The following is a 137117-nucleotide window of genomic DNA, read 5'->3' on the forward strand; positions in this document are numbered from 1 at the left end:
ATATATAAAACTGTTTCAAATAAGATAATTTTGACGGTATTCTACCCCGCCATCCTCCATGGAATGGCTATTAATATCATTATCCCGCGTTGACGTTAAAGTTGCATTACATGTATCTGCTCATTCCCTATCAGTTATCCACCTCACCATTAGAAAGGCCGAATCATCTGCGTCACACATTACAACGGCCCCACTGAAACCATCCAGAGGCCGCCACGTGATTCACACATGGTTTGAAGTCAAAATTATTATTTATTTTTTTTTTGAAAAAGGAAGTCAAAATTATTATTAGTATTTTTCATAGGCAAAATTGCTTTCGTATCTCATATGCATATTCTGCTGCGTCTCTCTCTGGGAATGATAAAACTGAAACCCTGAGATCCAAAACTTTCAATTTCCATCATCATCTAGCTTCTACAACTATAAGATGCATCTGATTAATGCGGTGATGGCCACCAGGATGGTGACGATGCTTGGCCACTCCAACGGAGTCGGAGAAGGGATTCATTTTGGATCCATTTGGTGGTTCATTTACGCTGGCATCTCCTGCATACTCGTCCTCTTCGCCGGTATCATGTCCGGTCTTACTCTTGGTCTCATGTCTCTCGGCCTCGTCGAGCTTGAAATTCTCCAACGCAGTGGCACCTCCTCCGAGAAGAAACAAGCAGGTCCCCCATTTCACTTCTTTTCAGCCTGATCTTCCCCTTTTATTTGCTAATTGGATTTCGCTTCGCGGCGTTGAATTTTAAACGTTATTGTTTGAATCTTATTAATATTCAGCTACTATTCTTCCCGTGGTTCAAAAGCAGCACCAACTTCTAGTGACTTTGCTTCTATGTAATGCTGCTGCCATGGAGGTAATTTCTTGAACTTCCTTTGATTGTGTGGTTATTATAGTCATGTAAATGGCAATTTTGAACATTTTTCAGTATTATAATGAATTCAATAATTTTTCTTTTGAAAGAAAAAAGGAATTGTGAGTTTGAAATGTGAATGGCTAACAATTGATGCGTGAAGCAAAAGATTGAAGAAATGCAACGCGAGTGAGAGGTTATGGTGTTTGGCATTCAAACCAGAAAGCGTAAAACTAATGAGCTTAATGATAATGGAAAACTCCACAACAACCTGCCATTGTCGTGTTTCATTCATTGTCACCACTAGTATTGCCATATACGCTAGGGCTGTTTGTCTCTCCTGCTCAGTAATGTAATTTCTGTTGATGTGGTTATGTTAGCCCACAAATTGGGGTGTCAAGAAGCAGAAATTTGGTGAAATTTCATATGAACTTATTTGGTGGTAGCTTTCTCCTCCAAGAAGTTTATCTACAAGGTTGGATGAGTAAGCATTTCAAGTACTATTATTCATAATTTGTTATTTGTTTACTTAAATATGCAGATGGGTTGAAGAAATAGCTTTAGTACTAAGTTTGAGTGTCCAACCCAAAACCTTGTGCTTATAGCTTCAACAATGGACTAAGTGAAGGAATATAGCCTGAGTGCAGTGAAAAGAAAAGAAAAGATGAAATCTGAAATTAAGATTATCCAATTATTTAAGCAAGAATTTACTAAAAACATATTTATGGAACTGTGGCGCATAAATATTAGTAAGAAAATTATACTACAAATATGAGTGTTTCTACATTCTGTTACAAGATTGCACACAATTTACTTAACTTTTAATCACATTTGTTGACTTTGTTATTTCAATTTACAGGCACTTCCCTTATACCTGGATAAACTTTTCAATCAGTATGTTGCTATAATACTTTCGGTGACGTTTGTTCTGTTCTTTGGGGAGGTATGTATGCTACAAATTTCCAAGCTTAAACTGTTTGAGGGGTAGAGGAAGGAGACCGTGATTGAAAGTTGACATTCCTTGTATCTCAGGTTATTCCACAAGCAATATGCTCCAGATATGGACTAGCAGTAGGTGCTAACCTTGTCTGGCTTGTGCGAATTTTGATGATAATTTGCTATCCAATAGCGTACCCAATCGGGAAGGTAAATACAAACAAAGATTAAACTTAAACACAGTTACAGCAAGTGATATCTCCAATTGTTTGATAAAATTTTAGTTAATTATATATGAAATTACAGAAAATCAGGCCTAAGACCCGTACATTTGTGTATGCATACATGCATGTATATATGTATATATTGGATTATTTACTAGTTCATATGATTTCGTTAAATTAAAATTTGGTTATTTACTTGAGGAAATTTAACTTATTGAGATGCTTACTTTTATAACATTACATTATGTGTGATATTTAATGTACTTGGTAGCTAAGTCAGGCTGAATGTGAATCAAAATGCTGGTCCTATCCAAAAGTGACGTGTGTAGCATAGTAAATATGCCTTTTGCTTGAACTGAGCTCTGCTAGCTCCTAGTTTTGTTTCAGTCACTATCTTTTGGTCAATGATATGCCCAACAACTGTCGTATTCTTACATGCTTACATTCTTTTATTGCTAACTTGACTATGTGTGGCTAAAAGTGGTTAAAACTTCTAATTTAGCATCTATTTTCCTTTTGATTTCCTTGAGCTTCTTCCTTCTCTGATCTATAGAGGTTGGCATTATTTCATGGATGATGTCCATGAGGTATATATAACCCTTCTTGTATTCAGACTTTCTTTTGCCTCATTGTTTGGTTGATTTTGAAAGTGTTTTTTTTTTCTTTTCACTATCGTTATCGCCATTTCAAAATGAGTTGTTGGAAATGAAGATTTGTTTTTAATTTTAGCTTCCATTGGCTAAAAACAATAAAATAAAAATACGATGTCATTCATTCTGCTCCCCATTTCTAAATGATGAATCGGTGATTTCATGTGTTTCCATTTGCATAAATCTTTTCCATTTAACTCTATGAAATGTTTTGTTACAGATTCTGGACTGGGTTCTGGGACATAATGAAGCATTATTTAGGCGAGCTCAGTTAAAAGCTCTTGTTTCCATCCATAGCCAGGAGGTAAATTAGAAAGTTGCAGAAGTTATACATACAATCTGAAAGTTACCGAACCACATAAAAGTATAACCTGTTAAAATATTCTAGTAATTTACCGTGCTTCTTATAATATGGTGTGATTTTCTTCATATTTTAGGCTGGCAAGGGAGGTGAACTCACGCATGATGAGACAACAATTATTAGTGGAGCACTAGATTTAACTGAAAAGGTATGAAAATGACATGTTTGAAATAGCACATATTGTACCTTAGTTTGTTATCTTAACACCCCACACCCCCCCCCCCCCAAGGAAAAAAAATGCAGCCATCTTATTTTGCAACAATTAAAATAGGTTAGCGGATGATTTTTTTCAATCATCCATGTTGTTTGCGCATTTTAAAAAGCATCCTAATATTTCTGTTATAACTTTATTTTATGAGTTAATCGCTAAAAAAATTTTATATTTTTTATTTTGTTATAATTATATTTTATATATATATATATTTTTTATTAATTAAACTCTGACTTTTTAAAGTTGTTTTAAATGTACTCAACCATTATTTGTGCCATTAGATACTAATGGAATTGCCACGTTACTCACTACATCAATGCCATGTTACCACGTCATATCAGCAAAATTTAGAATTAATCGCCAAAAAAACCTTCTACTTTACTTTTTGGAATTTCACCTTATATTTTAATTAAAATCTATTCTTTTAATTCTTGATAAATGCATCTACCCTACCGTTACCGGTATAGTTGGAGACTTACAAAATTATCAAATTATTCTTTTTCAATATTAAGTGTATTTAAACATTATTATTTATATTATTATTATTGTTTTATTTTTATTAATAATTTTATAATAACAATTTGTCTTGATAAAAATCATTATTGACTGATTTTTTTAATCTATTTAATACGCTTTGGTTAAGAAAATAACCTTATTAAATATATTAATTATAAAATATTAAAAAATAATTTAAAATAATATTTAACGTGATTCAATTTAAAAAATTAAAAATAATAAAATAATTTTTTTAGAATGCTTTTTTTAAAAATTATTCTTTTAACTCTTAAATATAATACTAATTCGCCATTTTTTTAAAATTATACTAATATTTAAAGTGAATTTAAAAAAATTAATAATATATAAATTAAATATTTGATTGTCTAATGTGACTTAGTTAAGTGGTTAAAAGAATATGTAACTGAAGTTATAGATTTGAGTCCCCATTCCTTCTTCTACTAAAAGAAAAAAATATTAATAGAATAGATATTTGTCAAAAAATCCTTTACTTCTAGTTTTGTTGCAATTCTATTATTAATTTACTTTAAAATTCGCTGACATGGCATAATGACGTGACGAGTGATATGACAATTCCATTAATTTTTAACGATACAAGTAATGGCAGGATCTAATTGGCAGGGTATAGTTAGAGTAATTTTAAAAGATTATGGTTTAATTGCTAAAAAATGTATTGGCTGTAATTGCAATAAAATTAAAATTATAGAATTTTTTTGCTATTAACTCTGATTTTATATGTATTTCTATGCTAGATTTTGTGATTTGAAGACTGCTTTGCCAATAATATGTATTATCATGTCTGTATGTGTGTTGCTTGCTTCTTTATTTTTATTATCATGTCTCTAAATCAAAACTGTGATGTCTTTGATATATGCAGCATATTTCTCCAGCTAATGCTTTCTGTTCCATTTTTAAATTTTACAGACTGCTGAAGAGGCTATGACACCTATTGAATCAACTTTCTCATTAGATGTCAACTCCAAACTGGATTGGTTAGTCTTTCTTCCGATTGGTTTGTTGGTACTTTTGTTAAGAAAAAGCTATATTGAAAATCTTTACTAGAGACCATTATATTTTAATTTTAATTCAAAATTTTGACACATTTTAGTCAGCAGGACTTCAAAATAGCAATTCTTAATTGCTTTACTTGACAACACCTAAAAGGGTGTTCTTCCAAAGGAGCAAACCTCAATCCAAACATGCTCTAAATTATTGCTGACATCTCTTGTTTCCCCTTGCTGTTTTTCTTTTTACTGCCTTGTGTCAACTGAGCATAACATTGCTCCAATTTATTTGTTCCTTTAAAAATACTGTTAACTTAGGGAGGCAATGGGAAAAGTTCTTGCTCGAGGGCACAGCCGAGTTCCTGTGTATTCCGGGAATCCAAAAAATATTATAGGACTTCTTCTGGTGGGTTCAGAGCTAATATCAATTTACAAATTTCAGTGCTGTAAACAGAATCCTTATTAATATCAGCTGATTTTATCAGCAGTTTTCACGTTTCTTTTTTCTTCCTTCCTCAACTCCAATTGGAATTAGGTGAAAAGCCTTCTCACTGTACGACCTGAGACAGAGACCCTAGTCAGTGCTGTTTCAATTCGAAGAATTCCACGGTATGTTCATTTACATTTTCCATTATTTCTTTTATCTGTTCATAACTTTTTCCCATAACAAAGTATAGGATAACTGTTCATGGGTGGGACATTTATCCAGGGTTCCATCTGATATGCCTCTGTATGATATACTGAATGAGTTTCAAAAGGGCAGCAGTCATATGGCAGCCGTTGTGAATAAAACAAAAGCCAAGGTTCCTTTAGCAGCAGGAGACAAACTTGAAGAAAACAGAGCAACTTGTGGGGATTCCAAGTTGACAACTCCTTTGCTAGATAAACAATCAGATAGTGTTGTCGTTGATATCAATAACTTTTCAAGGCCATCCAATGTAAATAAGCAAATCACTTCACAGAGTAATGATGCAGCAACCAATGGTTTGCCCCAACCATCAGAGGAGACTGAAGATGGTGAAGTTATTGGTATCATCACACTGGAAGATGTATTTGAAGAACTTCTGCAGGTAAATTTTAGGAATTTTATGTCATGCTTTTTTTTGATCCATGCATTTTAGTTGCCATAAACGCATATGCTAATGATACTCCCAACAATTCAGGAGGAAATTGTGGACGAAACAGATGAATATGTAGATGTACATAAGAGGTATCATGAAGCTGGAACATTAAGATAGATAGTTGTGAACAAAATGCGATGGACAAACATGGAAAATGATTTTGTTTCCCTTGAAATTTTGTAGAATCCGTGTTGCTGCAGCTGCAGCTGCTTCATCAGTGGCGCGGCTTCCATCATCTCGGAGGCTGACAGTTACCAAAGGAGCTGTAAGTGGAAATTATTTATGAAGGCTTGTATATTTTCTTCATCCATATTATCCGTAGTGTGCGAGTGGAAAAAGATAACACACGACCTTGTCACCTCTCTTTGGATAGGATGCTGTATGGTCATTGGTCAGGGCCTGCATTTGTTCATGCATCTCTAAAATGTAACTGAATCTCCATTTAGATTCAAATGCTTAAAGGGTTAAAAAAAATAGAATAGAGTACTGGCACATATTTTTGTAGATTGAAGTCATAAAATGGAAATTTTTGTACTCATTTCTGGCTACCATTGAGAAATTTCACTGTATCAAACGAATGCATCCAGTTGGCTTTGGTTCTTTAGAAAACCATTCCCAGATATCAAATTCTAGTTGCAAGAAAGCTAGCCACTCGTATGTCTATCTGGAGATATAGTCATTTTGATGACTGAAGCTTTAAATCCGCACTCTATTGTTGAAATTTGCAGGGAGGTCAAAGCAAGCTAGGGCAAACCCCCAGGAAATCTGACAATGATGTAAGTACCCCAAGGTTGCTGGGGACTGCTGGTGAGCCTTTTCCTGTAAACAAGAGATAAGAAAGGATATACATTTGTGTGCTTATTGCAACAGTTTTGAGAAGAGAGGTAGTTTTTGTCCATACTACAATAAATATGGAATAAATGCTTGTAACATATGGAAATTGAGTGTACTGAGTAGACTATCTACTCCTTTCAGCTACATACTCTTCTGTTGCGGTTGTTTTTGACGTGTAATGTTTCTTGAGAACAAACTGTGCAGTTAAATTTGATTTAAGGGGTTAAACCATTCCATAGTTTACAAGTTTAGGGAGTAAATAATATGATTATAAAATTGGTAGAGTAAAATAACTTTTTGTAAAAAAAGGTCAAACGCTAAATTATACATTCTGCCAATACACCTATATTAACAAGGAATACAGAGCATGTCCAACTCTAGTGGTGTAGGGTTTACTGCGAAACTTAAATCACTAGGAAAAAAAAAAGAAATTATAAAATGCGATACAATGCAAGTCTATAAGGATAATGCATAATCATTTTTTAAATGGTTTGTAATTATTTTTTACATTAATATCATCATACATATATATGTCTTAGTTTTAAATTATTTTTGAAGGATATCAAATATTTCTATTGATTTAATTCACAACAAAACCAATCACGTGATGTATTAACTCTACCTACAAATTTCTTGTGGCATACCACATGCAACTATTCTGGCTCTCCTTGGCCTCTTTACTGGGCACTGAACCGTCCCCTGCCAGGCTGCTACGTTGAACTGCAGTGGCCCTACTACTCTGTACTCAGCCGAGTTGCTGCACCTGTGGTTCTTCTGGGTGCATCACCCTTATGGATGAGAGATCAATCTCTCTCTAACAGCTTGCCTTTGGAACGCTTCATTAACACAACAGAATTCCATTCTGTATTTGTTGATCATAAGCCTAAAATTATGAGATACAATGGCTACTGGCTAGGATGTGCCTGTATGTAACAAACAATAAAAGATACCGAAACTTCTTTATATTACTCTCTCTTACAAATATTTTAATTTTCTCTGTTCTGTATACTTCTTGGCTGTGCCAGCCTCGGTCATCTTTACATATGATCTGTTGCCTATCAACCTCACCTCACCATTGAACATTGGACCTGAAACTACGACGCAAAATCCCTCATGACTCAAGATTGAATAACTGCGCATCGATACACTTTCATAATCATAAGCTAGCACTTATCATCCCAGCTCAGAAGAATCACCGTGCACCTCCATATGATGTAGAGACGCGTTCTTTGCTCCTTAACAAGCCTTGAACACCTTCGCCATGATCGGAGTTTTGGGAATCGCTGCGATGGAGATTGTCTGGCCATGTTGGTTTTCAAGCAGAGAGAAGACGCTGATATTTGTATTCTGAGTAATTGTCAAGGTAGTTAATTATGTTTCAGGGAACTGAGGAAGCCATTTCTTTTCATGGCCTTATATAGAATGAAGCTTATGCTAAGAAATGTGTGGGGAGACAGTAATTTGGTGGCCTAGTGTGACAAGTGTTGGTCACTGAATGGATGGACATGGCAGGGAAGGTCCCATTTAATCAAAGATGACAAAGCAGACGCTTCGGCTTGTCTCCCTTGCCAAATCACCAACAAAGGACTGCTGGTTTAATTAAACTAATTTGTAGCTTATCCTAAACTTTGTAGGGTACAGGTTTTGGGCTGCAATTTGTCTCTCTTTGTGTACTTTACCCCTTAATTCACACCCACTTCTTCCGGATTTCCTGGAATTATTCCTTCTTAATATATATTAATTATTACATTAGAAGATATTAAAAAACTAAAGATGTCAGTCACAGTGTGTGACTGTTGAATCCTGTGAAGAAATCTAATTTATTAATTCAGAAGAAGCTAAGGGAACAAGATTGCAAGCATCTGCAGATTGGACACATCTAGAGGATCAGAGGGCTGATTTCTTTGGACCAATAATTCTTACTTCATGACATATATATACTAAAAATAATCAAGTACAAGCTGAGAAAAAAAAAAGAGAGAATACAAGCAAGTATTCTAGGAGTACTTGTGCCAACAAAGAAGCATAGTAATGCAAACCCTCATAACATAGAGCTTGCCTCTCTGTTGCCTTACCATTCTCTTCAACTTGCCAAATCTCCTGCTACCCATTTTTCTCATTAGCCAGAAGCTATTGACATTGCACCGAATCTTAGTTGGACTATACCCTTATTTATTGACATGACAATCTCTTATCCTATCTTTAATGTGTCCTCACTTTAATTATAGCCACATTGGAAAACTTGATCAGATTAATTAAGAAGGTCTTGTCAAGAGGTCCACTTGTACCTCAAAGCCACCTAGTTGTCACGTGCACTTTCCCTATCCAAATTTCAACTCAAAACATTTCCCTACTTTTATTCAAACTTGCCAGCCACCGCTCCTTGCTTCCTTCCTTAAGCAGTTGGTACTATCAAACATCAACTTTCCTTATCTTGCACATATATATATATATATATATATATATATATATATATATATATATATATATATATCCCATCAGACTAATTCAGATTCACGTCAAATAGACTTATAAAAAAGTAAAGTGGATTATTTTCATATTCAAATTCAAACTCGAAATTGTTAATTAAAAGAAAAGTGAACCGTAATATTCCATCTCACCACTTGCGGTGAATACCTATTTAATACCCATGCATATCCATAGTAATTTATTCGTTCACTTTCTTATTCTACTTCAATTTTGATTCTTTTCACCCTCAGTTTGTTATATGTGATGTCTAAATATAAACTCTTTTAGCTGAGATCAAGAGCAAGTAATTGTGGTGATCCTGTAAGAAAGGATTCATATATATCTCCCCAATACATTAAGAATAACAATGACTAACACATCTTGTAATGGAGAGATTGTTCATTTGCCATTAATGGGCTTTCACAGGAAGATATTAATCTAGGGTCATAATCCATGTGTCTAATCATGTCCTAATGCCATACTAAAGCATTGCAATGAAAGGTCCTAACCCTTATCTTTAAGCAAGGAGTATCAAAGATAAGATCTTTTAATTATAGGCATATAAATCCAAAAGATGGACCTGTAAGGATTGATTGATTTGTGTTGCAATTTCTTTTTACATCTCATTTTCCAGATAAAATGACATGGCTAATCTGATGGAAGGGAAGTGTTTTGGTCCCAAATGAGAGACAAAGTTGAAACTAGTCATATGGAGATCAAACATATGGATATCATGTCATTTTACTGACCCCAATTTACATGCAAAGTTGATAAACTTCTAAAAAAGTTTGTGAATGTTATGCTTTATTGAGCTCAGAAAAAGTAGAAGAGGAAAATTCCAAGCAGGTGGGGAAGTGTTTGATCACTTGCAACAGCTGGTTTTTCAGGGCTTGGAAAGTACAATAATTATGGATTTTTTTTTTCTTTCATCTGTATTCAGTTTTCAGAATGTGACTAACTGAAACACCATAATCACAACATTCCCTTTAAGCAACATCATGGAAATAACTCATACACATACTTATCTATATTACCATAATCATTACTTGTGTATATACATCACAATCACTAAACTTTAGCTCAGCAGTACAGACTCATCTTTAGCATTATTAAACCTAGCAACTGATTTTGGTAGCCAGCTAGATCATAGTGCAAGCAAGAATCTTGGTGCCCATATATAGAAGTAGATAATGAAAGAAGCATTTTCACTAGTGAAAAAACAAACAGATTAAACTATACCAGTTGACTTCCACACAGCTATTATCCTTGTCTTGCAGGATCTTTGTGTTATGTAGCTGTGCATTTATTATATTTTTATTTTTCAGAAATTTTTTAATATATTAATATGAAATTTTAATTTTTTATTAGTTTAGTGTACAAATCTTGTACAGGCGGTGCATGCAAGATTTTTCTTTTATTTTTAACCAAATAACAATAAATCCATTGATTCTATTAATTTAAAAAGTATAAAAATTTAATCTTAATTTATTATTTATTTTTAAAAAATTTTGAGACTTTTATAGCACACCAACTGGGCTTACAAGTCGCAATAAGAGTAACACATCAACTGGGCCGGATGCTCATTGCAAATTTGCAATTACAAGTTACTCGGGGGATCAGACAAAAAAAAGGGACTTACTCGGGGAAGGAAATCTAAAATCAAATTGTCTAGGGGTCAAATTGAAAAATATTTACCAAATCCCAAAACACGAAGTTTTCGAATTAGTAACGCAGCAGAAGAACATTTCCTCGGCCACCGGTCTTAGCTACTAGGATCTTCCATTGGGTAAAGGGAGGTTCGCACTTTGAAGAAGTGATGCCGTGCCTTGGCTGCTTCGCCTCATGCTGTGCAACTATGACCTGTGGCCTCTGCACATCAGTGGCCTCCGGTGTATCCAAGAAATCCGCACGACTCGCTTACTGTGGTCTCTTTGGTCTCTCTCTGATCGTCTCCTGGATTCTCAGAGAAGTTGGTGCTCCGCTCTTGGAGAAACTCCCTTGTGAGTCCCATTCTTCATTTTCATTTTTATTTTCTATTGTTAATTTCTCTTTCCCTACGTCAATTTGATTCTCTTAGCCCTGATTGTTTGTGGATTTTGGTAATTTCGTTAGAAGAAAATTTATATTTGGGTATGATGAGTATTACATGCTGGTGCAACAAATTTCTGACAATTTTGATTGTTCGAACTTGTTGAAGATGCATTGGGTTTGTTCGTTTAAGCTTATTAAGGTGGGTTGCTGATTGGGTTACATTCAAGACGTTTTTTATTTTATTTTTTGCTTTAATTAGTAAAAGGTTTCACATTGTATTGTTTTTCCCGTCCATTTTTATTCACTTGGGCTGTTGGCTTCTTTGGTTTTCCTTGAATCTTTATGGTACTAGCTGCCTAAAGTGTGTTATCATGCGCTTCAAATTTGATTCTGGCTGAAGTTTGATTGTAACTCAAAAATGTTTATTAGTATTCAACAAGTTTAGCAATTTTAATTGCTGGATTATTTTGCAACAATTTGGTTAAAAGCCTAAGTAACTGAGAATATTTCTATCCGTAGGTTTTTTCATTTTGACATTGTTAAAATAGCTATTTAATTGATTTGTAGTTTCAGAACATCGATCAGCTTATAATTCATCAAATATTTTCTGAGTGTTGAATTAGTGAAATGAAACTTGTTCAGTTATAAGAATCTAATGTCATATATGTTTGCAGGGATAACGTCTTCTGATGCTCAATCAAAGGAATGGTATCAAATACAGGCAGTACTTCGTGTGAGCTTGGGGAATTTCTTATTTTTCACAATATTTGCTCTATTAATGATTGGTGTTAAAGATCAAAGTGATAGACGTGACTCATGGCACCATGGTGGATGGATTGCAAAGATGGCGATGTGGCTTCTGCTGGTTGTCCTCATGTTTTTCATGCCGAATGTCATTATCTCGATCTATGGTTAGTTAAGCTTCCTGGAATATTTATTTACAGCAAACATCATATCTACTTGCTTAACCGGGTCTAGTACAGGATTCTATGATCCTTGAAGTGACATAACTGTATACTTAAGTAAGGATACTGTTTGTTTTTAGGCTGATTTTGGCCAATTTTTATTAAAAATCTGAATTAGTTGCAGTAAATGACTCCAGGATACTAAAGCCGCAAGAATTTTTTGTAAATGGCTTACTTTCATTGGCAATTATATCTGGTTGCTTAACTAGGCCTAGCACAGGAATCTGTCATCCTTGGACTGATGTGGCTTTACACTTAAATAAGGATACTGATTGATTTTGGGCTGCTTTTAACCAATTTTTATTAAAAAACTGAATGAGTTGAAGGAAATGGCTACAGAATACTAAAGTTGAACAAGAATCTTTATGACTTACTTTCATTGGTATTTTTTTTTTTACTTTTTACTTTTCTTTCTTTTAAATGCTGGGAAAAGAATTGTTCCACTGATGAAGAACTAATCTTTTTGGTCTCTGCAACTATCATTAGGAACATCCCATCAACCACTTTGCAGGTCCTATTGGATCTTTCTCAGGTTATATTCAATTACATTTGCACGCGAGCAAGGAAATAAGCGTTGCTTATGAAACTAGACAATTTGACAGGTTATATTCAATTACATTTGCACGAGAGCAAGGAAATGAGCATTGCATAGGAAACTAGACAAGCTTTTACTCTTTTACTTACCTTTCCTTCTATGATAATCATGATACTTCTCTTGGCCTATGATGTTGCCATTTAAGAAACCAATATTGTAATAACTTGTACTTTTTTATCCTGATGTTTGATGCCTAATATCGTAATTGACCTGTACAAACAAAAAATTACTTGCAGGAACTATATCGAAATTTGGGGCGGGGCTGTTTTTGTTGGTTCAAGTGATTATATTGCTGGACTTTACACACACATGGAATGATGCATGGGTTGAGAAAGATGAACAAAAATGGTTGGCTCAAGTTCATATATCTCATAAACTTTCCTTTTATTGCTACCGTTTGATTTCTGACATTTGAATTGCTTGATTTTAGGTATATTGCTTTACTTGTTGTATCAGTTGCATGCTACCTTGCAGCATTCACATTTTCTGGCATTTTGTTTATATGGTTCAACCCATCAGGCCATGACTGTGGCCTGAACGTCTTCTTCATTGTCATGACCATGATCCTTGCATTTGCTTTCGCAATAATAGCGTTGCATCCCACGGTAAGGATAAGATTGTGGTCTTCTATTCATTAATGTCTCATAAAGCATATCATTTACTTACAGTAGCGAGTTTGTGAGCATAGCATGTACAGTAATTGTGTGATCTTGTGAATGTAACCATCTGATTTACATTATTTTATGAAGTATTTCTTTTTATTATTATTTACATTTATTGAGTAACAGTTTCATCACTTATCCTGTGATTGTGAACCTGAACTTCGAATAGGTTAATGGAAGCCTCCTGCCTGCTTCAGTGATTTCAGTGTATTGTGCTTATGTTTGCTACACGGGTCTCTCCAGTGAACCACGTGACTATGTTTGCAATGGTCTCCACAACAAAACGAAAGCAGTCTCCACAAGCACACTTGTGCTTGGGATGCTTACAACAGTTCTCTCAGTCCTATACTCTGCTGTTCGTGCTGGGTCTTCAACAACATTTCTATCGCCACCATCTTCTCCTAAATCATCAGGTGATCTTCGTAATTGAAAAAAAAAAAAAGAAAATAAAGGGTCTAGGAGGGCAGAATGAACCAAAAAAGAAGTGTTCCCGTTTTGACCATTATTAATTGGAAATCTGAACACCATCCTCACCAAAGTTGTGAGGCAATCTTCATAACTGCAAATAATAATAATAATAATAATAATAATAATAATAATAATAAATTAATTAATTAAAAGTTCTAGGAGGGCAGGATGAACCAAAAAGAAGTGTTCTCTTTTGACCATTATTAATTGGAAAACTGACCTAGTTCTCGCCCAAACAACTAGGCAGCTTATCAGTTTTCACCATTATTTATATCTGCTGACTATGAAATTCTTTCTTTATGTTATCTAACAAATGAAACAGGTGACAGTATGGTTTAATGGTCTTTGATACACAGGCTCTTTTACTCAATTTTCCAAAACATGACCCTTGAATATAGTGAAGAATTACTATATCTACATCCATTGTTGATGTTGCTGTTGTTACATTTATGTTTTTACATCTCTGAACTGGCGCGTGGAAGGATGCTTGAAAATGCTAAACTAGACAGATTTTAGCAGCTCCCATTTCTTGCCCTGTGGATTACCTACCTGCATATACCAGTGGTATATGAGTAATCTTGCACAACATATGCTTGCTGCAAATTAATTAGTCGCAGAAAGGAGAGCTGCTTTTTGGTTTTCAGTCGCTTCAAAAGTTAAAAGTTTGATCTGTTAAAGAAGCAGTAAGCTTTTGTTCTCTTTTAACAGCTCCAAAGATGTCTTCAAATGTAGTATTTCTCTGATGAAGTTGATAGGATGTGTTCCTGAATCTGCAAAGCTAGTATTGGTCTCTAAATTCAGAACATCAAGTTTGACATGCTAAATGTTTCAAATGCTTGTGATGTAGGTGCAAAGAAACCTCTTCTAGAAGAAGAGTTGGAAGAAGGAAAAGAAAAGGAGGAAAGAGAAGGGCAGCCTGTTAGTTACTCCTATACGTTCTTCCACTTGATATTTGCGTTGGCCAGCATGTACTCAGCCATGCTTCTTTCGGGGTGGACCAACTCATCCGAAAGCTCTGACCTGATAGACGTGGGCTGGACATCAGTTTGGGTTCGGATATGCACTGAATGGGTCACTGCTGCACTGTATGTATGGACCCTTGTAGCCCCATTACTTTTCCCTGATCGTGAGTTCTTCTAGCTATCCTGTCACGTTATGTTTCCAAGGTACTGAACCTGTTACTGAATATGGCATGCCGGTGCTCTTTTGGGTTGTTTGTCTTGGTTTGGTGGGCTGTTTTTCTGGTTTTTGTAAAAGTGTGCCGTGTTAAGAATTGTAAGAGGGAAAGAGAAAGGAGAAGAGGGAATGAGAGGGAGAGTGTGAGAGAAAGGGGAAGAAGGAAAGACATATATATATATATATATCTTTGTCTCATATTTTCTTTAATGGAAAATTATTTTTAAATGGAGAAACTTTTAATTTTAATGAAGTTAAATTTTAGTTACTAAACAGTTCAATTTCAAAACAGAAAGGCTAAAACCATTATAAGAGATAAAATACAAAAACAAAATAGTTAATTTCCTTATAAATATTTGTAGTTTGTATCAGTCTGGAGTTTTGTTTCTTGAAGAAAAATATAGATTTAAAAAAATTTATTTAATTTATTTAATCATATAAGAAATTGTCATTTCCTGTAGAAAGGAATATTTCTCTGCTCGGCACATTAAAAAAAATGAGACGACTTCTATTTCTTTTAGGAAATTATATAACTTTTTTCTATGGCCACATAAAACAGTTGGAGTAACTCTAATACGGTCATATAACTTTTCTACTAATATATTGAGCTACTAAATTTATAAAAATTTAATTAATTTTATAAAAATAATAGTATAGATGTCATAGGAAATACAACTCAATTTGGGTGTGGAAGCCATTATATATATATAAGGAAAAGCTTTCATTCTAATAAAATAAATATTTATGTTTTTTAAAAAATATTTATTTAGATGAAATTTATATAAATTTGTAATGTAAAATTATAGGAAAATTTATATAAAATCTCGTATGTTCAAGAATTGCCTTTCTGAAGAAAAACCTCCGCTCCTCTACCCCCACTCTCACCGGCCACGCGTTATCCTCGGCCGGCGCCTTCATTTACCAGTCCACCACCGCTCTACCAGAGGAAAACTTGAAAAAAAAAAAAAAAAGGTAAAAAAAAGAGGCAAACATATAGAAGCAGTGCCAGTAAAGAAAAAACCCCTTCCCTCTTTTCTCATTTCTCTTTAACATGCACCGACTCCTTTTCATCATGCCCTCTCCCTCTTCCTCTAAACCCCTCAAATTCTCCTCTTCTTCCTCATCAAACCCTAACCCCAATTCAGCTGCCTCCTCTTCTTCTCTTCTCTGTAGACACTCTCCATCTGCCACCCTTGACATTCTAATTCTGATTCTGGTGCTTTTCTCAGGGATTTTCCTCATAACTTCTTACTTTTCCTATATCTTTCGTTCCTTTTCCATCATCCTTTCTCACTATTCCCTCCATCTCTCAGTCCATGTCCCTCCCGTACCCTACATTTGCGGCTTCTTGGCGCTGTTCCTCCTCTCTATTCTTTTTGTTGAGTTCTGCTGTGGGCCCAGATCTCGCAAGTGCGAGAAGTCTGGATGCAAGGGGTTGAAGAAGGCGATGGAGTTCGATTTGCAATTGCAGACTGAGGATTGTGTGAAATCCAGTGGGGCCAAGGAGATCGATAAGTTGCCATGGAAAGGAGGGACTGAAGGGAATCCTGATTATGAGTGTCTTCGAGCTGAATTGCGGAAGATGGCTCCGCCTAATGGAAGGGCTGTTTTGCTTTTCCGAGCCAGGTGTGGATGTCCCATCGCCAAATTAGAGGGCTGGGGTCTAAAGAAGGGTCGGCGCCATAAAAAGTGAGTTTGACACCCCCTCCCTCTTTTTCCTTTCTGTTTTTGGTTTCTTTCATCGATTGAATTGGATTTGAGTTTTGCGGAAATGATTTCTTTTTTTTTTTTTGGAATAATTGTTTCTAAAAATCCTCGTATTTTTCTGTTTGATATTTGCATTGATGCCTTGCCTTCCTTGTGTGCTTATTAGATGCACGCGTCCCGTTTTCATTTGGGTGTGCTGCGGGTGAGAATTTTAGTTTCAGGTTGAAGTTATTTTCTGGCCTTGTTTGGTTCAAAATGCCCAAGTATATTTTGCAGAAGCTACACTTCCAAGGAATTAACTTGGAGGTAGATATAATTGTGTTGGAGGTAGATATAATTGTGATTGCTATACAAATCAACTTTTTAGAAAGTAAAATTATTTTTAGATGGTAAAAGATAATAATATCTATAATATAATTTTAAATGTAATAAAGTAAGGGTTAAATTGGTAAATTCAATACAAGTTAACCAGTGAAGTGCAACTTACTAAGGTTTAGCCAGGTGAGTTACTTCCCTTGCACGAGGAAGATATTTCCTAAGAAGTTGATTTAAAATGCCAACTAAACAAGAGAGTTTTTTGCACTTCCTGGAAGTGCCACTTCCTTACTTTACTTACCCTCAACCAAACAAAGCTTCTGCGGAATGAGCTTGGAATGGAAGCAATGTTTTGTGTTTGAACACACTGTTATTTTCCTTTTCCTCTTCCTCATCATCAGCATTCTATTTGCATGATTTTTGCTAGCATTCTATTTGGATGATTTTTGCTTGCATTCAATGCTAGCTGGCTGAATAATTTTGCGGCCAAGCAAGTTCTGAACACTATATGTTTTGTGAAATCCTTTTCCATTTTTTATGTTACTATGTATTATATCATTCATGCAGAACAGTACATTGGTGGCCATAAACTTCAATTCTTGAATGAAGGCAGCTCTTGTGCTAATTGACTTTTATTCATTGTTTTGAGAGGGACCTTGAAAAGAAAATTGGAATATATGGTGGAGGTGTGAACAAGAAATTATATGTTGGTCGAACTTGAGTGTGGAGTCCTAAAATGTGATTATTTCTAATTAACAGTCAAGTTAATTAGAGGTTGTTAATAACTCAAGAATGGACTGAAGAACTTGGAGCTTGTTGTTTTACCTTGATAGGCAGATGAGCCTCAATGTTTATTCTATGAGGATGGCAGCTTCGTGCAAATAACATTGAAATTTAGTTCCAGTGAGTGATTCAAATACCATTATTAACAGGACAGAAACCTAGGATTATTCAGCTCAGTCGACATGTGGATGTGCATGTCCTTTTGAATTGTTTTATTAGGAATGATTTTTGCATTTTTCTTACTCTGCTGTTGTCTCTCTCTGTGGGGTGTGTGCGTGCATATGTCCTGGATTTGCAAGAATGTATGAGGACCTGTGGCACAATGAACTGATAATAACAAGATTCCCTGGAAGTTAAAATTTTACTTTATTTTTAATTTTCAAATCATTTACATCAGTTGACAGTCATAGATGTCTCATATGTTTATATGCATGTGTGTGATTATGTCTTGATGTGGAAATTGTTTTGGAGATGGGTGGAATTAATATTTGTATCTTGGCTTAGTTGAATTGTATATTGAGCATTTAACTACCTGATTTGGTTTTTTTTTTTTTTTTTTGCTTCTCCTCTTTCTCAATAAATAGTATATGAAAAACAATTTTTACGCAGGAGATAAAAAGCCAACAATTTTGACAAATTAAATGGTCCTATGAATGATGTTCCAGAACTGCACTTAAATTGCAAAATTTGGAACAAGCTTTTTTGCTGGAGAAGTATATTGCATTTTTACACATGAAATGAAACAGAATCAATCTTGTGCTTGATGTTCTCATGTTCATTGAGTATGGTAGGTTGTTTACCCAAGTCAGATGGTGGAAGTGCTTAAAGTCAATAGTCAGCACCATAGGTTATGCTCCTTATCTGAAAGTAATAGTATAAATTAAGCAGTATTGCATTGCTAGTTAACAGTCTTTGAAGACACCCTCTTTTGTCTTAATTGATCATATGTTGTGTATTGATTTAATTGGATGACTTTCAGTTCTCTCTCCCTTTGTAGTCTTCATTCCTGCAGTTTTAGTTTTCTGGAAATTATTGTCTCTCATTGTGTTGTCCGAAATATAATCAAACTTCCTTCTGCAGTTCTGTTTGTTAGGTGTTCACATCCTAGCCTAAATTGTTGCATTTAGATGTTTTTATGAGCAAATGGCTCTCAAACTTCCAATGAACTTCATGTATAACCTCTGATAACATTCACATCCTCATTTAATGGTGTCAGTTAGTTAGACATTTATGGTCTGATTTTGTTTTGTTTCACCACCTGATATTAGTAAGTTTGGTAGGGGTGCTGAAAGAGGTATCCACTATTCAGCATTCTCTTGGAGCGGAAGAAGAGGTGACTTGGGAATTTTTTTTTTTTTTTGCAATTATTTTTAGGCAAAAATTTTGATACTTGTAGCTTTTAAAATAGATTGTTTAAGCCTACTTTATGTACAAGAATTTGATAACTGTATATTTAATCACACAAAAGAAATTGTTGGTTGTTTATACTTCTTTTAGTAGCACTAATTTTTTTGATAGGTGTCTAATAAGGTTTTTTTTGTTTATTTTATAACGAAGGTAAGAGTCTGATAAGTTCAATATTGTATTCTATTGCTATGACAAAAATTATTAAATCTTGTGGCAATTGCAGGGCTTTGGCTAATGTGTCGGTTAATGGAGGAGGAGATCATCGCTGATTGTTTGTGATGGTCATTGTCAAGATCAAGGACCTCTTTATCTGTTTCTTCTCTTTACTATCTTGTTCATCTTCCAGATTTTGACTCCTCTCTTCTTGTAGAAGAGTACACTCTTCATCAGAACAAATTTGCGAATCCCATGATCTGGCAGTGGGTTCCCTTCAGTGTATCTATATCCGCAATTCCATGGGAGAGTTCTTGTTCCTAAAAGGATATACCAAACTAAATAGTGACTTTATCTCATTTCTGGAAGAATATACAAGTTGAATGGGAATAAATAAATATATTACTTTGCCGAATTGATATTTGTTCACTTGATATTCAAGTTATTAGTCTTGCTCTTATTTGTTTCTTCCTTTTTCATACCCTGATGCACTTGGGGTCCCAACTAATGATACTAGAGTTGGCAAAAGCAATATCATTTTACCTGTGGGGGCGGAGCGTGTGGAATTAGTTGGGATTAAATATTTAACCAGGATAGGAATCCTTTGTAGCATTAGCCTTGGGCTATAAAAATCTATTTTGCAGTTGTCTAACGTCTAGTATACGATCAGAAGTGCAGGGATATTATGGGTATCATCAGAACAGATGAATTGGTGCAGTTCAACTTGGAATTTTTAGACGATAAAATGGTTCAAGCAGAGCCTGAAATTTTGAAATGTTAGAAATTCTGGGCAATGGAGCAGCTGAGACATGGTTTTAGAAGTTCCTTCTTTCTGCCTCATCTTATTTATCCCACAGGACAGCGTCACCAGAAATCGATATGCAGCTTCACCGGATCTTGGCATTAATCTTAGCCCTCTTAACTATCTAGTCTTATCTACTCTTAATTAACAAATTAATCTCTATATTTTAAAATTTCAACATTTAAATTTCCATATAATCTCTATATTTTAAAATCCAACACTTAAATTTCCATAATTATATTCATATTAAATTAGGGGTGTAATCGAGCCGAGCCGAGCCGAGTTTTGTAAAGCTCAAACTCGTTTATTAAAAAAGTTTGGAAGCTCGAGTTCGAGCTCGAGCTCGACTCGAGCTCTAATATTTGATTCGAGCTCGGCTCGAGAATTAAATATTATAATCGAGCTCGATTCGAGCTCGACTTGTGAAAGGCTCGTTCGATTTAATAACGAGTCTAATTCGAGCTCGAGCTCGAAAAGTTCGATTAAGAAGCTCGTTAATAAAATTCGAGTTCGAACTCGAAAAACTCGATTAAGAAACTCGTTAAAAAAACTCGAGACCGAGCTCAAAATTAAAAAATTTGGTTTGAGCTCAAGTTCAGGCTCGAGCTCGAATTAATAATTACACTTTAATCAGTTTTTAATCATCATTAATTTAAATAATATAAAATAAAGAGAGTGTACATAAAAAAAATACGTAACACAATTTTTAACTAAAATAACATAAATAAATATAAATTCAACAATATAATAAAATTAGATTACACACAAAATTTAATATCAAACGAATAAAGTTGATTTCAACTTTCAACAGTTGAAACAAGCTAATATAATTTAATTATCTTCATAATCATCTTCATGCTTGTTCAATTAGTTAACTTGAATTTCAACTTCAACATTCATATAACCTTAATTAATTATTATTAATATACTTTGATAATTATTATCATCTTTTATATTGTATGCTTAATTATATACAAAAAATTTATTATAATTATACTTTAATTTTAAAATGTATATAATTTTTACAACTCAATTTATCATGTAGTACTATAATTTTAAAGAATACTTATTATAATAATTAATATTAATTATTTGTGATTATACATTAATTTTATGAAATCTTATTATAATAATTATATACAAAAAATTTTTATAATTTAATTTTAAAGAATATTAATTATAATAATTAATCTTAATTATTTGTAATTTTCAATACTATAATTTTCAAGTATTTATAATAGTTTAAATTTTATAACTTTATAGTTATTTTTATTTTTTTAATAATATATATGAACTTGTTCATAAATTTATTTAACGAATTAGTTCACCAATTTATTTAAACAATATTACTCACGAGCCTATTTAACGAGTCTGCTCGCGAGCCTTCTCAACGAGCCTGCTCGCGAGCCTTCTCAACGAGCCAGCTCGCGAGCCTAAAAACGAGCCAGCTCGCGAGCCTTAACGAGTCGAATACTATGGAGCTCAAACTCAGCTCGTTTAAGTGACGAGCCTCAAAATTGAGCTCGAGCTTGGTTCGTTTAAAAAACGAGCCGAACTCGGTCGAGCTTTTATCGAGTCGAATCTCGAGTAGCTCACGAATAGTTTGGCTCATTTACAGCCCTATATTAGATGTCATTTTATTTATAATTTTGTTAATCAACCGATTAAAAAGAGAATCAATATTTTAAATGTCTAAAATATTTTTATAAATATTTAAAATTTTTTCAATATATAAAAATTTTATATTGATATTTTGATCTTTAAATTTTAGTATAATTAACAAATCAGTACTTATACTTTTAAAATTAAATTATTAAATTTTTTTATATTTAATTCATCTAAAATTATAATTTTTCTATTTATTATAAATATTAATTCAAAACTAGTAGATAATCAATTTTTTATAAAAGTATAATTTCATCCTAAAATATTATTTATAAAAGTGTACCATCTATTTAAAGACTATTTGATATCACTTAAAAATAATTGAAATCGTAAATATTTTTTAAAAGTATTAAAGTATTTTAATAAATAAAATTTAAAAAGTAAAGTGTTAAAAATTAATTAAATAAAATATTATTCATAAAATTTAATAAAAATTTAAGTGTTTTAAAAGAAATAATGAATTAAAATATTTAAATTGTAATAAAATAAATTTATTATAAATTTTAAATATATAAATATCGATTTATTAATTATATTAAAATTTAAAAATTTAAGTTTAGTTTATGAATAATAAAAATATTTTTATAATAAAAATAAATAAAAAAATCCTAATTTGAGCGTGCTGGAAATTTAAATGTTTAATTTAAAAAATATAAATGTTTGATTTAAAAAATATATAGATTCATCTAAATATAATTTATCTAAAATAAAAGTAAAAACAGTTCCCATGGGCGTGCATAGAATTCAGAAGTCCAGAATCCGTTAAAACCCTTCCTTTGGAAAAGGGTTCTCATGGTCTCGTCTCATGATCCTGTCTTCCAAAGCCGAATCCCTGCTCCGCTTTCTTATCTCTTCTCCTTTTGTATCCCCATCATCCCCTCTCAAATGGGTATCTACAAGGACTCTCCAAACACTGCAATTTTCTCCGCAACAAGAAAACCCACTTCTCCATCTCCATGCTCTCGTCAATCTCACAGCATACCAGAAAGATTCCAATTACGAGCTGGTTTTGGTTTCAGCTCTAAAATCTTGCTCGTCCCGTTTGGCTATCTCTCAAGGCCAACAAATCCATTGCCTTGTTTTGAAATCTGGTCTTGATTCTAACACTTACATACGGAACAGCTTGATTAACATGTATGCCAAATGTGGGTTTCTAGCTGATGCTAATTCCTTATTTGACTTATGTGCTAATTTGGATCCTGTGTCCTATAATATCATGATTTCTGGGTATGTGAAATCTGGAAAATTAGATGATGCTCGCAAGTTATTTGAGGTAATGCCTACAAAAGGCTGTGTGTCGTACACTACTATGATCATGGGATTCGTCCATAATGATTGTTGGATTGACGCGATTGAGCTTTATAAGCAGATGAGAAATGTGGGTGTGGTTCCTAATGAAGTGACACTGACAACTGTGATCTCCGCTTTTTCTCATCTAGGTGGGATTTGGGGTTGTAGAACACTTCATGGATTGGTGATCAAGATGATGTTTGATGGGTTTGTTCTTGTTTCAACCAACTTGTTGCATATGTATTGTATTTGTTCAAGTTTAGTCGAAGCGAGAGCTTTGTTTGATGAGATGCCTGAGAGGAATATGGTTTCCTGGAATGTAATGTTAAATGGTTATTCAAAGGCAGGGTGTATTGACTTGGCTAAAGAGTTATTTCAGAGGATCCCATATAAAGATGTGGTTTCATGGGGTAGTATAATTGATGGTTATGTTCGAGTAGGGAATTTAAGTGAAGCTTTTATCATGTACAGATCGATGGTACGTGCAGGGTTTGGACCTAATGATGTTATGATGGTCGATTTGATTTCTGCATGTGGGAGAAGAATAGCGGTCGGCCAAGGTCAGCAATTACACAGTACTATTGTGAAGCTGGGTCTTGACTGTTATGATTTTATACAGGCAACTGTCATCCATTTTTATGCAGTTTGTGGCATGATTAATGAGGCTTGTTTGCAATTTGGTATTGGTAGTAAGGACAATGTTGCGTCTTGGAATGCTCTCATTGCAGGATTTACACGGAATAGAATGATTGATCGAGCGAGGCAATTATTCAATGAAATGCCTGAGAGAGATGTTTTTTCATGGAGCACAATGATTTCTGGTTATACACAGAACGAGCAACCTAACTTGGCATTAGAACTATTCCATGGGATGGTAGCTAGTGGAACCCAACCGAATGAAGTAACAATGTTGAGTGTTTTTTGTGCAATTGCTACTTTAGGCACATTAAAAGAAGGAAGATGGGCCCATGAATATGTGCTTGATAACTCCATCCCTATTAGTGACAATTTAAGTGCTGCAATAATCGACATGTATGCCAAATGTGGGAGCATCAACATTGCCTTAGAAATTTTTTACGAAGTCAGAGATACTGCATCTACTGTATCACCATGGAATGCAATTATATGCGGGTTGGCCATGCATGGACATGCAAAGTTGTCTCTTAAAATATTTTCAGACTTAGAAAGGCGCCAAATCAAGCTCAATGCAATCACATTCATTGGAGCCCTCAGTGCATGTTGCCATGCTGGGTTGGTGGATATGGCTGAGAGAGTTTTTACGAGCATGAAGATTGTGCATGATATTGATCCGGATATCAAGCATTATGGCTGTATGGTGGATCTCTTGGGTAGAGCAGGGCGTCTAGAAGAAGCTGAGGAAATGATAAGAAGCATGCCCGTGAAGGCAGATGTTGTGATATGGGGTACATTGTTAGCGGCATGCAGAACCTATGGCAATGTGGATGTAGGAGAAAGGGCTGCGGAAAATTTGGCAAGATTGGAACCATCCCATGGGGCAAGCAGGGTTCTTTTGTCCAACATTTATGCAGATGCAGGGAAGTGGGAGGATGCATTTTTACTAAGGAGAGAAATCCAAAGTCACAGAATGCAGAGATTGCCAGGCTATAGCGGTGTCACATGAAAACAAAAGGAATCCTAGTGAATGTTTCAGTCTAGTTTGGATGAAGATTGCATTCTTTTTTACTAAGACAACTTCCAGCTTCTAGCTACTGTCCTAACATGTTACAGCAACATTATTCTAACATGGTACGACACATGAAATTTTGTATCATCTTAAAGTTAGTTTTATCTTTTTCCTTAATTTAACTAGTGTGAGATCTGACAAAAATGCAATTGAATTACTTCTAGGTGTGATTAATAAAGAAATCCAACGGCAGAGTTACTATCTTGATGGTATTAATATTTTATTCTTTTAAATCTACAAAACAGGCTTTTTTATGGTATTTAATCTTGCAACAATTGATAGGTTAGGATGCTAAACCCGTGAAAATAATGAGTGTGAACGTTTGAAAGACGAAATTACATCAATTTTATGCACCTGAAGGTTCCTATGTACCTTTTGTTGCATAACAAGCCATCTTCCACAACCTATCCCTTTACGAAGAGGCGAAAATCTTACATTACAGGCTACAACTACAGAAGTTTGTTAATGCACAAAGTTCCAGCAAGCTAATGTGCAACTATAGAGTAAAACTGCTAACCTAGACAAGTTAGGAATTGAATTGGGAAAAGAATAGGAAATCATTGTTCCTCAATTATCAGTTGGGCAGCTGCACCCATTGTCCCAACAAGTCCAATTCCCAGCAAAGCCAGGGCAAGCTCCTCCTCGTTCCACTGCCTCAACCCTTTGCTTAGTCTCTTCAAAACATCTGCATCCACCTCCAACACCCAAGAAGGTGTGCAACCTACCATGAGGCTCACAAACGCCGATATGTATGACCTCCAAGTTGCCCAATCGCAACCAAGTGATATCCTTCCGTCAAGTGCACTTGCGAGAAGTTTCATGTGTGCAGCAAGGACTTTTGGACGTCGCTTTGATGCTGATGTTGATGAGTCAATCCCCCAAGCAAAAGCTCCACAAAGTACAGCAAAATAAGCAAGCGCATATCCCTGAAGCATGGGGACCATCCCTTCAGGTCCTTCTTCCTGCTCAGACTTGTGAACAGCAATAAACCAAGAAGGCAAAGTTTCTTTGAACAATGAATGAACCAAACCTATGCCACCAGATAACCATACTAAAGAAGCTCCAAGTGAAGCAGCGAGTTTCACCCGAGTCATTGCTGCAGCGAGGGAAACCTGCCCAGATCTCAGTCCATTCTTTGTTCTCTTTAAGTTCTCTAATTTTTCTCTAGGAAGTCCACTACAAGCTATTTCTCTCACTGAATGCATTATTAGAGAGATAATTTCTTCTGTAATGAACACAATTTCTCTAATGGATCGGTGAACACGCAGATAAAGGATTCCAGGGGCGACAGGAGAAATTCCTCCATGAAAATGAGAACCAAATCCATGGCCGAGAAGTGCTCCAACACCACCATTGCTTGAGATTGCTGTGGGACCAAGACTGAGTGTGGCAGTGAAGCAGCTTTTAAGAAGCTGAAACACTGCATCACTATTGTGGAGGAAGACAGTACGAGAAGCAGAAAACACAAGGAAGTCAAACCAGCGTTTTGCCTTTTGGGTCCATAGCGAAGCCACAATTGGCATGCAAGGCCAAGGGCAACCTGCTGCAAGTGACTCCAATGCTGGACCAGCCAAATTGAGAAATCTTTCTGAAGTTTTGTCAAGTTTATAGGTAATGGTGAGGCTAGCAAAAGCAGCCAGAGGCAAAGGAAGCGTAGCCGGAGAGCTCCCTGCTGTGAAAATGATGCCCTAGTTAAAATATCAACTCATTGTACATGAATAAAACAGGACAGATTTAGTATGTCACTTATTATTTCCAATAATAATTTCTGTAACAGCTGGGACCATATAAATTAGGAAATCGAGCATGAGTTGATTCCATGAAATGAAGTTTAAATAACTATATGATCATGATTATGTGGACATCACAACTTTGAACCATTTGTATGTGAGAGAACTCTGATGGGCAATTCTCTGTTGCCCTACCCTTTCTTTTCATTTTCTGGACGTGCAAACTTCTCAAAATAACTATAACTTCACAAGCATACAGAAAATGCAACGGCAGCAAAATGATACCTGCAGCAAGGCTTGGGACATCAACACCAGTAGCAGCCAATATTTTCTTTATCTTTTCCTCGACGTTGGACAAATTTGCTGCAGGACTTGGCCAATCTGTACCATTCATATATACTGGCCTCCAAATGCCCCGGCTTACTTCAGCTGAGAAGTAGCTCACAATGGTTGCTAAAGACGCAGGAAGAAAGTCAGCTAAATCTTTAAGCCCTGTGAGTTCAAAAAATTTCAGGTTATAATCGCACATTTCATCAGAGCTATAATAAACAGTAGCTTACTTTCACAATGGGATTCATCAATAGGGAAGTATTGCCAAAAGCCATCAGATTCTCAGGCTAGCTTTTAAGAATAGCAGCTCTATGAATTGTCAGTTTGTCCAAATGAGCCTGTCTAAAAGATGAAATCAGAGGGAGACACCAGACTGACCTGTAGCCAATTCTCGTGGGGAAAGCCTTCCATGAGCACAGGCTGTCAATGCTGCATCAACCACAAAAGGGACAGCCTCCAAAATGTCCCAGGCAGGCAATTTAGGCCTTAGAGAAGAATCATCATTTACAGATCCAGATGAACAGCTACTTCCAGAAGTAATAGTTAAAACTTGGCTCCCTCTATTTATCTTTCTGAACATCATGTTAAGAAGCACATTGACAATCTGATGAACAGGAGTTCCAGAAACAAGACCAGAGAGGGTAGAAGCTAGACATTTTTGATGCTGCCGATACCAGATTTTCAATTTCGGAAATGAGTCCATAAATATTGGTTGCAGAGATGCTGAAGTTGCAACTGCAGAGAGTCTCCTTTTGTGTCTATCCTTGTGGGCATTTCCAGAAGAGACTAAGTGGGAGTTTCGTACTGACAGGAGGTATTCTGGAGTTAGCTGGGATCCAACTGTGGGTACATCTCCCACTCCATGTTCAAGAGGAGGACGATTAAACCTCCATAGCTTCAAAAGAAGTGCAAATGCATTTGAAAACACAGCATGGGCAGAGATATCTTCCCCTGTGGGCAGATTCCAAGACACATCTGGCACACATGAGCCGAAAACCTCACATATTGGCATCAATGAGCATGCAAGTTGTGGGATCTGGCAAGAAAAGTAAAGAGGGAAAACAGAAAAAAATGAAGAATTAGTTGCGGAAGAAATCATGTCCCAATTACTGATAAAACACCTCCCTGACAAGTAAAAAACTCATTTAACAAACAACACAAAAATCGAAACAATAAGGTCCTAAACAACATAAAAAATAAGGACCCTAATCTGGTTATAGACCCAGCCAAAATCATATGATGTTTAATATTCTAACCTTCCTTTTGCAACAAAATAATTGCTATCTGAAGAGTGGAAGATGTTTGGATTGGTAAAAGGGATCATACCAGGCCATGTAGTGAGAATATCTGAACACAATCAACAGAAGCTAGTCCAACGATAAGTACATTGAGGATTGGAGCGTAGCTTATCAAATGGCTGCCAACCCCAGAATAATCCACAGGAACTGGAGGAGACAATAATCTAGTAATGAAATGAACAGTATGTTCCTGCAAAAAATTTAGATGTCAATATATTATAATGGTCCATTGTTCAACTTTTATCCCCCAAATGCAACCCCAAAAAGATAACAAATTTAAAAGAATTAATTCAAAAGCAAAGAAAAAAAATCATTACAATATTATTTTCAAGTGCAGAAAAGTATTGCCTGCATAGCCAAGTAACTGGATTCAAATGTATCAATTCTGTTGAAAATATCTACCTCATACCTGTATGTTCCAACCACGAAGAAGAGAAGCCCCACAAAGAATTGTTGCAGCAGACATCTTCTCATCATCTGGCCCTCTGACAGCAAGCTCATATACTTTCTCAAGCTCTGCTAAACTTCCATCAAATCCATGAGCTTAAATTTCAGTTGCTTTACCCTTGGTTAGTTTACAAAAAAGAGCATCTGATATACCTGACTTCAGGAAAGAAAAAGGAAAAACTGAAGCCCAGGCCAAAATATAAAAAAAATAAATAAATAAATAAAAAAAGATGATAACCAAAATTTATTCAGAATACAACACCCTTGGGTTTTTGCATCTTGCAGCCATTTATCATAAACTGGAGATTCGAACATTAACAACCAAATGAAAAATCAATTCTTTCACATGTTTTTTTATATATATTTTTGTTAATTTGTTTATAACTCGAATATCCTGCCTGAAAATTAACTAGTGCATTAAGCATGTTGTTTACAAGCTTAGAATTTGGAATTCACCAGCATGAACCCTGCTAAGGCCTTCTAACATACTGGAATGGTGAAAAAATCCTCTGAAGCATTAAAGCATTGGAAAAAGAATCATGTTCCACAATGAAATTGAAAAGCATAAAAATAGTAACCAAGATGCCACTTAAAACTAAATCTTAAAGGATGTAGCAAAATTTAATGAGAACTTTAAAGCCACAGTACAGCCTTAAAATAAGAATGAACAGCTCTTGGCGGAATGAAGTTTAACAAACCAAAATACTGTGTAGATTAATACAACTACAGAAGTACCTAGAAGCAGGAATTGAAACCAGGGCACTGATCATTACTGGGGTAAGTTGCGCCCCCTTCATGAATGACGCCCAACCAGGCAACTCAGCTGTCACACCATGAGGTATTTGGTTGATGCATCCAGTCATATAACCTGGCCAGAAATATGCTGATGTGTCCAATACGTTTCTGGCAATACAAGCTTCAGTGATCAGATGGCGCATGTTTCCAGCTGAAAAATTTGCACACAGACATTGTAGGAAACCATAGAAGTATGTTAGAAAACTTCATGAAGGACAAAAACAGAACCAGAAAGGATAGAATAACATTGTGAGATTTTTTTTCCCCAAAATCCATCAAGACGAATAAGAACTGAAAATAACTTACCACAATTGATAGGCATGTTCATGTTGATACACTCAAAGTACGTACTCCCAACATTGATTCCTGAAATGAACAACATGGCTTTTGCAGCAGCTTGATTGGCTGCTGAAACAACAGATTGAGGCGGAATCAGCAAGCTTTGGTAGTCACCCAGTAACTGTAAGCTGGAGACCAGAGCATTGTGGCGCTTCTTAACATTTTTTTCCTTCCAGTGATTTGTGGAGCCCCATTCTGATTCATTGATGGGCACATTTTCCTCTTCCTCAATAAGATCAGCAACCACAAGAGGTATGATGGATAGTAGTATGCATAAGCGAGTGTCCAGGCGAGGAATAGGGCCCTCAATGGGATCCCTTTCCTGAAAATTAAGAACTATAAATAAGATACAGAAATAAGTTCTTGAATTGAATATGGTGCTCTTAAGAACCCAATAAATAATATCAATTTTTCACATTTCAACTACTAAGCCTCTAGAGCAAAGCAAGTCCTGGTGCAACAATAAGGATGCTAATGCAATAGAGGTCAAATGAAACACCCTCCTCCAATATCTAACCTGCCCTTAGTGATAAAGAAATTTATATGGGCAGACACTGAATTCAACTAATAAGGCATTTAACCAAGCCACACAAGATGATGATGATGATGATGACGACGACGACGACGACAAAAGGAATTCCAACTTGAATGGTTTAATAAACATTGTATATTTTTTTAAGTTCCTAAATTTCCTTTATACTCAAACTGTGTGTGCTTGTGCATATCTCATTCTTTTTAAAGTAGACAGGGAGAATATTTAATTAAAACAATAACAAATTCTAACCCTTTGAACAAGACGGAGAGCTGCAATCCAAAGGCCTAGAAAGGTGTCATGCCATGTGGTTCTGTTTATTGCTTGAAGAGTTTTAGTTAAACCTGCAAAACAGGAAATATTTATTTTGTAGAACTGAAAATTTACATTATATTCCAATGACAAAATATCTTGAGGGCCAAGGGTTTGGCCTTACCAGTTATGATTTCAATGGCACTTGTTGCATTAACCTGATACCCATCCATGGCATCTTCCAATACAAGATCAAGAGGAAGCCAAAGAGCAGAAGGACTAGCTCCATGACAAAGACCCACAGAAGACACTAAAGATCCTAATGCCATAACTTCATGAAACTTTTGTAGTGAACTTGCTTTTGATTCTTTAATCAATACTAAATGAGTTTCTGAAGTCAATTGCAGAAGATCCTCAGCAGTTAAAGTCTTTGAATTTCTTAGCACCAACGAATTTGCTCCAAGAAGTTGTAGTCTTTGGATGAACCTTACCCAATGTGAGGGCCTAAAAAAGCAGCAAGTTGGTGTAAGTGGATAATTTCAAATTCAAAACAAGGTGACAGTGAATCAATTAGGGTTCTAATGAAGGGACATTATGGCTATGGTGTGTTAGACTCTACAGCCATAGAATTAGAAGGATATCTTCAGGTCAATATAAAACATTTGCAGTACAATGGAAGATAAAACCACTCATGAAAGTAGATATATCATTCACTGTGCTTTATCTGGCAGACAATTAAAGTTGAATGTACAATTTTCTAGAAGCAATTCTTACAGGGTAAAAATATACATACAAGTTCTGTCGTGCCAAGTACAGGATTCTCGAAGTCAATTTATTTTTTAGAAATAGACCAATTATCTCGATAGCCATTTCTGTATTTAGATTTTGTAATCTCTCAAGATGTTCAACACTCTTCTCATCATAATTTTCATGACCATCTATTTCCATTTCTTCAAGTTTTGTTGCCCATCGGGACTTCTTCTCTGGGATAAGTTCCAGCAATCCTTCATCATCCAATGATGCATCTAGCAACTGCCACACAATTGAAAAGTTAAACTCAACCATGAGAATCCCGGGATCGCTAGCTTGCAGACCAAAATGCTCGGATAAATGGAGAACAGCATCTATTGATTTCATGACCCTGGATAAAGAAAATAAGGAACAATAATTACAAATGAAAACTAATCCTAATGTTGTAAATGAATAAATAAAAACAACAGTCACTTTATTCTTAGAACAAACATCCAATCTAGCATTTGGAAGTAATAGTACAATATACAAAAATAATTTTAACCAATTGAATACAATTTTCTTCACAAGTAAATTCCAGAATGCAATGACTTTTCAAGTGAACCTATTGCACTTGGGATAAATATGGAACTTACAAGTAACTGTGAAAGCAACAATGGTATTGTCAAGAGAATGCAAGCATCTTTGTCTATGCCGTGAATTCTCGATACCCTCTTCTTTGAAGTTTCGTTATATTTTCATCTGTAAGCTATTTTCTAATTTTTATGCAAACCACAGCTTCATAAGCATAAATAAGTATTCTTCATTCTCTAGACTTAAGAATATATGCAAAAGGTGAAATCAATGTAATTCATTAGCTGTTGATTGTTGACCATAGGCAGTTAAGTGTAAGGTAAACATTACTAACAGAACAAAGCAAGCAAAGCACAAATGAGTCCACAGGCTCCTATATCACACCAGGGAAAACTCACTTCATATAATCTGAAGCATTAGTTTGACTTTTCAGTGAAAATCCATGTCTCTTAAGAAGTTCCATGAAAAGCCTATATGCCACCGGTTGGGAATGCCGACGTGCTATAACCCTGTGGAAAGAAATAATATTACTTAGTTGAGTTGAAGTAAGCCTAATGATATTACTTACTTGATTTGACTTATGGTAACTAACATTAATAAAAAGTATTAGACCAAAATCTCATCTTCATTTTTCAGTCCCTCCAATTTTCCTGTGACTTGTGAGGATAAAGAAATAGAGAATTGACAAGACGAACAAGCGTCAAACTGAATATAAGTTTACAAGCAGGAAAAACAACGCAATCGTCAATGGAGAAAGCTACATGACCTAATGCTGATATGCGTTCGATAACCTACAAAAAAAAGACAACGCCCTTTCTTCCATTCGTAAAAAAGGAAAATGGAAATGCCAGAAGATTGACTCCCTGCTCATTGGAGCTTAACAAATAATCTGGATTAGCTAAAAAAAGTTCCATTTTTCAGATGCACGTCCAGCCAAAAATCATAAGAAATTAATCTGAACTTGATCAACATAGAAAGAACCCACAAAAGCAAACCCATCAAAGTATTAAACTTGAAGGCATCAAAATGAAAAACACCAAAAAACCAACCTCTCAGAAAGGAGAGCAATAACCATTAAAGGAGGCAAAATCTTCAACACCAAGGCCTTCTCTAGAAACTTCCAGAGAATGGGAACATTATTATCCCAACAAATGTAAGACACCAACACCTCTGCAAGTTCCAGAGAAGGTAAAACGACTCCATTGGAGCTTAAATTTGATATTATCTGCAGAGCCCAGAGAAGAGGATCAATGCCCTTTTCTTGGGCCACCTTCGTAATCCCTATAACACGATCCAAGACGCTGTTTTCAATGGATACTGACATTTCTGGCCGAGATATAAAGCGTTTGTTTCAGTTGAAATAGAAACTGAGGATGGAATGGAACAGCTCCATAATAGAGTGGATGGACTTGAAATGGGGGGGTTAGTGACTGCAGAGGTATAAAATGGATTTGAAAAATGGAGAAATGAAGGAGAGAGAGGGGGTATTATAGGGAACATCACATGAATTTTTTTTTTGGATGGCAAAGATGCAAGTGAGTAGAAATGCAGACAACTGAATTTGTCATTTCCAAAGAGCCAAGAGACATGCCTCCGCCTCACAACAGGAATCTCGTATCCATATTGGATCTAACTGCTTTCCACATTACAGTTGAAACAGTGGCGGCAAATTTGTCATCTCACTAGTTTTTTCAATCGAAAAATATAATTACTGAATTCAAATTAAAATTATATCAATTTTAATAAAATTCTTTAGTAATACATAAATGCAAACACATCCATTCATAATAGATATAAAATTTCTAAAAATCATTTCAGTAGCTGATCTAATATAGATTTTTTTTTTCCTTTTACATAATCGACTCTTATTGGGTCTATTTAAATAGACGATCTCATAATTTTTGGAAGCGATTTCAATAAACTAAAGTAAAACTTATGGGTGAAGAGATAACACTTGTTTCCTAATAGAAAATTGTTATAGTTTTGGTGGACAGGGGGTGATTTGGAAAGGAAAATTGGAGTGGGTAGGGGTAGGTGGAGATGATGACAAGGGCTCATATGATTCACATCACAAGGGTTGGTCTCTTCTGTGGCCATTGTTGAGGGGCCAAGTTTGGCAGTAAGTACAAGTGGAGGCTGCTCTTGTCTTATGCATGAACCATGATGGTGACGAGATGATTAAGTTTCGACTTTAGAAATTTAATTAATATGTCTCACTAATATATGTTTTGATTGGCAACGAAGAGGTATTAAACTTTGGGTAAGAGGTTTTTTTACTCGGTGTTTTTGAATTTAATTTTAGTATTCATGTGGCCTGAAATCTTTCGTCTATTTACTTTGTAAGCGATTGCAAAACACTCTTCCCCCTGAGAAATATTTATTATATTTTCTCACTATTTAATTAATTATTACATTTTTCAATTAATAAAATGAAAAGTGTTGAACAATTATTTAAAATATTTATTATTATGATAATCACTTTTGTGTGTATAACAAAAATATATTTGGTGAGTTTTAAGAATTATGTATTTTGAATATTGAATCACTAGTCATTTTTATAATATTGTTCATAGTATATGGAATCCGGTACTATTAGCTAGGATCTCATAATTATAGGGACTCTATTGATTTTAAGTTGATTGTTGTTCTATTAATAAAGTCCAAGTGATGAATTCTCGATTGAGGACTTAGTCATTACTAAGTCCTCATATCACAAATTAACAAGACTCAGTTAGGGAGTCTTTCTTTGATTGAATCATATTAAATGTGTAATACATTTAAAATTTGAGAGATAATACTTTACATTTTCAATCGATTTTTGATACCATATTAAAAAAATAAGGATTATTGAGATTGACCTATGTACGCGTAATTTAAAATAGGCAAGCTTATTTCTTCATAGGCAAGCTTACTTCTTCACTTGAATTGACCAGCTTACTTCTTCACTTGCCGTTAGCACTCCTGAGAACCCATAGATCAGACCGTTAGCACTCCTGAGGACCCATAGATCAGGCCGTTAGCATTCCTGACCATCCCAATATCTGAAACGAACTGGATGACCTCTTCAGTACTCATACTATACACTAGAAATAAATATAAAGACTATCGATCCTAGTGAAAGTCACACAAATTGATCACAACCTAATAAAAATCATAGCAAAATAATTGATTTTCATGCGATAGTCGGCCCCTCTACTCTTCTTTGAGATAAAGACTATCCAACTGTTTGACACACCTATTAAAGGATGGACAAACTGACTCGTTAGTCAATTGTCAGCCGTTTGATATGTCTGCCGTAACATGATAACATCACGTGAGATAAGAGATCATAGGTACAAATATCCTTAAACCAACGGAGAAAGCTCTGGCAGCTCTTTCAAAAAGGCTAGCTCTAAAAAAGTAATTTTCTCTCATTCACACACCCATGAAAGAAGCTCGCTGCTCACTCTCTCTTATACAACCATAAAAAAATTTCGATGGGAACAAGCTCCCTAGAAATTTCCCCTAAATGTTTTATTATCTATTTTTTTTTGTTACTGAATTCCATGTTTTAGTATTTTTTTTTATGTTATTAAATTTTAAAAAATTTTAATGTAAATTAAACGTGAAATGGTTTCTATCAGATCATTTCCGATAAATATCTTTATCATCTTTTTACCTTACAGGAACTTTTTCTCAATATCTCAAACTATTAATTTGCATAACATAAATTCAAATTAATTGTACAACATACTTCAAATACAGAGTGAGTGAGTAGTTTAACAAAATAAAAAAAACTTAACCAATTCTATTGCATGACAAAGATGCATGATTATAAACAATTAAGTAAGTTAGGTAGGTGAAATGGATTAATCAGATATATAACTACACACAATGAGGGGATCCAAGTTGGTATGATTTGATTAGAGGTGGTTAATTAAGTGGGTTAACCAGATCTTAGATAAGATGGATAAAGCCATTAATGGATTTTATTATACAACTTTTCAAGCACTTGGTCATGATTTCTTGCTACACTTGTAAAGGGTTGAAAGGAGATGGAAGCAATTAATTAATATTTTTAATATGAGCACCTTTCATTGTCAGAAGAAGATGATGCCCCTACCAAACTGAGCTAAGACGGCCAAGGCAAGCAAGAATAATAGAGTTGACACTGTAGAATATGATAGAACCCCATTTAGAAAACAAAAGGAAAAGTTTTTTTAAGTTTTATTGTACGTAAATATGATCTTAGATAAAAAAAAAAAAAAAAAAAAAATCCTAAAAAGAACAGGATGAGAACACCTTAGATTTGGTCCATCCAACTCCCAGCTGGTAGGTTTATCTAATTACTGATTAGTTTATTAGAATTAATAAATAAAAAATAAAAACAATTTTTTTCTGGTGGATGTTCGTCCACATAGTAGACACTCAACTAATAATAATAATGAAAAGGAAAAGAGTGCCTAAATTACAAGTTAATGAGAAAACAGAAAAAGGCCCTTGTATTAATGCTATCTTCTAATCAAATTAGCTTTTTTTTTTTAATAAGATTTTAATTTAAAGTTGCGCAATTTAAAAAATATTTTAATATTCATTAAATTAAAATTTATTGGCTTTAGTTCATTTATAAAAATGCTGGCAGGAGAATGGACCATCAGCCTCTCAAATTTGAGGCTACAATTTGTGGGGCTAAATGTATTAGCAATTTGGAGGTGAGATGGATGAGCAAGGCAGCTTCATCAACGGATCCAATCACTTTCAGTGGGATAAAGAAGATGGCGAGATGATAACTGCTTCAGACCGTAGACATAATGTTTCAGAGAAATATTCCATAATGAAGCTGTGAAGACGACAAAAGAAGATAGAATCTGCTATGATAAACTAATTATTCTCAATACTAAAAGCTTATGTTAAGAGGGAACTTTGTTTCATCATTATGGTACCTCCATTTACGAGTAATGAAGATGGTGGATAAATAATCTATATTACCATTTATGAAGCTCCAGATCCTGAGGGCACGTCTTTCTAGTTTCCGAAATAAAATGACAGCACCATCAGACATTTCACGTCAACAACTATCCCCTGGTACCAACTTTTTAAAAAAAAACAACATTTCCTCCCTAAGTCTCAAGTTCTAAGCAAAATTTTCATCATCCAACCATGTTCAAGCATAAGAGCTTTCACATTTCACAACCTAGGCTGACAAAGCCATGGTGTCTGAATCAATAATTACTTTTTTAAAGCATTAACAGTTCAACTCGCGCAGCAAGACGAGGAGAAACGCATTTCCACCTCGAGGAAAAAATATTTTAGAATTCATATATAATGCCTTTTACATAACCTAATTATAACATACACAAACTAGCAGTAGCCAAAATGATTGTACATAACGACAGTTTTAAAGCCAGCCCAAGATAAATAAACAATTACCCCTTATCCTCTGAGATCACTTGCAAATTTTGTAGCCTAAAGACAAATAGGTCACCATAAAGAATAGTAACAAAAAATTTTGATGCATTTTTTCAGCATAGGACTTGCACCATATCAGACTAAAAGTCTTCATCCATTTTAAAGACGAAGTTCTTTCCACCATCTTGAAGGCTCGACATAACAGATGCCTTCTGATAATCTCCTACCCTTCTCTCGAAAAAATTTGCTTTCCCTCTGCACAGTCAAACAAACATGATAAGAACAAGGAAAACTGAGTGAAAAATATCATAAATACTTAAAATGACTACATGAGGCTATAGTGTTTCAAGCATGTCAACAATGCGTTGGCTTAAAAGTCAAATTTTACAAGCAAAAAAAAAACTCAGCTTCTATTTTCAAATTGTCCCCTAATGCACAAGTCACCATAAAATTTAATATGCCTGAACATTCTAATGACTCATGCTTGTGCCAAGAACCACATTGTTTGTGTGCATGCTTGGCTATAGTTAGGATCATCACTACCTCATCCTCTCACTCTATAAGGTCAGACTCCATATTTTTCTCAGTTTTACATGTAATGCTATGAAATAAACTGACAAATATCCTTTGGACGCCTTGTTAGTGTTAGTTGTTAAATCTGGGCAAGGACTAACTCACCAACTCACCCCAAAAGCTAGCTCAATGGCCCATATAAGAGGCACATTACTCCTTTCCCAAACCGTTATAAGATTCACCCAGAACTATGATCGTGACATACGACTATATTTATGGTAACATTAAAGACTCTGATACCATATTAAATTTAGATCAGGTCTAACTCTCTCCAAAAGCTAACTCAGGAGAGGAGTGTTTATGGCACATTACCCCTTTTCCATACCGATGTGAATTTAACAGTAGCTACCCACAATACATGCATCCTCCCAGAGGGATCTACATTATTGGAAGTTGGAATGATCAAGAAAAGGGCGCATTTTTTTCCTAGTCATATTAAGATTAAGTAGGATATTTGGAAGCCTACCAACAAAGGGGTTTACTACGAGACTAACTTCAGAGAAGGCATCTAATAGGAGAATCTACTATTTAGTCTAAATAAGAAACGAGTTTGCCAGAAGCAAAGTTGAGATGAAGCACTCATATAAAGTTTTAATATTCAACTATATGAAGTTCTATAAGGAAGTTATCATCGGCACTCACTGCAAAGATATAAATTCCATCCAATCAAAGGGATTTTCCACGTTGTACTTCCTCTGACAACCTAAAGCAACCTGAAAATGGAAGGAAAAGAAATTGACCTCTTTTTGTCTCTCAATGACTAAAAAATATAATCATAAAGCAATATATTAATGCAGATATACCAAAAGACGATCAGCAACAAACTTTATGTACTGGCTCATAAGTGTCGAGTTCATGCCTATCAGTGCACAAGGGAGGGCATTGCACACAAACTCAGTTTCAATTTCCACTGCTTCAGCAACAATTTGCTCAACCTTTTGCTTTTCAAGTTTCTTCTGCAACAAACTGTAGGCGGCCATTATACTTAGACAACTCCAATAAGTACTTTTGCATCATATAGGAAAACCAAGACAGGTAAATCTATAATTCCTATTTCTAGCTAAGAAACATATATGAAAAAAATGCAAATAATAAAAAAGGAATATGAAAGGGAGAAGGTTTACCTGTATAGAAGGCAAGCAAAGTCACAATGCAGGCCTTCATCTCTGGAAATTAGCTCATTTGAGAATGTCAAACCTGGCATCAAGCCCCTTTTCTTAAGCCAGAAAATGGAACAGAAGCTGAGAACAATAAATAAATAAAATGAAATAAACAATTTAATTATGCAATATGAACGTCATCACAAAAAAGAATAAAATGTCATATTTCTTATATTTAGCAAAGATTACCTTCCTGAGAAAAAGATTCCTTCAACACAAGAAAAAGCAACAAGTCTCTCTGCAAACAATGAGGAACTACACAAAGGAAATAAAGAAATATTATTGATAGCAACAGATCACAACATGAGGCTCAAGCACTAAGTTTTGTGCAGTTACTTCCAAATTGCAGACAAGACTGCTGGTTACTAGCACAACTCACAGAATGGACCATTTAATGTGAATGGCTTGAGATTAATTCTTTGTTTAGGAAAAAAAATTATAAGGACGAAAGAAAATAAGAGGAATGAAAATGGAAAGAAAAGTGTGAAGAAAAATATTTGCACCACTTGTTTGGGTGAGAAAGGAAAAGTGGAGGAAAGAAAATTAGTTGAAACAGGGAAAAATAATATTTTTATCCTTGTGAGTTTTATTTTAGTCATAAGAGCACAATAGTTACTTTATATGTTTTCCTCCCATTTTTTATTCGATGTGGAGTGAAAATCTTTTATGGCCCCGCATAAATTTTCCACTTAAAAATCTCCTTTCTCCCATTTTTTCCTCATCTTCCAAAAAAAAAGGAATGTTCCATTATTTTCTTTACTTACCTTTTTTTCCTCTCCTTTTTCACCCTTCCAAAACATAGGATAAGACTTATTTGAGAGTAGTAATAAGCTGAAGTACCTGTGAATCCAGTCCAATGCCCATTTTGCCTTCCTAGCCACACAAGGAATTGTTTCAATAGCATTAAACAACCTATGTTTCTCCCTTGAATCCTTGATGTACGTCTCTAGAAGCAAGCTGTACATCTCTGATGATAGGAAGAAAAGATTCCTCAATCAGGTTCTTCACTGGATGATGATAATAGAAATCCACTAACATCACTTACAAAGCTCTACCAGAATGAATATTCTCCATTGCAATTTGAAATCCATAGAATGCTCGGGCCTATAGTAAAGAGAAGGAAAATAATTATTGCCATTAGACTATCAACTGGAAAAAAAATCCTTAACAATTGTGGTATCATATAGAATCATCTTAAATAAACATATAATAGTAACAACTCAGGGTAAATAGAGATAAAATTAGAAGTACTGCAAATGAGCATATAGCCTTAATAAAAGCAAATAAAATATTAGGAGCTTAGACAACACAATTCACCTCTGGAATTTGAACATCACTCAGAAATCTTGCTGCTAGGTTCTCCAAAACAATCCCATCAGATGCAGCAAAAAATGCCAATACATGGCTTATAAAGTGTTTCTCTGAAATAGACAGAGTTTCCCACTGCTGCACATCCTGGGAAAGATCAACCTCCTCAGCTGCAAGTGAACTCACAAGTTATTTAAACAAATCAAAAGAAAATGCAGACATCTGCAAGCCAACAAACACAGTATGGAAACAAATTGTTGAGTTACAATTAATAACATATCAAAAAATTGCCCAAACTAAAGTTCCAATTTTCCAGCTGTGAAATTAGAAATAGAAGTCCACTTATCAAGTATGCATATTATGAACTTTAAAATCAATTAGAGAGAGAATGATAGGTCATTCGCCACCAATACCTCACAATGGGAAAAAAAAAAAAAAAAGGACAGAGAGTTGAATTAAAAGGGAAGTAAAGAAGATTGCTTAAGGTAGTTGCTTTACATCATCTAACAAGGCTTGGATATCATCCGAATATTCCTCTAGAAAGTCTCGAGTAGAAACAGAGCCTCGTAAACAAAAGAATAATGCACCGAGTATCTACAAGAGATATAAGAAGAGGCAAAATTCTGAAATTGAGAGTTCGAGACGAAAATTTTCCAAATTTTAGATATACAGGAAGGAGGGGGGATTCTAATGGCCTCAAAGAAGCCATTTTTCCAAACAAAATCCCCTCTTTCCGTCAAACTAACGAAGCTGCGCGCATAAGAATATTAGAGCGCGCGCAATTGAAAATACCCAAAATCCAAAAAAAGGGCACGGAAATAATAATGATAACAAAACAGACAGAACCGAGAGAATTATAGTACCTGTCCAAAAACTGGCCTCAGCCTTCTTGTACATCTCCCAAAGTTGCTTATATCTGATGGGAAACATACAAAATCTCTGGTTCTGTTCCTTTAGTATTGGCTCCTCTCCTTCTTCGTCTTCTCCGCATCTTTCCGTCTCTGTTCCATTTCTTAAAGAACCCATTTGGTAATCTCTCTCTTTGAGCGGGTGTTGTATAGTTATATAGTACAATTTTCTATAGGCGTAGTGGAGAAAGAGTTGAGAAACCCTACAAAAACCCTCCAGCAAAGAGACACATGGGCTGTGGTTGTTAACGGCGAATCAATCTTTCGACAAAAAAAAAAAAAATCAGAGAAAAATACGTGCTGATGATTAATGACGATTGCTGATTAGCACTTTTTGTTTCTATGTTTCATGTTTGTCCATTTCCTTGTAGCGCATGGATTTTTTTACGCCTCATAGTGAATTTCTAGATCAGCGGCGTCGTTTTATGAAGTCAAAACTGAAACAGAAGTCTTTTATATTTTTCAAACACGTACATTTTTATATTTATATTTTAATCTTATTAAATGATAAAGTTAATCTTCCTATATTCACATCAATTTTAATTATTTATCTTAATTAATTTTAATTAAAAAAATTTTAATTTACATATTATGTCGTATACAATTATTTTTTAAAAAATTTATTAATAAAAAAATAAAATATTTATATTAATTTATATTTATATTCAAAATTTTAAATTTTAAATAATAAAACTAAAATTTTTTTATTTTATCTCAATATAACCAAAAAAATAAATTAAATATAAAAAATTATTGAAAAATCATAATATAATTTTTAAAATTTTATTTGATAAATAAAATAATTCTTAAAATATATATTTTTATTTTAATAATATCTTTTTTTGTTAATCCTATTATTTATTTCTCATTCTCATTTTTATACACATATTATAATTTAATAAAAATTTAAAATGTAAAAAATTTATAGTATAAAATATATAATATATAATATTTTATTTTACTTAATATTATTATATGAAATATAATTTTTTGTCGGATTAATCAATATATTAATATATATTATAAATATAATTATTATATAAGTGAGCAAAATAAAAATATTTAATATTTTAAATAACTTATAAGACATGTCATGACATAAAGGATTTTATATAGTAAAATATGTATATTTAATATTATTAATGTAAAATATAATTTTACATATATTAAAAATATGTGTGTAATTTATAATAGTGAATATAAATCTTTAATAAAATATTTTAATATATAATATTTATATATAATATTTTATATAGTGAAAATTTATTTATAATAAATATTTATTTAATTTTATATATAATAAATATAAAGTAAATTTATTTTTAATATAAAATTTAAATTAAATGACGTATGTTTATTAATATAAAATTTTAAAAACTATATTATAATTTGTTATTAATTTTTTCAGATTTAATTTAGTTTTTTAATTATAATTGTGATAAATTAAAAAAGTTTTAATTTTATTATATAAAATATAAAATTTTGAATATAAATATGAATTAATATAAATATTTTAATTTCTTTTTCAATAAATATTTTAAAAAATAATTCTGTATGATATAACACATAAATTAAAAATTATTTTAATTTATAACATAAATATTTTAATTTTTTTCATTAAATATTTTAAAAAATAATTCTATATAATATAATACGTAAATTAAAAATTATTTAGTCAAAATTAATTAAGATAGATGATTAACATTGAGAAAAATATGAAATGATTGATTTTATTATTAAAGATTTTAATATTATAATATAAATATGAAAAGTGTTAAAAGTTTTAATTTTTTTATTCAATAAATCTAAAATTAATTGATGATGAATTTGCAGTTTCACATATGGATATAAATTATTTAGGCCTACAGTTATATTTATAAAAAAAAATAAAAATATTTTAGGCTTAAAATATAATATTTTTAGAATCAATTTATAAATTGCACATAATGAATATAAATTATTTAGTATTTTTAAAATATTTGCATTTTCTTAAATAAATTAGATAAAAATATTATATTTTTATAAGTGAGATAATATTTTTTTATCACAATTATAAAAAAATAAAATTTAAAATCTCTCAAATTTACTTTAATATATTTATTATCAGACTAAATCAACAAGAACAGAAAATATTACCTAAAAATATTATGGGATTTTCGTATATTTCATACTTCAGATGGCAAATTCATTTTTTCAAAAATATTGATGTCATGTTTATTTATAGAAAATTAAGATAATTTTTTGAAAATTTCTATAAGAAAATTAAAAACTAATGTTTATATGTGTCCGTTTTTTTAAACGAATAATTAAAAACTACTGTTTTAGTTTTTAAAATTTAACTAAGACTTGAAAAATGGTTTTATTTTTTTTATACATTTTCTTTTATAATAAAATTAGTTTAATTATTTTCATATTTTTGTCTATCAATTTTTCAAATATAGAATTAAAAAAAAACTAGTTTTTCAATTTTATAAACTTGAATTAATATTTAGAAAACAGTTTTAGCTCTTTTCACTATTTTTCTTTATAATACAAATTAAAGTTTTTTACTTTTTTTAAATTAAAAACAACTTTCTATAAAAAAAAATTATGGAAATTATGTTTAATATTTATAAAAAATAATTGTATTCTAATCAAATGATAAAAAAAAAAGTAAAAAGTAAAATAATTAATTATGTAAATGTATTTTTATTTATTTTTTTCAATTACAAAATTTACGAATACTTTGTATTATTTTAAAATAAAAAAGTAATTTTTGTTATTAATAGAATAAACATGTTTTTCATATTTTTCTTTGCATTTTTAGATTAAAAAAAATACAAAACAATAAATTTATTTTACATAAATAAACACCTCCTAATGCTCTTCTTTTTAAGAATTCAACATTGTAAATGATTTAGAATAATACATGGCTAGGGCAATTTCCCATTCAAATTAACATATTCTCTCTCCGTATTATAAATTTTGATTACTTTACTTTTAATATATACATATTAAAATATGTAATATTTTTTATTTTTTAATTATATTTATTTTAAAAATATTAAATTTTATTAAATATTAAGAGATTTTTTGAAAAAAATAAAATAAAATTATTATAGTTAATTTTTATATTATTATAGCATAAAAAAATAGATAATAATTAAAAAATAAATATAGATAAAAATTATGAGATGGAAATGATATATTTCAACTATGTTAATATTTATTTTTAAAAAAATAATTTTAGAAATCTTTGTTTCTCTGAAATGGTATATTTCTTTTTTTCAATAATTTTCTTTTAAAGTCACATTATTATTGATAATTTTTTATTAACTACCAAATACATGGGTTGATTGTTGATCCTTTATGGAAAAAGACCTATAAAATATGAAAAAATAATCTGGATGCATGAGAAATGTTTTCGCTAGAGACCCTGCGATGCTCAAATTAAATCAATAATTATCTTAGATGCATTAATATGAAGATAAAGTAAATAATAATAAAACAATCCAAATAAATTTTTAAAGTGCATGTATTTTAAAAATTCTTTTATGAGCGTATAAGAGTTTGTCTCTATATCTAAGAGAGATATTTTAATTTTTTGGTTGGTATCAGAATATATATATATATATTGATCAGCTTAATTGATGTCTTATGTCGTGAAGTTCCATTAGATGGTAGAGCAAATTTAGTTTATACTCTGTCTATCTTATATGTTACGTCATGTTACGTCAGTGAGTTTTTCGGTATACATATTTAATACTTCAGAGAGTTAGAGAGATCCACCGTTATATTGGAGGTCGGCTGTTTTTGTATTCAATTGTCTCGTTTATAGTACGAGTCTTGAAGTGGTCGACCTGTTCATTCCAGGCATTAATGAAACAGTTTAACCTGATTGTTCCAGGTATTAATGAAATATGTTTAATCAACGGATAATTTGGCTCATAAGTAGGAGAGTTCATGAATTGGTTCAATCCGTAAAACTAAATCAATCCAAATTAATAAATTTAATTATCTAGTTATATTATATTAATTTAGATATTTTATTTAAATTTTTTGTTAATTTGGTCCATTAATCAATAAATAATTATTTTATATTTAATTACCTATTATAAAATCTAATTTTTTTTTCAATAAAAATTGAGGGAGTATAATAAATTGAGGGAGTATCTACTATTACCTTTTTTATATGCAACTTTACTTTACTTTTAATTTTTATATTTATTTGTAATATAATATTAATTAATTTTTTTTTATCTCTACTATTATCAAAAAGGTAATACCTCAATTTAATTATTCTATTTTTATTTTTTATTTAAAAAAAATTAAAAATTAGCCATATTTTTGCACCTATAATATATTTTGTAGATATATTATTTTATTTTTTTACAATTATTATACGTATAATAATTTTTTAATTTTTATAAAATTAAAATTAATCATATTTATAAAAAAATTAAATTAATATATAAAAATTATTTTAATTTTTAATTCGTCTAAAATTTAAAAGTAATTACATTTTTTAAGAAGGAGTTAAAATAATTTATAAAATATATTTTATTTTTTAATTTATATAAAATTAAATTTGTCACATTTATGAAAATAATTAAAATAATATGTGAAAATTATTTTAATTTTTTAATGTCTAAAAAATTAAAATTAGAATTAGAATTTTTATTTTGAAATTAAACTCTTTTTTAATTTACAAGATTTAAAAAATATATAATTTATAAAATTAATTAGATATTTTTTCTTTGTTATTATTTAAAATTTAATTATTTTTATTTAATTATTTTATAATATTTTTTAATTTATATTTTTCAATTATATTTTATTATATTAATAGTTAAGATTTTAATGATTTTTAATTGTATTTCATTATTAATATATTATTAATTAATAAATTAATTTTAATAATTAATGGAACAAAAAGATAATAAATAATTTAAATGGTTAATTATTGATTAATTAATAAAAAATATGACTTGGATTGAATTTAATCACAATAACATAATTATATATTATGATGAATGAAAATAATTTAGATTTTTTTTTTTAAATGAAAATCGGAGATTGGTGAAGTAGAATTGAGATCTCCCATATTTATTTAAATGTATTTATCAACCATCAGACTAAATTTATGAATGTGAAGATAATTTAAATTTAAATTACTATTTATATTCTGTATATAAAATAGATTTTATGTTTTTTATATTATTAATTATAAATTAGAAAAGCTTGCTTTTTAAATACCTGTGACGAATTTATGTTATCTAAGGAGCTAAAGTTATGAAAGCTGTGAACTTAAATAAGAATAGATTTTAGTTTACTACTATTGAGCCCGTTTGGCCATGATAAAATCCATTACTATTTGCATTGATAAAAAAAGAAATAGATTTGATAAATAAAAAAATAAATATTCATTTAATTTATGTATTTAGTATTTATAATTTAATTAATTATACATATGAAAATGTATTTTTAAGTTGAGTAGAATGTAAATAGTGGGATGGATCATAAAGACGAGAGAGCCGCCTGTATTCTGAATCAAGTTACTTTTGACAATGAATAGGATATCAAAGAAAATAATTATATTTAACTATTACTAATTATTGTACATCATTTATATTCTTTTTTATATTAATTATTATTTAAAACTATTTCATTTTACATATTTAAAAAAAAAACCTCATTTAAACGATTTATTATAAAATTAAAAAATCAATTAATAAAATTTTTCATAATATAAAAATTAAATAATAAATTAATAAATTTCTTATAATTTTTTATATATTTATTTTTAAAATTAAAATACCAACTAATTAATTTATTTTTATATAAGAACTAAATAAAAAATTTCCCTATTTACATCAATTTAGTCATCCGTGCTTTAGGGAAAGAAATTTAAGTTAATTTTAAGTTTAATTTGGTATGTACTGTGGCTATACAATTATAATTTTTACATTTTATAGGTTTTAAATATTAAGAAATAAGAAAAAATTACTATTTAGTTTATATAGTATAAAAGAATTTACTACTTGATCTCTCAAATTTAAAAATTATATTAAAATATTTTTAATTTTTTAAAAAATATACTAGTTAGTATCTCTATTAATTTTAACGGTTAAATATCGTAAATAAATTTAAAATATTTCAAATATTAATTAATAGATTTTAAAAAAATATGAAAATTAATTAATAAAATTTTTAAAATTATAAAAATTAAATAGTAAAATATTTAATGATTAAAATTAAATGATATATTTTTAAAATATTAAAAATATTTTAATATATTTTTTAAAATTAAGGATAAATAGTGTTTTTAAAATATAAAGTAAGTAATAATTTTTTCAAGAAATAATTACTAATAATCGGAATTATAAAATGACAATTTAATTTCTAATTATTTTTTATTAAACATGATACTGTTTTTTTCTTAAAATAAACTAATGAGTTAAAACTAAAACATGCTATGATTGCAAGCAAGTTGAAAGGTTGATTCTCATATGACATATGGAATGACGTTTTTCCAAATCCATGAATTCTTAGTCTTTCTGTATCCTTGCGACTTTTCCAGTCCCAGTCCCTTTTTTTTTTTTTTTTTGTATAATCTCGCTAAAGAGAAAGTGTCGAATGCCTACTGGTCTTTATTTTTATTTTTTCTCAGTTGCCACTTTCTAACCATTTTCCCAAAGAATTGTCCATTACATGAGACATGTCGAGCTCTCAATGCCTGGAGAATCCACCAACTCTAAACCCAGACTATGGAGTTGGTACAGTTGAGGAACTGGGTGGCCTCAACACTTACGTCACTGGTCCTTCTGATTCCAAGCTCGCCATCCTTCTGGCCAACGACGCCTTTGGTAATGCCCCATCTTCATTTTCTTCACTAATACTTTCTTCTTGCATCTATTTCCATATGGTTTGCTTTCTTCAAGCTCAGAGTTCTCATAGGTCTAGATGGTCAAGTTATCTCTTAATGGGGAAAGAAAGATTGGTATCTTTTAAGTACTGAGGAATCTTTCTTGTAGAGTTTATTTACTTGTTTTTTAAACTTTTTGCAGGATATGAAGCACCAAATTTAAGGTAAATCCTTTCATATAAATCCCATCGTTTGTTATATATGTAACGACCCGAAAATCGAACCACTACCGGCGCTAGGATCCAGATCGGTTTAAGGCCGCCGGGACCCGTAGCAAACCTAACATATAACCTGTACACCTGTTTAATCCCATACACGATCAACATATACATAAAAATTTTGAACTTCCTCATTCATTTACCAAACTTAACCTGTGCATGCACAACTCATAAGCATAAATATTAAACCCCACACTGGAGCCCTCATTAAATACTCCAATGGGGTGACATAATATATGATAAGTTTGGTTTACATAAATATCATTAACTCATTTCATTAAAAGATCATGTACTCAAAAGGTGATTAACAACATACTAGGGTCAAGCACATCTCTAAACCTCAATACTCGTCATTACATTACATTACTATACATTACATCATCTTCATGTCCACAGCTAACTATTACATAAAACATAACTTTACTCTTCTTGACCTCCCGGCCTATCTCGTACCTGCATACCTGGGGGATTAGGGAAATGGATTGAGCTATTAGAGCCTAGTGAGCAGAATAATAAAACATTTAAAACACATGCTATCATGGAATGCATCACATCACAGACAAATCACATCAAGGATGATTTTGTCGCCAATAGTCCTCTACACGTCCAATAGTGCCAGGGGCGTAGAATGGGCCTCGACCTGTCTTTCTCTTAACATAGTGCTAGGGGCGTAGAATGGGCCTCGACCTGGACTTCCATACCATACCATATCATATCATACCACATCATATCATACGAGGACTAAAAGATCATCCAATACCCATCCACATCATCATCAAATTATGTAATGCAATATATTCGTGAATTCTAATGCAAACAACCTAATTTATCTCATGGCATTCATGATGCATGAACATGCTCAAAGCTGATTTATTTATTTTAAACATAAAGAGTTATTCTACTCACCTCAGGCTAGCTCTGATAAGACACTGAAACAACTATCTCACTGCTGGGGTCCTCGGTTTCTCAGGTCCGAACCTACACAGGTGGACTCAAATGAGGGACCAAACATACATGAACATGACTCTAAAATACTCCCCAAAAACCCCCTAAAACACCTTAAAACAATCATAGAAAACATGCAAAGGAAGGCTGAATAGAGCACTTTCAGCGGCAAGTTCGGCGGCCGAAAGTCCCTCCAGAGACGAAAGTCATGCACCTTCGGCGGCACTTTCGGCGCCCGAAGGTTCCTTCCAGAGACGAAACTCATGCATGTTCGGCGGCACCTTCGGCAGCCGAAACTCCCTTCCAGAGTCGAAAGTCCACTTTCGGGGGCAGGGTTCGGCAGCCAAAGGCTGGCCTCCACAGGCAGGTTCGGCGGCCGAAAGTCCCTTCGGCTGCCGAACCTGAGTTCTTCCAAAGGGCAGAACTCAGCCTCCACAATGCTCATTTGCCTCCCAAACTATTCCAACTCAAAACCAACACTTCCAAAACATGCATACACACATACATAAGCTCCTAGGGGCTTCAAACTATCCTAAACCCCAACTACAACACATCAAACATAAACAAACAACCCACATTGCTTAAAAACTCAACATAAACCCATAAACAACCTAAACATGTATTTCTACCCCATAAACTTTCATAAAACTCGTTTAAAACATGAAATGAGTTAAGGATCTACTCTTACCTCTTGGAGAACGAGAGGAGAGGCGATCTAACTCGGAGATGGGGGAGATCTAGCTCCTTGGGTCTCCAATCTCCAAAACTTGCTCAAAACTCACAAATCTTAAAAAAACCAAGCAAACACTTGTTAAAACTTGAAAGATTGGAGGAAAATCGTCAAAAACGACCATGGGAGAGCATGGACTCACTGTTGGCCGAAAATGGGGAGAAAACTCGCCCGTTTTGGCCATGGAGCCCTTATATAGGGGCTGGCTAAACCACCTTCGACAGCCTAAAGTGCCTTCAAAACTCATGCAAGTTCGGCGGCCGAACATGAACCACATTCGGAAGCCTAACGTGCCCCCCTAAACTATCCCACGTTCGGCGGCCGAACCTGGAAATGCCTCCATGGTCTTTTTCATTCAAAACTCAGCTTCTTTCTTACTTAAAATCATAAAACACATTAAAACATTTTATAAAAACATTATCTTACCCTTCTAGAGGTTTCCGACATCCGAGATTCCACCGGACGGTAGGAATTCCGATACCGGGGGTCTAACCGGGTATTACAATATAGATTTCCAAGCATGATTAGTAGCCATTCCCATTTATACCATTGGCAAGGAACAGGTAACCATGGCTCATTTTATTGTGCGTGAGATTTATAATAATTTCTAATCTCGTCAGATTAGTTGTTGAATTTGTTTTGTTGTAAAGGAAGCTTGCAGACAAAGTTGCAGCAGCTGGATTCCTTGTAGTGGTTCCTGATTTTCTTTATGGTGATCCAGCTAATCCAAATAATCCTAAATTCGATAGAGACATCTGGATGAAAAATCATGACACAGTGAGTTCAATTCCTTGCTTTTATTCATTCTTTAATGTAGGAGAATAAGAAAGAACACAGTGTTTCTTTGCAATTTTGTTCAAGACTTGTAATTAGAAGATAACTTGTAAACATGCATACATGTAACTTTACTTTGCCCTTTAATTAAACTAAAATTTCTGAATGTATTTTCCTTTCAGGCTAAAGGATGTGAAGATGCCTTAAAAGTCATTGCTGCACTTAAAAACAGGGGCATTTCTGCAGTAGGGGCTGCAGGTTTTTGCTGGGGCGGTAAGTTGTTTGAGTTCAGTGTCAAACACTGTTGGGACTTGGGAGCATTAAAACGCCTTGAATCTAATGAATAATCCTTGTACAGAAGACCCTCCAAAATTCATATATGTTTTTGGTTACATGCTTTTCAGGAATGGTAGTAGTAAAACTAGCAAGTTATGATTGCATTCAGGCTGCAGTGATTTTGCATCCGGGTACGATTACTGCTGATGAGATCAGAGGCAAGTAAAGCTACAGTCATCTTCAGGCCTTTTTAAACGTTGAACTGAAGTTCATCGGTAGCTTTTTTTCTTCATGCCTTTGCCATGTGTGCATTGCTGATGGAGTAACTTTTCAGCTGTTAAGGTTCCTACTGCTATATTGGGTGCTGAATTTGATCATATTTTCCCATCCGAACAACTGAAACAGTTAGGAGAAATTTTAGCAGCAAAATCCCAGGTAAAAAGTCCTCAGTGTGAGCTTTGTGCATCACACTTTATGGATGAACTCAATCAATAAACTAGCTCCAATGAGTATAGATTAGTTACAATTTTCTTGTTTTGGTTTCATATGTTTTCTCTAATTGATTTTCGATATATCCATGTCCTGCAGTTCGAGAGTTATGTAAAGATATTCCCTGGTGTTGCTCATGGATGGACAATGAGGTATAATGATGAGGATGATTCAGCTGTCAAGATTGCTGAAGAAGCTCATTTAGACATGTTGAATTGGCTAGTTAAGCATGTCAAATGAGAGCATAAGTTTCTATATATGAAGATTCTGAATTCGAGTTTAGAAGGCCAGGCAATGAATTGGGTATAAGAGAACTGGTTTATGTGACTCATGTAGAAACCAGCATTAATAATAAACATCTTCTGTGTCTGTATCACTATGTATTAACCTTCTTATTACATGATTAAAGATGTGGTCTTTTCCACCATCTATACTGTCATAAGGAAGAGTAATGAGAGTATCCTTAATGTATCTTATTGAACATATGGTTTTCCTTCAATTTTGATCTGTGGGTTCCTGATGTGATCATCAAGCCATGAAATCTGTAAAACGAAATGTTCTATTTCAGAGGGAGACACTGTTCTAAATATGTGTTAATAAAGTAAGCATTAAGTTGATGAAAGGTTTGTTGATTCTTTTAAATGTTGGGGTTTCAAATGAGAAAGATCATGCCTTGAATCTTGGTTTATGCTCAAGGCTACTATTCCTCAGAAACCAAAGACTGAAATTGGGAGCTGGGGTATTTGAGGGGTGAAACGTTTTCTTTCTCATTCAAATTCAGAAGATAACTTTCAGTTCCTGATTTTCTCTGTGGAGTTGGAATGCAAATATGCATTTTCTATTGTATAAAAAGAGATAGGTAACATTTAAATAAAACAGCAAGTTCCAGGTGACATAAGGGATGACGTAGCTGATCTGTGTCTTATTTGGAACATTGAGTCCTTCCAGGCTCCAGCCCTTCACTTCTCCTTGTGAGTAGTTCCAGTTGTTGACTTTGTTCCTGACTTCCAAATCTGAAATTAAATCACTTGAGAATTAAACATGTCAAGCTCTCAGTGCTTTGAGAACCCACCAAAGCTGAACCCCTCTTGTGGCTCAGGCACAGTTCAAGAGTTTGGTGGCCTCAAAACCTATGTCACTGGTCCTCCAGATTCCACACTTTCCATCCTTCTCATTTCTGATATTTTTGGTAAATCACAGTTAAATAATTTTTAAATAGGAATCTGTGTTAGGGTTTGTTTCACTCGTATTCTTGAAACATTTTGCAGGGTATGAAGCTCCAATATTGAGGTATGATGAATTTGACTGTTGCTTTTGTTTCTGGAAGTATGGATTCTTGATTGAAATGCAAATGGTAGCACTAGATCCAGAAAGAGGGGAATAATTTTCAGATATCATAGAAGTTAATTTTTCATTGTTCATGTTGTAAAGGAAGCTTGCAGACAAAGTTGCAGCTGCTGGATTCTTTGTAGTGGTTCCTGATTTTTTCTATGGCGATCCTGTTGACTTAGATAATCCTCAATTTGATCGAGACGCATGGAGAAAAGTTCACAGCACAGTGAGTTGCTTGGCAACCAGATGCTACTGTAGATGGATTGCTAATGAATAACAAATTGCAAGACTCCTGCAAAGCAATCTCGAGTTTGATCTCATTTATCTTTTTCTTGTAGGACAAAGGATATGAGGATGCTAAACCAGTAATTGCTGCTTTAAGAAGTAAAGGGTTGTCTTCCATTGGTGCTGCAGGTTTCTGCTGGGGAGGTGAGTCATTCTTTCTCTTATCTGCACTTTTTTTTTTCTCTGAAATTAACTGGAACAAGCTATAATACAGAGGCGTAGGCAAATTAATTCAGCTGCAAAGATTTTGTTTCTCAAATTCTTATCAGGGAAGGTAGTAGTGAAACTAGCAAGCTCTGATGACATTAAGGCTGCAGTTGTGCTGCATCCTGGTCGGCTCACCATTGATGAAATTAACGGTAAAGTTTCAACTTTTTGTAGTTTCATTATCTTATCTTCCTTTCATATTGATCTGTTTACTAAGGAAAAACATGTTAGTGATTTATAGCATGTTGTTTTAGAGGTGAAAGTTCCAATTGCATTTTTGGGTGCTGAGTTCGACCATGCTTCACCACCAGAGCAGCTGAAAGAGTTTGGAGAAATTTTGTCCAAAAAATCTGAGGTAAATGGTTCCTCAAATTGCAGATTCTATGTTTTAAAGAATCAGCAACTGTGTTCCTTCTCTGGAATGCTTCATTTAGCAAGCATCAACATTGATTGTTTGTTATTGGTGCAGTCTGAAAGCAGTGTGAAAATATTCCCAGGTGTGAGCCATGGATGGACAGTGAGGTACAATATTGATGATGAATCAGCTGTGAAGAGTGCTGAAGAGGCTCATTGTGACATGTTAAATTGGTTCACTAAATATGTCAAGTAAAAAGTGCATTAAGCAAAGACGGTCAAAAAAGAGGCTCAAATTCAGAACCCCATGTTCTGAAATGTTGTCAATACCGCTCAGTTCATTGATAAAGAGTTGTTTTTTTCTTTATAAATCACTTTGGAGACATGCCTTGTTCTTTGATGCATGCCCAGAGTGAATTCGGATTTGTGGATCTAATAAATTTTAAATACTTTTAAAAAAAGTTAATATATAAAAAAATAATTTATAAAATTGTTTTCACTATGATTCTCATTTTGTTTGTACTAAATATAAATTTAATCAAAATTAATTAGATTTTGCAAGAAATTATTTGAATTAAGGATATTTATTTTAAAATTACTTTACCCATTAAAACTCATTTTCTTTCTTTATCTTTTACCATTCTCTTCTTTTTGTCGTTCCTTTTCTCTTTTCTCTTCCACTTTTCTCTAACTTTCTCTAACACCAAACACTTCAAATAGAAATCACAATTTTCTCTATTTTACTATCTCTCTCATGGATCAAAATATTGGTATGTATACTCAATTAAATTATTATTTGATGCATAAGTGAATAATTGCTTTTTTTTATTTATTTATTAATTTTTCCTTTGGATTGTTGATGATACCAAAATGGCATAATGGCATTGGTTGATGTTGCCATTATGACCTAGTCTTTCTCCGTTGACTTCCATTACCCAAAAGTTACTGTTTATTACGATGATAGCTCCCTTTAGATACTTTCTACCTTTACCACTAAAAAATACAATTTCTTCTCTCCAAACATATTTTTAGCTATCGAAAATAAAAATAAAAAAATTAATATTAGATTCTGTGTCATCCGAGTGTAAAAAATTAAAAGAAACTCAAGCAACATAGTAAATATAATACTGTGTTTGTTATTTAATGAAATATTAAATTAAAATTTAAAATTAAATTACTTTTTTATAAATATATTTATTTATATATTGATTATCTCATTATAAGTATATATTTAAATATTAAATTTTACACAAATTTTTGTAAGAAAATGAGAAATTTTAAAATAAATGCCATTCTTTCATTGGTAGCTTATGTGGGTTATTTAGTATTTCTATATCAAATATATCCATACATATCTAGAATAGAGAGATCAATTTCTCAAACTAGAGGATAAAAAGATGAAGTAGGACACAAATTAATGAGAGCCATAGAAACAAATGAAAATTCACGAAATATACTATGTATGGAATCTAATGCTTTTCAACAATTTGTTTCAAGCATTTTAAGAGATAACAAATATAATGTGATCCAAGAACAAGTAGCAAAATCTTTTCATATCTTAGCATGTGATATTTGTAATCACACAATGGATATTTTCTTTCGTTGATCAAGTGAAACTATCAATCGTCATTTTCATCAAGTTCTCAATCCCTTTAGAAATAGTTCATAATGGAGGAAAATTTTACCCTTAAGGTAAAAGTGAAGTTATATTCATTAAATTAATTTATTTTAAATGTGGTTAAATTTATCAGTTATTCTTATGAGTTTGCTTGACTTTAATAGAAGTGTATTGGTGCTATTGATAAAATACACATAGGTGTAAAAGTTCCAAAAATAATGTTGCAAAATATAGAGGAAGAAAAAGATATCCTACTATGAATGTATTGGCTGCTTGTACATTTGACTTAAAATTCACTTATGTCCTGCCTGGGTGGGAGGGCTCAGCTTCAGATTCTAGAATTTAGAAAATACCTTAAGTAGAGAAGATAACTTGATAGTTCTTTTCAGGTAACATAATTCTATAAAAATGTATTTATATTTATTTTTAAAATTAATTATGACAATTATATAATACACACATTAAATTGTGTTTGTTAGGTAAGTTTTATCTAATTAACGCGGGATACATGTTGAGATTAGGATTTATTGCACCTTATAGAAGCACTCGTTATCACTTAAAAAGAATACTCTCGACATGCTCCTGAAAATACAAAAAAACTATTCAACCTGAGGCATTCATCTTTGCATAATGTAATAGAAAGAGCTTTTGGCGTGTTGAAAAAAAAAAAGATATCCCATTATAGATAATGAAGCTTGAGTCTCAATATGAAGTTGATCTGTTTCAGAAATATTTTTAATATGTTGCATTATACAAAATTTTGTAAAGTGTGTAGATCTAGATGAAAATTTTATTGCAGAAGTTGATAATGAAATCTTAAATAGTGAGATTGAAATGAATATGCTACTAGAAGTATTTTTAGAAGCGAAGATAGTAAAAAAGGAGAAATAATAAAAGAGATAATTGCCATACGAATGTGGCACGATTACAATTCTTATCATTAAATTGTAGTAATGCTTTTGTTATATAATTTGAAATTAGTTTTAGTTTACTATGTTGTGTAATTGTGATGTAAGTTTAATTACTTTTAATGAACTTGTATTAATTTATATACTTTTTATATGAATTTATATTATATTTTTTATTAAATAATATATATTTTTATTCAAAAAATGAAGCATTAGGGAAGTGATTGAAACTAGTCAAGAGTACTATAAAAATAATGAAGGATACTTAAAGATAGATCTTCTAAATAATGGATGGTACAATGTTTGAATCATTGAAAGAGCAAAAATTGAAAAGATAAAAAAAAGATAAAAGTTTCTAAAAATAGCTTATCCAAGGTGGCAAATGAGTTGAAAAAATAATTTGGTTTACCTATTTTATCATCAAAGTGATCAATCACTTGAAAACGATCAAAGATGAAATGAACTTAGCTCTTGATACCCTTAACAAAAATGGCTTTGGATTAAATGATATAACCAAAAAGATTGAAGCCGAACCAAAGTTTTGGAATGAGCTCATTAAGATATATTTCTTATTCAAGGTCAAATTTTATTTTGTCTGATATCAATATATATTTTGCTAATTTCTTTTTTTATAAGGCTAATGACAAGACCATTCGAGGCAAAACCCTTCACCATTTAGATATTTTTTTGTGAGATCTTTGAAAAAGATCAAGCTATTGGCATTGAAGCATAGAGCGCAGGTGAAAAATCTAAAAGATGGAAAAAAGAGAGAAACTTGAACATTAGTGACATTGATGAATTGTTTGTACGAAATAAATTGCATTTGGAAAATTTGATACCATTTGAATCTGAAAGCACAACATCAGTACCATCTCAAGATCAATCATTAACTATTCCCATTATGTCAACTTCATTCTCAATAGGTGTTAAAACAAATACAATAAATGAGAAAATTAAGAAAGTTACAAGTGCGACCAAGGAAATTGCACAAGCTATTTTGAATACAAATCGACTATTTTTTATACAAATCATCGTGTATAAAAGAGGAAGAAATATTTTATGCATAGAAGAAAATGAAATTGAAAGGAATGATGCTCTGGATTGACTTGCGACTCATTCTAATTTTATAAAACTTTTTTTGCATGTTGCGAAGAATTGCCTAAGTAGAAAAATAGAAATTGTTAGATATTGTAGTTTTTAAACATTTCCTTTTAGCAAAGTGTCTTTGAAGTTAAATTCTAAATTTTAGTTTCTAAAACTTAATAGTATATTTTAAATTCAATATTATGAATTAATTTTGAGCCTTTCAAGTGAATTTTGTTGTGCATATATAATGATATGTCATGGGATATTACACAATTAATTTTTATTATTTTATTTTGAAATTTTGATTTTTCTTTATTTTTATATGAGAAAATTATTTTTAAAAATTTAGCTATATTGATATTAAAAATTTACTTTTCATGTTGTTTAGTGACATTAAAATTATTATATTGTTTTTTTATTTAAAAAAAAATAGATGCGGAATTTGACTTAAATGGTAAAAAAAAATGAAAAATTAAATTTTAAATGTTAATAATGATATTAATAAATTATTTTTTATAAAATATTTTCAATTTGATAAAAATTATTGTTACTATAAGTATAAACATTAATGTTTAATTTAAAAAGTAATTAAAGATAATAAAATAACATTTAAAAATAATTAAAAATAATAAAATAAATAAATTAGTTTGAATTTATCTCTAATTTATTTCGAATAAAAAATTTAATTAAATTTTATTATTTTAAATTTATTTTAAATAAAAAAATTATTTCATCTATAAAAATAAATTAAACGGAGCCTTATGTTGAAGATATCAAAATTGTGAAATTGAAATTAAAAGTTTAAAATTATTATTGGAAGTCTTTATTCTCTTTTTCTTTACTCAACATCGCTGCCTCCATAAAATTAGATCGATTATTTAATAAATTTTTTAATATATTTTGAAAATTAAAAAATTAATTAATAAGTTTTTTAATTAAATAATAAGTTTTTTTTCTTAAAATTAAGGTCTTGATTCGTGAGGGGAAGGTATAGCCATGAAGGGAGAAAAACAAATAAAAATTAAGAAAAGACAGCTAGGCTGACTAGCAGGTAGACGAACCTGTGATGGTGTGCATGTTTCACCTTGAAGTTTTAGAAATATACAATATAGAAAATTTATTAATTAATTTCTAAAATTTAAAAAATATATTAAAATATTTTTAATATTTTAAAATTTTTAAATAATTTTCTATTAATTTTAATTATTAAATGTCATAAAAATATAAAATATTTTCTATATAAAGTTAATAATTTTTTAAAAAATTATAAAAATTAAATAGTAATATATTTATGGATTAAAATATAAAAAATATTAATTAATAAATATTTTAATGTATTCTATAAAATGAATGAATTTTTTTGTAATATATCACAATAAACTTTCCATTTAAAACAAGGCGATGTGGTAGGTAATTATGAAAAAAATAAAGAAAAACAAAAGGAAATTTCAGGGATTAATGGAATTTGGCCACGAAAGTCCAGAAACGCCTATTCAAGGAACTATAAATATCACTATTCATCTTTCTTTTGAAATCAGTAATTTGGTTGGGTTGATTTAAAAGAAGAAGAAAAGAAAATGTCAGGACCTCAGTGCTGCTCCAACCCACCAGTTTTGGATCCAGCCAGCGGAGCAGGTCACGTTGAGAAAGTGGGCGGCCTCAACTCCTATGTCACTGGCCCTTCTGACTCCAACTCCGCCATTTTTCTTATCTCTGATGCTTTTGGTACTTTCATTTCCTTTCTGGCTTCATTATCACAATCATCTTTCTTTTTGTTATAAAATAGGTTATATCTCTATTTTGTTGGGTTCAGTATTTAATTGTTTGCAATCAATTCTCTTGACTGTATCTCTGTCCGTTAATTGTAGGATTACCTCTTTTGAACCAGCAAATATTTTTTAATTGTATATTTTGGTTGGTTTTTTTATGATTGGGGGTCATTTCTCTTAGATGATAAATATAAATTGTTTTCTATTACCACCAGTAATCTTACATGTCTAGCTTGATTTTGCAGGATACGAAGCTCCTTCGTTCAGGTATGATTTTGGGTTTTTTGAGATGTTGGCGTTAAAAAAAAAATTATTTGGCTTTTTGTATTTAATTTAAAATTATTTGCTAAACAGAGTTTAACCGTTTCACGTGGCCGTCAGACTTTGTAAGACTTTATAGGGCATCTGTACCTTGCACTTGTCAGACAGGATCATTTTTTTTATAATTGCAGAATAATATCATTTTATAATTTTAAATATTTTTAATGTAAATTTTTTTTATTATGAACTTTTATAAATATCTCTATATATTAAAAATAATAAAATATATTAATATAATAATTATATATCAATAAACATATAATTAATATTCTTTTTAATTACAGTATTATTATATTAATATATTAAAAATAATATTAAAGTATTTATTATTATAAAAAATTATATTATAAATAATATTATTAAATTAATATAATATAAATATATATTATAATATATTAATTAAAAAAATAAAAAATAAATATTTTTTTTTACCTGCACGTAGGCTTTTTTAAAAAAAAAATTTAGCGTCTATGTAGTTTGCTATTATTTTCATGTTAATGACAGCATTTGAGAGCTGATGCAATTCTACCACACAGGAAGTTAGCAGACAAGATTGCAGCTGCTGGATTCTATGTTGTAGTTCCTGACTTCTTCTATGGCGATCCTTATTCCCCTGATAATGCTGAGAAGACCATACATGTTTGGTTACAGGAGCATGGAACGGTAAATTTAGAACTTATGCTACAGTAGTTATGTTTACCGCGTGTCAGCATGAACCAAATTACAGGGTCTTTTCTAAAGTTTTCCTCTTTTCAATCTGAGTTTTATCCACTCTTTTTTTTTTCTTCTTTTTGCAGGATAAGGGATTTGACGATGCCAAAGCTGTTGTTCAAGCTCTGAAGAGTAAAGGTGTATCTGCAATTGGAGCTGCAGGCTTTTGTTGGGGTGGTAGGTTATATGTGTTACACAGCTATATGTGGTTCTAATAGTTGTGCTAAGTAATTTTTTTCAAATTTTTCCATATCTACACAAATTTATGTTCTAAATTAAATTCATGCAAATTAAATTATATTTCTTTTGTTTTGATCATATTGTGACATATCTCCTGAGCTCACAAATATTTTTGGTTTCTTCACAGCCAAGGTGGTGGTTCAACTAGCTAAACCTGAGTTCATCCAAGCTGCTGGGCTGCTGCATCCTTCTTTGGTGACTGTAGATGATATCAGGGGTAAGATTTATGCTGAATTATTCCAAGGCTATTTTCTAGCTCCTTTCTCACTGTAGATGGTTATTGAGCTTTTATACCTTATAGTATGTGAAATTCTTGGCAGGCTTACAGCACATTTGAAGGATTATTTGTCATTGTCATTCCCATTGTTACTAATCTTAGTATTATTTTGCTGAATTGATTCCACTTATACTCATTTTGCATTGAATTTTCAAAACACCAAGTAGTTTTGCACCACGATAGCAGGTTCCTTTTATCTTTCTTGAATGTCAGTTTTTGTTCAGGCTTTTATGATCTCTTTTAAAAGAAATTGGAACAAAAATAGTATTCTGTTTTTGCCACTGGGTTTGCATAGTGGAGCAAGCAGATTGATTACTTTATAATTAATTGTTACATTTTAAATTAATTGCAGAGGTTAAGGTTCCTATTTCAATACTAGCAGCCGAGAATGACCAAATTTCCCCACCAGCACTCGTGAAACAATTTGAAGAGATCCTAACTGCTAAAGCTGAGGTAGTAAGACTGGGTTTCTTCCTTTTAATTGTTTAGTGTTTGTTTGGTTGTCAGTCAAATGATGTTAGGAATTTGTACAGGTTGACTACCATGTGAAGATATTTCCCAAGGTGGCTCATGGGTGGACAGTGAGATATAATGTTGAAGATGAAACTGCTGTGGAATGCGCAGACGAAGCCCATGGAAACTTGTTGGATTGGTTCACCAAGCATGTTAACAATAATAAGTAGAACTGCTAGTATAGTTTTCTTGTGTGTTTGAGAAGTGCTGCAGTATATGATGCATGTTGAATAAGATGAATGTTTTATGGTGTAATAAAATTAAAGTTTGGGCAAACTAGTAATTCTGCACTCTTTTATTGCAAATCTTTTGCTGATAAAAAAAATATTAATTAATTTTTCTTCTAAAATTATATATATTTTTAATGTCTATAAAATTAGTAATATATTATCAAAGTTCTAATCTAGTGGGAAAGGGGAAGTGAGGCCAACTCAGTTTCCATTGAATTGGAATTGGAAGATAAAAAATAAAAATCAACCATTTTCTGAAGACAGACCCCCTGGTTATCGTGGGAGCCAAGTGGATGGTAGAATCTTGCACCATTAGCTACGACCCACCGGCCGCCGCCACCACGACGTGGTGGGGAAACACATACGCCTTCAAGACGAGTGGATGACACGCTCGGCCACGATTCATTCTCAACGCGGCCTGTCAGTTCCGTGGGGGTCGCGACAAACATCAATCAAGAAGCGCGTGGAATAAGACAATATTGATTCTTTGTAAAAAATAATAATAATAATAATAATAATTTTGTGCGTTCGAAGGTGAACCCACTTGATCTTTGTGTCTTCTTGGCATTTCAACTTGTGCGCCATTTGGCAATGCCTATCATTTTATTTCTCCAAGCTCCTCGGAAGCAGAGTGGCCTTTTCCAATCTCTGTCTGTTCATATAATTTCTTATTAATGTTTATATGGTATAATTTTTTAAATTTATTTAATTTCTTCATTTGCATTTGTATTTGAATTCGCTATTTTAATGTTTATTTTCCACTAAAGAAATTAGTCATTTTTAACTCAATGAGATTAAAATAAATAAATAAGTCTAATTAATTACAAAAAGTATGAAATGAAGAGAAGACGTAAATTAGTAAATGTTGAATTGAAGATATGATTCTCATCTCCCACAAAACGTGTTGACGAATCATGGGCATAAAATGTGGAAGAAATTTTGCAAACACCATCCTACAATTTAACCAAAAGCCATGTGATATGCACGTGCAAGTTATGTGATTCCACCTATTCCTCTTCTGTAAATTTCTCTTCTAGTAGACGCATGAATATTAAAATTAAAAAAATCAATTTTAAATAAGATAAAAATTATATATTTTTTCAAAATTTTAATGAATTTTTTTATTGAATAACTAGGAATTAAAAAAAAAAGTAGAAAATGCTCCATGTTGATTAAATAATAATACATAGATTTGATTAAATTGATTATTTAATATCAATTAGAGTAGTTTTGTTAGTATTTATTCACATTTACTTGATGTTTGATGTAATTTATTTTATAAAAAAATAATTTAAATATTTTTTTTTAAAATATAAATTGGATGAAATCTCTAATTTAAATAGTTTTTATATACCTAATATTAAATATTAATCTTTGTGATAAAAAAAATAAGCCATATCTCTTATATTATTGAGTAATTTAAAAATGAATCCACTTGTAATTATTTAATTATGTTAAATTATTATCAATTAAATTTGATTGCTTTTTATATTATAAAATAATCATTTAATATATACTCTAGTAAATTTAAGTTATAACAGCATTATGAAAAAAATTGAATTAAAATACAATTTTATTTAGAAAATAATTAATATTAAATATTTAAACAAAAAATAAAATTTAAATTAAATAATAGTTCATCATTTTGTTTCAAAAAAATAGAATTCTTCATTTTGAAAACTCATTAATTGTTCAACTAAATCCAAAAGAAATGACTAGTCAATTAACTGTTACTTTTAAAAACGATCAATGGATTGATTAAAGTGATAACCCCAACTATAAATAAAGTCTTAATTTTTGAAATCATTTTACTTTCCATGAATTATATATATATATAAAAAAAAATTTTGCATGAATAGAACAAAAATAATAAACTTTTTCTGGAAAATTTTACCATGTTGGGGCAAAAATGTCATTTAGTATAAAAATTAGGTCTGTCTTTACTTATTTAAACAAAAAATAAAAAATTATTATTTAGCTAAAATTATATTAAAATATTTATAAAATTTTAAAAAATTTAATAATTTTTTATTAATTTAATTATTAAATATTATAAAAATATTTTTAAAATATAAAGATTAATCAATAGATGTTTTTTATAAAATTAAATAATAATAATAAATAAAATATTTAATTATTAAAATAATTAATTAATAAAATTTTATAAAAAATTAAAAATATATTAATATATTTTTTAAAATCAAAATATCCGGCTTATAGATTAAATATATTAAAACAATAGTAAAATAAAATCCAAATTTTCGTCCCTTCTTGTTCTCTTCTAAAAAGCCAACTTGAAGTGCACCACTTGTTTTCAGTTCTCTCTCTCTCTTTCTCTCAGAGATCCACAGCCACTTCCACAGAAACAACAACTTTTATCATTCTGCTCTGCAAACTTTAACTTTCTTTTCTTGTTTTTGCCTCTTGGCTTTAGACAGCAGCCATTAAGAAATTATTGAAATAGGAGTAGAGATCATCGCCTCTGCTTTAGATTCTTCAAAATTTAGTATTTTCCGTTTTCAGTATACAATACCCATTTCGCCTTCATCTGTAAATTGTTCTTTTCCAGCTACTACATTTTAGTCTCCGCCATATTTTTTGCCCACGCACTCTTCTATCCTCCCTTTTCCTCTTCCTCTGTTGCATCTCGATATTAAGCCTGTTTTAAATTTACTCACTTTAGCCCCAGAAGCTTTAAAGTTTACAGCTTTATCAGCTCTGCACTGATTTTCCTTTTGATCCTATCACAGAAGTGTCTCAGAGTTATTTTCCTGTGTCCTTTTGTTTTTTGGAATTCGGTTTCAGCTTTGTTGGGCTCTTTCTGATCTCAGCTTTATTCATCTGGGTTAACCTTATTTGGCCTCGGTAAAACTGGGGTTGAGCTTGCTATTTTTTTTTTCTCTATTCCTTCTGATTGGAGCTGCGGTGCCAGTTGCAACCTCTTTTTGATTAATTACCGTCGAGGTGTTTTGATGCTTTCTTGCCAAGATGCAGCCTGATCAACGAAAGAAGGTAAAATTTATCATTAGCGTGTGTATCTTTATAGCTCTATATAATCCGCTTCCTCTTGAAGCAAGATCAATCTGACTAATCTGGATCGTAAAAGATGATTTTGAATCTGTGGTTACTACCTAAAATACACATTTCTAGTAGGTTTGGGATTTTTATTAATTTCAAGTTCTTCAAAATGGTCTTTTCTCCCCTAGTTACTTTTATGATCCATTTTGTACTGGATAATTCGTTCTATGGTTGGCATAGTTCCTGATTGTTTTGGTGTATGGTAACTGCTTGTCATGTTCATGTCAAAGTTTCTTTAACACATGCTCGTGGGAATACTCTTTCCATGTAATGTATGCATGATTATAAGTCTTAGCTTTCTTATTTTGGTGTTTATAATATCTGTCTTCTACTAAGATTTATATGTGATGCACCCTCACATCTTGATTTAGGAAAGGGTAACCCCAACAAAAGTTTACGTTCTTATCCGTTCCTTTCTCCTCCTCTTCTTTCTTTTTCTTTTATGGTTTGCTTGTGGTTGGGGTCGGATTCGTGAAAAGGTATCATTGGAGGCCAAAGAATCAAATTTCACTGGCTTGAGTAACTTTATGTACTTCTTAGCAGATATCATCTTTACCTTATTCAGTGATCAACAAATCATATTCCTGATTGCATTTACTTATACCGTTGATTAGATTTTTAAGTCCATTTTACTTCAGCTACAGCTGTTTAGTGTAGATGTATCTTTTTTCCAAGGTCTAATTGGCTTGGATTGAGTTTAAACTCTATACCTCACATCCTTGGAAACGACTCAGGTATCACTAAGCTAAAGCTGATATTAAAGAGCTAAAATTTCCCCACGTTTTACTTGTAGTCTTGTAATCATTGTCCTCACAAAATATATTAGATCTAATAATCATGTTGTGTAGTTAATAGATAGTGATTGAAACTTGAAAGTTAAGCTAGATCAAGATGATAAGGCCACAGAATAGTATTCCTGGGTGAAATTTAAGTTGTTAGGCTGTAGTAATAGATTAGGCCATCAAATGTGACAATTTGAAGCAATTCTTATGGAGGAAATGATCAGAGATGATCCTAGTTACTCTTTTTCTCTCCAGTATTATAAGTCTTTGGTAGTAATCATTTGATGACATTACAAATCAAATCACTTGAGCTTATTATTTTCATTTGGTGTTTTTGTCATGTCTTTGATATGGTGTCTTTTAACATGGTGTTGCAGTCATCTGTTGATGTAGATTTTTTCACACAATATGGGGAGGGGAGCAGGTACAGAATAGAGGAAGTAATTGGTAAAGGAAGCTATGGTGTTGTTTGTTCTGCTTATGATACACATATCGGAGAAAAGGTTGCTATCAAGAAAATAAATGACATCTTTGAACATGTTTCTGATGCCACCCGCATACTTCGAGAGATTAAACTTCTCAGGCTCCTGCGTCATCCCGATATAGTGGAGATCAAGCATATTTTGTTGCCTCCTTCCAGAAGGGAATTTAAGGACATTTATGTTGTCTTTGAGTTGATGGAATCTGATTTACACCAAGTTATTAAAGCAAATGATGATTTAACTCCTGAACATTATCAATTCTTTCTTTATCAACTTCTCAGAGGCCTGAAATACATACACACAGGTGGTTGCCGTAGTCTCTGGAGTTTCTATATAACATTTTGTAGCCTATTATTTGTGGTATAGTTACACTTGCAGTCCATTAGATGTATAACATTTGGGTACTCGCTAATTTTATGTGCAATAATCTGATTTTATTCTTCTTTTTCTTTCCCAAATTTCATCTATGGTCTTGTAGCCAATGTCTTTCATCGGGATCTAAAACCGAAAAATATCTTAGCAAATGCTGACTGCAAGCTGAAAATCTGTGACTTTGGGCTTGCAAGAGTAGCATTTAATGATACCCCAACAGCCATTTTCTGGACAGTAAGTTTCTCTTGTTAGCAATTAGTTAATGTCCATGAGCCAAATGTTTCCTCCGTGTTTTATTTATGAAGTCCTCAACATTGCTAATTCTGTTTCATTTATGCACAGGACTATGTGGCAACCAGGTGGTATAGGGCTCCTGAACTGTGTGGATCATTTTTCTCAAAGGTACCGGAAATATTACCCCTTAGTGCTTGATATTATCTAATCTTTTGTTCCTGTGATGCAATAATTGCTTGTAGACTGTACAGGACATGTTTACTGCTTTAGAACATGTACACCTGCTGAATGCTCTATGCAATTGATTATTGCTACTTGTGCATTTCATTTGAGAGGTTTGGGGCTATGTGTTTCAGGTTGGGGGGTGGGGGGGGGGGGGGGTTGATGCTTTCATTTGTGTGTATAGACAATATGTACATGCAATACCTATTATTGCTGAACGTAATTATGTCTTGTAAAGGTATAGTATTCCAATTATATCCTGAAAAATGCTGCTGTATCTCCTTTGGTACCTTTAGTCGCTGTGTTTGTTTTGCTTTCAGTATACACCAGCAATAGACATATGGAGCATTGGATGCATCTTTGCTGAACTTTTGACAGGGAAACCTCTTTTCCCTGGGAAAAACGTTGTCCATCAACTGGATCTAATGACCGATTTGTTGGGAACACCATCAGCTGAAGCCATTGCTAGGGTATGGTTCCTATTATTAATTTTTCTTTGTTGTAGCAATGATTGTTTTATTGTTCATTGCTTTTGTTTCATGTCCTTGTCTATTAGTCTTTTGCTAAAGTAATAATATTATACCACAAGGTGCGTAATGAGAAAGCTCGAAGATACTTAAGCAGCATGCGGAAGAAGAAGTCTATTCCTTTCTCCCATAAGTTTCCTAATGCAGATCCCCTTGCACTTCGTTTATTGGAAAAAATGTTGGCATTTGAACCCAAGGATCGACCGACTGCTGAAGAGGTAATCTTTTTGCATCACATAATCTTATTTTGATAATATGTATGCTCTTCTAATGGAGCATGTTGTGCTGCATTTTATCAGGCTCTTGCGAATCCATATTTTAAGGGTTTGGCCAAAGTCGAGAGAGAGCCTTCTGCTCAACCAGTTACTAAGATGGAATTTGAATTTGAGAGACGAAGGATAACAAAGGAAGATGTACGAGAGCTCATTTACAGAGAAATTCTTGAGTACCACCCTAAAATGTTGAAAGAATACTTAGAAGGTTCAGAGCCAACAGGGTTCATGTATCCAAGGTATTATATTGGAGAATTAGGATTAAATAATTTAATCATTTGCACCTGTCTCAGTTTCTCGATCTCTATTTCCTATCCAGTGCTGTTGACCATTTTAAGAAGCAATTCGCTTACCTTGAGGAACACTATGGAAATGGTGCAACTGCTGCTCCACCCGAGAGGCAGCACGCATCCTTGCCCAGGTATCTCTATGAAGAAGAATTTTGGAGAAGTTTAGAGTATTATTATATTTTACTCTTGATCTTTACAATTGGTTTACGTGATTATTTATACACAAAGAATTATATCTAAATAAGAAACAAATAATCAAATAATAATTACATAGATAATTAATTATCCTAATCAAATTAAATCATATCTCTAGAATCAACAAATAAGTCAACGCTCCCCTTAAGTTGGTGCAAAAATGTCGCACATGCCTAACTTAAAAATCAGATTATGGTAGTTTTATTGTTGAGCCTTTTAGTAAACACATCCGCAAGTTACCTAGTAGAAGTCACATGAACTAAGTTCAAGACACTGTCTGTTAACTTTTCTTTAATGAAATGTCAATCAATCTTAATGTGTTTCGTCTGGTCATGTTGTACTGGATTTTGTGCTATACTGATAGCAGGTTTGTTGTCACAATATAAAGTTATCTTATCTCTCTCAGACAATCACAACTCCTCCAATAACTTCTGCAACCATAAGAGTTTATACACACCTTGGGCCATTGCTCTGTATTCTGTTTCAGTACTTAACCGAGCAACAACACTTTGTATTTTACTCCTACGAGTGACAAGATTCCCTCCCACAACTGTGCAGTAGCCAGAGGTGGATCTTCTGTCATCGAGAGATCTTGCCCAATTTGCATTTGTAAAAGGTTCAACTCGGAGGTGGTTATGTTTGGAGTAAAGAAGTCATTTCCCTGGCACGGACTTTAGGTATCTCAAGATGCGAAGTATAGCCTGCTTACCAGTCTCGCGAGGTCATGCATGGACTAACCAGTTCTTTGCACCCCAACATAGCAGTTTCTTCCAAAAGATCCAGAAAGTACTTTCTTTGGGAGATGAAGATTCATTTTTCTGATCTAGCCACCTCAATATTTAGGAAATGTTGTAGTTTTCCTAGATATTTGATTTCAAATTCTTGTGCCAACAACCTTTTTAGTTGAGTCATTTCCTCTTTGTCATCACCTGTCACTACTATACCATCAATTTACACAATAAGAAGGGTAATCTTATTCTTGTGATGTTTGATAAATAGAGTGTGATCAGCGTTACTCTGTTAGTAATCAAATATTTGATTTCAAATTCTTGTGCCAACAACCTTTTTAATTGAGCCATTTCCTCTTTGTCATCACCTGTCACTACTATATTATCAACATACATAATAAGAAGGGTGATCTTACCCTTGTGATGTTTGATAAACAGAATGTAATCAAACCAAAGGACATCATGGCTTTGTTAAACCTATCAAACCAAGTTCTGGGAGATTGTTTTAGCCTATACAAAGCCTTTTTTAACCTGCACACATTTTCTTGTATCTTCTCATCAGCGAATTCAGGAGAGATTTCCATGAACACTTCTTTCTCTAAATCTCCATGGAGGAAAGCATTCTTCACATCAAACTAACTGTTGCAAGTTCCAGTCCAAATTGGCTACGCAAGATAATAGAACTCTGATTGAGTTCATTTTTGCAATTGGGGCAAATGTCTCTTGATAATTCACTCTATAGGTTTAGATGAATCCTTTAGCAACCAATCTAGCCTTAAACCGTTCAATTGTGCCATTAGATTTGTGTTTCACTATGAACACCCACTTACAGCCAACAAGTTTCTTCCTAGATGGAGAGTGTCAAGCTCCTAGGTCTCATTTTTTGCCTATACTTTTATCTCTTCAATCATTACTCCCTTCCATTTAAGATCTGCAAAAGCTTTCTTCCAATCCTGTGGAAGAAACACAGAGAAAATAGATAAGGCAAAGGCTCTATAGGAGGGAGACAATGATTCATAAGAAACAATTTTAGTAATAGGATGTTTAGTACAAGATCTAATCTTTTTTTTGTGCAATAGGTGGTGAGAGGTGGAAAGTCTTCTAGATGGGTTAGTACCAAAAAGGTAGATCTAAGGTTTTGAAATCCTAAAAAGGAAAAAATTGAATTTAAGTCCTGAAATCAAGAAAAAGCTCTGATATCAAGAAGAATTTTGGGGAAGTTTAGAGTATTCTTATATTTCATTCTTGATTTTTACAATTGGTTTATATGACTATTTATATGCAAAAAATTATATCTAAACAGAAAGTAAATAATCAAATAATAATTATAGAGATCATTAAGGATTCTAATCAAATCAAATTATATCCTTAGAATCAGCAAATAAGTTGACAATAAGTTATTATCATTTTCTTCTTTTTTGCAACTTCTTATTTGCACTTATGATGCACTGCCATCTATTTAAGCTTGGCCTTTTGTGCACTGCATTGATGAAAATCTGTGCATTCAGGCCATGCGTGTTATATTCAAATAATACAGTACAGAATTCGGCGGAAGTAACAAATGATCTTTCCAAATGCTCTATCAAAGATACTGAGAAGCCACGTATGGACCATAGTGGTGGGATCCCAATGACAAGGCTCCCTCTTCAAGTTCCTCAAATTATCCAAGGTATGAACTAATTGCATTCTCTCAATGATTCTCTGCTTCTTTTTTAATCAATACTATGTACCTAATGTCTTCATAAGTGCTAATTAAATCGACTAGAATATGCTGTATCAACTTTCAGAAATTTCAGTAATGTTTCTGTATGCAGATCTCCAACTCCAAGTAGGTTTGCAGTATGAATAAGTGATAATGGCTAATGAACTGAGCATTTGCAGCACATATTATCGTTCTTGCCATAGTCAATTTTTTTATTTTCGTTGTCAAATTACTGGATTATTGTTCCCCAAGAATTTCCAAATCATGGTTTTTTATCCATTGGCTTCTTGTCGTCTAGTTCCAGAGCTGATCAACTTATCTGCTGTCTGTCAAACATACGGTTACTTAAATCTACTTGCAACAAAAGTTAACTAGAGGAAATAGGAACCATAGAAACATTATATTCAATTCCAAGTTTCTAACTTCATTTGAACATGAGTCAAGATGCTTGCATAAACCTCTTCTTGCTGCTTTATTATAACCCAATCAAACCAGCTTCTTGTTGAGAAATGCATGGTATGAGTTTTGAAGTATGAATCTTTTTTTCTTTTTTCCAAGTAAATTTATGGATTAAGACACATATATTACAAGGGAACACGAGGTATTTTAGATTGTCATTCATGAATTCTTTTCCCCTTTCTCATACTCACCTGTGGACCTAGTTCCAGAACTCTTGTACTACATGATATATTGATGACTAAGTAGCATTCTCTTCAGCAGGTGCTGCAAGACCTGGGAAAGTTGTTGGTTCAGCAATGCGATATAACAATTGTGGGGTTGCAGTAACAGCAGAAGCTCTTGATCAACGAAGAATAGTCAGGAATCCAGCTATTTCAAATCAATATACTGCTTCAAACTGTTCATATCCGAGAAGAAATCCAGTCTGTAAAAGTGAAAGGGGAGAAGATGAAGGTGAAGGCTCGAATGGATTGCAGCCAAAGCCTCAGTACATGGCCAGGAAAGTTGCAGCTGCTCAAGGTGGACCTGGGAATCACTGGTATTGATGATGTGGGGATGTGGAAAAACCTGAAAGTTTGGCCGCCTATAACCAACCTAGCGGTTACCGTCATTGGAGCATCATTTCATGGATTGATATGGCTCCACCTTGTATGTTTCTAATGCTGTGATATGGTGGCGTTCTCTACCAGCTCAATTGCTTGAGGAGATTTGAGGACTGAGGCTTGAGTTGGAGGATGTTAGGCAGCAAATTGTAATTTGTATCACTAATTTACGGTTGAACGGGTTCTTTGGTGCTTAACATTCATGACAAAATAGCTATATCAGATTTTATTTCCAGTTTTTGGAAGATAAAAGCATGCAATTTCTTCCTTTCTACTCGCTGTCGGGGCCAAAGCCCCGAGTATGGTTGTATCATACCGCTTATGTTATTTTATACCTGAAATAAGTATCTTCTCTTCTTGAACCAGTGGCCAAATGAGGGAAAATTCAGGTATGCAACTTAGCACCCAGGTTGCAAAATATAATAGTGTCTATTTATCGTAATGCTTGGAACCAAATTGTTGAAAGCATATCATACCTCGGATTCTCTCTATTTTTGTGCGTGGATTCCGACCATGCCGCACAGCAGTTATAGCCGACACTTGGCTTCCTCAAATGTCTCGAGCCAAGAAATTAATTAATACATAAGAGTGATGAATGATGAAAATGGCGACAGTTCGAGCACAAAAATAAATTAGCTATCAATGATGAGAGCGACAGCGAAGGACGCGTTTCAGTATATCATCTGATGATGCAATGGTAACTAAAATACATATGAAGGAATATTTTTTTGTGCTACTTCTACAGCGTACAGGTCATCCCCAGAAAGGAAAGCATATACAGTAAATATTCATAACACAGAAACTACACCTGGACATCCACTACATTTCACACAGAAAACGTCTAATTGGTGCAATGCAAATGACAGGACTTGGGAGTTCCTAAATTATATAGCAAATGTACTGCAAAAGAACGCAGGACAATAGCCACTAGCATTAAACTTTCTATTAAATAGTCAACTGTTAGTACAAATCTCAAAAATTTCTAAGCCTAACTAACTCTGGTTTTGTCCAAGTGGTAGCCATATGATATTTCTAAATCAATGTAACCTTTGCTTCACTCGCCTTCCATTCATATTGCCATCTAAGCTTTCATTTCCATGCCCACAAGAGATGACAGAATGCTCACCAATTCTAGCCACATATTGTAGAAGTTCCGTGATGACAAAAGGACAACTTTCCTTTAAATATTCAAATCCATCTGTCTGCATCACAGCTGAAAATAATTCACAGCAACTTATCATTAGAAATGCATTTCATTAGATTAAAATTCATAATCCATAAATCAGACACTACTCTAGCTCACTTTATAAAACCTATATTTTGGGTAAACAAAAAATATTTCTATAAGCAGATCAGCAATGCTGCAATGGAAAAAGAAAGCTTCCTAGAACACATCAACTAACCTACAGACGTGATCAAAGAAGTTTACCTTTCAAATTTTCAGGCAGCGCAATAAATTTGAGACAGACAGATTTTAGTTGGAGACACTGATGCTGCTCTGCCAATGCAAGTGTTGTTGCAACAGTGTTTATGGCAATATCTTCACAAAGTTTAGCCTCGCAGAGCAATCTGAGCCTCTCAAGAGCATAACGGTCTGCTGCTGCAAGCAGATGCTGAGCCATCAGTGTAGAAGCCCATTTAGAGTTCAGGCAAACAAGCTCTTCCACATCTGGTAGGGCATCCCAGTAAATAAAATGGAGCAATGCCTGCAAGCATCCAACCATGAAAAAAGAACAAGTTAACGTTTGTTGAGGTTCACTTATTCCCCTAGCAGTTATGCATGTTGACAATTATGTCAGGAAAAACTGCAGTTAAGAGAACACTATTGCCAACTTAGAAAGGCAATATGCTTAGTGAAAGAAAGTTTGACACAAATGTGCATTGCAGGGCAGAAGTACAATGGAAATTTCCTTCATTAACCTCCCCAAACAAAGCAGCTGCTATCTTTGGCCCAATTCCATTTTCACCAAAGGTCAATGGGGCACTATGCCACGCATGAGTGAAATTTAACAATAACAACACCTGCTTCATTGCAAATCGCCTGCCACAATGCATGCTTGGGAAAATCTAAAAATAAAAAGTTCCATCAAATGCCAAGAAAAATTAAAGCTCATTCAATTTAAATGATCAGCACTTTTGTCACAAAGAACAGGACAGTACACTGTACTTATCCAAGGCCAATTTTATGAATTCATCTATTTAGCCAGAGGATTGCTGCATAAATCATAAAAACTTTTGTCAAAAGTACATTTAAAGGAAATGAAAAATGCGAATAGTAGTTAGAATATCATAAGAGCAAACACTAATTAAAAAAAAATGTTGCCACCTGGGCAAGTTATGGGCTTATACACAGAGAGGAAGAAAAGCAAGAATAGTAAACCTTAGCTGGATGAGTAAGATTGTGTACAAGAACAGCCCTCAGGAGATGGATCCAGATGTACATTCGGGTATGACACCACATCATCCTGTATGGCACCACAATCACTCATCTATTGAAGACAACCAACCAACAAAGCTACCTCCTCCTATGATTCTCATCATAATCAAGAGATATAACCATCTCACAATCAACACATAAAGCCTCATTAATAGCAGAGAACACACGGTACTCAAAGATAAGTGACAATATGCAGTAGTAACATTTAATATATTCATTTGCTAGCAACTAACCATAAACAGATTACCAAAATGTTATTAATAAAAAAAAAAAACAATTTCACCTCAAAATCTAAAAGGCCAGAGTGCAATAGTGTAAAACATGGAGGATATAGCATTTCAGAATCAACCCTTTCTACCGTTTCTAGAATTATTTATTTGAGAAGAAAATGGAAAGAAAGAAGAAGAAAAAAAAAATGGAAAGAAAGAAGAAAAAAAAGAGAGAATAAATACTTCCCACAGGTAATTAAGAAGAGAAAAGTATGGTACAGATTCAATAGCAGTAAAAACTAAATGTAAAACTGAAAAGAAATATTTCTGAAACAAAAGACCAGCACATGCTACAATGCATTTTACAATTGACAGCTAAACTTGGAGTAAAGAAATAGAAGGAAAAAATGGACATCAAGGAAATAAAAACTAACTCTTCTTGCTTCACAACTAATATTTACTAGTCACTCACAAATAGTAATGCAAATACAATAACATTCATCATGCAACAATTTCCCCCCAAAACAAAGGAGGGAGAATAGTTTGTGCACAACAAAAATGCAATAAGGGAGAAAAAGGATCAAGGGCTTTTACAGACAAGATGTTAACACTCAATGATTATGCATCCTGAAAATACATTCTGATGGTAAATTTAAACCTAAAGGTAAGCAAAATATAAATGACTGGTTTTTGCAGTTCACATCTGTGGGTGTTGTGTGAGAGTGTGTGTGTGTGTGTGTGTGTTGGGGGGGTAGGGAGAGAGAGAGAGAAAGAGAGGGGAGGGGAGGTGGAAACCTTAAAAACTGGAACTTCAATGTCTTCAACTTTTATGCATCGAGTGTTTTGATCCTTCATTGGACCAAAAAGCTGTGCTCTAAACACAGGTGAACGTGCTGCAAGAACCAACTTGTGAGCAGCATATACTTCCCCATCAACTTCAAATTTTACATCAGTACCCCTTCCACTTTCTAAAAGCCTTCCAAATTGCTGACCGATATCAGAGGGTGGCACTGCAATGGTATAGGTCTTTGGTCCCTCGGTCTGGGATTTAACTACACCAACACAACAGCGAATTACCAAGGTATCATCTTTGAGATAGTCTGATGTCTCCAGTTGAGTCCTCTTAAAAAATCGTTTATAACCCCTGCAGCATCCAACAGTAGCATCATTAGGCTGGGCTTTTTCATCCACTTAATAACTACCCATGTTATGAAGCTGCTGAAAGCTAGTTCATTTACATAAATTTCAGGCTTGCAATACATAATTGGCATTAATAACTACAATATCAAAAGATCTTGTGTTATACCTTATGATTACAAAATAAAACCTATAATAAAAAACAACAGAGGTTCTATAATGACCACAAAAACTCACCACATACTGCCGCGATATTTCAGTGTGTAAGGTCCACTCTCAAGAGCTCTTCCAAAATGGGTATGGACCTTATGGTTTTCTTTTCCACTCTGATCCATAAGCGAGAGCTCAAACAATGCCCTAACATCGGTACCCTCGCTTGCGAGGGCTATAAATAAGGACACATAAGCGGCGTTATCTTCAGCGCTCTTTCCGTCAGGGTAAAAGTAGACTGCCCACGCGTATCCACCAACAAAGAACGTATCCGATGCTATGTACTTTCCGATTCCGACGCCCTTCGATAGAGAGTAGCCACCGATTTTGAACTCATGAGATCCATTTATTGTCTCAGTGCGAGAGGTGGAAGTGGTTGTTGGGAAAGGGGAGGAGGAGGTAGATGAGGGTTTGGAAAGGTCCCCGGTGCTAACCCTGACTGTGCCCATCAACAAGAGGAAAATGGGTAGTGCAGATTTTGATAATCAGAGATTTGATGACGGGAGAATTACTCGGGGTATTGTTGACTTGTGGGTTAAGTACAGAATTAACCAATTAGGGTTTCAGAAACGTGGTCTATCAGGAAATTGGGGGATAAAAGGGCGAAAAAGGGAAAAGGTATAGACTAGATCTGGAAATTGGCAGATGAAGGAGGATTAAGGAAGGCGAATATGACTTGTGATTGGGAAATGCGAAAGAGAGTTAGAACGATGGAGGGTGGGAATTTGAAAGGACGAGAAGCAAAAAAGCAGCCATTTTTGGTTTTGTTTGTTTCTTTATATTAATTATTTGTCAGAGCCGTGAGCAACTTGGGTGTTGTGTTATTGGTATTGGTAAGAAAAAGGTGTGTTTTGAGGTTCTGTAACTTCTGCGCAAGAAGCTGTCAGCAAATTTTTATTTGAGAATTCCTTCGCCTCCCGACTGATTGTGGCTAATTTTTCGGTAATAGCCTTTGTTTTATAATTTTTATAGTGCTTTTAGCTATATAAGTTTTTTTTTTTTTAAATTTTCTTTTTTAAAAATTAAAATAAAAATGTTGTCATTTTATTTTATGTTAATAAAGTATTGGTTAAAGAGAATTTAGTGAAAATATAAGTATTTTAACTTATGAATTATAATATATATATATATATATATAATTAACCATGCAATTTTTATAATTCAATAAAAACTCTCAAACTTTAATTTCATTCGGCATTTTGATCTCTCCATCCATTAAAAATATGTTTGAATAACTTTTTTAAAAAAATCATTAAAAAATTTATTTTCTCCCACTTTTTATTTTATTTACATTTAAAAATATAAATGAGTAAAATATCCACAAAAATTAAATTATTTACGCTCGAATTAAATTTATATTAGTACTATTTGAATTCATCTGAATCTGATTAAAAATTAATTTAAACTAAATAAATTCGTTCTGAATATGACTATTATTATTCGAATAAAATTTAATTTTATATATTTTAATTAATAATTTATATAAAAAATATTTTTTATTAATAATTTTCATTTAAAAAATTTAATATTTTTAAAAAATATTTAAATTTTAATTTTTTAATAAAAAATATAAATATTTATAAATATTATTATAAAATATATTTTTATATTAAATTAATTATTTATATAAATGAATTCAGATAATGAATATTTTATACATAAAACTCGAATTTTATTTCAATATAATTAGTATTATTTTTTAAATTTAAACCCGTCTTAAATCCGATTATAATTTTTCAAATTTATTTTATTAAAATTCAAACGATTGGAATACTATAAAATGTACGATCCATTGCCATATCTATTTATGTTTAGATATAAGTAAATGAAGAAAGTGTTGTACAATATCTTATTTGTTGGTCATAATCTAAAATTTTGGAGTATAACATGTTTGGGGCAGTGTAGTTACAATTTTAATCCGGTGGGTGTTCGAAACTTCGTATTATGTTTGGGAAATTATCTGGGATAGATTCAAGTTGAAATCATATAGCTAGTCATTTGTTGTTTATTTTTGTTAGGTTTATTTTTTTACATATATCAAAAAAATATATAAAGTTTTTTTTTAATATAGTACAATCTAATATGATTGCTGCATTGTAACGTTTTTTGCTACATGACTATAATAGAGTGATATTTTTATTGATTATTTTTATTCTCGATTATATTAATTTTCTTTTTTCATTATTTGGAGAGATTTTATTATGAAAAATATTAATTTTATTATTATGTAGCATTAAAAAATTAATTTTCATTTATTATTATTATAGTGGTTGCTTCCATATGTGCAATTAATTTTTCAACATTTTCATGTGAATTTAACTGGATTTTAATAGGAGTTAATAATTTAAAATAATTTTTAAATTATAAATAGACTAATCGCCTTGCATATGTAATCACTAAACTTAGAGTTTAATAGGAGTTAATAATTTAAAATAATTTTTTAAATTCATAATTTTTAAAGTTATCTTTAAAATTAGATTTTTTAAAAAAATTTAAGTATTTTAAATAACATATTTCTAAAATTTAAGTATTTAAAAGTAATATTTTTTAAAATTTAAATATTTATTAAAATTAAAATATTTAATAGATAAAATTATTAAAATATAAATATATAAATATACATTTTGACTATATATATCTCAAAGTAAAATCTATTTATTTATTATTTTATCTTTAATTTAGGAAAAAATTAAGAAATAATAATTTTCACTTTCCTCCGTCTCTATTTTATTTTTCCGTCCTAAATTAGAAAAAAAGTGAAAATGTCTCTTTATTTTATGCTACTTATTGTTTCATATTCAAATAAAGAGTAGATTTGGATTTAAAAAAAAAATAGAGAGTAGATCATTAATATTTAAAAGAGACTCAATAATATATAGTTGGAATGTAATTTTAATATTTTTTAACAAATAAATGAAAAATATAATATTTTAAAATTTAAATTATTTATTTGAATTTTAATTAATAAAATATATAAAAAAATATATTTAAAAAATAACAAAATATTTATCTAAATATGATACAGCATATATAAATACAAAAATAAATTTCATGAAAAAAAAAATAAAATTCCCTTTAATCATTTGAATCAATAGTAAACCCCTCTATTTATAATTTTTTTTTAAAAAATGAATATAAAAATTAAAGTCTCTAATAAAATTAAAATTAAAATTATTTTAATAAATTTTAAAATACATCTATCATTTAAAAAAAAATCATCTAGCAATTTATTAATATTTTGAAAGATTCAAATCCATTTTGCATTTTAATGGATGATTATTTTGGGAAAAAGTTGGAGCCCTGACAGCAGCATAAAACATAGGAAAATTACTATTTTAGAAAATTATTAATTAGCTTATAATTTTAAAAAATATATTAAAATATTAATAATTTTAAAAAAATATATATTAATTAATTATTTTATTAATTTAATTATTAAATAATATAAAAAATTTAATTAATATTTTTTTTTATAAAATGAAGAGAATAATTAATGTATTTTTTAAATAATAAAATATTAATAATTAAATTTAGTGAAGATATTAATTAATAAAATTTTTTAAAATTTTAAAAATATTTTAATTTATTTTTAAAAAATAAAAAATTAATTAATGAGATTTAATATAATGTAGGGACCAAATATAGTTTGGGATTAAATAGTAAATTTTTAAAAAATTTAGAAACAGAAAAATGATAAAACCAAATTTCACTTGCAGGGGCCTAAAACCCTAACCCCCAACTATCCTCTGTAGATCCTAATTCCATGTCCCCCTTTTTCTTCTTGATATAATCTCAATCACCAACCTCTCAACCCTCCTCATGTTTCGCAAAATCTGCTTCTCTTTCTCCCGCTCTGCTAATCTCCACTCCTCATTCTTTCACATCCATACCCCCGGCTCCCAAATCTCTCACAGGCCAAGTTCTCGCCTTTTCACTTGTAACAGATTCTCTACGTCTTATACCAAAATGGGCGATACTCATAAACCCAAATCCACCATCCCACAACTTGATAAGGCAACTAAACCCGAATTGCTCCGTGCCCTGGAAACCTCTTTGGGCTCCTCATTCAGCAGAGACCCCATTTGCCCACCACCGAATCCTTTAGTCATTGTAATTAGCGGCCCTAGTGGGGTTGGCAAAGATGCCGTTATCAGGAAATTAAGAGAAGGGCGAGAAAATCTGCATTTTGTTGTAACTGCGACTAGTAGGCCAATGCGGCCGGGCGAGGTTGATGGTAAGGACTATTATTTTGTGTCGAAGGAGGAGTTTTTATCAATGGTGGAAAAAAATGAGCTGTTAGAATATGCACTTGTATACGGTGATTATAAAGGGATACCAAAAAAGCATATTAGGGAGTATATGGGAAAAGGGTATGATATTGTGTTGAGGGTAGATATACAGGGAGCACAGACATTGAGGAAGATATTGGGGAATTCTGCCGTGTTTATATTTCTGGTAGCGGAAAATGAGTTGGAGCTTGTGGAGAGGCTTATTGATAGGAAGACGGAGACAGCAGAGGCGTTGCTTGTGAGGATTGCCACCGCCAGAGAGGAGGTTCAGCACGCCAAGCATTTTGATTATGTAGTGGTAAATGGTGAAGGGAAGTTGGATAATGCGGTGAAGCTGGTGGAATCAATTATTGATGCTGAGAAGGCAAAGGTTCGACAAAGGAGAGCCGTGATTTAGTTGGTTTTTGTTCTCGAGGCATGCATGATATGTTTGCTTTCCATATTTTTCTAAAATGGCTGCATCAATTTGGATACTTTTACTCTTACTAGCGACATATTGCAAAAGATTAAAGCCATTTAAAGTACCATCTATGATTTTTTTTTTTTTTTTTTATCATCACATTCATAATGTGCTAGATGATATTGATGGAAATTTTAGTTTTTATTTTGTAGTTATGGGTGAAAGGCTTGAAAGAGTAATCTTTCCTGTCTTATTATTGCTTATTTTGAGTCACTTCTGATTACCATGTACCATCTACTTCTTTTTATTATTGCCTACTTTTTAATTGCTTACTCACTGTTCTGAAGTATATTAAAGTTTTTATTCCTAGTATTCCTTGCCTGTCGGGGATACTAATACTGTAGTCTGCAACCCTGAGATGACTTCCTGCATCAGGCTATTACTGATAGGGTCAGTGCTTTGCTGTAAGCATTTGGATGGTACACCTTTCAGCTATGCCATTTAGTTTAGTTTAGGTGCGGAAGAGAGATATTTTGGTATATATGAAGTTATATTTGGTGGCTTTTCTGTTAAATAAGATCATGCAATTGGGCTTAAATTCTATACTCAGTAGTTAAGTACGGTGAGCTATGTTAGGGACCTGACCAGTTGTTTTCACATGCAACCGCCTCTTGCAAGCTGCCTTGCTTGGTGCCTTTTGGCACTTTAACACTGATAAAAGAGAGGGCAAAAGAAGCAGGTTGGATTAGCAATCAAACATATCCACCAAATGGGCTCCAAAATATGGTCGAAACTGTTTGTTTTATGGCAAGTTTTACTCTCATGCTTTATTAAGAGTTATTTTGATGAGCAGATTGGAGTGTTTAAGGTTCTTAGTGATAATTGGCTGACTGTGTTTGAGTAGTATTATGATTAAGAAGGAAACCATTTTTTTTTTGCTGTAGCACTTTGTTGAAATAATTTTTAACCACCATTGCGTCGGTGTTTTTATTTTCTCTAATTCTTTCCTTGCTATCTTCAACTCAGTGATAACACCGACTAGTATTAGCATGTCTTTGAACTTTTTCCTGATTTGTCTGTGAGAATTCATGTTATTTGATAAAGTAATTCTTGTATTACCCATTGGTTTACTCTGAAAATAAGATGAAGTACAAGAAAGAAAAGGAAGACGTTCCACTGGGGGGTGGGAGAAAGAGAGAGAGAGAGAGGGGTAAAATCACGCACGAGTTTCTTTTGGATTCTTGCTTATATCAGTTATTCCAGCTCTAGCAACTAACCTTTACCTGTTTGACATTTACAACTCACTCTTAGCTCGCATGCATTCAGTCTTAATATCTTATGTAGAAGTTCTGATATTTTGGGCAGAATCCTTGATAACTATTATTGTGCTTGACCAAATTCTGGTCCTTTCTCCTTGTTAAGAAATATACAAGGGAAATGCTTGAAATACAGTTCTTTTCCCCTGCAATATCTTCTAGTCTTTTTACCACTGAAATGTATTTCTTTCACATTCTTCACCTTTTTTTTTTCCATTCCAGGAGAAATGGGGTAATTGGCCTGAGGCGGGAGCATTAGCCGGGCTGTTTGCTCATTAGCAAGTGATATATGTCATATGCAGAGACCTAATTCAAAGTCAAATTAATGGAAATCATACCACTGCTTGGAAATCGCTATAATGATAGAGGGGTACTCGAACGATTTTATTTACAGTTCTTCCATTTGGCAACTTTTTCAAAAGATTTGTCACTTATACTTCCTGTTCTCTTTCCCCAAAGTTAACAAATTTGAATTCAGTGAACTGGAAATAAATAATTATTTAAGAGGTCAGATCGGCACTAAAAGCTTGGGGATCATTAAAGAGATCTCAAGCTCATATCTTTCTAGGTGAGAAAGGGGTATTAGCATTCGAAGGCTTAATCTGATTCTGATGGTGATTGCGTTAGAGTGAATTTGGGAGGTTTTAGTTTCAAGGAAGGGACTGGTTCTTGCCATGCAACTTATTTAATATCTGGATGTACAAACAGATAGATTTTTTCCCCAGGTGTTAAATTTTTACTAATTGTGTGTTTATGAACAATGTAGTGCTCCAAAGTCATGGGTGATTTCCCTAAGTTGATGTTCTCATTTGTTTGTTAGACTGGTGGTTGGTGAAATTTATGACTTGCACAAAGCACGAGCATTTTAGCAATGATTGCAATTGTGAGATACGTCTGGCACATCGGCACAGCACTGTGGGGAGCCTTTCACAGTATGTGCGTTTCCATCACATGGGACCAATCATGTGATTCGCGGCCAATTGCACTGGGGTCTCCTATGTTCCTTTACCCATGATTGGGAATTGCCGATAGAAGTTGCTGTCTCAGATTTTCAATGTTTGAGTTGGTCACCTGCTTCCTTAAGACTCAACATCTAAATCCATAAAGCTAATTAAACACCTCCAATGATTGTTGGAGAGAGGTGGACCAAGATCTATATCATAATTCGTGAAATGATAATTGGCAGACTTGGGTTCAATGGGAACTTTAACTTGACACAATGAAACTGATATTTCTGTAAAACATTTTTCTGTAAGCAATATGACTACCCAGTTGGCAACATTTCAGCATTACATGACTTTGAATAGCACTGATGATAAGAAGATAGAAGATGGCATAGGTCAAGAAAAATATCCATACAGATTCTTTCCTTAAAAAAAATCTGAAAACACATTTATCTAAGGATAGAGGATCTGAAAACTTGTGATGTTTAGAGTTTTAAGGCAAACGAGATCATTGAATCAGATTGAATTATTTAGAGGGTGAAACGTAGTTGTTGATTAAGAAAATCAGAATTAGGTGTCAGTTGATGCCCAATATTTGATGGCTTTATCGAATGAAAAAAATACAAAAAACTCCAACTTGTTCCCACGAAGAGGAAGACCTTGAATGGCTAGTTGGATGGCAATGAGATTTTAAGTCAGCCTCATCACACACACACACACACACACACACGCATATATACATAAATCAGGAACTTCTCCGTTTTACAATTTATAGTACCTACGCATTTGGTTGCATATGTCTGGTCTTTCCCAAAATGGGCTTGTTCTAGATTTGCCGGACATTAACAAAGAGGATGGCAAACATAATAATCAACTCCATCGAAAAAAGAAGAAAAAAAAATTATGTAGAAGGATTTAGAGTTGCCTATTGTACAATATGGACGTGAAAAATTACTATCCAGAATAAAAATTTGGGGTTACCTGTGACGGATGCCCAATACAGACGTTGGCAGCCAGCACAGGCTGTCGAGTTGATTGGAACTCGAGGTACAGCCTCTTTGAGAAGCGGCCAAACCCAGACACATCAGAAACAGATCAAATGAAGTCACATTTTGTATCCATCAAGTCTAATTGTCACCTTGTAAGCAAAAACAAAGTATAAATTATAATATCAATCAAAAGTGGGTAGAATAACTACAAACCTTTTCTCAAATCAACAGTACAAATAATTTGTATAAGATAAAACCAACACAATCAACTCCAAACAAATTCTATGAAACTATTCTCCTTCCAGATCTTGTGTAGTTTACGGTACTAAAATCATTTTTTGCTATTTTAATTACAAAACAATCATTATCAGTGTTAAAACCAAAAAAAAAAAAAAAGTTTAGATTTTCATCTATTGTTTGAGAACAAATTGAAATCCCAACGGCGCATCAAACCGTCCATGATGTGCCTTGCCGGGTTCCGTTCTACTGTCAAAGTCGCTTTTGTGTTACTTGACAAGTCGGTATCTGTTGAGCTTGGGATGCTCCCTGAAGTGTCACTGCGGCTAGAGGTGGTTGTGCTTATTGATTCGGCCATGGATGATGGGGTATCAAATGTGGTTCCCACAGATGACACGCTATCAGGTGATGGGTGTTCTATAGCTGAATTTTCACCATTGATTGCAGGAGAGAAAGCAGGTCCTACCTTTGAAGGCTCACGTTGCTCTATTGTCTTCAAAGAATCACAATGTTCTGCAGTGGAAGAAGATGCATGTACATAATGTTTTTGTGAAGATTCCACGGAAGTGGGGTTGACACTAGTCTGTTTTTCTTCAGCATTAGGATATCTCATCTCCAAGTCCTTTAATGATGCAATTACTGCTTCCATGAGCATCTGAAAATGCAGGCAAGCTAAGTCTTGAGAAGGTCAACATCATTTCACACATGCAATGTAAATTACTAACCCTTTCTTCCTCCTCTACGTCACATGGAAAACCTGTCAAGTCATCCAGTTGATACTCCACATATTGATCATCATCCATCATTGTTGGAACATGTGGACCAGTGGGATGACCATGGGATAATTCAAAGCTTATCATTTTGGATGATGATGGCAAATGATTGTCATTGATCTCTCCAACCTGCCACAAAAAACCGTCATGTTAGTTTTTTTTTTTTGGTTCATTTAACTCCAATCATGATTAAACTGGAGACTTCATCACTCTAGAGATGACTCCATTATCACTAAACTAAAGCTCATTAGTTGTATCATTGATCTATTATGTTCTCAGTGATTGATCAAGCCCTATTTACAATCTTATGAATAGGAAAACACCAAATGATGTTGTAAAGATAAGGGCTCGAGTTCTGAAGTGAGGGAAAGAATAATGTGTGAAAGCTACAATTGTAAATCACGACTGCACATATGGAAGCATTGGTTTATACTTTCCTTTTACTCTCAACTTAATGAATATTTTTTTTTACTATAGTGAGTCGTGTACTCCCTAACTGAATCATCTATGCAATGTGCTAAATTTTTCATGAGCATTGTATACTCTGTTGCCAAATAGGGAAGACGTTACCTCAACTTCAGATTGATTGCCCTCAGATGGAATATCAGACGGAACCTGAACAGAGTCGAGGAAACTCCTGAATATGATGTAAGATACACAAAACAGCTGAAAAAACATAAGTGCTACTTCTTTTCAGACTCATAAAATTCATTTTCACCTAATTCCTGAAACTATTTCATTACTATGAACTGAGATTATAAAAATGGCCCTCAACTTCCCACTACTATTAAACATTATCCAGTTCCCTTCCTGCAGTAGCATGTCTACCTTAGGCTGGAAGAGTTGGATGTTAAAAGAGAAGTTAATAAGAGCTAATATTATACATGCAAACTTCCTAAAAATCAAATATTGCTAGGTGCATAACACAGGGCATTTTGTTTGAAAGATTGTTGTATGCCCTTAAGATACTCCTATTCAGCAAAAAGCATAACAAATAGTCACTGACCTCCATACGACTCATTGGTCTTTTGGGACGAACTTGTTCAAGGGTATGGAAATCATCTCCATTGCTTGTTGATGGTTCTGCAACTAATTGAAGCGATAGGAGAATGAATTAAGAGTGCCAAAAAATGGTAGATGGAAATTAACAAGAAGAAAACAAATCAAAAAGCATGTGAGCATGCCTTCAGAAGCAGTTGAAAATTCCCGGTTATTGCCTACATCATGCACAGCACTCCAACTACCCTGAAGGTAAAATAATCAACAATTGGCAAATTGTAGTGGATATGAAATCTGGTTCTTCCAAAATAGTCAGGACCTACAACCAGATGCATTTTTGTTCAATTTACCTTATCAAAATAATCATGCATTGTGTCAAAATATGTTCCCCCCACCTCATCCTCTGGAGGATGCAAGACATTGTGGAAAAATATATTTATGGAATCAAAGTAGAATTGTGGGCGTGGAGAGTTGTGATCCCCTTCAAACTTGATAATATTCTTGTCTCCCTGCAAAATTTCATGTGGCATAAAACAAGCACAACAAAGTATGCAACTGAGAAACTGCAGTGTAATAGACAAAAAAATCTAACTATAGAGTGTCACTTGGACCACAAGTAAGAATGAAAAAAATAAAAGGTGATTGACAATTTCTCAAAAAGTGTTACCTAAGTGTACCAGAAAAGTATAAGTGCCATTACCTAATGTCTGAGATAATTCTAAAGCATATATGTCAAAATTAGGCAGGAGTGGCAATCTCCAAAACTCAGTTGTGAGAAGGAAAGGAAAGAAATGATCTAATTGATGCATGACTGAGCAATTAATACACAAATTACATCAAGTGTTCATCATTAACAAGAACAAAATTTACCACATAAGCTTCACATATGCGATCTGAATGATGAGGTTGGATAAAATCATCATCAACGGCGTGCCCAAACAGAGCAGGAACAAAGCAAGACTTGGCCACCTGTAATAGAAAATCATTAATGGAATAATTTTCAGGATTAACAGAGAAAACTATTAAATTACACCAACAACTTAGGCATTGTCATATTATTCAACCAATCAAATGTGTTACTTCTTGTTTCACCACTCAAGTATTTGTATAAGGCATGGATGAATCAGTTAGGATCTCATTCCTACCCCCAAGTCCTAAGCTTCTTTAATACATTAAAGATGTTGTCTCACCATCTTGTTAGAAGACTTGGATGTCCAATAATCCTATCCCAATTTATCAAATTTTAATGCTGTACAGATATTGAAGTATCACTGTACAGACAACTGGATAATCTTATAATCCACCAAGTAATATCTCATACAAATTAGTGACTTCAATTAAAATTAATTCAGCTATGAATCATCTAATATGAAACCTCATTAGATTGGGATTTATGCAAATACCACCATAATAAGCTTTTCTAGAGATAAGGCAATTATCAAAATGACCAAATATGATAATTAATATAGAGATAGGCCAGAAGCTTCAAAAGAAAATATCAAGCTTTACTTTATTAAATCCAAATTCATTATAGTAAGTTTTGAAAATATGTATTAATAGGTTCTTTATTAAAAGAAAAAAATCATCAGATATGCAACCTAACAAACAAGTAAAAACAGAACCTTGATAGTATTCAGGTCCATTATGTCAAACTTTGCCTTCTTTTGAATAGCTCTTCGCATGTATTGTATTGCAAACTTCACCTAAAAGAGGGAAAGAGAAAAGCTGAGATCATAGGACTATACAAGAGCCACAACTTGAAGGTTCACATAGAATATCGGAGCACTCATAACTGTGTCAATTATTAATATATGCAAACAGTCTATAGAGTGTGATTGAGTTTCTGTTTGAGGCAACAACAAACAAAGAGTGGTATTATTTGTGTGCAAGATCAAATTTGAAATTTTGAAGGAGATGGCTAATAAGCATAATCCTAATCTCACTCACAAATGTAACTATTCAAAATTAACTAAAATTCTTAATTCCCACAGCAAATGCACCTAATATGGACTTCAAAACATTAGAAATTAACATGCCATCCACTCCATTTTAAGTCCTAAAAAGGAGACAGGTATGTCTGCATATGCAATTTATACTCCCAACATGCGAAGTGCCCTAGTCCTAAACCACATGTCTGCAGTAGTTATGAACTTAAGGAACTATGAACTACCATAGAGATTCTACTCTGTTTTGTGATAAAGCTGATGCTTCCTGAGACACCATTAAACCATAAAAAAGTTTTAAACAACCAAATGAGCTTCTAATATCACTGATTTGCCTTTTCAAGTACAAACAGCTCAAACACTTAAATGGTAACCAAGTTACAGCATACAGACAGACACCATATGAAGAGGTGAATATTAATATCGATTTACAAATCACCAACTTCTCAGTTCCATTACTTTGTATATCATTTAAAGCTTCTCAACATAAGAAACTTGAAACTGTGAATTCTTTTGCTTTCCATAAGTTGTAAAATTAAAACATACAAAACATGTAGGATAGGGTCAACAAAAGAAATAACTGTTATGATGCGAACAAAACATGTCTTCTTACAGTGAATTTGGGAAAACGGAATTTGTATGTATCCACAAGTTCCATCATCAAGTCAACCAAATCAGAAAAGGGACTGTCAAGAACCATTCCTGCAATTGAGGGATCTTCAGCTCCATACATCAGGCTGCAAAATATTATATACGGTATTAATTATAGGAAATCAAACAGAAAAGGCTGCACAGGACAAAGAACAAAGCGGTTGAAAATTTTTTGCTTGGAATAAACAAGCAAGTTAACAATGCAGAGTACAATAAAATTTTCCAGCAAGGCGCTCTAAAAGCTTAAGGAGAAAAAAAAAAGATAAGCTAACAAAGGAACCACAGCAAGTACATGAACGCAACCTGGTGACAGCACCCATCGAACGACCCCATAAGCCAATCAAAGAAACATTTCCATCTTGCCGCAGATAATCAACCACAGCCTTGAGGTCATCTTTCTGAAAAGAAGCCAAAGAATGTGAGATGACAAATCTACAATGACAAGTTTAAAATGAAGAAAAAAATTGTGACATGATGCATCAAGTAGAACATGAACTTTTGTAAAGACCTTTTGAGGAGAAATATGAACCATTATCCTAATGTACATGTACCTGATAGAACTTATTAGAAACAGAAGAAGACTAGAAATCAATCTATTTGAATGATATGGTTGAACAATGAACAAATCCTGCTTCGTTTGTCAAATGTATTTATCAAGATGCTCAGGCACTTACTTCATTCCACCCCAGAGTGACATGCTCTCCTCCAGAAATTCCAGATCCTGAGAAATCAAGAGTGAAAACCGTAATGTTTGAAGGCAGCAATATAATGGCAGCTTCACTCGCATCAGCCCTGCACCCACTGCCAAAAACAAAGACATGATGCCAATCAATAACAATCAGTTTGGCAAAAAAACAAAAAGTTGGCAATTCAACTTGATTGATCATTGTATACAAGCTCGTGGTGACTAAAAAGACTGTATCCAATTTCACCCACTCAATTGTGATGCCAACTTACAACAGTTAGTTGAAAATTCTTAACTTCTAGGTAAATAAAAATTCATTGAGTATTGAAGATGAGATGCCAACCAAAAATGCCTGTCATTCCAATAAACAATAACTCCCCGATTACCTGTTTCCATGACAGTATATCACGCATGGCAGTGGCATTTCTTTGGGACTAACAATAGGTAAGTAATGACTGCACTGAAGAATATCTCCCCGGCTATTTTTAATCTGCATAATATTCAAAGTGGCTTTGTAAATGAGCTAACAATCATTTAAATGTTCAAGTTCCTGAAAGGTAAAAAGATTTGACTCATGAGATAGACAGAAGAACATTTTAAAAAAAAAAGTTAATATGCACAAGGTTATAAACAAAAAAAAATTGACAAAAAGTTGTCATGGAGAAGTTTTTAGTCAGAGTTCACCACTTGCAAATGAGATAGTTCATTAAAATGGAAGGACAAAAAATTGTAAGGGAAAGAATCTACAAGGTATGATGATTTACCTCCAAATCCTTTCTCTGGTACCATTTTCCTTTCAGCATAAACCCTTGATCCAACAAGTCATGTTTTGGGTCGTACTCAGCCCTGCAGTCCAAAAATATACAGGACATTTAAAAGCCAGGAGAAGAAAAATGACACAAAAATTAACAAAATCTAAATTTCGTTCACTTAGGCATCAGAACACCCAGAGTTCAAGCATCTCAATTAGGTGCGCCTCCCTCCTCCTTGCTGAACCTTAGCGTCCAAATGCATCACATCGACAAATCACAATTGTAACTGTGCAACTTTAAGTTTCTTTTTCCCTAAAGTGCTCAACACAGAAGTTCCATATCATTCAAAATCTAAATTTAGTTCACTATGGCTGCAAACTATTCTTCTCTCATTCTCCAGATTAAAACACTAGTAAAATTAGTAATCATATTTGTAACCCAAAACGTAGCTTTCATATCTGCTTATATGTATCTAAGAATAATGACCTAGTGAAACTATATTACTAAGAATAATGAGAACTTGACCTCAAATTCACAATTCAGGGACAAAAATAACTTTCTAATCCAAAGTTTTGACATGACAACCACAGTTTAGACTGCCATCTATACCATTAAGAACTCTTATCCAAATTGAAATAAAGTATCAACTTTTCCGTGATTTTAGTATCACATGAATCACATACAAAAACCAAGTAAATAGAAGTAAAGAACCAAAAAGTCCTAAGCCTCACATGCTGACCTTTTTCAATTCTTGAACTTAAGGGACAAATTTCACAATTTTCAACAGCGTTAGGGAACAAAATATAGAATTTCCACCAAGTACTCTAAATATGATTGAGAAACCAATGAGATTGAAAATTTACGTAAATTTAACATAGAAACATAAAAAAAATAAACTAGTAAATTAAGAGGTCCCCAGAAGGACTTTTAAGACAAGATAATCAACCAACAAACATAGGATATTTGCACAACAATATTACCCATGCAGTAACACCAAATGTAAACCAAGACATATACAAGCTCGATCATTTGAATCCTGATATAGAAATCGATACTAAGTTAAAATTAATACACTCTGGGTCGCCGAGAAACCGATGCAAGTGAAAAATAAAAAACAAATCAAATCAGACTTGAATGTCATGCTCTGCCTTCGTCTCTTACTTGGGCAAAAAGTGCAAATTCTTAGCTCAATCAAAAAAAGATATTAAAATTGATATCAACCCAGATAACAGCTCACCGAGATTCAAATTTTATTCCCTTTTGCTCAGGAGCCAAACTGAACAAACGCTAAAACCATATATAAATTTGAGCCCCCAAACAAAACACAATCAGAGACCCAAAAAATGAGAATTTTCAAAAGAAAGGAAATTGATTACCTGGGTGGCCGTATTATAAAGTTGACAAGCTGCTCCATAACGATTGAGAACGATCAAGTTGTTTGATCCCTTCTTCTCCTCTCTCTCTCTCTCTCTCTCTCTCTCTCTCTCTCTCTCTCTCTCCTTTTTCTTTTTTTCTTTTTTTTTTTTGCTTTCCTCTCTTTCTTAGCTGTTTTATTTCACTTGTTTAGTAAATAAAGTAATAAACCATAGAATATTAAAAATAGTAAGAGACAGAAGGGAAGAACAAAACAAGGGAACAGAAAAGAGAAGATACTCTGCCTGCTCTCTGTATCCGTAGCAGATTTTATCAGACACAGAAAGAGGAAGACGAGATAAGGAAGAAGAAGAATAACCAGGGCCCGGCCTCTGCAAATTTTTTTAACTTGTTTTTGTTTTCGTTTTTCCTGTCGTGGTTGGTTTCCATAAATTCCAATTTGGTGTTGTTTCTTTCGTTCTATGCCCAAAAAAAAATTAATTATTTTTCCTCTTCAATTCACGCCTCTGCCTCTTGTCTCTGTCTCTGCCTGCCCCTCAAATTTGATGGCTCTCTACACACGTGCGAATATTGCACTTTGTTTTTGGGCCTTGCACGTGTGTGGATGGTTAGTCAAATATTTCATTGGGCTTGGGCTTTGCCAACTCCTTTGCATTTTACTGCATCAAATATTATTTAACCCTACGCCTCCATGTGACCTATGCTTTATTTTTTTTTTTCTATAAAAAATACATTATTAATTTAAACTATTAAATGTCAATTAATATAAATACATAAAAATACAATGTGATTGGCAATTTATTACTTAAAAAATAAATTTTAATTTTCATTAAAATTAATCAATAAAACCTAATTAGTCACACATGAGAACCTCATGAGAAAGCCAGCAAAAGGTTTGGTGAGATTCCTTCCACAAGATGGCAAAGCAACTCTTATGGCTGAAATAAATCCATTAATAAAATTTTAAAAATAATACAAATTATCATTTTTTTTTCTCAATAACTGCGTACATATCATATTTTGTTTATGAAATTTTAAGAATTAAGTTAGTCTAAATTAAATAAAAATTATTAATTAATTGTTGTAATATTATATTAAAAAATTAATATTATGATTATAAATTTGAAAAAAATGGTGGAATTGAACAAAGACCAAAAAAAAAAAAAATGACGGTTGTTGTAAGGCCTGGGCAGGAGTGCAAACGGAACTACTTGTCATTAATGCGTGGCCGTTATAACTTTGATTTCCTAAATAAACAGTTTTTATAAATTAATTAAAGAAATAATTAGATAATTTAAATTATATTATCTAAATATTAATTTTTTTCTATTAATCTCAATAGTTATCTATCTATTAAATTAGTCCAACCTAACAAACAAAGGCTTAAATTTATTATATACACAAATTCCTAAATCTGACGCAAATATGTACATAAATAATCTAATATTTGCCTTTTTGACTTTGGTAAAGGTGAGCTCAAGCAATTAAAATATGCCAATTTCTTGATGAGGAAATGAAAAGACAGGCATAGCTTGTTGTGTAGATCTTCTTCGCATCTTTTTACCTAAACACAACACGATTAGGATACATTTTTCATAAAAACTTAATTTAATTTAATTATTTTTATCATTAAAAAATTAATAGTATAAAAAAATAAATAATAATTTTAAAATAATTAAAAAAAATTATAAGAGAAGAGAGTAATAATCATTATCGTTATCATCATTTTTATTAATTTATTTACCATATGCATTGAAAATAACATAACTAATTGGAATTTCTACTTCTGATGAGGCAGAGAGAGAGAATCAGAGAACCTTATCTACAATAATGTAAATGTAGTCCAAGCTTCTCTTGGTGTCAATAAAGAGTCCTGAAATGAAACTGTTTTCCGCCACTCAAAGCCACACCCCTATCTCCTCAGGAAAAGCCAGCTTACCATTTTGTTTTCACTCCTCAATGCTTCTTTTAAAAGGCTTCTGCAGCTACTGAGCCACCTCTAACTCTTCTTTCTCTCTTTTCCTTCCTCCCTCCTTGCCTCTCATACACATTCACAGAGGCAACTCCTGCAACACCCACATTCCTTTTTCCTCTTTCAGGCCTTTTCAGGCGGTTCCCAGGTATGTTCTCTCTTCATTCCTGTCAACCCTAGAGTTCTTTTCCATGCCAGTGGTCTAATAAATAAAGAAAGTTGCTATCTCGTTCAAAAAAAAAAAAAAAGAAAAGAAAAGAAAAGAAAGAAAGTTGCCAAATGGGTTTTGACTTGTGAGTCTTGTGACATTTGGTGCAATTATTTGACACGCCCTTTGTCCAAAATTGTAACAGCGAGAGATCAGTAATGTGCATGGTGGAGTGGAGAATGGGGAGAGAGCATAATGAAGCTCTACCCATTTTGTTTTGTGTTGTGTTTTTCATGTTGTGGTAAAAGAGGAGTGGAAGGAGATTTTAGTTTTTTAGCAAAAAGGGGAATTAATTGTTAAGCTGTCATCCTACCCACCTACCTACCTGCCACTGTTTCACAATAAATTATCAGTTTTCTACAGCAACTTGTGGTTAGGGATGAGAATACCAGAACCAGTTAGGGACCTTTTGTTCATTTAAGTAAGAGATGTATTTTATGTGCTCTATGCCAGTAATACCCTCTTCTACGTTACAGAGATTTAAACTGATAGTCCCTTGTGAAGCAGTTTAAAATCCAAAAATCATTTAGGATGTGTTGCTTATAGATAACAACCCTTGATTATTGAGACTACTGCACAATGCCTATTGCTATTTGTTCTACTGAACTGGCCGTTGGGAACAGTTTTATACAACTTGAAAGCCTTCTGATTGCCTGAAACTGAGAAAAACTAGGATAAGAAGTAAGAAGGTGACGTCATAATGATATCTTTGTGGTCTATGTAGTGTTCAAAGAAATGGAATTTGATAGCAGGGATGCAGATATACGAAATTTATTACTTGCAATTTAATTAGAAGGATTCTACTGAAAATTCAAAAAAGAAAGAATAAAAAGGGGAAGCAGACATAAAATTGGTTTATTCCTTAGTGAGTTTTATAGTTGATCCCCCTTGATCTTTTGGATTCTGTTGATAGATTTTCTCAGCTTTGAGTTATCTATCATTAGACTGCTATGTTCTGAATTCTTCAGTAAGTTCTTGTTTATGCTTTTCTGATTTTCCAGCAAGGAGTAGGTGAAAATGGCACAAATCTTGGCACCTTCTTCACAATGGCAGATGAGAATACCAAAAAACTCATTACCTACAAGTCTCGTGACAACAAATATGTGGGGTTCTCTATCATTGAAGCAGAACAAGAAAGGAACAGCTAGAAACACTGCCAGATTTAGAGTGTTTGCTGTGCACTCTGAGAATAGCACTATTAATAGGCTAGAGAATCTTCTAAATTTGGATATTACCCCGTACACTGACAAGATCATTGCCGAGTATATTTGGTAATGTTTCTTTTGACGTTTTTTAATAACTTTTGGATTGAATTTTAGTTTCAAGCAGATTAGCTGTATCATTAATAATGCTGCACCATCTTGAAACAGGATTGGAGGATCTGGTATTGACATGCGAAGCAAGTCAAGGGTAATAGAACAGTAACAATATTAAAGAATTGAAATAACTTGAATGTATTTTGATATGATGTTTAGGGTTTTTTACATTGTTGTTGTTTATTCTTGTCTTTAGACGATTGAAAAGCCTGTAGAGCATCCTTCAGAGCTTCCCAAGTGGAACTATGATGGTTCAAGTACTGGACAAGCACCAGGAGAAGACAGTGAAGTTATTCTATAGTAAGATATTGTGAAAATTTTGGTCAATACAGACATACATACATATACACACGCACACGCACACTTATATGTGCACAGACTATATACATATGCATCTACATATACATATATATATGCATATTTTTCATCAAGCAATAATTTTGACAACATTTTATCCAGTCCCCAGGCAATTTTTAAGGATCCATTCCGTGGAGGTAACAATATCTTGGTGAGTGTTATTTGATCCAAGTAACTAGCAATTCCAGTTTTGAAATATAGAGTTCTTATTGATCAAGCCAAATTTATTGTCTAATTGTTTTGTTCATTCAAAAAGGTAATCTGTGATGCATACACACCAGCAGGCGAGCCCATCCCTACAAACAAACGTCATCGTGCTGCCGAGATTTTCAGTAAGAAGAAGGTTGTAGATGAAGTGCCATGGTATGTAGTATTTTTAGTTAACTTGGCCTTATTCTCATCTTTGCTATTGAAGTTGATATTAATTTAAATGACCATGATTTTTATAGTTGGCAACTATAGTATTGTTTCAGCACATTATGGTCTCCTTTGTATTTACATTTTAATTCAGCTGTTATCAAGTAAATCTTTGTATTTTTTGTATTTCATTAACATATTTTATAATCGCGTGATCAAGGTTTGGGATAGAGCAAGAATACACCTTACTTCAACAAAATGTAAAGTGGCCCTTGGGTTGGCCTGTTGGAGGCTATCCTGGTCCTCAGGTAATAATCTGATAACACTGAATTCCTTCTTATAGTCTTATGTAGTGATTATACTTAACATGGAAGTTTAAGGTGCATAGCTCCTTTATGCTTATTCCAGGGTCCTTATTACTGTGGAGCCGGGGCTGATAAATCTTTTGGTCGTGACATCTCAGATGCACATTACAAGGCCTGTTTATATGCTGGAATTAACATTAGTGGCACCAACGGGGAGGTTATGCCTGGCCAGGTTTACCCCTCACCTTGAGCTTTTACATTTTGCATACAGCCCAGTCTGTAACTGTGCTTATTCTGTTGCAATGTTATGCAGTGGGAGTATCAGGTGGGACCTAGTGTGGGAATTGATGCTGGAGATCATATCTGGTGTTCCAGATATATTCTTGAGGTAACTCGTGTGGAGATGTTATTTCAATGGATTATGATAATGAAAAGAGATGATCACTGCAACAGAACTGATTCCTTGAAATGCATGTTTCTACAGCTCAAATCAAATAATCCTTAATGCAATACTAGTCGTGATTGGCTACATGGATTTTTTCCCAATATTTTACCTGCTTTAGGGTTGCATCTTCGGAAAGATTTATGGTTGCTAAGCCCATGTATTTGCCTTTTATAATCATATCTACTCTTCTTCACTGAGAGGTTTCACTGATTTGTTTTACTTCACAAACTACTTTCAATTGAATTGTTTGCAAGTCAATCAATTTTCTCACAATAGTTTCTTGCTGCATTTTAAGTTTTCTGATTCTGATATGTGGTTTCCATCTTCAGTGAGACCAGGAAATTTCAAATCAGCCCAAACTAGAAATAGGAAAATTTTGTTTTTGTTGTTGGCAGAGGGTTGAGTGATTTGACATTAAACTATTCATGATTTGTTTGTTCTCTGTTCTGACAGAGAATCACTGAACAAGCTGGTGTTGTTCTCACACTTGATCCAAAACCAATAGAGGTAAAGTAAATCTTCATTCTGCTTTTTTGCTTTCTTGGAAAAAAAAAATCTTTTCGGATTTAATTATATAAAATTCTCCTTTCTTTGAGGCAACAGGGTGATTGGAATGGTGCAGGATGCCACACCAATTACAGGCAATATAACGTTACTTGTCCTTGAATATGATCTCTTTATATGAAAATCAACCCATGTTTGCAATAATATTGCTGACTATATTTTTCTATTTTACAGCACAAAGAGCATGAGGGAGGATGGTGGCTATGAACTGATAAAGAAAGCAATCTTGAATCTTTCACTTCGCCATAATGAACACATTAGTGCTTATGGTGAAGGAAATGAGAGAAGGTTGACTGGATTACATGAAACAGCCAGCATTAACACATTTTCTTGGGTATGCTCTGAAAATATATTATCCAATTATAAAGAATTGAAAGAACAATGAAGAAACAAGATTTTCTTCGCCAAATATTGCTAATCATGCTTTTAAATTTAAATTTTCAGGGAGTGGCTAATCGTGGTTGCTCAATCCGTGTGGGGCGTGATACTGAAAAGAAGGGCAAAGGTATATGACAGAACTACTTAAGGAAACTTGTGACTGGATGTAATGATTTTATACCTCCAATCATAACTATATTACAGCAATGAATGTCATTATCATCTATGGAAACAGTAAATGCAGTAGATAACCATCTGCATTACTTACCAATTTCCTGAGCTGGCTTTTTTGTGCTGTTAGGTTACTTGGAAGATCGACGCCCAGCTTCGAACATGGACCCTTATGTGGTGACTTCATTACTGGCAGAGACTACAATTTTGTGGGAACCAACACTTGAGGCTGAAGCACTTGCTGCTCAGAAGTTGGCCTTGAAAGTTTAATGTCATTTGGAGAATGATAATCTGAAGGATTACTCGCTTGAATTTAATGGCGTGTCCTCAGGAAAAGTTCTCTTCTCAGTCCTTAAAAAGATGTTTGTAAATAAAGGTCCCAACGTGAGCAGACTGTTTGTACCCAAGCTTGTAATATAGTCTCACAGGCGGATGAGAGTTCTTCATTATTAGTTCTTTTGGCATACTGGACCTGTTTTTCCAGACTTTTGACAATTTCTGAGCATTTTAATTTGGTGATATCACATTGATGTTCTAAATATGTTTGATTACCCTTAGTTGAAGTGCTTTGGCTTGATGTGAAATCTAGATGAAAATTAGATGTTCCATTTTGGTTTGAGTTTATTTTCTTGTTATTGAAAGGGACAAAAAAGAGAGGCAAATGTTGCCATCTTTGCTTAAATTTTGAGCCGAGATCCTGTGAAATTGAAATTCCAGCTTCCTATTTGATTCTGAGACATGAAAATTGTCTGGCCATCCTCCTCAGAGCTCTTACTTTCCAGCAGTATCTTAACTATAAACTAACAATCATTTCATGTGTGAAAGGCTTCATATGAATTGATTAAAAAAAAATTAATTAAATTCTTTTATTTCTAATAAAAGGTAAATGTGCGTGTGGTCCTTCAAAAAGTAATTGAAAGTAACCCTCCTGGGCCGGACCGCACACATCTGGGGTGCTTGATAATTTTTTTTCTGTTGGCTCAAAAAAATTATAATTTTATAATTTTTTATATTTATAATTAAAATTTTTAAATCAGTGATAAGTTTTTTCTCAATTAAATCCTCCATCTATAAATTCCAGACTTTAGTTAAATTAAAACAAATAACTAGTGGATTTTTATGCGGTAGTTCAAGTCCAAACAAATTGCTTATTTTATCAATTGAAGCATGAATATAGAAAATCTAAAGAGAACATAAACCTTTAAGTCTTTTATATTTTCAGATATTAAATTTTTAACAGCAGAAGAGGCATATTCCAACAGTCATGTAAATAATTTATTCTCTTTACAAACCTCAAACTCATTGGTCACAATTCATGCCTTCAAGACACGCAATAATCCAACAATTAATGAGTGAAAAGTACTTTCAGTATTTCCCTGTGGCAAAACTACCTAGCAATAAAATCAAAAGCACTGACTTGGGCAGAAAAACTTGAAACCACATTTGATTCAGGACCTTTCTATCCCTAGAAGTTCTTTGATCTTTGGTGTTCATCTATATATTTTTTCACAGCTCCACATCAAGTAAGTTTATGGGTTCTTGCCAACTTCCTCTGTCTCCAACATTAATGGGTGCAATGCGAGTAAGTTTTCTGGCTGCTCTGATTCTTTTAGTCACTTGTATGCTCCAAGTTCATGGGATGGAGATTGAAGTAGTTGACAAGTGTAGCAAGAAAAGGTGTGATCTTTACCTAGGAAAATGGGTTTATGATGCCTCTTACCCTCTTTATGATGCAACAAATTGCCCTTTCATTCTGCAACAATTTGATTGCCAAAAGAATGGCAGACCAGATTCACTTTATCTCAAATATAGGTGGAAGCCCACATCATGCACATTACCAAGGTGAAGTTTTTGCTTTTTTTTTTTTTCAAAAAAGTATCAATTTTGGGAAGATTCTCTCTCATTGGAATTTGATTTTACATCATGGTCGCTTAGTAGTTAGCTCACACACACTATGTGCACGGATTGCTCAACTCCTCTCGTTTATCAATGTTTCTAAAGGAGATGAGAAAATCCCTTGTCTTTAAAGAGAAAAAAAAATTATTAGAGAACTGCTTAATTAAGTTTGGTATTTGATGATGCAGGTTCAATGGTAAAAAATTCTTATGAAAAATGAGGGGGAAGAGTGCAATGTTTGTAGGGGACTCATTGAGTTTGAATCAATGGGAATCATTGGCATGCATGCTTCACACAGCAGTACCAAAAGCCAACTACACTTTGAAGAGAACTGGAGCCCTTTCAACATTCAAATTTCCAGTAAGATCACCTTTGCCCCTTGTTAATTACCAGACATTGTAGTGTAGTTACATTCTTGATTAACAAGACATTCTACTAAAATTTTTAATCAAATTGCAGGAGTACAATGTTTCATTGATGTTCTGTCGGAATGCATTTTTAGTAGACATTGTTGAAGAGAATATTGGAAGAGTTCTAAGAGTAGATTCCATAAGCAGGGACAAGTCATGGAGAAGAGTTGATGCACTTATCTTTAACACATGGCATTGGTGGCTTCACACTGGAAGAAAGCAACCGTACGATCTCTATCAACATTTAAATATCTCTTTTGAATGATTCCAGTATTAACGGATTAAAATCCTGTCAAATTTAAGCAAAGGGTTAATGATACATAAACTTTTGTAGATGGGACTGGATCCAAGAAGGGGAAAAAATGTATAAAGACATGAATCGATTGGTGGCGTATGAGAAGGCACTCAGTACATGGGTTAGATGGATTCAATTGAATATAGATCCTACTAAAACTAGGGTTTTTTTACAGGGCGTTTCTCCAGATCATACAAAGTAAGCAAACAATGAAAATGAGGTAAGGAAGACAATGTGCTGCAGTATTGGTATCCTAACTCCTTTTTGTGTGGTTGTGTTTAGCTCAACAGATTGGAGCAATTCATTGGGAAAGAATTGTAAGGGAGAAACAGAGCCATTGTTGAAGCCAAACTACCCAGGGAGTACACATCCGGCACAAGCAATTGCAGAAAGAGTTCTGGGAACCATTGCAAACCCAATTTATTTGCTCAACATCACATACCTTTCACAAATGAGGAAAGACGGCCATCCTTCAGCTTATGGCTTTAGAGGTCATCGCACTGCAGATTGTAGCCATTGGTGCCTCCCTGGTGTTCCTGATACTTGGAATGAGCTCTTACATGCAGCTCTCATTTACAATTGAATCTATTCAATAATAATTGACAATTAAAACATTAGTGTTTAGTTATAACAAAGAACGAAATAAAATTTAGTATTAGACTTTAACATAATAAATACATCAAAATTCAAATTTGATTTTCCTAATTTTCCTACTTTTTCTTTGCATAATCTGAAATGAATCAATTTTAGACCAGTATATATGTGGAAGTTAAAAGCATGCGTTAATATTGGATCAATCTCCAGTAAGGCAGATGTTGCTTGAATATTCAGTCGAACCTTAGTTGGATGGGAGCAAATGTATCTGCATTTGCAGTGAGACGTGCATTTGTCTACGTTGCTCTGTAAATGAAGCTCCAAACCAGATCATGTGTAACTGTCAATGAATCAGACTGAAGGCGGCCCTAAGGCCTAAACTGTCTTGAACCCTCTAGGACCAGTGGCCAGGTCTACCCATGAGCCTTCATTCAGGAAAGCAACAAAAGAGCATAATATTAGATGAGGACTTATTTATTTTTTTAAAAACTACTCTCAATTGCCATGATATTATCTAGCAAGGAGCATGAAGTGATTTAAGAATCAGAACTCCAATTCAAAAACAGATTCGAAATACATCATTATCCATTTGCAAGTCAAAGTCCTCAGTCACACTGTCTAAATTTTTTTGAAAAATGTACATGATATATATACAAAATACTTAAAACTACAAAATTTAGCTCTATAATGACATCTGACCTTTGTCCCCACTGCCTACCTTTGCCAGCAAAGTTTTATTCCACCTTCTCGCATAATCTCATATCCGATTTTGTATTTTTCAATAGATGTTGTCCCAGCCTTACAAATTTACACGCTGTTACTCTCAAACTCCAAAAGATTAAGGACTTGAGTTCTTGAGGGCTAACACCAGATTCAATATCCCTAATAGTCCCATACTCAGCATTTTTCGTCCACCTGTGTAAGATATAGCAAGGTGGAAATTCCCTTATGTCCAACATATTGAAGACTATTAAAATGTGTCTATACAGAATACCCTCAAATTCAAACATTTGACAGCTACAACACACATTGAGATTGGCTGCACTGAAGGTAACAGCATGTTTCTCAACCCCATTCCCACACCTCCGCACTGAATATCGGCAAATGGTCCCTTCTTCATAAGTCTTTATCCCTAGATAGTTATAGCTCTGTAGCAGTTCATTTTGAAAAATTTTGAATGCTGTCAACGTATAGAGCCTTCTGCACTGTTCTTCTACTGGTTCTTTTGCATGCAGAAAAGCCTGCAAATTATAACAACTAAAAACCTCTTTTCTCTCCTCATCACGACGTTGTGCAAGGCCTTGCTCGTATCGTGAAATAAATTCTGCAAGTGGTGTTTGAGCATTCAAGAATGTACCAAAGAATGATTCCAAACTTTCACTTATGGGGATGCCAGCAAAAATTTTCGCCGTAGATACAGGGGCACCCAGCTTTCAGGCTTTTCATACATTTCTCTAAGCCAAGCATTCTCCTTCAGCTCATATTTCTTGATAAGTGCACCCCACATGGTTTTGAACTCGGCAGACGTTTGGCTTTGATGGATGCATCTCTCATATTCATATTTGAAATAGATCGGTTCAATTTTGGTCTATAAATAAATTTTTTAAATAATAATTAAATTTAATCAAAACTAAAATCGAAAATTCCTGATTTCCGTGTCTATTAGTCGGTTTAATTTTAACTAGTGGACACCCCACGTGGATTTTAATTATATAATTACTAATTTTATTAATAAAAAATTAAAAATAAAATTTTTATAATTAGAGGTATATATATATTTTTTTAAATTTTGACCATCGCAGTTACAATAAGCATAAAAGCATTCGATTTTTTTTATAAAATTTAAAATCAAAATTCTCAATCAAATTAATACATAAATATAAATTATTTTTTAATTTTTATAAAAAATTTAGAAAACAAATTAAATAAATTTACATTATGTAAAAAAATTTAAAAAATAAATCAAAAAATTTAAAATATATACAAAAATTAAAAAATAAATTAAACGAATCTCAATTATGAAAATATGGATTATATTAAAAAAATTTAAAACACAAGTTAAACGAATTTAAATTTTATCAACAATAAATGCAAAACACAAAATACATAAGTAGTCTAATAAAAAAAATTGAAAGCATTAAAAATGATTTAAAAAATAAAAAAATATAATTAAAAATATTTTATAGGTTAAGTGTCTATATAATTAATAAATATTAAATTATAGTATTTATCGATTTATTATTAATTTTACTATAATAAAAAATTTAAATATTTTATTTTTATTATAAATAAATAAACTTTTATCTTTACAAAAATATAACCCTTTAAAATTATGTTAACGCAACATAGATAAATATATATATATATATATATATATATATATATATATATATATATATATATAAATTAATTTTTATCAAAAAATAAATTAAACTAATCTGAATTATATAAAAAATTTTAAAAAATAAATTAAATCAACCTGAATTTAAGTTAAAATTTGATTTTTTTTTAAATTGAAAAATTCCAACAATCAGATTGATCACAGCTAAAATCCAAATAGAAATGGCATTTTCTGATTCTTAAAGTAAAACCGTTTTAGCTATGGGCTAAAACCTTAAACCTATGTTAAGATAGATGATAAGAAAATAAGGATAACAAAATAAAAAGAAGGTAAAATTATAAAAGAAAATAAATTTGCATTAATGTGTTTACATATTGAGTGGAAAATATTAAACGTTTAAATAGTAAAATTACAATTTTAATTCTAGATATTAAAAGATAGCATAACCAACGTTGGGATATAATTGAATTTTTAATTTTTTTTTTCCTTCAATGAGAGAAAATGAAAGTGAATTACAAAACTTATTTGTCTTTCCCCTTATTTTCCTATCATCCAAACAAAAATTAAAGGAAAATAAAGTTTTTTGCCCTCAAAATTTTCTTCCTCCTAATCCATAAAATGGTCAGTTTCAATTCAATAGCGTAGTGGTTCTAGGAAAAAAAAAATCATAATATGCTATTGCTCTGCTTTCTTACCTATTTTTCCATGATTTCCCCATTTGTTTAAACAGATACCCCAAAAACAATGCTTAGATGCGAATTTTGAAAGAGAGAATTAATTATATTGCTCGACTGATTGAGTAACTGAACTTAGCTTTTATTTTTTTTAAAAAATTTAACTCAAAATTTTTAAATTAAATTTTTAATAATGAAAAATGAAAAGTTAAAATTAAATTTCCCTACTTCTGCTCACTTACCCACCACTGTCCCTGTAATATCTAAGTGTCCAGTCCATAAAGTTATGTCTCAACGTACAAAATAGATTAATAAGACTAAAAAGCTGTTGGTACAATGGTATTCACTGCCATAGGCAATAAGTTCCAACTCTCCCCTTTCTGGGTCTTTCTGAACCTCAGTTACAATAAGTACAAGCCATGGATGGAGATGCAGAGCTTAAGCTCCTCCAGCTTTCAACATTCCACAACATTGTTTTTCAAAAACATATCCATCATTTGCAGGCTTTAAGCCTACTAAACACCTTATTTGTTTCAACAAGATTTACCTTCACAATTTGTTCTCTCCTCTCCTGGCAGGCGGTAGAATACATACAATGCTTGGTAGACTAACCTCTGCATGACCTGTCTTGAGACTTAATAGAGACCCTTCATATGGAAGATGGCATTTTGTGAAGGAAATTGAATCGAACATATGAAAAAAAAAATGCAAGCCAGAACAAGTAAATGTAAGCCTTGCTGTTATTTTCTTTAATTTCCAGGTCGACAGAGCAACAAATGAATCAACAATAAGGCCAGAGTCACTCCCGCACTCGGCAGAAGTCAAATAATAACATACATCATGTTGCTCTTCCATTTCAAATAAGATCAGATGTTGAGTCACAAGTATCAATTACTGACTCTCAAATTGAGCTTTTATGACTCGGAATTAAATAGCTAATTACAGGCACTAGTCAACTGATAAACATTCCACAGAGGAGACCGTTAAATATTTTAAAGAAACAATGGCAAGCAAATTGCATATTTCCTCGTAGGAGTTACATACAACAACCTGAAAACGCTCAATTCATTTTCTTTCTAGGATCTTGTCCAGGCATGTTCCATAACAAAGGGAATTATCCTTTCTAAATTTTTTTTGTGGTCAAAGTTATCCTTTCTAGTTCACTAACCAAATAATAGCAAATGCCTAGTTTAACAAAATAACATATCCTAGACATAACACCTAAAGCAAATAAAGAATCATCTAACCTTTCATACTGTGAAAGACACTGAATTAATCTCTTAACAGTTGCCTTCTCTGGTCTGAGTTTATTCTTCAGCATAACAGCTAACCAATCCAACCCGTCTATTACATGACCTTGTATACACAATGCAGTAATGAAATTATCATAGTGATGGGCCTTTGGCTTCAGACCCTTGTTCTGCATATCATTCCACAACCGTTTCGCTTCTTTCATGTCTCCCACTTCAAATAACTTCTTAATAAGGGGAAAATAAGATGAGGTTGATGGCTGTATGCCATGTGCCAGTAGCTCATTTAACAGGTTTTTACTCTCAACTATCTTCCCCTTTTCACAAAAGCCTCTAATCACAGCATTATATGATATCACATCACGACTAATTCCTTTTTGTGCCATTTTTTCAAATAATTCAAATCCCTCATTTGTTCTTCCATGTAGGCATAAACATGAAATCATCACATTGTAACTTGCAGTGTTTTCTCCATAACCTTTGTCATGCATCTCATCATAGAGTTTCATAGCCTCTTTAAAGTATCCCCTCTTAGAAGTCCCATTAATCAGTGAATTATAAGTGTATTCATTAGGAAGAATGCCCATATTGATCATCTCAAACCAAAGCTTTTGAGCATCACGAAGCCATCCCTTCTCACAAAGTCCATGAATTATCGTTGTATACATGACCCTATCCGGGGCATAACCTCTATCCTTAAGATCATAAAAAATCCTTAAAGATTCAAGCAACATTTTATTCTTACAGAGTCCATTGATGACTTCATGATAAGTATAAATATCAGGAGCACAATTCTTGGCAATCATTGTGTGAAGAAGCTCAGACACTCTCACAAAATTCTTCTGCTTACAGAACCCAGATATCAAAGCATTGAAAGCAATATTTCTAGGGACTAACCCATTTTCTAAAACCTGTCTTAGAAGTTCATAACCCTTCATAAATTGACCATCAGAACAAAAGGCTCGAATAAGATATTCAACAGTCTCAATATCAGCCACAAGCCCAGATTCTAACATATCATGATACAATTTCCAAACAAGATCAGTCTTCCCAATACTAAGACAACCCCGTAAAGCTGAATTCCATGTCACTATTGATGGGCAAATTCCAACGTCTTTAAACCTCACAAGCACGCCAAGTGCATCTTGAACCATTCCACCATCACAAAGACAACATATATAACGCTCTAAAGAACCCTGCTCAGGAATAAAACCCGAAACTTCAAGAAAATATTTTGCTGCATTGCAAGCATTCGCCTCCAAAAGAGAATCAAAAAGCACTTTGCAGGAAACTTGGTCAGGCACAAAATTGGAACGTGAACGTAGCCAATGAAAGAATTTTAGTGAGAGAAAAGCATCGTTTTGTTGCTTCAAAAGCTGCAGAAAGAATTGGGGATCGGAAAAATTGGAAGAAGGAAAATCCGACAAAAGACTTTGCTCCCATTTGGATTTAGTTCTCATAATCAGAGTAACTTCTCTAACTATATCAGTGAAATGTTGGTCCTTGCTCTGAGGGACTTCGTGATTCTGATTTGGCTTAATTCCTTCATTAGTAAATTCAAAATATTTAGGTTCTACAGTAAGTTTTCGGATTTGGGTACTAGAGTTTTGGAGGGTACTATAAGGGCTTTGGCGAAGGAAAATCACAATAGAAGATGGAGCTCTAGCCATGAAATATCATAGATTTCACTACCTTCCACTAATGTTTTCTTCTTCAACAGCTACAAACAGAAGACACAGCAGAGAAATGATGAAGAAGAAAGCCACTGGTTACCCAGAAAAGATTAGTAACGAGAAATCGAACTTACACGCAAAAATGGAATCAGCGAATCTCCGCCGTTCAACGGATCTACCAAGGGAGGAATAGCATAGTGTGCGCCGCCATGAGTCCCCGGTTTGGGCTGGAAAAAAACCCGCAGCTCCCCCGGTGTTTAGAGAATGACCACAATATCCCAATTTTCAATTTAAAAATTGGAAAATGGAAAAATCCTCTTTTTTCATATTTTTAGAGATAACCCATTTGTCGGTCACAGTTTTAAAAACACTGTCCTGTCACGTTAAGTTGTTCAGGGCATTTTATTTCTATCTATACCTCATCTCTTCCTAAGGAAAGAAAGAAACGTCGAGAAATTGTGAGGGAAAGAAATGATGTACGAATTCACGAGCCTGAGAACGAAGGATTCGGAGAAGGAGGTTGATCTCGAAGCCGGAAATGGAGAGACGTTGTACCCTGGTTTGGGTCTGGGGGAGAATCAGTTGCGATGGGGCTTGATTCGTAAGGTCTATGGCATTCTCGCTGTTCAATTGGTGCTTACCACCATCGTTTCTGCCGTCACCGTTCTCTACGCCCCCGTCAATTCTCTCCTCGGTGACAGTCCCGGCCTCCTTCTACTCCTCTGCATCGTGCCCTTCATCCGTACGTCAACAATTCAGATCTCGTATTTATCCTAATTTCTTTTTCTTTATCATGGAATCGGCCGCTAGGCTATATAGTTTTTTCATATTTTTGTTTTGGGGGAATATATTGGTGTTGAATTTGATGATCGTGGATTCAATTATTGGTTGTCTTTGTGAAATTGTTAAATTAAATTACTTTCTTATATGGTTTTGGTAGAGGTGATGAATGATAGATGGGGTGAATCTCTGTTGTTTTTTGGATGATGTTTTCTTGTATTTGAAGAGAATTGAATGTCTTTCAGTTTTTTACCTCTTAACAATTTGCTCGGTTGTTTTTGCTTGATGGTTTCTTGTGTTTGTACCCTTTATAGCATTGATTATCTATTAGGTTTTCGTTAACAGTTTATGACTATGATAAAATTGGAGATTAAAGTTACTTGTTTCTGCTATCCAGATATCTGGTAACATTAGATTAAACCTGCAGCTTTTGTCTTTTAAATTTTTTGTTTCCTTTCTCTTTGATTTAAGTGTGTGCAATGACTATCTTCCATTTTTCAGAAATTCTAAGACATTATTTCTAAATTAAATTTGCTGAAATTTTTGTGCTTTATCTTAACAATGAACTTGAAAAATTGCAGTGTTGTGGCCCTTGCACGTTTATCACCAGAAGCACCCGGTCAACTTGATTATCCTGGGTTTCTTCACTGTGTCTCTAAGCCTTTTGGTCGGAGTAAGCTGTGCTAATACAGATGGTCAGTATCTTCTTTTCCCCCTGTTTAGAAGTTCTGTCATGTGTTGCATTTTCTACATTTCCATGGACAGTTGCAATTCTTTTTCCAAACCTTTCTGATAACATACAAATCCTTTACTATTATGATGCAATTACTCATGTTCTGTTCAATTTCAGGGAAAATTGTGCTCGAAGCACTAATTCTAACTTCAGCTGTGGTTTGTTCTCTAACTGGATACACTTTCTGGGCTTCTAAGAAGGGGCAAGACTTCAGCTTTTTGGGACCAATTTTATTCACCAGCCTCATCATACTCATCCTAACCAGTTTTCTCCAGGTTAGATGTCTGATTTGCTTCTGTTTGTTGAAGCCATCCAGCCTTGAATACATTATTTGTTTTACAAATGTCTGAGAATATATTTTTTATTATGTAGATGTTCGTCCCCCTTGGCTCAACATCTACAGCTATCTATGGAGGAATTAGTGCGCTGGTTTTCTGTGGGTATATTATTTATGACACTGACAACCTGATCAAGCGCTTCTCATATGATGAATATATTTTGGCCTCTGCTGCTCTCTACCTGGACATTCTCAATCTGTTCCTTGCCATTTTGCGGGTTCTGAGTCAAAGAAACAATTAGTTTATCCATGATATATTATCAGCCTGGCTTGGGGTGCATATTATATCTTCATAAAAACTGATTCCAATTAAAGATTGTGGATATTTAGTATTAACAAATTGTGGCGAATGCACTCTTCTACTACTACTAGAGAAAAGAGGGCTCTTCATTCATGCAGAATCTCGATGTCCTGCATTTATCTCAATCAACTATATACTGTAGTAAATTGATTAACTGGTGAATTGTTCTCCGTTTATGGTTTTGTTTATATGCTTGTGTTATATATAAAAGTAGGGTTCCGAACCCTTCGGTACCGTTTTGAAATTAAATCAAGAATATGTTTTATACTTTCAATAGAATTATATATTTATATGAATTAACATGTATATTTTACTTATCAACTTTTTACAAACTTTGTTCACGCATCTTTTCTTATTTACATATATATATAATGATTCACTTTATTATTTTTAATTATTTGTTACATATGTGCCAATAATAAAATATTATATAATTAATAAGTAGTAGAAGGGAAATTACTATTTAATTTAAAAAAAAAAGATATATTAAAATATTTTTGAAATTTTAAAAATTCAATAATTAGTTATTTCTTTTTATTAATTTTAAATGTTACACATTATAGAAAAAATTAAAATGGATACTAAAGTTTTTTTTTAAATTATGGTTAAAATTAATTAATAGTTTTTTAAAAATATTTTAATATAATATATGAAAAAAAAATGAATTTCTCTCAAATTAATATATTTATTATTATTACGGTTATATATCACTTTAAATTAAATGACAATTCAAATGTAACATCTCATGAAAAAATTACAGAAAATTATTTTACTAAGAACTAAATCGGAATTGTATTTAATCATGTTGAAATTAAAGAAACAAGAACTATGCCGAATTGGCAATATATATACATTGGCCGTTTCTGTTATTATTAAGCAAATCCCCAGTTGCTTAGTAACTGCTCCCACTGCCTTCACAGGATTGCTTCTATTGACGCTGATTTCTAAGTGTTGAAAATTATATTTATTTCTAAGAAATCCAGTTGAATTGCCTAAAAAGCAAGAGGCCAAACCTTTGTGGTTGTCTATCTTTCAATTTTATACAAATAAAAATCAATAAATAAAACCCGTCTTTAATTATAACGAAAAAAAAAAAAGGCAGTGTAGAGTACTGTCCGTCCATCATCTTCTCTCTCTCTTTCTCTCTCAAGCTTTCTTCTCGACCGCCAGATTAAGATTCTACAAGCTGAATAAGAACGATTATATTCCTCAGCATTCATCATGTGAAATGTTATATAGTTTCATCATTCTTTTTTAACGTCATTGTAATTTAAATTTAATTAAAAATAACTTAATTTAAAATTAATTAACCATGATAAGAGTGATAGACAAATAATTTTATTGATTAATTTACGATCAACCATGCATGAACCAACTACCCAGCCATGGTAGCAGATAAAGACACTGCCATGCACACTATCCATGTCCAGCTGAATTTATAATTTATCGGAAAACACTCCAACGCAGAAAAAGAATGAATAATAAAACCCAGTACTAAAAGACCTTTGAACATCTTGAAATAACTACAAACACATATGTCTATAAATTTGAACTGGAAGATCATTCTTTGATTGAAAAACACAAGACACTAATCCTAAAGGCTACGGCAACTCTAGAGTTGTGGAAAAGCAACATAAATACAGATCAACTTTTATTAACACTAGCACACTCATCGATCCATTCACTGTATATGTCGATTGGCTCCGTCAGAGGGGTGATGGAGGTCGCGAAGCTTGGCTCGCAGATGCAGCCTTTGGCTTCGCCCAGAAACAACTTTTTATCGATGATGCAAGCCACAGATTCAGGATGGTAGCAGAAGGGGCAAGTAAAGGCGGTATCAAGCTTCACCACCCGCACTGGCTTCTTAAGAACGCGCCTCGATCTCCTTGCCATGGCGATTAAAGAAACCCTCGATGGGTTGACAGAGAAGAAGATTGCAAAACCAACCCCTGATTCGCTTTGATGAACAAACTTCTTGATGGCCCTGATATAATGATCGAGTGTTTGCTTATATAATCATAGTGTGGCAGTTTCAGTGCAAGTCCTTACCTCAGCTGGATTTGGATTTTGGAGACGCGGTGCGGTGGCTTGAGAAGCCGGCCACTTTAATTATTATTCATTTTTATTTTAAATAATGATAATAGTTTACATTTTTATACAAATTTTATTTTTCAAAACTAATAAGTTTATTCTTTGGATTCATTTTAGTAATTAAATTATATTAAAAAAATAATTTATAATTGCTGATAAATGACTCAAAAAATACGAGGTAAGATTGTTCTAATGTGGAGAATTTATGAAAAAAAAAAATTTTAATAAATTTTAATAATTTTATTTTCATATATAATGAAAATTTTTTGAATTAAAATTTTTTAAATTTTTTGAATTAAAAATTTATAAATTTTTTTTAAATAAAAATTTATAAATAAAAAATTCAATTCAATTAAATTTTTATAAAATTTTTGATTTTAAACTAAGCATTAATATATGAAAAATTAAGAAAATGAGTTGATTTTTATTTTATTTTTTATTATACTCTAAAATCTCTTTCTAACTCGTGTGAAGAGGCCGTTGCATTGATAAGTTGAATCGGGATGAAAATGTAAAGGAGTGTATAAAATCCATAAATTTTATTATTTAAAATAAAAATAGGGGCCATCATGCTATTTTTCATTTCGTGGAGGTTTCCTTTGTGAAAAGGAAAATAACACGCCATAGTTATGGCTAACGATAAATCCAATTTCTCTCCGGTCAGACGGTTAGCTTCCTTTACAAGTAAAACGACAATTACATTTATCAGAGTTGTAACCCAATCAACAATCAACACGTCCCCCCCATTTCTTTTTCCTCAGAAAAGCTAGTAGGAAACACACTACCTCTCCCTCTCCATCTGCAAATCCTAGAAACCCTAGAAGATCAAAGAGAGCGACCATGAATGCCCTCAGACGCTCCTCTGTCAAGTTCACCACCACCACCCTCCACCACCTCCGTTCCTCCTCCCTTCCACATTCCACTTCCACTATCCGCTCCATTTCATCCTTCACCCAACTCAGATTCAACTCTACACCAACCTATTCCTCCCAACCTATGCCATTCTTCGACACCTCCGTCTCTCTTCTCCCCGACCACCGCCTTCCTCACAACTTTCCGGTAGTCCGCTTCCTCTCACAAAAGGCTGCCCAGGGAAGGTCCATAAATCTCGATCTGCCTCAACCAAGCGAAGCTCAAGGTGTACAACACCTGAAAGAAGAGGAGAAAGAAACTGAGTTGGTTGATGTTAAGGCCTGTTTGGAGAACCAGTTGCGATGGGGGTTTATACAGAAAGTTTATGGGATTGTGACCACACAGGTTTTTGCTACTTCTGCTATTTCTTCGCTCTTGGTGTTCAACCCACCTGCGGTTAACTTTCTCGCTCAAATTCCTTATATCGTTCCTGGCCTATTTGTCGCCGGTCTTGGCTGTATGTAACCGTTTTCTTAGCTCTTTTTTTGTTCCTTTGTTTCTTTTCTGGGTTGGTATTCACCTTATGTTCTATTAGTAATCATTTTTGGAATCCATTGTTTTGTTTCTTGAGTTTGAGATGTTGTGCTCTCTATTTGCTTGTTAATCCATATGGTTTATCTGATGTTTTACTATAATAATTGCTTGTTGCTTTTCTTTTCTTTTTAAAAAATTTCTTTCTTTAGTCTCTCAATCAGAGTTCAGGATAAGATTTTATTACCTGATTGTGTTTGATTGCAAAGATTTTGGTGAAGTGTATGTTGCTTCATGAGCGGCAGGCAGGAAGTGACTTCCAGTATCCAGATCTTTATTTCGATGAAACGAACTCAAATACAGAAAAGACATTTCAAGCTCTGCCGAAGAAACTCCAATTAGTTGACTCGTGTTCTCCTTCTTTTTTCAACCTTTTGTTGTTTTGCCATTTTTCTTTCCAACTCAACTAGTGGCATCGAACTTTTGGATTCTAATAAATTTCTTGATGGGATCCCAGCTAGCATGTTGTGGCTTCTAATTAGCTTGTCTATGTTAAACTGGATGTGTTCATGGCACAAGTTATTCACATTTTGTCGCAGCAAAATGTACTGTTCATATTCTGGACTTCTGCGTTATTTATCCATGAAACGCGAGTAGTGTCTCATCACTTTAAAAACTTTGCAGCTCTATATACCATGCAGAGGTATGAGCGCAAGTACCCCCAGAATCTCATTTCCCTGGGTGTTTTCACCTTGATACAGGGCGTCACGATTGGTTTTTGCTGTTCTGCTACTGATGGTATGTATCTTATTTCTGCGTTTGTAATTTCATTTATATTTTACTGATGTTGTGATGATGACTGCTAATTATAAGTTTAACAAGTCTCGCTGTATTTCCTTGGGTTCTTGCAGGAAGGATAGTGCTCGAGGCGTTAGGTCTAACTGCAGCCGCGTTCAGCTCCTTAACTGGGTACACTTTCTGGGCTGCTAGGAGGGGCAAGGACTTCAGCTTTCTCGGGCCAATCTTGTTCCCTTCACTTGTTACCCTTGCCGCTGCCAGTGTGTTGCAGGTAAATTCTCAGTTTATTTTATACGAAGTGTGGACTTGGCTATACATATGCACAAGCAGCTGATCTAGAAGGTTTTGTGTTGTCATGCAGATATTTTTCCCACTTCCCTCTGGGCCTGCATCATTAATCCTTAGTGGAGCTGGTGCAATGTTGTTCTTGGGTTACATTGTTTACGACACTGACAGGCTAATCAAGTACTTCGACTATGATCAGCACTTAACAGCCTCGTTGCATCTCTACTTGGACGTGATAAACTTGTTCCTTTATATCATGCGGATCCTGAAAGAGCTGACTCCGGTGCCCAACGAGGACTGATCTCTGAGCATATGTTAAATGTTGAAAGTGCACAACTCTATTGGGTGTTGTTGGAAGCAGACTTGGCTTTGTTCTAAATTGTGGATTTTCCTATGTTAAGTCGTGGAAACATGGAAATAATGTTAGCTTACGCATGGCTTTGTGTGAAGCTTGCTTAATCCTTAAGAGTGGATAAAGTTTCTACGTCGAACTTCTTGTGTACCAGTCTTTCGAGTATGATCCAACAATTACAATTACGATTAAGGTACGAATTCAACTTGATTTGATTGAAAAAAAAAATCAAATTAAGGGTTGAATTGTACTCAATTAAATTGAATCAATTGTTGAATTAAATCAAATTACTAACCGAAATATTTTGGGTTAGTGGTATGGATTTATCAGTTTCTGTTAAAAATACATATATATTTTAATTTTTATAAATAATATTTACATTAAAATATCAAAATTTACATAAATTTGATGTTTGATTTTTCACTATTAAAACAAAAGTAAACTCTAACTCAATCGAATTAACTGAATAATTGAATAAAAAAATTAAAACTTGTTAATTTAATTTGACTTATCAATTTAAATCGAACCATATATACCTACGTTACTCTAGTTATCACAGAAGAGCAGGTAGGTCAATAAGGGCTGCCTCCCTGCCGGTCAACTCGTGATCCTGAATGAAGTAGTGGGCCCATTTCTATTTGGAAATCCAAGCTTAAGGCCCATGTAGAATATGAAACCTAAACCCATCCCCAAAGGCAAAGGCCAAGGCTAAAGCAAAAAACCAGGAATAGCTTCTTCGGCTGTTTTGCCGATACATGCCAAGCAAGCGTGTATTTATTTAATCTTAAATCATTTTCCTCTTATCTACAGCTCCAACTAGGGGAATGAACGTGGATGGACGCATGGCATGAACAAAGTTCAGTAAACCAATAATCGGATTAAGTTGATGAAGACAACAGGAGAGGGCTCGGTTGGTGAGTCTCTTTTATGCGGAGGCTTAAATTAAATCCATCCTCTAATAACCCAGTTCAGTTCATTTAGGGAGCTCGCGATTGGATTGACAATTTCCATCGATAAGGAAATATGAAGCTAATTTATATATATATATAAAGTTGAGTCTAAAATAGATTATGAAAATATGGATAAGTGGTATATTTAAGTTATATAATGATACCTTTAAATTTATATATTTATATTAAGTAACACATTTAATGTAATTTCTTTTTATTTTTAAGTTTTATTTTTATATTTAATAATATCATAATTTATTATTTTTATTATTGTTACAATTTATATATGAATTTTAAATTTTTGAGTTTTTAATTTTCTATAACATTTTTAATATAATATATTAATTTATAATTAAAAAAATATAAAATTAAAATCTAACTATATCTATAAAATAATCAATAAAAAAATTAATATATATCTATCTCTTTAACTATAAAATATAAAAAATGATATATTTGAACTTATAATACATCTTTTTAATTATATTTTAATCCTTAATAAATAAATATATATATATATATATATATATATATATATATATATATATATATATATATATATATATATATATATATATATATATATATATAATTAAATTTTAAAATATATAGATAAGAAATTGATAAATGTCATTATTAAATTTACTTATGAAAAATTGATAAGTAATATAATTAACCAGGCGTAAATATAATTATAATTTTTTTTATATATTTTTAATTTTAATTTTATATAAAATAAAAATTTTAACATAATTTATTATTTTTTTAATCACTATTAACGTATATCTTTTAATTTTTTATTGCTCTCTAATATAATAAATACAATTTTTACTATATTTATTGATATCAATCAACTTTTTAGTATATTATATTATTAATATTATAATAATAAATTATTATATTTTTTATTTTAATAATAAATAAAATATTAAAAATATATTTATAAAAATTGAGCAAGCATAGCATATTTATACAATAAAAAAAATACTTCTACAATATAGTAATACTTCTATAATAAAGGACTATATAAAAAATTTTTATTATCTCGTTTAAATTATTTAATAATTTTATAAAATTATAACTAATATAATTTAATTATAAATATTCTATATGACTTGAATAATTATATAGAATAAATATATATAATTCATTAAAATTATTATAAAAAAATATTACTGTAATAAAAATATAAAATAATTAAAAAGTTAATAGAATTAATTATATAAAATATTATCAAACTAAAATTTTATTTAATTTAAATAACTATAAAAAGTAAAATTGTGATTTTAATACACTAAATAAGTGTTACAAATATTAAATAAATAAATTATTAAATCTAAATTACTATTATATTAATGATTATAATAATTTTAATATTTTCACTTTCCATAAAAATGTAATTTTCATTATCATTTCATATAAAATCTATCAGCATAATTTCTATTTCCTATATTTCTTTCTTTGGAACTCTAGCAATTCTCAACGGCTAACTCTCAATCTCACGGCTAACTCAATCCCACTGCTAACTCAATTCGGTGGACATTATCATTCCATATAAAATCTATCACTACAATCTCTATTCTTTATATTTCTTCCTTCTTCCTCAGCACCTCTAACAACTCTCCCACCTTCCTTCTTCCTCTGCACTTCTAACAACTCTCCCACCGCTAACTTAATTTCGTAGGCCGAATTGAAGTTAAATAATGAATTATCAATAATAAAATATATTTATACTATAATTATTATAAAGTTATTCATACTATTATAAAGTAATGACCGTATATATTATTTATAGACTAAATTTTATTATTCAAAAAATTATCCTATATAAAAGGCATTATGATAAAACAGAGAAAAAGATAATGAAACTTAATAAACTTTATTTTTTTTAAAATATAATTTTTTATATAAAATTTATTATAAAATATTAATAATATACAATAATTAACACTAAAATTTTTAATTTTCTATATTGTAATTAAATTTAATATATAGTGTATAGATTTGTATTTATTGCTGTTTTGAATTTAAAATTTTAGAGAAAATATTTTATTTTTTAGTAGATGAAATAAATTTATAAAAAAAAAATTATTTTATAAAACCTGGCGTTGTGCACCTAACGAGGAATGACCCAAATTCTACCATCTGATACCAGTTGTAGTGGGACTGCACTCCCATGTGTGTGCTCATTTTCGAAATCTAGGAGAAAAGCTCAAGTAGACTACATCTGTTTTTCACCTTTCCAATAATTCCATTCAATAAATATTGACATTTGTAGAAGGTAAAACTGAGATAGAAACATGAAGTCCAATCATTGAAACTCAAGGAGGAAACTTTCAAGACGAATAATTACATAACTATGGCGCTGAACAAATCATTTTCACATGTAAATGATCAACAACTAAAGAGTATCCAACTCCTATACCTACCATCACTTGTGTCATGGTTTACTAGGCTCGTCATCTTCATCATCCAAGTCCCAACTCAGCTCCTCCTCTTCCTCTGCAGCACTCAACCGCTTGCGCAGATCTAATCTACTAGTACTTGTAGAGCTCCCCATGGTTTCTCCTTTGTTTTCATCAATATCTTCAATTTCATCCCATCCAAGGTCCTCTTCTGGTAACAATGACTGGCTTGAAACCACTGATACATCACTATCTTTACAGGACTCACCGTTATCTCCCTTGAAATCCACTGCCGCTGCCTTCTCCTCAGTTTTCTCCAGCTTATTATCATCGCCTTTCTCCATTTTGTCTTTGGGATTTTTATTATGCACATCAGCGCTTTCACTGTAATCAACCTTAACCAAGCTCTCATCAGACAACTTGCCAGTATCATTACTTCCACTAGATTCACCTTCTCGTGAAGACCCATTTCTCTCATCCTCCTCCTCCTCCTTATCTTCATCATCAAAGTCCCAGGTCAAGTCCTCTTCCTCACCAGAAATCGCTTTCTGTACAAGCAAGGCTCTGGCCTCCTCTGCTTGCTTCAACTTGTGCACCCTATAGAAATATCTACTCCAAAAACCAGCATCGTCTACCCTATTAGGCACTACCTGATTATAAATTTCTTTAACAAACCCATTTTCACTATATATTTTCTCAATTTCCTCTTTATTCTCTTCCAGAACAAAGGACTCTGATCTCCATTTATCAAACTCAACTTCATCCTCCGGTTCAGTACAGTAAGTATTCAAGTCACACTGTATTGCACGCACTTGCATATCAAAACGACTATACCGTTTGACGTTCAGAGTCTGTTGCTTATTGTGGCTATAATATTTAATAGGGGAATCTGAATCATCATGATCTGAAGCTAGAATAGAGTCCCTACCGTGAGTGATTATTTGAGCAGTGGATTTCCAAACGGTGGCTCCGATGTCATCGATGGCTTGTCCGACGGTTTCTAACGATTCCTGAGCGACGGAAGCACCGACCTCGAAAGAAGCCGGAAGGTCCTTCACAGCACGCGAGGCAACTTCCCGGATGACCGCCGTCTCCTGTCTGAGGCCAGATCCGAATTCCTCGAAATCCTTCCGGTAGGATTCGATGAAAGACTCCGATGAGGTGGCGAGTGTCTTGAAGAGGCCGCCGAAGGACCATGTGGTTTTGGCGGTAGGGCTGGGGTCGGGACCCGGGTTCTGGGATTGGGAGAGGGAGGTCGGAGTATCGGGCGGGGATTTAGGTGAATCCGGTGGAGTAGGTTCGTCTGCGAACACGGATTTGAAGAAATTCATTGGAGGTAGGAACCAAAGAAAAGGAATTATAAATTGGGGGAAACGACCGTGAATTTCACATCTGGGGATTGGTGTGAATATATATAGAGAGAAGAAGCCAACGATTTTGGGGAACTAATGATTGATGAGCTAATAGATTCGAAATCACGTGAGGAATTTTCATTAGCATTAACCGACACCGTGGACTTGGAGTTAGAAGCGCAGCCGTGGCTCTGTTGATTTCTAATTGCTGAAAGATCTTGGATTTACTCCAGCGATCCAGGCTCAACGGGATAACCCTTGTTACAAAACCTAGTATTGGGGGATTTTCTTTTTCCTTTTTTTCCAAGTAATGAGAAAGTTATTATTAAATGGAAACACAATACAAATTTTTAGTATAAATTTTTATATTACTATTGATAACTTAGAGATTCGGTGCCTCATCAATGTAAGATATGTGGTGGCACGGGGGTAGAATTCGTAAGTAAGAAATGAGCTCAATATTCAGTACGTAGCCAATTATACGGCAAAAGTATCTTTGTGTCTTTGTAGTAAAAGTTTTGGGGAGTTCGTAATAAATGAGAAAGTAATAGCTTTGAAGATTCTAGATTTCTTGAATGGTTGATGAAAATGATGCACCCTCCCCCTCTTTTCTCTTTTTATTTCCTTTTTTTTATTATCAACTCTGATCACGTCAACTACAATATTTTCTACTTTTCTTAGCTACACAATCTGGTACGACTGATCAGGAGTAACTCTGATAGTATTTTCCTATATTTTTGGGAGAGTACAATTGAGGCATGCATTCCATATATATATAGTAGACTTGCTTTTAGAACTGTAGCCTTATAATCTTTCAAACACGTACATGGACTGAATCTAAGGCTTATTTTCTAAGGCTATCAACCATAATTTTGAGTCTGAAGATCCAATTGTATTAATAGAGCATTTGTGTTGATCATCACTTGAACAAGAATCATTGCAAAATCACGTTCAACCAGAATACTCAGAACTACTCAATGCTCGTCCTACCGCTACCCCTATCTGACATAGTATAGACAACTTTACTTAACCACTACCTGTTGTCACCTCTTCAGTTTCCTCATCCAAGTTAAGGTAACCCATGCTAACTTATTTTCTTCCATGATAAACATGCATGGGTAGAATCCTCTGTTGAAATTATATTTCATTTCTTATATGCATTTCCAATGCTACAAACACCAGTTTTCCAACCAGAGAAGGATTAAAATATTAGTAATAAATTCCCGAGTGTTGCACAAACAAGATCAAAAGCAAGAATAACAAACTCCATATAATACAATGCCTTTGACCACTCAAAATAATAATAATAATAAAAAAAGACTCATTAAACTGAAGATTAACATTTACTAAGTATGACTTCGGTGCAAAAAATTAAAATTACATCTCTCTCCCACTAGTGCTTGAAACTCCTCCAAAACCACTTATTGGCAAACCGTGATTGCAGGTAATCACATAGAATTAGCATGAACTGCAAGATGATCTCACAGAAAAGAAAAAGCAGCTACTGAAGAAGGACCTAGCTATCCAAAATTGGCTGCTGTGACACTTTCTTAATTTCCATGATTATCAGTTCCTTTTCCTCTTCAAATTGCTCATCCTCATCACCTGAGATGATCACAGGAGAAATTACAAAAGTTTGCACAGTATGATTCTTTAAAATCATTATTTCAAGGGCAAGTCCTCAAATCCATAGCCACTTTCGACATATCTGTTGGCAATGTAGCAGGAAAATATTATAATTGCACTTGCCTTTTCCAACAGAGAGATTATTAAGTAGTTCCACCAATCGTTCATTGTTTTTTGCCAAAATTACTTTTACTTCTCGTGGCTTGTTAGGATTAGCTACAAAAACCTGCACAAACACCAAGGGATAAGAAGCATTAGGAAACATGAATGACAATTTCTGCAGCAATCCAAGATGTAAATGGATTTGTTGCTTTAGTTGGTGTACACTTTAAGAAAGGAAGGCTCATGAGTCCATGATACCACCTTAGTGTACCAGAACCACTGTTTGTTTCTCTTTTTTTTCCAGGAGGGGGGAGGTGGGAGAGAGAGAGAGAGAGAGAGAGTAGGACAGTGCCAAAGTTATAAAAAACCAAGTATAAGAAAACCAACTTGCATACTGAAATGCAGTAAAAACACGAAAAAGAATGTTGAAACACTGTTCCGCTAGACCTTTAGGGGATAAAGGAAAAATGGGAGTGAAAGGGATTTGTCTATAAATCTATGATGCACATAAAAATACCAATCAAGAAAACTGCCAATCAACTTAATATGGAAGAAAAAACTCCACATGGTAAGGCACATGTTTATTAAAATGATGCCCTCCCCTCCATAATGTAGCCATGGCTCAGGAGAAACTAACAGCCAATAATGTACTTGCTCTATGAAATAAAGGCTCTAGCTCCAGTAGCATTACACAATGAGGTAAAACACAATTATGGGGAAACAGCAATGTCATTGGAAATGGGATAGCTCAAATCTGAATTTTTTGCTTCAGCCCTTGAAAATGGTAGTAAGAGATAAGATGACAGAATGAGATTGCAGAACCTTGAAAATGTGGAAAGCTGAGATCTGAATGTTTTTGCTTGAGTCCTGTTCACACCCAGAAACAAAAAGCAGATAAAATGGTCACACTACAAATTTGTAATCATAAATGATTCAAATATATATTCAAGAAGGAAAAAAAATGACCTTGAGTCCATAAAACACACAAAAGAGGCAAAGTTAGACAATCTAGCATCTTATCAGACAGAGAGGTAAAAACTGAGAAGCTCTATTGCCGCATTGCATATTGGATATCTAAAATTGAATAAGAATACAGATAAAGAGACAGAGCAGCCGAGAAATGAAAATTGGTGTATTTTCCTATACAAAGAAATACTTCTCTGTACTCATTGATCCATCCCCCGGAAGCAATAAAACCCTCCATAATTTTGTTTCCTGAAAACAGGTATAGACTATAGCATCATATTCAAAATCATTTAACACCTCTCAAGTTAGATCAGAATCAAAATTGTAACTACTTCCCATGCAGAAAGCATTCAAGAACCCTTGTGTACTGCATAAAACACAAATGAGGACTGAACTCCGCTGCTAGAACAAACTGGAAAGCCAGCAGATAGATACGCCCAGGTTGCCAATTCATAAAGATTGTTTAGTTTCTTACATAGATGGATTGCATATACAATAGAAATACTACTGTTTGTAAAACAGAACAAAAAGACATAAAGACCTAATGGGAGAGTAAAAGATACAGATAGTTATAATATTACTCAGAATCATCCTCATGTAATAAGTTATGCTATTACTCAAAATCATCCTCATGTACTTTTGCACGATAGTAAGGGGGTTCCACTCTCAGTAATCAAATGTTCAAGACATTAGAATTGGAGAGGCACCTTCTTGTTAAAGGCTTTTAAGTCTCTAATTTCACATCTATTTGGGCCTTTCTGAGTCAGTCAGGAATCTAACTTTAATAGCTATTGGCTGCACTGTACAATTTCTTCAAAACACCCATCTAGTCCGTGTACAACATATCCAATTGGTTAAACAAAAAACTCCAAATTAGATACAAGAAATATAATGAAAATGAAAGTTGTCATACCTTCAGCAGTGTCATCATGACTTTTAAGTAGCGGACTTCTAAAACATAGCGCTTCATTATATGGGAATTATGAGCCTCCAAAAGGAATTCCGAGAGAAGCTAAATCCATTAACATAGTCCTGTTAACTTACAGATCAAAACAACAGCAGATTATGATTTGAAAACTTTCAGTAGAAACTAACCTTCAGTGATTGCCTTCTCGTCACATAATTAGGAGACATCAACAGTTTTTCATACAGATCAAAGAACTGGAAAAAAGAGTACCTTATAATGTTAGCCTTTTTACACAGAATAAGCCAATATAATTGAAAGAGTTGTCTTCACTGTCCACACCATACAGAGGTGTAACATCAGTGAAAGATGTACTTTTCTAGGAAAACTTCAGGAGTTCAGACAAGTCCTTATCCTCCTCAAGTACTTGGCTATCATTAATTTGTTACTCATAAACAGAAAAAGGATTCTTGACTACTTTGTAACTGACTCACATAGATCAACATATTCCTAAGAAACATTTAGATCTATCCAGAATCATATCATAAGAATGATTAGTAGGAAGAGTACCTCATCATAGTGCGCAGTGAGAAATTCAGCAACCAGAGTACTATGTTTAGTAAGCAAATCCTGGCAAGCATTTATTTGCAAAAATGAAGTGTGCATAACTGGAGGCTTAAAAACTAACAGGTGTTTCATAAAGAAAATAGAAGTTACAAACTCATACTCTGACCTTGAAAGTAGAGAAAGCATCCGAAGCAACATCAAAGTTTGGCAACTCCACAAATTTGAAGAACAATACAAAGCTTGCAGACTCTAATATGTACCTGAAAAAGCACTACAAAATTTAAGTGTCAAGATTGATATTTGATTGCCCTAATGATAGCCAAGTTTCTTTACACTTTATTTAAGACTTGCAACAACCATGAAAGAAATTGATGAAAGCTTGATGTCTTACTTTGCAAGTGTTGGAAATTTGATACACTCCCTTAACATAAGTCCACAGTTCAAGGCAATTTCCTTGTTATCATAGCTGCTTCCAAAAGGCAACAATAAGTTTCATACAATATCACACAACTGAATTTCTTAATAAGATGACCATGCAGCAACTCAAGAATTTAACTCCTCTCCACATGACCTTTTACAAAATTCGCAATACTGGATGCATGAGTTGCTTGTAACCATATACTTTAGCACTTTATCAAAATGTAATTACCATATAAGGATAACTGGGCATGGATACTGACACTTTTGCACGCGAGAGAGTATAAAATTTTCAGAAAATAGATGATCAAGACTTAGACATTACACAGTCTGTTACTAGTCCATAAGCACAAGTAACAGAGCTTTACTGAAAAGACATTGGTGAAACAGAAAACTGCATGGTCAATAATATTGCACATTTCTTATGGTTAGTGGTTCTTTGCACTTATCAGTGTTAAACAACGTGCTGCCTTCAACTGTATATTCTCAATTCAGATTTTAGCCTCACTGATCATGCCAGAACCAGGTTGCCCATAGAACATAAATCCTGAAGTATCCTTGGTGTGAGAACTGACACATCTGCTCTTCAACTTTTTGCATATTCATAATTTAAATTCCAGTTTGTGATATTTTCAACATATTGTACCTATCCTTTGACACATAAATTTATAACCTTCTTCATAGATATATGTCACATGCAATAATCATGAAAGGGATGAAGAAACAAAAACCCAAGAAGAAAGAGCTACACAAGAAACAGAACATGCATCTCACAAGTTCTTAAGACATATTAAAGGTATTGACAGGAGAGGAGAAACTATGTCAGCTTACCACACAACAAGAAAGTCTAGTAATTCAAAATGATTCTCTATGTATTCTACAGAGCAATATTTGGAATCAACCTTTTGCTTCAAGAACATGGACCAACAATGGACTAAATCCTTTCTTGCCTGAGTTAAAATGGTATATATCATATCAGTGCATGAAAATATACTCAGAATGCTTGTTAGAGTTCTACAAACAGTTCAAACTCACTTCCCAACCCAAATTAGGGAGTTTGTGAATCACGAGAGCAAGAACATCCTCTTTACAAACTTCAAGCACAAGCTGTGAAACTTGATCCAGATTTGGTTCCACCTCGCCATCTCCACAGAGCATACATCTCATTGCCGCAAGATTTTTCTCAACTTCTTCCATTGCCTATATGGAAAGGGGAGAAAAAAGTCAAACACCTTGATTAAAGAAATGGCTAGCATAACTGAAGAACATCTGATTCTGCTTCTCCCAATAACAAAATCTTAATGGAAATTTTTGTGCTTAAACGTGAGAACTAATATAGATCTCTGTGAACCTTTCAGCTACATCCTTTGGCAATGCTCTCTTCTATCATCTTAAAGTTCTTTTCCACCCACATGGCTACCAAAAGTACCACTATCTAGTAAAAGTGCTGGTTCTGCAGCCAAGAGATATAGCAAGTTTGAAGCCTGAGTGCAACCCACTTCAAGTAAACTGCCGACTGCCAAGCTATCATCGAAACTATGAAGTTTCAAATACTTAAATGCCAAAACTCCAGCAGCTATTAACCACCAAGCAAGCAAAGGGCAACATGATATCCATGTCTTCAGATTTTATTGTTCTTAATCCTCAAGCAACATGGTCGCATTTTGTTGTATCTATAAGCAACAATTAACAAATCCCTAATTCTTTACACCCTTTTCCTGTAGGATTATTTTCCTATTGAACCAATCAGCCAAGTAAGCCGCAAATATCACAACCATTAAAAATTGCTGTAAAAGCTCAACTGAATCTTCATTAATCCCATTAATCCCATGGAAAAAAAAAAAAAAAGCAAACCAGGATTTGAAATCAAAATCAAGCAACATTTTCGACTAAGCAGAGGAAAAATGAGAAGGATAAAGAGAAAAACCTTCTCAAGAGCTTTAACTTCAACAACAGTTTGGGTATCGAGAGCCAGGAGGCTGTCTTTCACTGCTTTTACCACCTCTTGCGGCGTTTTTGGCCGAGACGGCTTGAAGAAGGAAAACGACATTATGTGATGATCGTCGACGATCAAATTTTAATTTGTGCAGGTGTTTCCCTCCTCTTTGTGTTAATTTCCTTCTTTTTTTTTTTTTACGGATTTTGATGTTAAAGTTCGTGTCAGGTGCTGAGAGATTCTGCAAAAGTGCAAGTGGTTTTTGGCGTCGATGCTCTCCTCTTCTTTTTGGGTTTTGTTTTTTGGTGGCGGTTAGGTTGCCCGTAACGGTCCGAATCATACCGTCCCGGACAGATTCCAATCTGAAATCGGCCCAACGAACCTGATATCAGATTTGATCAACATTTATGGGCATGGACCGGACTAAAACCGGATTCCGATGGACTCGTGATTGGTCCGACCCATTAATTATAGTGGATGAAATTTATGATATTTAGTATTTTTATATCTCTTTGTTATGTTAAAATCAATTCATACATTTTTTTAATTTTAATTTTAATTTTAATTTAATTTTATATCTTAATTTTGTTAACAAAATTTTCCTAATTTTTTACTAATTATTTAAATAATTAATAAGATATCTTCAAATAAATTATATTTTTAATAATTATGCTGTAGCAGACTTAATATTTTATACCACCCGATTTTTCAAAATAAATAATTTAATTATGTGTTTTAATTTTATGTAACTGAAATTTGAATTCAAAAAAAAAAAAAAAACTTTTTGCGACTGATTTTTTTTTTTTAAATCCCAAACCAAGATCAGGTAATATAATATGGATAAAGAAATCCTCCATCCTTAATTAATATAGAGGAATAAGAATAATATCAATTGGTTAGGTAAAAATATTGAAATGTTATATACATCTAATATTTTATATCTTTAGTTTACAAATATTTTTTTAAAATTATATTTTAATGTATTTCTACTTTATTGTTAATTATAAATTCCTTGACTATTAATTTTAGTTTTTTATGTCTAGAATTTTTAACATTCGATTATGCTTTAGTTTAACTGCCATTGTTACACAGCAAAAAAACTTAGATTTGTCTAAATATTTATTTTTATTCACATTTGTATTTAGATCTTAGTTAATCTGTATAAAAATATATAAAAACTATATAAATTAAAGTACATTTCAAAATTTTTATTTAATTATATGATATTGGTATCATTAATTAATGATGGAAATTGCATTAATTATTCAACTATATGATACATACGCTGATAAATATTAAAATATTTAAATCAATATATTTTGTATAATTTTTTTTTTAAATTGATGGTGAATAAATAGTTGATGAAATAATATATTTTGTTGGATCAGCTGTATTATAGTTTATTTCCAAATAGAGCAAAATGTGGTAGATTTTATTTGATAAATAATAATTATTGTGTTGTTTTTGTATTAAATTAGTTTTTTTTTTCACTAATCAAGTGTATAATATAATAGGTAAAAAAATTATATATTCAAAATAATACATTAAATTATGCAATATAGCCATTTTATTAATCATTCTACAAGAGCTATATCACTAACCATAGATGATAAACTGTTAACAATAGCTATGATCCCATTTTTTTTTTAAAAAAAAAGAAAAGCTATGATTGATAAGCAAAAACATTTTCATTATTTATTTGATATGATTTAATTTTATACCATAAAAATTTGAATAAATTATTATAAATTTATATAATATTTTAATTTTTAATTAAAAGAAATTGAATATTTTCAATTTTAATAGCAATAATTATAAATTATAAAATTTAATTTAATTTATTTTACTTTAAATTGTTATATGGCTAAGAGGGCAAGATACAAAGGAAATGAGCTCATGACTCAAAAAATACAAATAAATATAAAATAAAACAATAAAATAAAATAAAATAAAATAAAGGATAGCATGTGTAATTAATGGGTCATTCATAACTATGAAAATAATATTAAATTACTTTACAGAGTTAATATTTAATGAATCATTAAATTAAATATAATGAAATTTATGATCTGTGGAAAAATGTGATTCAGGAGCGGTGGCGTGTCATTCAACAGAGTCACCGATATGAAAAAGACGAGGGAGAGGCAAACCCCAATTATTTCCTCCCTTCTATACGCCGACTCCACCGATTTCCTTCCAATTTGCTTCTATTAACATGTCCAATCTCTCTTACTAACTCTCTCCAATCCACAATTTCAATTCCTCTCTCTGCGAATTCGCCTATTTTGCATTTCAGTTTCGGAAAAATCCATTTTCACCTCACTTAACATGCGAGGCCAGGATTGGATTAACAATTGTCTCCCTGACGGGCTCATCTTTGAGATCTTCAGGCACCTCGACTCCAAATCCACCCGCGATGCTTGTTCTCTCGTCTGCCGCCGCTGGCTGGAACTCGAGCGCCTTAGCCGCACCACTCTCCGTATCGGCGCTACTGGCAATCCTGACCTCTCTGTCAAGCTCCTTGCCCGCCGTTTTCACAATGTCAAAACCATTCACATTGATGAGAGACTCTCTATTCCAGTTCCGATTCAATTTGTAAGCCTAAAATTTGATGCTTCCATTATCGCTCTTTATCTGTGTGGCGATTTCTTTGCAGAGTTTAACCTAATTTTGACAACGTTTATTTAATTTGATTATTAGAAACAAATCACCTGTTCTCAAATTCAGATTGGACGCCTTCAAATTGATGCTGATGCTGCTTATATGCGTATATGTGATTGTGTTTTACGCATTCCTTTTTCATTTTAATGTTTGATTTTGGACTATTTTATGTTGAATTATGGTGATTAAGTTGGTCAGTCTTATTTAAATTGGTTTTTTTTATATGGGACATTGTTTTTGTTTTTTATTTCTTAAAAATGTAATTTTCTAATTTGTTATATTTTTTTAACTTGTAAAACACGAAGGCTGATAAGAAAGAAACTACTTTTTGTTTTTGAAGAGTTGTACATTGTTAGGTTGTGGGGAGGGGGGGGATTATGAGTTTTGCATGAACAAACTGTTACTTCAGATAATTACGAGTAGGATTGGAAGCTGTTCTGCTGTATCTTTTTATTTTGGCTAAATTACTTAAAATTCCATGACTTACAATCCCTTAACGCAATTTTAGCTAAATTAGGCGTGGACTTATGCTGGTTATACAGCCGTGGCCATTGATAACCCATGAAGGAGTATTCCCATGATGCCTAGCAAATTGAAACTGAGATATAGGTGGAATTTGAAATAATACCGCTGCCTCTTTAACATCAATAGGCAAAACTATGGTTGATTACTTGCAGTATATATCACCTGTTGAAGTTTCAACTTTTAGCATTGTCACACTAGGACAATATTAGACCATATTCTTCCAGGAAAAAAGTTATAGCTGCATATTCATAAGTGTTGTTGGGATCAAATTAAGCATGTGAAATGTGGAAGATACTAATTTCACTGTGTTGTGAAATGAAGCTGTAGCTTTGGCCTTCATTTTATCATTGTGGCTTGTTATTTTAGAATTTAGAAGTTTGGCTAAAGTGCAAAAAAGGTTAAGATGGTAAAGGCAATGGCATGTCCTTTGCTACTCTTTAGTCTTTACTAATGAGGGCAGGTAAAGGATTAGCACGAGCATGAACTCATGATTGCCTTGGAAGAGAATAGTCAGGTTTAGATGGGTTGGTTGATTCTGAATTAACCAACTATCATTCCCTCGGGAAGGAGTTCTGACGGTGCTGTTCTGCTTTTTAATGGATGGGAAATTGGAAATTTAACTGGCCGTTCACAGAATTCCTATTCATCTAGTGCATATAGTCTTTCCAAGTGGATTTACTATAATTCGTTGTACAGGGAAGAAGAAGGGGTGGTGATCATTCTGCACCAACTCTTAAGCTACACTCTGAGAAAGGTTTATCAGAAGATTTGCAGCTTGGATCAAACGTTTTGTCTGATGCTGGTCTAAGTGCTCTTGGCGATTGCTTTCCAAGGCTGGAAAAGTTGAGCTTGATCTGGTGCTCCACTGTTTCAAGTTTGGGTTTAGTGTCTCTTGCTTACAAATGCAGTTTCTTAATCTCTCTGGATTTACAGGTAACACTTATGAATATCAATAAGTTCACTGAAAGTGTGTCGAAATGTTCATGATGATCTCATGTCTAGTTTCAAATTTTAACTTTCGAGTACTTTCTAGGAGCTGTATAGTGTCACACATACAAGTGAATTTGTTTTACTTGTCTTCTTGACTTTTGATGCTTGCACATGTTGATTCACAGATTGTTCTGCTAGTGAACTTTACCTTCACACATCATGAGCATCATTTAAGCTTTAGTTTCTTACTTTCTTTTTGCTTTTGTCTCCCCTCCCCCATCACTATCCTCCCTTCTCCATTTTCCACAGGGTTGCTATGTTGGGGATCAGGGTTTGGCTGCTGTTGGGAAGTGTTGTAAGCGGCTTGAAGAGTTGAACTTGCGTTTTTGTGAAGGTTTGACTGACACGGGCTTGGTTGAATTAGCTCAGGGCTGTGGGAAATCACTAAAGTCTCTAGGTGTTGCTGCTTGTGCAAAAATAACGGACTTATCATTGGAAGCAGTGAGCTCTTATTGCAAATCACTTGAAAATCTGTCTTTGGATTCAGAATCCATCCATAATGGTGGTGTTCTTTCTGTGGCCCAAGGATGCCCTTCTTTGAAAGTCTTGAGACTACAATGTATTAATGTTACAGATGAGGCTTTGATAGCTGTGGGAACCCATTGTTTGTCATTGGAGTTATTGGCTTTAAACAGTTTCCAGCGATTTACTGACAAGTCAGTGCATCTTCTCTTCCTTTTGAAATTAATAGTCCGGCTCTTGTTGAACTGAACCACAAAAGTGTGACATGAGCTATTTGTTTTGCTCAAGGGGAAGAGTGCCAAAAGCCCTTATGAAGGCCACATTACCCTACCCCACATCGATTTGGGATATACCATGTTAAATTTGAGTTAGGCCTATCTCACCCTAAAATTTAGTTCAAGGGGAAGAGTGCATAAGGTCTTATAAGGGCATATTAACCCTATCCTAAATCAATGTGGTATTCAACAATCCGATTTCTTTTTTCCCTTTGCTTTTTAGGGAATTTAATTTAGGTTGTTTAGACTTTTAGATTGTCGTGATGTTTCATAATGTCTAAGGCCATTGGCTTTTCTTTTCAGAGGCTTGCGTGCCATTGGTGATGGGTGTAAGAGATTGAAAAATCTTACTCTAAGTGATTGCTATTTCCTGAGCGACAAGGGTTTAGAAGCAATTGCCACTGGTTGTAGGGAACTGTCACATCTTGACGTCAATGGTTGCCACAATATTGGAACGATTGGACTGGAAGCCATTGGAAGATCTTGCCCGTACGTTTTATCTTTTATTTTTTGCTTCTCGGATTTTTCTCTTCTGCGTTCCTTCTTGTTGGATTTTATTTAAAAGAGAAATCTTTATATCACTTTTCTTTCTCTGCGGTTATTTTTGGAATAGTACAAAGAATCGTGCAGTTTCACACTCTGACACATAATAAAATGTGCTTTAAGTTTTGTCAATTTGATACCTTGTATTATGCTGCATCTGCAAATTTTATCCAAATTCCAAATAGTTGTTTAATAAAAACGCTCAGCACTGCATTAACACCACGTCTGCTGTCCGCCATAGCAATATTAACTTAACAGTAAATGACAGTTCTATATTTGCTAATGGATTGTAATAGAAGGTACAAGTTGACAAAATCAAAGTAGTCCATTATTGGTCAAGGTCCAAAAACCGCAGGTTCCTTTTAGTACTTTTTCCTAAATTTTTTTCCCTTTGATTTCTGCAGGTTGTGTTACTTTCTATATTAACTGTGAACATGTATCTTATGAGTTTCCATTAGACAGTCTCTGTTGTGTCAATAGTGAATCTTTTTACTATTTGCAGACACCTCACTGAGTTGGCTCTGCAATACTGCCAAAGGATCGGTAATCATGCTCTTCTTGAAATTGGAAAGGGCTGCAAGTTTTTGCAGGCTCTTCATCTTGTAGACTGCTCTAGTATTGGTGATGATGCCATTTGCAGTATAGCTAGAGGCTGTAGGAATTTGAAGAAACTTCATATTCGCCGATGTTATGAGGTTCTCTCTCTTTCTCTCTCTCTCTCTCTCTCTCTTACATAGTGGATATATTTTATTCAGTATATCATGTTTATTATGGCTATAGCTTAAATGGTTGCAATTGTAAGACTGCCTAACAAGATTCTTGACTGCTATTAATTATGAGTGGTTTATTGAATTTACAATCTCCTAATTTTTCATTTTCAAACGATTAGATGAATTTGGGAGATGAAAACCAAGGGAACCATGATTTATCTTCATATCTAGGTGATGAATGGTCTTTTACATGAGGTTCTTTTCTTCTGAAGAGCTTGCCTAGTCATGCTTGTCATTATTTAGTTGTATGATAAATCTGTTTGCCATGGTGGTAATGTACATTTTTTTGACGCACTGAATAGTTTGTCACTTGCTATTTTCATTTTTAGATCGGAAACAAGGGAATCATGGCCATTGGTGAGAATTGCAAGTCTCTTGTTGATCTTAGCCTTCGGTTTTGCGATAGGTAAAGCACTTTACAACCCAAATTTAGATGCTTTTCTCTATCTGCTCAAAACTTGAAATGACTTTTCAGTTAGTATTCCTTTTCCTTTTCATCTTTGTGTTTTATTTGGGAATTTCACTCTGAAACATACATCATATTTTGCTCATGACATCACCAACACTGTATATGATACATTGTGGATTTTAGATGCTCTTACTTACTTTATTTAATAGGGTGGGGGATGAGGCCCTTATTGCCATAGGTCAAGGTTGCTCCTTGCAACATCTGAATGTTAGTGGTTGCCACCTAATTGGTGATGCTGGAATAATAGCTATTGCAAGAGGGTGCCCTGAACTCAGTTACATAGATGTGAGCGTACTTCAGGTGTGCTATCTCTCTTCACTGGTCTCCCTTTTTCTTTTTGTTTCTCTGTGTTTGCATGGTTGCATATTTTCTGCTTATGCCTTGTCTAATAACTGTGATTTGTATTTCAAAGGTTCAGTCTGATAGGAAAATTTTGAATTTTGATGCTAATGAATGTGATCAAGTACTTGCTACTTAGAAATGTGTTTAGTCTTTTTTCAGGTGGAATTTCTGAAAATTGTTAGGCTTATTTTTGTAATGAGAAAATGCTACATTTATATGGCAATTATATTACTAGATCAAGTTTAGTTACAGAAACTTCATATTTTTGCACTTAATACAGTGCATATTAGAATCAGCAGGTGATAGGGTGGGGAGATGAGGTGATTATTGTTGTGGTAATGCAAGGATTTGCATCTTACATTCTGTACGATCTGAACTGGCAGGTGATGGGGTGGGGAGTGGGGAAGATGAGGTGATTGTTATTGTTGTAAAATTGCAAGGATTTGCACCTTGCATTCTATGCGTGTACACTACTAACTATATCTTTGATTACCTTTTGATGTTGAGGTTTGCAGTTTACTCTGATCAACTATATCTTTGATTATCTTTTGATGTTGAGGTTTGGAGTTTACTCTGATCCTACTCTATCAATCATGTATAGTCTTGGCTATTAGAGAATATATATATATATATATATATATATATATATTGTTTTTCAACTGGTTAACAAATATAACAATTTGTTATATTTCTTCAGTTGGTATTCTAACTAGTGTAATATTTGTATCAATGTTTTTTCATTTTGGACAGAATTTGGGGGATATGGCAATGGCCGAATTAGGAGAAGGATGCCCATTACTGAAGGAGATAGTGCTGTCACACTGCCGGCAAATAACTGATGTGGGGCTAACACACCTGGTTAAAAATTGCAGAATGCTGGAGTCCTGCCATGTGGTATATTGTCCAGGTATAACGGCAGCTGGAGTTGCCACTGTGGTATCTAGTTGTCCAAACATAAAGAAGGTCCTGGTTGAGAAGTGGAAGGTCAGTGAGAGGACCAAAAGAAGAGCAGGCACTGTTATTTCCTACCTATGCGTGGATCTTTAGATTCCACATCTTTGTACCCGTATGTCCTGTCTGCTCTCGGTTGGGTTTCAGTAAAGTTTTGGTTCAACTGTTCAGGCCTTGGAATTTGAGACGTTTAAAAGTCAGTTGTTCATCAGCTTCGCTTATGATTTTCTCTTTGGGCTTATATTTAACTTTTTTTGATGTATAATGTCTTTCTTCTTCGAAGAAGAGCTAAAAAGGTTGTAATAAAGCACCATTTAAGAGCTTTTTTTACAAGAGGAGTATATATATTAGAGAAACGTTTCTTAAATTTGTAAACTGTTAGAATCACCAAAATGTCAAGCGAAAAATAGAGGATTCAAGGTTGTTTGTTTAATAAAAAATATTTTTCATATTTGCCAATTAAAAAAGATCGTAATCGTTGTTTTTTTTTTTTTTTTTGCTTTTTGTGAATTTTGAGAATTTCAACACTATTATTTTAAAATAACTTCTCAAATAAGTTATTTATTAGAAAAAAGTTCTCTTGAAATATATTTTTCGTATATTATTTATTTTCTGAAGAAAAAACCGCTTAAATTAATGGATTCTAGTTATCCGTGTAATTCAAAGTCATGGTAAAACAAATAATTTCAATATATTTTGGTTCATGTCGATTATTCATCTCCTGTGATTCTATACTAAGAAAATCGAGAGTTTTTTTCAATCTATTTTTTCCTCGATTATTATTGATTTATTTAATTAGTTGAGCAAAAATATTTTATTTATATATGAGATCATAAAGCATAATGCATTTTTTTGTTATATATAACTCTTAAACTATTTCTTTTTGTTAATAAACTAAAGTGACCTTGATTTGTTGATTATCATACTTGTATATGTGAGAATTATAATTAATTTTATATTAATTGTAAAATAAAAAAATATTCATATACATATTTCTAATTTTGTATAAATTAATTATATTTGGTACTTGATTCAAATATCTATGACATTTACTTTTTTTATTAAAATTAAAAAATAAAAAATATTTTTCCTTTTCGAATTATTTTCCTTAAGATGATTTTATTTTTTATTAATTAATATTTTGAGTATTTCAAATTAATAAAATATAAAGTGTTTTTTTGAAAATTTTTTTCCATGCAGTGAGCCTAAATATTATATTTTAATAATAAAAAATAAATTTACCCTAAATGCGCGATCTTATCATTGTACACTCAACATTTTTCTTCAGGACACAAGATAAAAAGGTTTTAAAAGACTGTACTCGCAAAAACTAAACTCCCCGGCTCCCGTCTCGTTCCAGAGGGTCTTTGATGGAATTTGCTTTTCCGGACAACGTTGTCGTTTTGTGTCGTCATTGTCCCCGTGCGCTTGAGGTATTTCGAGTTGTTCCTACTTCATAGTTTCCAAACAAAATTACAGAGATTAAGGCGAAGAATAGAGCCCACATGCCTGGCGGTTGCAGCATCAGAGCTCTGTGGATCATCAACAATCTCGACGGCGTAATTTTCTCCAGGTTTCACCAGAAAATCACAAACACCTATCCTATGTATTAACTTATTGGCATCTCTGACCATTGCTTACCGATCTGTTGATTGGATATCAATTTTTTAATCGAATTCTTTTTTGAAGCCAGTTGGATTTATTTGTGGTTGATTTGAATTTTCTGTCCCAAAGTGGGTTGGTTTCTTGTGTTTTAATATTTTCTTCATATTTTCAAATAAAATAGGAGATTTCCGGTGGTGGAGAGGCAGTGGCGAGCTGCTTGCAAGACCGAAAACGAGAGTTCAAATGAGGATCCGGTTAAGTACACTGCTCTACCCGTGCTTCCAAATGATTCAGAGATAGCTGCTGCATTTATGGAGCGGAAGAAAAGGTTGGCTCATTATTATCCTCCTTTATTTTCTCTCCACATTTTAGCTTACTAAATTTGTTAAATCATTGAATGTGCTTGTGATATCTTTTTATAATTTATACTGGCACCTCAGGTGGTTCATTACTGTATTGGCTACTAGCTTACTGATGGTTTCAAGTTTATTATGAATTTAGCAGTTTTATGCTGATTATATTTGTTTGTTTTTGTTTAAATACCACATGGACAATGCTCTTACCTTTTTCTTTTATATAAAAATAGTTTATTGTGGGAACTCTTCGTTGGGCTGCTTTAATCAGTTACTGGTTTATTTGTGTCTTCGTAGTCAGGGCTCAACACGTGGGTATGGCATAAGGGTGACTCAGTCAGCTCAAGGATCTGACTCCTGGGTTGATGACCCCATTATGCGTCATATAATAAGCCTTCGTATAGGCGCAGAGGAGGAAGGAGAGAGTTATCTATTATGGCCTTTAGTTTTGCATGTAAGGGGACCTTATTGCGTTCTTGCTTTGCCTTTGATTGAGCCAAGGCATTTAAAAGTGTATTCAAGATTATGCTGTAGATCTGATTGTGGAAATGCTGTTGGAGTGGACGAAAGCATATCTTCTCTCCTGCTTGATCTTCCATCCATCACAGGGTATGGTAAGTTGTAAAATTAGTTTGATAATGATGTAACATAAAAATATCTCTTGAAAATTTTCTTCTACCTTTTTCCCTGTCTTCTACTCTCAAGCTCATTTTGGAGTGATGTTGTAAGTAGTGTTGTTTTACATCTGTTACAACCTTTGAGGTGTTGTTTGGTGTATAGCATTTGATAGAATAAATTTACTGGATACCATGGATAAGCAGTTTATATGGATGTAAATCTTGTTGTGGGAGTAGGGAACAAAAGTTCTCAGATGGCAATTACCAATTGTTAACAGTGGTAAGCTGTGGATGTTGTGGGTTATCTTCTGCCACTGGTGGCCTTCAGAGTTTGGCTGATGTATGCAAAGTGGCAAGAGGCCAGGGCCCTTACTTCCTTCCTCTCTCCTGTTCACATCCCATTGCCTTTGCCAGTTCCAGTCATCATAAATATATATCACTATGGGATTTCTTCATCCCAAAAAACTTGGATCTAAATTGCCCCCTGGATCGTGTTGTAGCATGTCTCATGGACCACTCAAAAATTAAAATATTGGTAAATTGACTTCTTGCATGTCTTAACATTTCATCATGAAGAAAACAGGGAATACGTGAGGAGAAAAAAACTGCATGTTTTTTGAATTGGATATGACCATTCCATTATTTTGATCTTTGAATATTTAGTCTTCGATATTTTAGTTATGCCTATTCTGTGTCCTGTCAGGATCGAGTTTAAGTATCATGCAACAAATTCATTTGTTGCTTTTCAATGACCTCTGCTTTCAGTTCAACATGAACTGTCGCCAAGTATAAATCATATTGGGTATTGAAGTGATTGAAGAATGTGTTTGGTTAAGATAATGCCTTATTGGAAGCCAAATCTCACTTGTTTAATGTGTGACTATTTATGTCACAATTACTAATAGAATTTTAAGTCTCTGAAAAGGCATTTTTTTTTTTAACTTGGAATGATAATGCATTTACCCTTTTACTTTTCTGAAAATATTTCATCCTGTAGATGTGAATATTTTATCATTACATGGTAACACAATTTGCCTTTGAACACTAGTTCTAAATTTTTCAATACAGGGCATTTATGGTAGCACTTGCTATTGGTGATATAATTACTGGTGATATGGTAGATCCAGAGGTGGTTGTAAGTGTGTCACCATCTGTGGGAGGACTGTTGGATTCCTTAACTGGAAGCATAGGGATATCGGGCATCTCCTCCAGGGCAAAACCAGTGGCTGCACCAGTTGCATCAGCCACTCCATCCAGCACTGCTGCAATTGGAGCTGTTGCATCAGATGCTCCAAAAATTGGTTCAAGGCCATTGGATAAAGATGCACTTCGAAATTTCATAAGCAGTGCAATGCCCTTTGGTTGGTACTTCATATGATGGTTTCTCTTTTTTCAACTTTATAAGCCTTTAATTGGTAGCAATTTGCATCTGCCTAATCTTACTAGTTATTTATATGTAGCTACTCTTTTCTCTACAGGTACTCCCTTGGACCTCAACTACTCCAATATTTTTGCTATCAAGGCTAATGGCTTTTCTTCATCAGATGTGCCCCCAACAGACTTGAAACAACCAGCATGGAAACCATACCTTTACAAAGGAAAGCAAAGAATACTATTCACAGTTCATGAGACTGTTCATGCTGCCATGTATGACAGAGATGACATTTCAGATACCATATCCATTGCTGGCCAAATAAATTGTCGAGCAGAATTGGAAGGCTTGCCTGATGTATCGCTTCCTTTGACCGGGTTGAGCAAGGCTCATGTTGAGGTCTTATCATTCCATCCATGTGCTCAAGTTCCAGAACATGGTGTGGATAAACATGCTATCATGTTTTCACCACCACTTGGCAATTTTGTTTTGGTGCGTTACCAGGCAAATTGTGCCTTCGGTCCTCCAGTAATGGGGTTTTACCAGTTGTCAATGGTCTCTGAGGATGAAGGTGCATTTCTATTCAAGTTGCGGATAATGGAAGGTTACAAGTCTCCTTTAGCAATGGAATTCTGTAATGTGACTATGCCTTTTCCAAGAAGAAGAGTTGTGTCTTTTGAAGGGACACCTTCTGTTGGAGCTGTTTCAACAACAGAGCATTCAGTTGAATGGAAAATTATTCCAAGTGGCAGGGGTCTCACGAGAAGTATTGAAGCAACTTTCCCTGGAACAGTCCGATTTGCGCCATGGCAAATTCAAAGAGTGCCTTCCTCAAAGTCTGGTTCTGGAAACATGAGTGATGGAGATAGTGATGTTGAGGCAGAGAGTGCAAACAATATGGTAAATGTGGAGGAATTCTTAATGGAG

The 137117-nt window shown here is 33.2% G+C and overlaps 21 protein-coding genes, 1 long non-coding RNA gene and 1 pseudogene across 38 annotated transcripts in view; 15 read left to right on the forward strand and 8 right to left on the reverse strand.

The window, feature by feature from the left end:
- Positions 1-303: 303 nt before the first annotated feature.
- Positions 304-6957, forward strand: LOC110612333 (DUF21 domain-containing protein At4g14240). Its single transcript, XM_021753090.2, has 13 exons — positions 304-668; positions 781-857; positions 1714-1797; positions 1887-2000; positions 2885-2968; positions 3102-3173; positions 4677-4744; positions 5075-5162; positions 5292-5365; positions 5466-5826; positions 5920-5966; positions 6061-6142; positions 6606-6957. The coding sequence occupies exons 1-13, from the start codon at positions 428-430 to the stop codon at positions 6711-6713; spliced, it is 1500 nt and encodes a 499-aa protein (XP_021608782.1). The 5' UTR covers positions 304-427; the 3' UTR covers positions 6714-6957.
- A 3943-nt stretch (positions 6958-10900) lies between these two features.
- LOC110611980 (serine incorporator 3) lies at positions 10901-15117 on the forward strand. Its single transcript, XM_021752572.2, has 6 exons — positions 10901-11180; positions 11886-12122; positions 13008-13119; positions 13202-13376; positions 13603-13846; positions 14749-15117. Exons 1-6 carry the CDS (start codon positions 10997-10999, stop codon positions 15039-15041), a joined length of 1245 nt encoding a protein of 414 aa, XP_021608264.1. The 5' UTR covers positions 10901-10996; the 3' UTR covers positions 15042-15117.
- A 793-nt stretch (positions 15118-15910) lies between these two features.
- Positions 15911-19857, forward strand: LOC110612316 (uncharacterized protein At5g19025). Of its 2 annotated transcripts, XM_021753070.2 has the most exons (3): positions 15911-16766; positions 19163-19215; positions 19513-19857. In XM_021753070.2, exons 1-3 carry the CDS (start codon positions 16129-16131, stop codon positions 19566-19568), a joined length of 747 nt encoding a protein of 248 aa, XP_021608762.1. In that variant the 5' UTR covers positions 15911-16128; the 3' UTR covers positions 19569-19857. The 2 variants fall into 2 exon arrangements, with proteins under 2 accessions (XP_021608762.1, XP_021608763.1); XM_021753071.2 differs by lacking the exon at positions 19163-19215 and having other exon boundaries at positions 15922-16766.
- Positions 19858-22610: 2753 nt separating this feature from the next.
- LOC110611432 (pentatricopeptide repeat-containing protein At5g19020, mitochondrial) lies at positions 22611-25205 on the forward strand. The gene is made up of 2 exons (XM_021751766.2): positions 22611-24966; positions 25069-25205. The coding sequence occupies exon 1, from the start codon at positions 22715-22717 to the stop codon at positions 24839-24841; it is 2127 nt and encodes a 708-aa protein (XP_021607458.1). The 5' UTR covers positions 22611-22714; the 3' UTR covers positions 24842-24966; positions 25069-25205.
- Position 25206: 1 nt separating this feature from the next.
- On the reverse strand, positions 25207-33666 carry LOC110611431 (mediator of RNA polymerase II transcription subunit 33A). Of its 4 annotated transcripts, none has more exons than XM_021751763.2 (12): positions 33000-33666; positions 32349-32459; positions 31421-31768; positions 30812-31131; positions 30628-30719; positions 29811-30165; positions 29445-29655; positions 28672-28786; positions 28291-28452; positions 27343-28000; positions 26920-27126; positions 25207-26573 (listed from the first exon to the last, which is right to left on the reverse strand). In XM_021751763.2, exons 1-12 carry the CDS (start codon positions 33272-33274, stop codon positions 25462-25464), a joined length of 3966 nt encoding a protein of 1321 aa, XP_021607455.1. In that variant the 5' UTR covers positions 33275-33666; the 3' UTR covers positions 25207-25461. The 4 variants fall into 4 exon arrangements, with proteins under 4 accessions (XP_021607455.1, XP_021607454.1, XP_021607457.1 ...); XM_021751762.2 differs by having other exon boundaries at positions 25207-26576; positions 33000-33665; XM_021751765.2 differs by lacking the exon at positions 33000-33666 and adding an exon at positions 32543-32988 and having other exon boundaries at positions 25207-26576.
- A 3521-nt stretch (positions 33667-37187) lies between these two features.
- On the reverse strand, positions 37188-41586 carry LOC110610510 (ribonucleoside-diphosphate reductase small chain A). The gene is made up of 9 exons (XM_021750456.2): positions 41243-41586; positions 40389-40549; positions 40127-40175; positions 39912-40038; positions 39261-39326; positions 39036-39152; positions 38715-38877; positions 38554-38624; positions 37188-37593 (listed from the first exon to the last, which is right to left on the reverse strand). The coding sequence occupies exons 1-9, from the start codon at positions 41403-41405 to the stop codon at positions 37479-37481; spliced, it is 1032 nt and encodes a 343-aa protein (XP_021606148.1). The 5' UTR covers positions 41406-41586; the 3' UTR covers positions 37188-37478.
- Positions 41587-47882: 6296 nt separating this feature from the next.
- LOC110610449 (endo-1,3;1,4-beta-D-glucanase) lies at positions 47883-52050 on the forward strand. The gene is made up of 7 exons (XM_021750373.2): positions 47883-48132; positions 48334-48355; positions 50735-50861; positions 51041-51131; positions 51263-51352; positions 51469-51569; positions 51723-52050. The coding sequence occupies exons 1-7, from the start codon at positions 47985-47987 to the stop codon at positions 51861-51863; spliced, it is 720 nt and encodes a 239-aa protein (XP_021606065.1). The 5' UTR covers positions 47883-47984; the 3' UTR covers positions 51864-52050.
- Positions 52051-52351: 301 nt separating this feature from the next.
- Positions 52352-54299, forward strand: LOC110610450 (endo-1,3;1,4-beta-D-glucanase). The gene is made up of 7 exons (XM_021750374.2): positions 52352-52812; positions 52892-52913; positions 53055-53181; positions 53294-53384; positions 53510-53599; positions 53702-53802; positions 53917-54299. The coding sequence occupies exons 1-7, from the start codon at positions 52665-52667 to the stop codon at positions 54055-54057; spliced, it is 720 nt and encodes a 239-aa protein (XP_021606066.1). The 5' UTR covers positions 52352-52664; the 3' UTR covers positions 54058-54299.
- Positions 54300-58883: 4584 nt separating this feature from the next.
- On the forward strand, positions 58884-61529 carry LOC110612275 (endo-1,3;1,4-beta-D-glucanase). Its single transcript, XM_021753013.2, has 7 exons — positions 58884-59138; positions 59428-59449; positions 60040-60166; positions 60301-60391; positions 60582-60671; positions 61084-61184; positions 61265-61529. Exons 1-7 carry the CDS (start codon positions 58991-58993, stop codon positions 61412-61414), a joined length of 729 nt encoding a protein of 242 aa, XP_021608705.1. The 5' UTR covers positions 58884-58990; the 3' UTR covers positions 61415-61529.
- A 2215-nt stretch (positions 61530-63744) lies between these two features.
- On the forward strand, positions 63745-71781 carry LOC110611394 (mitogen-activated protein kinase 15). 4 transcript variants are annotated; one of them, XM_043955159.1, is made up of 10 exons: positions 63745-64486; positions 65712-66120; positions 66295-66422; positions 66531-66590; positions 66965-67114; positions 67201-67389; positions 67471-67682; positions 67763-67864; positions 70165-70325; positions 71076-71781. In XM_043955159.1, the coding sequence occupies exons 1-10, from the start codon at positions 64463-64465 to the stop codon at positions 71360-71362; spliced, it is 1722 nt and encodes a 573-aa protein (XP_043811094.1). In that variant the 5' UTR covers positions 63745-64462; the 3' UTR covers positions 71363-71781. The 4 variants fall into 4 exon arrangements, with proteins under 4 accessions (XP_043811094.1, XP_021607385.1, XP_043811095.1 ...); XM_021751693.2 differs by having other exon boundaries at positions 63747-64486; positions 67234-67389; XM_043955160.1 differs by having other exon boundaries at positions 63748-64486; positions 71079-71781.
- Positions 71782-72106: 325 nt separating this feature from the next.
- Positions 72107-76262, reverse strand: LOC110611948 (BTB/POZ and MATH domain-containing protein 2). The gene is made up of 4 exons (XM_021752532.2): positions 75440-76262; positions 74861-75209; positions 72849-73125; positions 72107-72632 (listed from the first exon to the last, which is right to left on the reverse strand). Exons 1-4 carry the CDS (start codon positions 75859-75861, stop codon positions 72457-72459), a joined length of 1224 nt encoding a protein of 407 aa, XP_021608224.1. The 5' UTR covers positions 75862-76262; the 3' UTR covers positions 72107-72456.
- A 2851-nt stretch (positions 76263-79113) lies between these two features.
- Positions 79114-83729, forward strand: LOC110611949 (guanylate kinase 3, chloroplastic). Its single transcript, XM_021752533.2, has 2 exons — positions 79114-80071; positions 81640-83729. The coding sequence occupies exons 1-2, from the start codon at positions 79232-79234 to the stop codon at positions 81694-81696; spliced, it is 897 nt and encodes a 298-aa protein (XP_021608225.1). The 5' UTR covers positions 79114-79231; the 3' UTR covers positions 81697-83729.
- Positions 83621-91259, reverse strand: LOC110611849. Of its 5 annotated transcripts, none has more exons than XM_021752367.2 (15): positions 90767-91258; positions 90628-90666; positions 89403-89484; positions 89025-89128; positions 88628-88754; positions 88257-88351; positions 87916-88039; positions 86982-87062; positions 86230-86328; positions 85710-85868; positions 85545-85605; positions 85367-85443; positions 84931-84975; positions 84313-84489; positions 83621-84242 (listed from the first exon to the last, which is right to left on the reverse strand). In XM_021752367.2, exons 1-15 carry the CDS (start codon positions 90802-90804, stop codon positions 83757-83759), a joined length of 1794 nt encoding a protein of 597 aa, XP_021608059.1. In that variant the 5' UTR covers positions 90805-91258; the 3' UTR covers positions 83621-83756. The 5 variants fall into 5 exon arrangements, with proteins under 5 accessions (XP_021608059.1, XP_021608058.1, XP_043811093.1 ...); XM_021752366.2 differs by having other exon boundaries at positions 85367-85449; XM_043955158.1 differs by lacking the exon at positions 84931-84975 and having other exon boundaries at positions 90767-91259.
- A 1366-nt stretch (positions 91260-92625) lies between these two features.
- On the forward strand, positions 92626-97445 carry LOC110611845 (glutamine synthetase leaf isozyme, chloroplastic). The gene is made up of 15 exons (XM_043955331.1): positions 92626-92884; positions 93946-94215; positions 94315-94354; positions 94457-94560; positions 94720-94768; positions 94874-94980; positions 95195-95282; positions 95383-95511; positions 95593-95667; positions 96178-96231; positions 96328-96365; positions 96463-96622; positions 96733-96793; positions 96968-97217; positions 97263-97445. The coding sequence occupies exons 2-14, from the start codon at positions 93962-93964 to the stop codon at positions 97105-97107; spliced, it is 1299 nt and encodes a 432-aa protein (XP_043811266.1). The 5' UTR covers positions 92626-92884; positions 93946-93961; the 3' UTR covers positions 97108-97217; positions 97263-97445.
- A 155-nt stretch (positions 97446-97600) lies between these two features.
- Positions 97601-100121, forward strand: LOC110611846 (annotated as a pseudogene).
- Positions 99304-101625, reverse strand: LOC110611847. The gene is made up of 3 exons (XR_002487396.2): positions 100276-101625; positions 99881-100023; positions 99304-99432 (listed from the first exon to the last, which is right to left on the reverse strand). It is a non-coding gene; the product is annotated as an uncharacterized LOC110611847 (long non-coding RNA).
- Positions 101626-103331: 1706 nt separating this feature from the next.
- LOC110611175 (pentatricopeptide repeat-containing protein At5g18950) lies at positions 103332-106263 on the reverse strand. 3 transcript variants are annotated; one of them, XM_021751335.2, is made up of 2 exons: positions 104295-106254; positions 103332-103670 (listed from the first exon to the last, which is right to left on the reverse strand). In XM_021751335.2, exons 1-2 carry the CDS (start codon positions 105965-105967, stop codon positions 103655-103657), a joined length of 1689 nt encoding a protein of 562 aa, XP_021607027.1. In that variant the 5' UTR covers positions 105968-106254; the 3' UTR covers positions 103332-103654. The 3 variants fall into 3 exon arrangements, with proteins under 3 accessions (XP_021607027.1, XP_021607026.1, XP_021607025.1); XM_021751334.2 differs by having other exon boundaries at positions 103332-103694; XM_021751333.2 differs by lacking the exon at positions 103332-103670 and having other exon boundaries at positions 104005-106017; positions 106105-106263.
- Positions 106264-106389: 126 nt separating this feature from the next.
- Positions 106390-108370, forward strand: LOC110611176 (BI1-like protein). Its single transcript, XM_021751336.2, has 4 exons — positions 106390-106712; positions 107332-107445; positions 107601-107758; positions 107856-108370. The coding sequence occupies exons 1-4, from the start codon at positions 106442-106444 to the stop codon at positions 108060-108062; spliced, it is 750 nt and encodes a 249-aa protein (XP_021607028.1). The 5' UTR covers positions 106390-106441; the 3' UTR covers positions 108063-108370.
- A 2530-nt stretch (positions 108371-110900) lies between these two features.
- On the forward strand, positions 110901-113169 carry LOC110612234 (BI1-like protein). Its single transcript, XM_021752962.2, has 4 exons — positions 110901-111581; positions 112280-112393; positions 112507-112664; positions 112755-113169. Exons 1-4 carry the CDS (start codon positions 111053-111055, stop codon positions 112977-112979), a joined length of 1026 nt encoding a protein of 341 aa, XP_021608654.1. The 5' UTR covers positions 110901-111052; the 3' UTR covers positions 112980-113169.
- A 3106-nt stretch (positions 113170-116275) lies between these two features.
- Positions 116276-118201, reverse strand: LOC110612255 (BSD domain-containing protein 1-A). Its single transcript, XM_021752986.2, has one exon. It carries the CDS (start codon positions 117714-117716, stop codon positions 116421-116423), a length of 1296 nt encoding a protein of 431 aa, XP_021608678.1. The 5' UTR covers positions 117717-118201; the 3' UTR covers positions 116276-116420.
- Positions 118202-118971: 770 nt separating this feature from the next.
- LOC110612192 (calcium-binding protein 39) lies at positions 118972-124559 on the reverse strand. Of its 4 annotated transcripts, none has more exons than XM_021752897.2 (11): positions 124247-124552; positions 123355-123519; positions 123151-123269; positions 122294-122368; positions 122069-122162; positions 121906-121965; positions 121527-121592; positions 121345-121443; positions 120288-120332; positions 119487-119589; positions 118972-119342 (listed from the first exon to the last, which is right to left on the reverse strand). In XM_021752897.2, the coding sequence occupies exons 1-11, from the start codon at positions 124367-124369 to the stop codon at positions 119254-119256; spliced, it is 1038 nt and encodes a 345-aa protein (XP_021608589.1). In that variant the 5' UTR covers positions 124370-124552; the 3' UTR covers positions 118972-119253. The 4 variants fall into 4 exon arrangements, 2 of the variants coding, with proteins under 2 accessions (XP_021608589.1, XP_043811097.1); XR_002487443.2 differs by lacking the exon at positions 118972-119342 and adding an exon at positions 120432-120680 and having other exon boundaries at positions 119541-119589; positions 124247-124558; XR_002487444.2 differs by lacking the exon at positions 118972-119342 and adding an exon at positions 121139-121257 and having other exon boundaries at positions 119541-119589; positions 124247-124558.
- Positions 124560-126321: 1762 nt separating this feature from the next.
- LOC110611381 (F-box/LRR-repeat protein 4) lies at positions 126322-132710 on the forward strand. The gene is made up of 8 exons (XM_021751675.2): positions 126322-126850; positions 128138-128374; positions 128681-129087; positions 129472-129657; positions 130214-130406; positions 130811-130887; positions 131100-131250; positions 132043-132710. The coding sequence occupies exons 1-8, from the start codon at positions 126584-126586 to the stop codon at positions 132337-132339; spliced, it is 1815 nt and encodes a 604-aa protein (XP_021607367.1). The 5' UTR covers positions 126322-126583; the 3' UTR covers positions 132340-132710.
- An 834-nt stretch (positions 132711-133544) lies between these two features.
- Positions 133545-137117, forward strand: part of LOC110611909 (AP-5 complex subunit mu) — a 5488-nt gene continuing 1915 nt past the window's right edge. The window contains exons 1-5 of the mRNA XM_021752470.2: positions 133545-133816; positions 134030-134176; positions 134499-134810; positions 135887-136179; positions 136297-137117. The exon at positions 136297-137117 is cut by the window's right edge and continues 72 nt beyond it. Coding sequence (XP_021608162.1) covers positions 133749-133816; positions 134030-134176; positions 134499-134810; positions 135887-136179; positions 136297-137117 — 1641 coding nt within the window. The 5' untranslated portion in view covers positions 133545-133748. The remainder of the gene's footprint in view (positions 133817-134029; positions 134177-134498; positions 134811-135886; positions 136180-136296) is intronic.

Source organism: Manihot esculenta, chromosome 3 (assembly GCF_001659605.2).
Source record: "Manihot esculenta cultivar AM560-2 chromosome 3, M.esculenta_v8, whole genome shotgun sequence".
NCBI classification, from domain to species: Eukaryota; Viridiplantae; Streptophyta; class Magnoliopsida; order Malpighiales; family Euphorbiaceae; genus Manihot; species Manihot esculenta.

Coding starts and splice junctions, on each gene's coding strand:
- LOC110611949 (XM_021752533.2), top strand. CDS start 79,232: ATGTTTCGCAAAATCTGCTTCTCTTTCTCCCGCTCTGCTAATCTCCAC. Junction 80,072..81,639: donor TTGATGCTGAGAAGGCAAAG/GTTCGACAAAGG, acceptor TTTCCATTCCAG/GAGAAATGGGGTAATTGGCC.
- LOC110612275 (XM_021753013.2), top strand. CDS start 58,991: ATGTCAGGACCTCAGTGCTGCTCCAACCCACCAGTTTTGGATCCAGCC. Junction 59,450..60,039: donor TACGAAGCTCCTTCGTTCAG/GTATGATTTTGG, acceptor TCTACCACACAG/GAAGTTAGCAGACAAGATTG. Junction 60,167..60,300: donor GGTTACAGGAGCATGGAACG/GTAAATTTAGAA, acceptor TTCTTTTTGCAG/GATAAGGGATTTGACGATGC.
- LOC110612316 (XM_021753070.2), top strand. CDS start 16,129: ATGCACCGACTCCTTTTCATCATGCCCTCTCCCTCTTCCTCTAAACCC. Junction 16,767..19,162: donor AAGGGTCGGCGCCATAAAAA/GTGAGTTTGACA, acceptor TAAGTTTGGTAG/GGGTGCTGAAAGAGGTATCC. Junction 19,216..19,512: donor CTCTTGGAGCGGAAGAAGAG/GTGACTTGGGAA, acceptor TGGCAATTGCAG/GGCTTTGGCTAATGTGTCGG.
- LOC110612333 (XM_021753090.2), top strand. CDS start 428: ATGCATCTGATTAATGCGGTGATGGCCACCAGGATGGTGACGATGCTT. Junction 4,745..5,074: donor GTCAACTCCAAACTGGATTG/GTTAGTCTTTCT, acceptor CTGTTAACTTAG/GGAGGCAATGGGAAAAGTTC. Junction 5,827..5,919: donor TATTTGAAGAACTTCTGCAG/GTAAATTTTAGG, acceptor CCAACAATTCAG/GAGGAAATTGTGGACGAAAC.
- LOC110611175 (XM_021751333.2), bottom strand. CDS start 105,967: ATGGCTAGAGCTCCATCTTCTATTGTGATTTTCCTTCGCCAAAGCCCT.
- LOC110611176 (XM_021751336.2), top strand. CDS start 106,442: ATGATGTACGAATTCACGAGCCTGAGAACGAAGGATTCGGAGAAGGAG. Junction 106,713..107,331: donor CTGCATCGTGCCCTTCATCC/GTACGTCAACAA, acceptor GAAAAATTGCAG/TGTTGTGGCCCTTGCACGTT. Junction 107,759..107,855: donor TCCTAACCAGTTTTCTCCAG/GTTAGATGTCTG, acceptor TTTATTATGTAG/ATGTTCGTCCCCCTTGGCTC.
- LOC110611948 (XM_021752532.2), bottom strand. CDS start 75,861: ATGGGCACAGTCAGGGTTAGCACCGGGGACCTTTCCAAACCCTCATCT. Junction 73,126..74,860: donor TTGAAGTTCCAGTTTTTAAG/GTTTCCACCTCC, acceptor GGATGCTTGCAG/GCATTGCTCCATTTTATTTA. Junction 72,633..72,848: donor GCTGCCTGAAAATTTGAAAG/GTAAACTTCTTT, acceptor AATTATTTTCAG/CTGTGATGCAGACAGATGGA.
- LOC110611849 (XM_021752366.2), bottom strand. CDS start 90,804: ATGGAGCAGCTTGTCAACTTTATAATACGGCCACCCAG. Junction 90,667..90,766: donor TTTATAATACGGCCACCCAG/GTAATCAATTTC, acceptor GCGTTTGTTCAG/TTTGGCTCCTGAGCAAAAGG. Junction 87,063..87,915: donor TCCGTTTTCCCAAATTCACT/GTAAGAAGACAT, acceptor TCCCTCTTTTAG/GTGAAGTTTGCAATACAATA.
- LOC110612192 (XM_021752897.2), bottom strand. CDS start 124,369: ATGTCGTTTTCCTTCTTCAAGCCGTCTCGGCCAAAAACGCCGCAAGAG. Junction 122,163..122,293: donor AAATTTCCAACACTTGCAAA/GTAAGACATCAA, acceptor GTGCTTTTTCAG/GTACATATTAGAGTCTGCAA. Junction 121,444..121,526: donor CGAGAAGGCAATCACTGAAG/GTTAGTTTCTAC, acceptor TAATGGATTTAG/CTTCTCTCGGAATTCCTTTT.
- LOC110611845 (XM_043955331.1), top strand. CDS start 93,962: ATGGCACAAATCTTGGCACCTTCTTCACAATGGCAGATGAGAATACCA. Junction 94,981..95,194: donor GTTGTAGATGAAGTGCCATG/GTATGTAGTATT, acceptor CGCGTGATCAAG/GTTTGGGATAGAGCAAGAAT. Junction 95,512..95,592: donor GGGAGGTTATGCCTGGCCAG/GTTTACCCCTCA, acceptor AATGTTATGCAG/TGGGAGTATCAGGTGGGACC.
- LOC110610510 (XM_021750456.2), bottom strand. CDS start 41,405: ATGGGTTCTTTAAGAAATGGAACAGAGACGGAAAGATGCGGAGAAGAC. Junction 38,878..39,035: donor TTTGCTTGCCTTCTATACAG/GTAAACCTTCTC, acceptor GGCCGCCTACAG/TTTGTTGCAGAAGAAACTTG. Junction 38,625..38,714: donor TTGTTGCTGATCGTCTTTTG/GTATATCTGCAT, acceptor TTCCATTTTCAG/GTTGCTTTAGGTTGTCAGAG.
- LOC110612255 (XM_021752986.2), bottom strand. CDS start 117,716: ATGAATTTCTTCAAATCCGTGTTCGCAGACGAACCTACTCCACCGGAT.
- LOC110611980 (XM_021752572.2), top strand. CDS start 10,997: ATGCCGTGCCTTGGCTGCTTCGCCTCATGCTGTGCAACTATGACCTGT. Junction 11,181..11,885: donor GCTCTTGGAGAAACTCCCTT/GTGAGTCCCATT, acceptor ATATGTTTGCAG/GGATAACGTCTTCTGATGCT. Junction 13,847..14,748: donor ATCTTCTCCTAAATCATCAG/GTGATCTTCGTA, acceptor CTTGTGATGTAG/GTGCAAAGAAACCTCTTCTA.
- LOC110611432 (XM_021751766.2), top strand. CDS start 22,715: ATGATCCTGTCTTCCAAAGCCGAATCCCTGCTCCGCTTTCTTATCTCT.
- LOC110610450 (XM_021750374.2), top strand. CDS start 52,665: ATGTCAAGCTCTCAGTGCTTTGAGAACCCACCAAAGCTGAACCCCTCT. Junction 52,813..52,891: donor TCTCATTTCTGATATTTTTG/GTAAATCACAGT, acceptor AACATTTTGCAG/GGTATGAAGCTCCAATATTG. Junction 53,182..53,293: donor GGAGAAAAGTTCACAGCACA/GTGAGTTGCTTG, acceptor TTTTTCTTGTAG/GACAAAGGATATGAGGATGC.
- LOC110611394 (XM_043955159.1), top strand. CDS start 64,463: ATGCAGCCTGATCAACGAAAGAAG. Junction 66,121..66,294: donor CCTGAAATACATACACACAG/GTGGTTGCCGTA, acceptor ATGGTCTTGTAG/CCAATGTCTTTCATCGGGAT. Junction 67,115..67,200: donor CAGCTGAAGCCATTGCTAGG/GTATGGTTCCTA, acceptor CTTGTCTATTAG/TCTTTTGCTAAAGTAATAAT.
- LOC110610449 (XM_021750373.2), top strand. CDS start 47,985: ATGTCGAGCTCTCAATGCCTGGAGAATCCACCAACTCTAAACCCAGAC. Junction 48,356..50,734: donor TATGAAGCACCAAATTTAAG/GTAAATCCTTTC, acceptor TTTGTTGTAAAG/GAAGCTTGCAGACAAAGTTG. Junction 50,862..51,040: donor GGATGAAAAATCATGACACA/GTGAGTTCAATT, acceptor TTTTCCTTTCAG/GCTAAAGGATGTGAAGATGC.
- LOC110611431 (XM_021751762.2), bottom strand. CDS start 33,274: ATGTCAGTATCCATTGAAAACAGCGTCTTGGATCGTGTTATAGGGATT. Junction 30,720..30,811: donor TGCCATTGAAATCATAACTG/GTAAGGCCAAAC, acceptor CCTGTTTTGCAG/GTTTAACTAAAACTCTTCAA. Junction 27,127..27,342: donor CCCACGAGAATTGGCTACAG/GTCAGTCTGGTG, acceptor TTGAACTCACAG/GGCTTAAAGATTTAGCTGAC.
- LOC110611381 (XM_021751675.2), top strand. CDS start 126,584: ATGCGAGGCCAGGATTGGATTAACAATTGTCTCCCTGACGGGCTCATC. Junction 128,375..128,680: donor TAATCTCTCTGGATTTACAG/GTAACACTTATG, acceptor CATTTTCCACAG/GGTTGCTATGTTGGGGATCA. Junction 129,088..129,471: donor TTCCAGCGATTTACTGACAA/GTCAGTGCATCT, acceptor TTTTCTTTTCAG/AGGCTTGCGTGCCATTGGTG.
- LOC110612234 (XM_021752962.2), top strand. CDS start 111,053: ATGAATGCCCTCAGACGCTCCTCTGTCAAGTTCACCACCACCACCCTC. Junction 111,582..112,279: donor ATTTGTCGCCGGTCTTGGCT/GTATGTAACCGT, acceptor AAAACTTTGCAG/CTCTATATACCATGCAGAGG. Junction 112,394..112,506: donor TTGCTGTTCTGCTACTGATG/GTATGTATCTTA, acceptor GGGTTCTTGCAG/GAAGGATAGTGCTCGAGGCG.